This window comes from Gopherus evgoodei, chromosome 9 (assembly GCF_007399415.2).
Source record: "Gopherus evgoodei ecotype Sinaloan lineage chromosome 9, rGopEvg1_v1.p, whole genome shotgun sequence".
NCBI lineage: Eukaryota > Metazoa > Chordata > Testudines > Testudinidae > Gopherus > Gopherus evgoodei.
The window spans coordinates 26,247,411-26,391,589 of record NC_044330.1 but is presented as its reverse complement, the minus strand read 5'-3'; the positions used below and the strand labels follow the sequence as shown (position 1 = coordinate 26,391,589).

Here is a 144,179-nt window from a genome sequence, read left to right as displayed (position 1 = left end):
CACTTACATATGTTTTGCTTTAGGGATTCTTGTATGCTTTTATATGTATAAATAATCTGTGAGGTAGTTGAAATGGCATGGTAGGGCTGTGTGGATTGTCCTATATTGTGTGTGGCTAGCTCAGGTCACTGAAAATGGAGTCACAGAATGTAGGGGACTAAGCTCTTCTAAAGGGAGGTAGGGAGAGAAGAAATTAAAATGGTTTTAAAAGGCCTTGTATGCAGTGTTGTTGTAGTAGCTGTATTAGTCCCTGCATATTAGACAGAGACAAGGTGGGTTAAGTAATATCTTTTATTGGACCAACTTCTGTTGGCAAGAGAGACAAGCTGAAACAGTTAACACTAGTAACCATTAAAAAATTAAGCCTGTACTTTAAGGAATTGTGATGGAATTTGATCTACACTAGGGACTAAATTTTGATGATTTAAAATGCATCTGAGTGAACTAGATGGTTCAAAATTAAATCATGAGCATGTCTAATAAATTGATGATGGGCAGAGAAACCTCAAATTTCAAAACTGGATGCAAAAGGAGCTATCTTTTTAAATATATTAATATTAATTGGAAAGAAGAGATTTCCAACAATAAGTGAGCTGTTTGGACAAAGATCAATGGAATGGATCTGGGATTAATGAGAACTGAGACCTGAAAGAGCATAAGCCATTTTGTAAATAATATGTCCCTATCTAGAAGAATTGGTACAATGAGGGGAATGGCTCATCACTAGGACCCTACCAAATTCACAGCAAAAAAAGGTGTCACAAATTCTGAAATCTGGTCTCTCCCATGAAATCTGCCCTTTTGTTTACTTTTACTCTATACTATACAGATTTCATGGGGAGACCAATGTTGCTCAAATTGGGGGTCCTGACCCAAAAGGGAGTTGCAAGGGTCACAAGATTATTTTAGGGGCTTCATGGTATTACCACCCTTATTTCTGCACTGCCTTCAGAGCTGGGCAACTGTAGAGCGGTGGCTGTTGGCCAGCAGCGGCGGCTCCAGGCACCAGCTCTCCAAGCGCATGCCTGGGGCTGCAAGCCGCAGGGGGCACCCTGCCTGTCCCTGCGAGGGTGGCAGTCAGGGAGCCTTTGGCGGCATGCCTGCAGGACTTCCTGCAGATTCAGCAGCAATTCGGCACCGGGTACGCTGAAACCACGGGACTGGCGGACCTCCCACAAGCAAACTGCCAAATCCGCAGGACCTGGGACCTCCCACAGGCAAGCTGCCGAAGGCTGCCTGACTGCCGTACTTGAGGCAGCAAAAAAGCTAGAGCTGCCCCTGTTGGCCAGGCACCCAGCTTTGAAGGCAGCGCCCCACTAGAAGTATAGAAGTAAGGGTGGCAACGCCATACTATGCCACTCTTACTTCTGTGCTGCTGCCTTCAGAGCCTGGCAGCTAGAGAGTGACAGCAGTTGACTGAGGGCCCAGCCCTGCAGGCAGCAGCAAAGAAGTAAAGGTGGCAATACCATACCATACCATCCTTACTTCTGTGCTGCTGCTGGCAGTGGCTCTGCCTTCAAAACTGGGCTCCTGGCCAACAGTCACTGCTCTCCAGCTGCCCAGCTCTGAAGGCAGCGCTGCTGCCAGCAGCAGCTCAGAAGTAAGGATAGCAGTACCACAACTCCCCTGCGATGGGGTCCACTCACCACTCTGGTGCCTCCTGTTGGTTCTCTTGGGAATTATCTCTGCATGATACAGGTGGTGTCTTGTCACCATCACTCCTGCTCTAGGACCCATGTCTGTCCAAGGACTGTGGCCCTCCTTTTCAGTAACAAAGCCCTCTAGCCATGCCACACACTGTGCTCCCCCATTCTATGGAACTCGCAGTGTGCTGTTCAGCCACTTCCCTTAGTGGCTACTGCAGCAAATTGTCTGGCCACTTCCTCATAACCCCACCATCCTCTTTGCCCTTACCTCAGAGCCTCAGCTTGCAAACCCCAACAGCCAGCCAGGAGCTGTCTCTCTTGCTCCACTGGCCCCTGCTAGCAGCACTGCTCTATTCAGGATGCTAGTAGTTTTCTCAGCCCTCCAGAGACAGTCCTTCCTCCCTGGGCTCCCAGCAGAGAACTGCCCTCTTCTGCCCTGCAGCTCCCTTTTTATATGGGCCTGCTTGGCCCTGAGTGGCTGCTCCCTTCAATCCTTCTTTGACTGGCTGCCTCCTGCGCAGCCTCCTCTACTAACTGCTTAGAGCCCAATGTGGGGCAGGTGCCCCATTGCCCTTACAATAACCTTGTGACCTCTCTCCCCTAACTGCTTTTTGGGTCAGAATCCCTACAATTACACCACCATGAAATTTCAGATTGAAATAGCTGAAATAATTAAATTTTTATGATTTTTTAAAATCATATGACCATGAAATTGACCAAAATGGAATGTGAATTTGGCAGGGCCCTACTCATCACTGAAGTGTTTGACCGTGTACCTACACTGCAGTAACAGGGTACAACTGCAGCTCCTGTAGCCAGATCTGAGCAGACCAGGCATTTAATTTATATCATATTGACTTAATGGAAGATGCTACAGAAATAGCTCATTTACCCAGTGGGAGCCCATTTTCATCAATGGAGTAACACTGGTGTAATATTGGTATAACAGTGGTGAATCAGGCCCATACTTTGATTTTATTATTAAAGAAATTAATCTTAAGCAGAATAGCTTTCTAGAATTTTTATTTTAACTTGCATATAATTTTTTTTAAATAAATGTTTGTTTTAAATCTCCCCTTTTTTATCTTGAAAACTTTTTTGAAAGATAACAACAAGCTCCTTATAGATATTTCCACAATAACAATCCCCTCTGTCCCCTTTGATTTGTTCAGGCAGTTTGTGTGCACCATGCATACAAAGAGAAAATAAAGAAAGGACAGACCAAGAAAATAGCATCCTTCCGTGACAAAGGTTCCGTGACAACACTGAGGTTCAGACATTGGTTTGCTGGCTTCCAGGCTTCCTTCAGTTTCCAATAGCAACCACAAAATGTATCGAACTATGTCAGTGTTTCACATTGCATATAGCAGCAGGAAACTCAAAGTTTAAAATGCTAAGCTGTTTAAATGGCAATATTTTATGAATAACAATAATCAGTAGAAAAGGTTTATAGCTAAAATTTTTAGGGACTCTTCCTCTAAACATTCTCCCTCCTGTCTGATGCATGATTAATGGGATCTGAAACACTGGGACTGTATCTGTGGGCATGTTTATGGTACTCTAGCTGTGTCGCTGTAGTGTAGACACTTCCTACATCAGTGGAAGGGGGCTTTCTGTCTGTTTAGTTAATCCATGTGTCCGAGAGGTGGGAGCTACACTGGGGCACCTAACTACAGTGCTCAGGGCACAACATTTTTCACAGCCCTGAATAACGTAGTTAGGTCTTTCTAATTTTTAAGTGTAGACCAGCCTAACTGTAAACAAAGTGAAGTATATGTAAATAAGTGGTGCAAGGGCTGCAGGCAATACATAGACTTTGAATTTTTTTTCCCCATCCTAAATCAGAACAAAGTCAATCTAAAAAATTATTGCAAATTGATAATCCAAGAAAAAAAAAAAGTCCAATTGAAACATTTCCTTTTGATGATTTTGAAATATTTTGTTTCGTTTATGGCCTTTAAAAACTTTTTTGTATAAATTAACAAAACATTTGAAACAAAACTTCAAAACAAAAAACAAAGTTGACAGTTTTTTTGTTTTGAAAATGTAGACAATTTTTTGGAAAAAGTTTCACATTTTTTTTTCTGTTGGAAGACTTGTCAAAACCAACCCTTTCCACTGAACCATTTTGATTCTGATTAATCATCGTTCTCCAATAACAAATGTTTAATCTGAAAATTCCTGACCAGCTCTACAAACAATGTAAGGCAAACTAAGCTAATACTGTAGGAGACTGATCTCTGGACACTTGGTCTGTTGTATATTCCTGTGCCTCCTAATACAGTAGATAAATAGACTTGTTGTCAATAAGGATCAATGTTCATATCACTGGGAATCAACTTAATATGCATAATTGTTTAGCTATATTTTGTGTTCACCTAGACAAATAACTCCCAATCATTTTTGCGTGTACCAAAGAGGTATTGGTACTTCAAGTGTTTGTCATATTTCTCTGGCTGATTCTCCACCTTCTCTCCGACTTTAGCTGCTTTCCAATCTCTGCCTTGATGAACTTAGGACCTAGTGTGTGGTTTGAGGCTGAGCGTATCACCAGTAACTGCCTCCCATTAAGGTGTCTCCATATTGCATACATTGGGATTTGGAGTTGCTCACAGTCTATTACTTTTAGAGAATGACAGAGGCCCAGCACAATTGCAGGAAGAGGTCATTAGGTTGGAGATGGGAAGAGATCACTTGCTGCTAGGGAAGAGAGCCTAAATTGTTGGCTACAGATGAAAGGGCAAAAGGAGGTTGCTATTGGAATTTCAGACTGATAAATTAATTCAGCTTTTCTACAAGAATAGCAATCACGTACCCAGGAGTATAATTTTTGCTTACCCGCAAACTTTTCTACCCACAACAAATATCAAGAGACCATTTTACTCTTTCATTCTGTAAAAATACAATATATTCACATAAATGTTGAGGGAGGGAGTTTGGTTTTTGTAATACAGTGATTATAATGAGTGTTAGAAATTATAAGAGTAAATAAAAGGATGTATTTATAGATCTGGATGCAAATGTATATAGAAGTGGCCATATCAGAGCCAGATCTATAAAATAGGGTTAACTGAATTTTAAAGTTATTTATTTGCATATTTTGGGGAAGACATCGGGGAAAATACATCTTTTAGAAAGGATGCCTGTAAGAATCACTGTATTAACCTAAAGTTAAGATAATAAGATACATAATAAAATTACTCTTCTTTGGGGAAAAAAAATCTTCAAAAGACTTGGACTGATCAAGGGACACAGTGGAGTGCTTCCTATTTTAAGTATGCTCCTAGAATTAATGCACACTGGATTTAGTTACATCGAGATCCATTATAAAATTTTAAGCTCCTTTTTCTGGCATACCCTGTCTACAGCATGCCTTCTTTGTCCTCCACAACAAATGTTCGTGCAGCACCTAGAATATTGTAGGCACTGTTAGAAACGTTTATAATTAATAATAATAATGCAATAGGGGTGTGTAAATATCCAACTGGCATTTTCTTTACCCAATCATATCTGGTTAATAAAAGGTTTCTTCTAAGAAAAATAAAATCTTTGGCAAGTTATCTTTTATTCTTTTGAGTAGAAGGACATCTGTCATGTCCATCTGCATCAAACTCCAGATGTATGGTTATTTAAAAAAAATTGGATAAATACTAAATTTGCATAAAATTGTGCTGGTCTGATTGCAGTCTTCATCACAGATGAGTGAATGGAAGAAAAATTCAGCAGAATGAATTAATGATCTCATTTTGTTCAGCATCAGGTATGAAATTCATAATAGTACAGAGGCCCTTGCATGGGCCTGTATCCCTAAATCCCACCCTATAGCTTAAGTGGAATTAATGTGGCATATAGAGTATTGCATGGGCCGCCTTACCCCAAATGAATACATGTATCACTTCCTATTTTAGGAGCCTGATTCTTAAACCAAAGCCCCTTTAAACTGCCAGAGTAGTATAAAGAGGGTCTTAGGGTAAGAGAGAATCAGGCCCTGAAACTGGAAATACTGTATTCACTGGAAATATATTTCCACCGTGCTGAATGAAAAATCAGCAAAAAAAAAAAAAATTATAATTACTATTTCTAGCAACTGTCAAGTGCCAGCACTCCATAGAAGAGGCTGGCTAGAAGCCTGGCAATTAATTTTGTGTGACTATGTAGCTAGCCATATGTGTGCTAAAAAAAATTTCTGTGAAATTATGTAGCAATGGAAATGATTGAGGTTTGAAAGCATGAGGTTTGGTGTGTGAAATTACATGTCTCCATATACACTCTTTCCAATATTTAGGGCATAATTTTTAAATGAGCAGGTGCCCACTACCACAAGTTAAATTTTTGTACACAACTGTTGCCTAATTTGTGTGTGTAATGACGATGGTTGCTCATTGAAATTTGAATACCTCATCATTTGTGTGTGCAAAGATCCAATTTATTGCTGCAGTCATTTTTGAAAATGAAACGTAGGTGCTTGTATCACCTGAACACTTTAGAAAACTTTACCCTAATTCTTTAACACCTATCACCTACAGAGAGCTAAAAAAGTGTTTCTCTTTCACATTCTGTCATCTCAGCCATAGCTACTCTCTTCATTGTACTGTTCTTCAATGAGTTCACAATTAACTCTGCTCTGCTTATCCTCTTCTCCAGCTACTGGAGTGACGTGTTCCTCTGAAACAAATGAAACATAAGGATTTAGCTTTAAATGATTGCAGGCATGTGTGTATTCTATCTGACATATCTGGTACATTTAGTAGTCAATAAATTGTATCATTCCTTAATCCCTAAAATTAGAAAAAATCACTGGCGCTAAAGTCACGTGTGAACAGAATACAAGTATGTTTAAAAATAAATCAATATATTGTATTTATACTTGCAACTGATTATCATGCCTAACTGATTTGGAACTGTTTCACATTACCAATTTTTTTTTAATTCTGCTCTGAGTGTTAATGTATGGAGGGGAGGTAAATATATATACCTGTAGTGGAGGAGATGACCTTGCTTTCTTTTCATGATTTATAATGGCTGTATTATTCACAAGTTGACCCATCTTAAACTCAAGTTGATCAACTCTCCCAACTCTGCTACATGAGTTTGGAATACAAGCAGCTATGATGTGTGGAGTCTTTTGTCACTTCACTGGTCAGGGATTTACATGTGAAACTCCCCATTTAACAAGATGAAAATACACCTCTTTGTATGGACACAGAAAGGAATGCAATTTTTTAAAAGTATGAAAAAAATTGTGTGCTCTACTGAACAAGAAAAATATTTCTGAATCTGATTCTACAAGGTTCTAAGTGCCTCTTGTGAGCTGTTAACATTTTCATTAATGGTAATTGTGGATATTTAGAACCTTAGAGGATTTAATTGTAAGATCTATAGAGCAGAGACCTTGTGAACCTACGTATTTATGGAATGTGTGACTGAATGGGCGCATTGGGCCTTTGGACACTTTCACAATACAAAAAATACCAGGTTCCATGATGATTTTAAATATAGTTCCTTTCATTCAGATGAAAACTAAAGTTCTTACATCCAAAAAGCTATGAACATGAAGGCTGCAAAGTCAAGCACTCAACAGTTAGGAAATGCCAAAATTAAGGTTGCAACCTTAAATCGGACCAGGTGCATATGTATTATGATAAGCCTTTAATTACGTGATCACATGATTTTTTTTAAAGGACCCCTGCCTCAGTCAGTGCACAGGATGGACATACTCTGAAGACCAATCAGAACTGTGTTGCATGGACAACCTTAATTCTGGCACTTCCTAACTTTTGAATGCTTTACTCTTCAACCTTAACATTCTTTTAACATCTTTTGTGTTTGTTTTTTAATTTTTCCATTTGCTTCTTTTAAAACAAGAAAATCTTGGTTTCCATGCCAGGTTCTGGAGAGTAGTGTGCTGTAGTGGTCCCAGTTCAGTCTCCCTACCACCACCTCCTAGTTCCTCATCCCAGTCTCCACTTTCTCAATGCTTCTCATTCCAGTCCTGGTCTCTTCCTCTGGGCTCCCTGTCCCAGTCTCACTCTCCAGGGTCCTCATTTGTCTCCCTCTACAAGGGTCCTTGTCCTAACAACTCATCCAGCCAGTCCCAGTCTTCCACCTCTGCCCCTTACCCAAGTCTCCTCATCTCATCTCAGTTTCTTCCCCGCCCCACTTCTGGTCCTATTCTCTCTCCCAGACTCCTTGTCCCAGTCACTTTCCCCTGGCTCCTCATTCAATCTGTCTTCCCCTGCCATTGGATTCCAGGCCCAGTCTGCCCAATCAGTCGGTCTCCTTTTCATCCTCCACTCCCAGTCCCAGTCTTCGTCTCTGCCTCACCAGGCTCCTCTCACAATCTACTCCCTGTCCCCCTGCCAGATCCATCCCTTGTTCTATCTGCATTTGAGTCAGGCTGCTTCCTTCTTTGTGATGCTTAGGATCATTAAGAGTACCAGAGAGAGAGTCTCCCTGCTTTGAGTTCCTGTGCCTGGTCCTACAGCAGCCCTTGGCTGCCAAGAGAAGAAATTGCCAGGTAAGTCTTGTTCAGTCCCTGCAACCCTGAGCTGTAGCATATTCAATCACTCCAATCAGCATGTAAGAGCTCTGATGTGATGGAGCGTGATCAGTACAGACAGAATTGTCAAAGAATTTAGGTGCAAATTCTAGTAAGTCCCTACTAAATATGTGTGAACAGTGATTTTTCAGAGGCTTATAACCTGCCTAAATTTGGGAAAATATTTACAGGAATGGCCTGACATGAGCAACCCCATTGTCAAATTTCAAGTCCCTGCTTCATAGAATATCAGGGTTGTCATTTAGTTCAACCTCCTGCTTAAAGGGAGACCAACTGCCAGACAGATTTTTGCCCCAGATCCCTAAATGGTCCCCTCAAGGACTGAGCTCATAACCCTGGGTTTAGTAGGCCAATGCTCAAACCACTGAGCTATCCCTCCCCACAAAGCAAGGAGGCCATAAAGGTTCTTAATTAATTAAAAGTTTGTAAGAATTTTTTAACATGAGCAAAAAAAGTATTTTCCCCCAATTCCATTCTCAGAAATGGCTGAACCATTATTGCTAAAGCTTTCCAAATTAAAGTCCACCTGAGGGAGATACCCAGAATGGAAAATTTCAGCTTGAACGGTTAAAGCATGCCAAAGATATAAACCATTGAAAACAAGGTCTTATAGTGGGAAGTATAAGGGCAACCTTTACTATAGGTGGCACCACCAACTCTGCCTGTAATTGAGAAACCACTTCACTGATCACTGACATTCAACCAGCTTTGGGGCAGAATAAGGCAGGTGCTTAACCAATATCATGCAATTGTTTAAGACAGAAATTGGAAAAAATACCCATTTGAACATACAGGGAGATTTCTGGGCTGCAGAGCTGTACATACCCAAATCAGAATTTAGCAAGGTTTCTAAACATTAGAGGAGTGAAGTTCTGGAACAGCCTTCCAAGGGGAGTAGTGGGCACAAAAGACATATCTGGCTTTAAGACTAAGCTTGATAAGTTTATGGAGGGGATGGTATGATGGGATAGCCTAATTTTAGCAATTAATTTGGCAACTGATCTTTGATTATCAGCAGGTAAGTATGCCCAGTGGTCTGTGATGGGATGTTAGATGTGTTGGGATCTGAGTTACTACAGAGAACTTTCCTGGGTGCTGGCTGGTGAGTCTTGCCCACATGCTCAGGGTTTAACTGATTGCCATATTTGGGGTCGGGAGGGAATTTTCGTCCAGGGCAGATTGGCAGAGGCCCTGGAGGTTTTTTGCCTTCCTCTGCAGCATGGAACACAGGTCACTTGCTGGAGGATTCTCTGCACTAGCTGGAGGATTTTCTGCAGCTTGAGGTCTTCAAACCACAATTTGAGGACTTCAATAACTCAGACTTAGGTTAGGGGTTTGTTACAGGAGTGGGTGGGTGAGATTCTGTGGCCTGTGTTGTGCAGGAGATCAGACTAGATGATCATAATGGTCCCTTCTGACCTTAAAGTCTATGAAGTTAACAACTGTAGACTTAAGAAAAATGGTGTGGGATATTTAGTTACTGCAAGTGCACAGAACTTTGTTTTTACACCTCCACAGTAAGATCACTTCCAAAATCTTTGATCTGAAATACCATACTTGCTGGTAAGAGTAGCAACTACTGAGGCACTAGCAGCCTTTTCTGCAGAACTCTGGGTTTTCTTTTGAGGTCTCCCATCCAAGTACTGACCAGGCTCTATGCTGCCAAGTTTTGAATCCTGGCAAGTTCACTGCTGGAAATGGTATGGCTGAAATAAAATGATTTTTTGTTTTGAGAACAAAAAATGTGTTGGGGAGCTGAAACCACAAACCAAGTGTAGCAAATTATTGTTTACAAACTCATCTAAAAAGATCAGAATACAAATTCTCACAGATTCTTCATTATTTCAGTACAGTGCAGTCATTCTAAAAAAACCCTTAAGGTAGTGTTACACAGCCTGTTCATTTCTCTTAATCAGTTTTAAACCACTTGAAAGAATAATATGTAAGAGAAAAGTTGAAGGAAATGTAATTTTTGATGTACCTGGCTTAAACATAATATTTGAGCTGACTAGCCTTCAAATAAGAGATCTCGTAACCTGTATTGACACAAACAAAAAAACTGAGGCTCAGTAGGTCCTTTCTCTTCTGCTCAGTATGTTTATAAATTTCCTGAGCTTGTCTTGGGACACCTGTGCTATTGAATTTGACAAGTGTATCCTTCAGTAAGAGTCTTCTCTTGACATTAGCAAGAAGTGGAGTTCCCTACAAGCTCATGTCCCTGACGGAGTGAAGAAAGCACTACCAGATGTACTTTACTAGTGGCCTGGATGCATCACTTTGTATTGACCTCTGTCACCTCCGTTCTCTTGATGGTTTTTTGTGAGACAGTAGGAATCTTATTCATTCACTCATGCTAATTACTTGAATTGAGGCACATCAACAGCCTGCCTCTGTCATAAAAAAGAAGGATTTTTCTTAAAGAATAATGTATGACTAATGTGAATACAAGTTATGGATTCCAATTATTAACATAATATATTAACTGTTATATACATATATATAAAAATATATTAACCAGGCTGTTCCAGAACTGGTCGCATTTGTGCATTTCCACTTAGGGTGATTTTTCCCCTCCTGTGAGGGCCTGTGGATCTCAAAGCCAAGTTTGTGGGGGTGATCCTTCTCCAGTCTTCCCCCAGCAGCTCAAAGGCAGCAGCTGGGACCAGAGTCCATGAAGCACAACTGGGGCTCAAGTCTCAACCCTACGGTTTGTTTGGGAGAAGTCCAAGGATCCTGACTGGGCCGCAGTCCCTGTTTAAGCCAGAGGAGGAAACAGGAAGTTTGTACAACTGGGCTTTACCCTAAGGGTGTCTATGGATATTATTGGGACCGTGTCTCAATATTAGGAGCTTTGTCTTATATAGGACCCTATTGCCCCCCACTACCCTCCCATCCCAATTTTTCACACTTGCTATCTGGTCAGCCTAGTCTACACTGCAATTAGACACCTGTGGCTGGTCCATGCCAGCTGACTCAGGCTAAGGGGTTGTTTCATTGAGGTATAGATGCTCAAGCTGTAGCCCAAGCTCTGGGACCCTACCTCATATGGTCCTAGAGCCCAGGCTCCAGCTCAAGCCTAAATGCCTACACTGCAATTAAACAACTCCTTAGCCTGAGACCTGCGAGCCCAAGTCAGCTTGCATGGGCACATCACAGGTTTTTAATTGCAGTGTAGCCATACTCTGTGGTTTCATTCTATCTGCCCCAGGCCTGCTGAAGCATATCTGCCTGGTTCTGCAGGTTTTAGAGATGTGGGGCTGGTTTGGAAGAGGCCTGGCCAAAGCACAGCATACAAAGTGGCATATCTTATTGCAAGACCCACCAGAATTATTGTTGATGCTGTCATTGTTCTTGCTTCATGCTTTTAAATTCCCTAGCAAAAGCAGAGGCAAAGGCTGAGAAGCATTGCTTGCATGACACACCGTGGAATACCCCATTCCTCTGAATGTCCAGAGCATTTCCCTGCAGATCTCAGGATATTTGCAAGGTTGAAGAGGCATGTTCCAGTCCACTCCATGGGAGCTATTATTGCCTCCCCAACTTCATGACTCCTTGAAAACTCTGGAATTGGAATCTCAGAGTTTTCAAAGTATGTTTTACTCTCCCATAGATATTTTGCCTAAAAGCATGGTCCTGTCTTTTGCTTTTTAACTGTCCTCTTATAAGTAACTATATGTAAATTTCTTTGATTTAGATAAGGATGTTTGTTGAAGCTAAAGTAGGACCACATTTTTGTGATAATATCTTTAGTTCAGTATTCTTACTATTGCTCCATTCTTCTGAGACATTATCCATCATCCATTTGCATTTAAATAACAATGAAGAAGACACATGAAAATGTGCTCCAATTATATTCACTTGGATAGAAGAGTTGGTAGCCCTAAAATGTGTTTTATTATTATTATTGATTATTACTATGGGCAAGGTAGTGTATATTTGCATCCAACTAAAGATCAAACAGAACATATATAAATAGCACAGAATGCAAGAGCTGCAGAAACTCAAGACATGCAAAATTAAAACTATCACATCAGAAACACTCTCCGTCAGATTTTCCATAGGAAAAAAAATGTGGATAATTAAGTTAACAACCATATGCTGTTTAAGTTAGGCATCGAGTACATACAGAATTGATCTGGCAGAGCATATTTTGTTTAGGAGCATCTGGTAAATGTGGATAATACACAATAGGATTTACCAAATGAATTACATGCAATAATAATCACTTACATCTGATGCCAGCCAGTTATTCTGCCGATTTTAATGTATATATTTCTTTGTATCCAAACAGGTTCCCAAAGTATTCTGAATACTCTTAAGGGGCCACATTCATCAAAGATTCTGGAATTTATAACTACTTAATCAAATTTGCTCAGAATTTAACAGTTCTGCAAGATCAACCTACATTTGAAAATCAAGCTGTAACTTTTTTGCTTCATACACTATCACCTGCAATAAAAACTTGAATCAAAATGCAGGGCCAAATTTTGCCCATAAATGTGCTTTCACAACTACTACATATGACTAATAATATGGAAAACAGAACACAGATAATATTATTGACTAGATATTATAGGTCATATTCTCAACTAATATAAACCAACGTAGCTCTACTGACTTCAACGGAACTATATCAATTTGAACCAGCTGAGAATCTGGTCCTGTCGGTACATTAGAAATTGATAGATGGAAGGGTTAGGTAAGCACAGCTTGTTCTTCCAAAGCTAAGCAAGCTCTGAAGAGCTGAATGTGGTGTTGGGGACTATGACTTTTAAGGGTTGAGGATCCCAGGCAGAGCCCCTGAAGCACTGAAGGTATGACTGCATCACAGATGAAGGTGTGTGTAACTGTAGTGTAGGTAGGCATACCCATGTTAGCTCTAATCTAGTGCAGGTAACCATAGCAATGAAGACATAGTGGCACAGGCTTCAATATGGGTTAGCTGCCCCAGTGCAAGCCCACTGGGGACCCTGATTATATATTCAGATTGCTGGCTTGCACCACAGTCTGTGCTACCTTGACTTCACTGCTATCATTACCCATACTAGCTAGATTAAAGCTAGCACAGTTATGCTTACCCACACTACAATTAATTGCACCTTTATTTGCAGTATGCATGTCCCCTAAGTGATCACTGAAGATGACAAAGTGTAGTAGAAATGGCTTTGAGTAGCAAAGTAGGCATATGCATATGGTATGACTCAGAAGGCACATGAGCAGCTGATAAGACAAGTAACAAGATGGCAATTTTATGCACTCACTTTTCTGGCCAGTACCACAGTTTGAGATAGGTCCGGTATGGTGGTAAGCACCCTCAGCTCCTATTGCCTTCTAACCTGACACCAGTGCCCATGGCTGGAAGACATAGCAGTCCCTGGCTCCACTTCTCTAGCATGTTAATCTTTTTGAAGCTTCCCTTGCCATTATTTTATTTATTTTTTTGACTCTCAAGATGTCTCCAGAGAACAATACCATATGGTAGTTTTGATTCCTTAAAGTGACTCCATTATTAACATTAGATCCCAAGTATTTCTCAGTCTCCTTTGGATAAGTCAATGCAGTGTTTTAAACTGTCTGATTTTTTTTCAGCTAGATTTTCCATTTACAAATAATCAAATGGCTTTTCAGTTAATACAGGATCATCTAATCATAATTGTTACAAAGCTCACCAATGATATCAAATAATATTTCAAGATATTTGAATCTTTGATACTGTGCTGTCTGTAAATCATACTATCGAGATCAGGAATTTGTGTGGTTACTACTTCAGTGATTCTCTCACAAAAAGCACATGTATGCCCTTGTGACCATGTATCTCAGCTATTTTAACTCCCTCTTTTAGGGCTTTCAGTGGGGCTGCTCCATCACTTTCAGCATGTTCAGAGTGCAGTGGCACAACAGCTCATTGGTTTGAGTTATCACAATCCCACCGGGCTGCTCCTGCAAGGTGTTGAAGCATGATGGCCTCAATCCAGCAAAACACTTCAACATGCATTTAACTTGAAGCACATGAGTAGATTCATGGATCACATATTTTTAGGCCAGATGGGACTATTGGCTCATCTAGTCTGATCTCATGTCTGTCACAGGCCATAGAATTTCACTCAGTTACCCCAGCATTGAGCTCAAACACGTGAGTTTGACTATAGAATATCTTGCAGAAAGGCATCCAGTCTTGATCTGAAGACATCAGAGATGGAGAATCCACTGCTTCCCTTGGTAGTTTGTTCCAACACGTAACTTCCTACACTGTTAAAAATTTGTGCCTTATTTCTCATTTGAATTTGTCCGGCTTTAACGTCCAACTATTGGTTCTTTTTATGGGTAGCCTCACTGAAGTCAGTGGAGACTACTCATATGCTTAAAAATTAAAGTGCTTTGCTGAATCAGGGCCCAACTCCTCAGCATCTTGCAGGATCAAGCCTGTTGCCAGTCTTACTCTTTTACATTGGCCAGAAAAGGTGGATGGAACTTTAAATTGGCACTTGTGCTTGTTAGAGACCTTAACAGAGTTGGCCTTGGTTCCCTTTGAGACCATCTCACTGAGTATTTTATACCGATGGGTATCTTAGTTCACACATCACGAGCTGTATCAGGTTTCCATCTTCACATCTGAACTTGTCAGGCAATTGCACTTTTGCTGTGATGGGCCCTCTGGTGTCAGGGTCAGATTTCCAATTAGGCATAGTTGGCATATGCCATGGGGTGCCTAAAAGTTTAATTTTTTTACGGAAACATGAACGTCAGATGTGGAGGGGAGGAAGGGGAGGATGCTGAAGATGCTGTGCCTGGGGGGGGGTGTAAGGTGCAAATCCAGCCCTGTATGATGTGTACAGGGGTGGCTCCAGGCCCCAGCATGCCAAGCACGTGCTTGGGACGGCAAGCCACAGGGGGCGCTCTGCTGGAGCCGCGAGGGCGGCAGACAGGCTGCCTGCGGAGGATCCGCTAGTCCTGTGGCTTCGGCGGACCTCCCACAGGCCTGCATGTAGAGGGTCCGCTGGTCCCGTGGCTTCGGAGGACGCCTACGGGAGGTCTGCTGAAGCCACGGGACCAGTGGACCCTCCACAGGCAATCCGCCAAAGGCAGCCTGCCTGCCGTGCTTGGGGCGGTAGAATGCCTAGAGCCACCTCTGGATGTGTAACTCACTTTCCCTTGAACTTTATTTTATTTCGTTTCATTCTTTGTTGCTTTCAGAAAAACACCTGAAAGCTTTTCCCCTTCTAAATTGTTTTATAACAGCCTTTATTTGCAATATATCTGTTTCTTTCCTCATTAAACATTTGAATGCCACATTTATTTTTATTTATATTTTTAATATTTTTTGTTTAAATTTGTATTCTGTTGTACAGTGTCTAAAATGCAGTGTGTGTGGGAATGGGGGTTGCTATAGAAACACAATTATTAATTACAGCATAATTAAAGAACTGTGTAATCAGACAATCTTGTAAAATGTGGTATTGCAATTATTAATTATGGTGGATTTAAGAATGCTGATTATTTCAGTAATGTGCCTGGAGCAATACCAAACCTCTTAATGATGATGTATGATGAGTTAGATTTGATGGTGAAACAGATGAAAAGTATACAAAAGAAACTTTCTAAAGATCATTCAAAAAGAAATACTGGCTACATACTAGTAACACTCACATTCATGTGTTATGCAACAATAACTGACAATTGAACTATCTGTTCCTTTTTTTAATTTTGGGATGTTTTCCCTTGTATTCTGCTGTTAGTAGAGATAGAAATCTGAAGTTAATGTATTATGTTTTCCCTCACTTATGGCTGTGGCATTCCTTCCTCCCCCCGCTTGTTTTTGAGAGAGAAGCATGTGTTTTTCTCATATGACTGTGTGGAGTTCTGTCTCATTGTTGAGACGTATACATTTTTTTATTCATTTGATTTTTTTTTCTGGTTTGTTTCATTTTATTTTTAGTCAGATTTTATGTTTCCTGCACTGTTTGTGGAGTATGTTTCTTTGTTTAGGTTTTATCTGTCTTTGTGCACGTGCTTGGCTCGTCCCCAGATGTTGCTTTGTTTTTCCCCAATAGGTTTCTGTTTGTTTTTTAATTAATGATTTTATTTACATTCTGTTTCAGAGACCTCGACCCACCCTTTAAGAAGGCTTAGGACAAATCTTCTTTACCTTTTTAGTACTAAAGAACTTTTAATATATTCTTTTTGATATTTTTTTTCCTTCAGTCAAATTACATAACTTCAAGTGAATGTAAGGCAGTTAACTTACTGCCATCTGTATCGTATCTATTCGTAATATTCCGCTCTATGGTCAGAAATATGGCATTGAGTAGAAATTTGGCTCTTGTCTGGGAAGTTAGTTTTGCTTGATAACCTGTGAAGAAAGGAAATCTAGCAATAATCTGAGGTTTTTTTGTGAAGAAGGTTTTGCTAGATTTCAAATTATTCTGCCACTTCTTATGCATTCCTAAGTACCTGTTCAGCCAACTGGTTAAGCATGAGCCTATCTTTAAGCACATGAATCATCCGTTGACTTCAGTGAGTTGATTCACATGATTAAAGTTGGGCACGTGCTTAAGTACCTGGTTGAATCAGGGCCTGTTTGAAGAAACACTCATGTGGTTACATGCAGGCTTTCATCCTACTGATTCCATAATCCTCCTGTGTATATTTGTGGGGAGTCCAGAGGTTTTTGTAATCCACTTTGCCATGAAATCTGTCCTTATTTTAGTTTTCTCACTCTCAAAGTAATCAGACCTCCTATAATAATTTTGCATCAAGTAAATCCTCACCTCAGAACAAACATGACCATCATCACAGAAATGTCATCTGCAGAGTCCAAAGCCTCTATGAAACAAGATTCTTCCTTTTTTAATGTAAACACATTTTTCCCCAAAACGAACTTCCCGTATCCCTGTCAACAGCAGAGTCTGACTTAAACAGGTCTCTTAATCTGCATGTTTTTCCCCTGAGAATGAAGTCCTGATCACTCATTCAACAATTGTCTGTGTCACAGATGCAGAGTAATTGTCTTGCAACCCTCCCCCTAGCCCCCAAGCTTTCTTCTTTAAAGTCTGTGTAGTGGGTCTCAGGCTACTGAAGAAAACACTTCCAAATGGTTGCTAGGTGGCAGATCTCCACTTTGCAAAGCATTTCCTCTGTTGTATTACTATTGCATGTTGTAGAATAGATTGGCTGTAGGCTCAAGTTCAAAGCTTTTTTTTGTATTGTTTTTAAGTTAAAATCTGTGGCAAAATCAAGTTCACATCTTGCAGGTAGTGAAAGCACAGTGCCCTCTCAACCAGGTGTCAGGAAATCTGGATTAAGCATAACAAAGCACTTGTTGGCTTCAGCTACTTCAGCTGTTTCCTTAAACTCTGTTTCAGACAGAAATAACCTAAATATTTCAAAAACTAATTTGGGTGGCAGAAGACTTGACGGCCCAGGCCAAGATTAACAGCAATAGATAGTAGGCATGCACCACACATTCCCAGTTGTGGCGGGTTTTCAGTTTTTGTAAATTAAGCTACAGTCTTGAGAGGGTCATGAGCCAAACAGTGAAGATCTGAATTCAGATGTCCTCACAATTCAAGAGATTTCTGCTCTGATGTTCCAGTTCAGGTCCATCATACTGAGGTTGAAGTTGAGCTATGAAGTTCACATCTGAGGAGATACCAAATCAGTGTTCCTGTGTACCCTAAATATACCCTCAGTACCCTAAATATATTCTGATGGCCTTTTAGCATATGTCCCCTGATGTGAACAATTAATACTGGACCTAAAATTAATTAGTTAAGTATTCTGAAATGTCACTTTTTTCTTATTTTTTCATTAATTTTAAATTTCAATTAAAATGAAACAGATTTTAATTGTTTTGAGTCTAGAAAGAAAAGGTGGAGTTAGAGTGCCTAAATACTACCAGGACTATTACACTATGAATACGTAAGACAGAGAGAAGTCCTCAGCTATACATAACTTTCTAATAGCATGAACATCTTAATAGTCAGCTTTACTAATGTGTTTTCTGTACAGTATATTTTGCATTTCTATCATCTTATCCATGCTTTGTTTTTTCTAGCTAGTTATAAGTGCTAATTTATACCGCCTGGACCAAATCTTATTGAAGAGTCTGTCCCCCCAGTGCATCTGATAAGTAAAACTATTATTTTACTCTACATAAGAACAGCCATACAGGGTCAAACCAATGGTCCATATAACCCAGTATCCTGTCTTCCAGCAGTAGCCAATGCCAGGTGCATCAGAAGGGATGAGAAGAACAGGCAGTCATCAAATGATCCATCCTTCATGGTCCACTCGCAGTTTCTGGCAATCAGTGGCTAGGGACAATTAGAATATGGAGTTGCATTCCTGATGATCCTGGCTAATAGCCATTGATGGACTTATCCTTCAGGAATTTATATAGTTCTTTTTTGAACTCTTATAGTTTTTGGTCTTCAAAGTATCTCCTGGCAATGACTGTCTTGTGTAAAGAAGTACTTCCTTTTGTTTGCCTGCGGCCTATTAATTTCATTGGGTGATTGCTGGCTCTTGTATTATGTGAAGTGGCAAATAACACTTTCTTATTCACTTTTTCCACACCAGTCACAATTTTATAGAGCTCTATCATATCTTCTCTTAGTTGTCTCTTTTCCAAGCTGAAAAATCCCAGTCTTTTTAATCCCTCCTTTATCGATCGCTTCCATGCCCTTAATCACTTTTGTTGCCCTTCTCTGTACCTTTTCCAATTCTAATATATCTTTTTTGAGATGGGACGACCAGAACTGTATGCAGCATTCAAAGAGTGAGTATACCATGGATTTATAAAGTGGCATGATATTTTCAGTCTTATTGTCTATTCCTTTCCTAATGGTTCCTAACATTAACTTTTTAACTGCTGCTGCAATTGAATGGATGTTTTCAGAAAACTAGCCACAATGACTCCAAGATCTCTTTCTTGAGTTATAGCAGCTAATTTTGACCCCATCATTTTTTATGTATAGTTGGGATTATGTCTTCCAATGTGCATTGCTTGGGATTTATCAATGCTGAATTCCATTTGCTATTTTGTTGCCCTGTCATCCAGTGTTGAGATCCCTTTGTAAGTCTTCTATCTTGAGTAAACTTGTTTGTCACCTCACTGTTTACCCCTTTTCCAGATCATTTACGAATATATTGAACAGTACTGGTCCCAGTACAGATCCCTGGGTGATATTTACCCCTCTCAATGCTGAAAACTGGCCATATATTCCTGCCCTTTGTTTTCTGTCTGTTAACCAGTTACAGATCCATTAGAGAACCTTTCCTCGTATCCCATGATTGCTTATTTTGCCTAAGACTCTTTGGTGAGGGACCTTGTCAAAAGCTTTCTGAAAGTCCAAGTACATTATATCCACTGGATCACCTTTCTCCACATGCTTTATTGATCCCCCCACCCGCCTCCACAAAGAATTCTAATAGATTGGTGAGGGATGATTTCTCTTTACAAAAGCCATGTTGACTCTTCCCCAACAAATCGTGTTAATCTATGTATATGATCATTCTGTTCTTTAGGTGTTCATAGGCACCAGCATAGGGATGTGCTGCTGCTTCCGGGAGCCATGTGGAGTGGGGCAAGACCCCGACCCTGCTCCCCAGCTGGAGCGCTGGAGCAAGGCAAGCCCCAGACCCCACTTCCTGGTGGGAGCTTGAGGGCTGGACTGAAACATCTGGAGGGCTGGATGTGGCCCCTGGTCCGTAGTTTTCCCACCTCTGCATTAGACAGATGCTTCGACATGGGGTGTGCAGCAGAAGCCTTGAGAGAGGATGTAAGCCTGAGGAGGCACCACACTCCCAGAAGTACATGCAGTGAGACAACTGCAAAGGAGAGTAAGTGGTCAGAGTTCCATACCTATAGTGAGATTCATTTCCCGTGGGACACAGCACAAACAGGTAAAGGAGAAGTGCCTCACACTAAGATAGCATTGCATGGAATGTGGCTAGTTCAAACATTTTAGCAGTGTATGCAAGAGCAGAGGAAGGTCTCAGAAAGATTAATTCAGACTTGTACAAGAGGGGGATGGCACATCAGTTGTTGGTGGTAACATCATGACTGAGTCCATAGATAATGGAGGCAATTTTGAAACATATGGGGATGTTTTCCCAAGACAATTGGTGCCTCAAAGGAAATCTGTGATTTGAAGTAGACCCAACAATGGAACCTGCATGCTTATCACAAAGGAAAATTCAAGGGGTACTACAATATCAAGTACACTAGGAGTTCAAAAGTCAACAGAGGCCAGTATAACCTTGGTAAGCAACATGGTGGTGACAAAGAAGTCATCAGGCAGATTACACATCTGTATAGAGATAAAGCCACTGAAGTGAGCATTGAAAAGATGCCACTGTATCCACTGGCCACAGCTGATGACATCTTACCTGAACTTTCCAAAGCCAAAATCTTTATGGTCTGTGATGTGAGGAATGGGGTTTTGGCACATAAGCCTGGAAAAAGACTCCAGCATGCTGATAACTTTTGCAATGCTATTTAGTCACAACAGATGGCTGCTCATGCTGATGGGCAAAGGCCCAGTACTAGAGGTGGTCCAGAGGAGATTCACCCAAGCATTGGAAGGACTTCCTGGAGTGAAAATAATTGCAGGTGATAGCCTCATTGTAGATGAAGGGAGTAATGATACAGAAGCTGAACGAGACCATGCCAGAAAGCTATAAGCTTTTCTACAGTGATGCAGGGACAATATAAAACTCAACCCAGCAAAAATATGACTCAGATAGCATGAGGTGATGTTAGGTAATAAAGCAAGTCCTCACTCACCTCTCCAACACCCGAGGTTGTGCGGAGTTGGAATATGGGCCCACAATTCTGTCAGAGACCAGACACAAATGCGTTGATCAACGGGCACACACTACCCCAAAAGCTTTAGAATAAGTGTGGCCCCTTTATTAGGGGTGGGCATCAATATTTATACACAGAAGTAAACAAAGTGATTAACAAAAGATAATGGTCATGCATAATCAATCAAGATTTTACAGGAAGAGCAAGTTTAAGAAGTAAATGCATAGAGATAAAAGGCTAATGGCTACTTGAGGAAGGGGGTGTCATGAGTAGTTTGCAGGTTAGTGCTTTGTTTAAAAAAAGGTTCAGAAAGGATTATGCAGAGACGGCCAGTCTGGGTGTTTTTTGGCTCCAAAGTTCACCAAAAGTTTAGACCCAACATTCCTCCATTTGTAGCTTTGAGATAACTATTAATCAAAAAGCTACACCCTATTTCAAGATCTCAAGGGCCGCTTGGCAATTTCAGCCTGGGCCAATTCGAAGAGAGTAAGGCTTTTAGCTGAAGTGGGAAAAGAATAAACTGACTTACATGAGTTTATGAGGGAGGGGACACACTGAATACAGCAACACAGTATTATAAGGACTACCATGGCCCCAACAACACCCACCAAGAGGTTTTTAACCCACCCAAATCCGGGCAGCCAATTCCATAAGGCTCCCCACCAATCATAAGGTGGCTGGCCAGAGGAGTAGTTTTTAGCCATTTCCCTTAGGTGTTTGGTACGTTGAAAAGTGTCAGAGTAGGTGTCATTTACAAAAACACAGCATTCTTCATTTATGAGGGCGCAAGTTCCTCCCTGGGCTGCTAACATCATATCTAAAGCCATTCTGTTTTGCAAAGCCAACTGGCGCAGCTGGGACATTTCCCCGGCCTGGTTTTCAAATAGGGTTGCAGTTTCATTGGTCAAAGATTCTAATAGTCCCTGTAGACGGATGATAGCACCCTTCAAGCTAGTGTGACCAGCCCACCGCTGCCAGGACAAACCATCACGGAGATTAATATCTCTGTCAGTTTCACGGATGTTACGAACGTGGGGAAAATGAGGGGGGGTGAGGGAGATCCGAGAAGGCGGTGCTAGCCATGCCAAATAACATGACCCTGCCCAATCAGGGGAGAGGAAATAATAAGCCTTGGGCCCGCACACCCAGTATGTTCCATATAATGCGTTTTGGGTATTCCATTTCTCAAAGTAGGAGGTAACCCACCGCCCGTTGTACCACTGTTCCCCTGGTAACGCAGAGGGGTCGTTGTGTGAACTGCAGAGGCACAATTTGGTAGTGTTGTCCTCAAAGGGCAGTGTAGTACTGCTTGAGCAGTTGTAGAAGGCAATTGTGTATCCTTTAACAATTAGTTGGACACCCTCGAGCTCTGAGCAGGGCTTTTTAAAAACTGACTCTGAAAACCTGCCCCTCCATGAAAAAGTTGAAAAGGTTGGATCGGGGTGAGGGATCCACATATGGGATAAGTGGGATGCGCAAGGCTTGAAGCCAAGATTTTTACTAAAGGCGGTGCCATTAAAATATATGTTGCATTTACTTGTTCCCACAAAAGTTGACCCTTTTTCTTTAACAAAACACAGTGATCCTGTTTGATTGGTTACCCTGAGATATTTGTTAATTGGCACTTCTGTTTTGTCCCATGTAAGATTGGGTTGGACTGGATCTTTTATTCTAGTCGGTGGCATCCAAGTCATATTAGCAGTGGTTAGGGGAATGGGTGTGAAGGGGAGTCCCTGTGCTGCATTTACTGGAAATTGAGTACATACCCAGCAATCACTTCTATTTCCTAAAATACGAGTTTTAACCTCATGGGAATATCTAATAAAAGCATTATCTTCATAAGCAGAAAATAAACTGAAAAAGCATAAAAAACATACAGTTGTCAGAATAAAGGGTCCTCTCATTTTTTTCGAGTTAATTTAAGTCTAATGTCTGAGAGAGGTAAGCTGGTCCACTGGTCGAAGGCAGTGTCCTCAGTGGTGACAAGAGCTGCTGGTCCGTCACTGTGGTCCACTACGGCTGGCTTGACGTGGGAGTGGTGGATCCAAGATTTGCGTCCTTCCAGGAACACTGCAGTCTGGGTTGTCAAAAGAACCTGGTGGGGTCCAGTAAACCTTGGCTGGAGGGTGTCGTCACGAACGAACTTTTTGGCCCAGACGAAGTCCCCTGGTTGGAACGGGTGGATTTGTTCCTCCAGCGGCACGGTCTGGGAAAACTGCGAGGCTTTCCAAAGGGTACGGAGGCGAGCCTGTAGGGAGAGAAACTGACACGCAGTCATATGATCCCCTCCCAATAGTGAAACATCAGCACGTGGTAGCGCCCCGCCTTTGAAAGGGGGGTGTCCATAGAGCAGTTCAAAGGGGGATAATCCCAATGCGCAGGTTGGGCGAGTACGAAGGTGAAACAGGACCAAGGGAAGTACCTGAGGCCACTTTAATCCTGTTTCCTGACAGTATTTAGCCAATGTAAACTTAAGTTCCCTATTCATACGCTCAACTTTCCCGCTAGACTGGGGGTGGTAGGGTGTATGAAAGGAGTGTGAAATGCCCAGTCCTTGTTCTAAATGGCCAAGGACATGACCAGTAAAGTGAGGTCCGCGATCTGAGTCGAGCACAAGAGGGATGCCAAAACGGGGTACAATATCTTTAAGGAGAATCTTCGCCACTGTGGCAGCAGTACAATTAGCAGTAGGAAAAGCTTCGACCCAGGAAGTCAGAGGGCAAACCAAAACAAGGAGGTGCTTTTTTCCAAAAGCCTTTGGCATATCTGCAAAATCAATTTGAAGATGTTGAAATGGAGCAGCAGGCGGAGGTCTTCCACCCTTAATTTTGTTAAGAGGTGGAGCAGGTCCATTACGCTGACATGTGCTGCATGCTTTCACTATTGATAGGCAATAGGGTTGAATGCCTGGAGCATACCAAAAGCGAGCGATAGTGTCCACGAGGGCGTGCGTGCCGTAGTGACCCCCTTTATCATGGTGCCAGCGAACTGCCACAGGGTATGTGGAGCGAGGGAGGCAGGCTCGGCCATCTGGCATAAGCCAGGTCCCTTTGACCAGAGTGGCCCCGAGGCTTTCCCATGATTTTAGTTCAGCAGCGGGTACTGGTACGGGGTGCGGTGGAGTAAAGGAGGAGGTTGCAATAGCCAATGTGGGCATGGCTAAAGGTAAGGTGGCAGCCTTCTTGGCGGAGGCGTCAGCCAGGGCATTCCCACGGGTAACGGGGCTGCTATCTTTAGTATGGGCCCGGCAGTGAACTACAGCCAGGACGGAGGGTTTTTGGAGGGCGTCCAAAAGCTTGTGGATGAGGGGGAGGTGCTGAATGGGTTTACCGGCAGCTGTCTGGAAACCTCGAAACTTCCAGAGGTGGATATGACAATGCACAACTCCAAAAGCATATTTGCTATCAGTAAAAATGGTAACGGTCTTACCAGCGGCCAACTGGCAAGCTCGGGCCAGGGCATAGAGTTCAGCGGCTTGGGCTCCCCAGTTGCCTGGCAGTGAGGCGGCCTCTTGAATGTCCCATTCAGAGGTGACAGCATAACCAGTGAAACGCTTGCCATCAACATAGAAGGAGCTTCCGTCTGAGAAGAGGATGCAATCGGGGTTGTCCAGTGGCACGTCAAACAGGTTGTCTCTTATCTGTAAGATGCTGGAAACTACTTCCACACAGTCGTGCTGGTCCTGGGGGACTGGCAGGTCAGGAAGCAAGGTAGCTGGATTAAGGGGTCCACACCTTTCAAAAATTAGGTTAGTGTCTTCTAAGAGTTCGGCCTCTAGCTGTTGCTGACGATGGGCCGAAAAGACTTGGGTTGTGCCCCTACGCAGAAGGGCTGACAAGGCATGAGAGGTCCAAACCGTGGTAAAATGACCCAGGGTTAGGCTCTTTGCCTTTGTGATCAGCAGGGCAGCTGCTGCCAGAGTCCGGGTGCAGGATGGGGTTCCCTGAGCGACAGGGTCGATTTGCTGAGAGTAAAAAGCAAGCGGGAAATGGTGGGGCCCGCTCAGCTGGGTAAGGACACCACTAGCAATTCCGCCCCTCTCGTGGACAAAAAGGTGAAAGGGTTTGCTGTAATTGGGGGGGCGGAGAGACATGGAGGAGGCCACACTGTCCTTGAGTAACTGAAAGGCTTGAATAGTGTCCGGGGACCACTGCAAAGGGTCAGGAGCAAGGTTAGCAGTGAGTCGGTGGAGCGGTTTGCTTAACTCCCCGCAGGACGGCAACCAGGGGCGACAGAAGCCAATTAATCCTAAGAAACCTCGAAGTTGTTTCTTGGTGTTCGGTAGAGGGCAGTTTTGAATAGTCTTTATGCGGGCTGGGTCCATCTGTCTTCCTTCTGGGGTTAACAGGAAGCCCAGATATCGGACCTTCTGTGAGACCCACTGAATCTTTTTAGGGTCTACCTTGTGGCCTCTGGTGTGTAGGTATAATAAAAGTGCCTTACCATCGATGCGGAGGGCAGCTTCTTCGCGATTACCTAATAGGATGTCATCTACGTATAGGACCAATGTGGATCCCTGCGGACTGGTGAAACCTTCCAAGTCGTGGCGGAGGCACTGGCTGAAAATCGTGGGGCTGTCTCTGTAGCCTTGAGGAAGTCGTTGCCAGACATAACTTTGTCCCTCCCAGGTGAAACCAAAGAGATACTGAGAGTCTGGGTGCACAGGAATGCTGAAAAAAGCTGATTTTAAGTCAATAACAGTGAACCACTCAGCATCCCAGGGGATTTGGCTGATGATAGTAGCTGGGTCAGGAACTACTGCATGAAGAGGGACCACATACTGATTAACAACTCGTAGATCCTGTACAAAGCGCCAACGAACAGGGTCTCCGTCCTTTTTAGGAGGCTTTTTGACAGGCAGTATAGGGGTGTTACAGGGAGTGCGCTGAGGGCGGACTAGCTTTTGTGCAATGAATCCCTCAATAATGGGGCGGATGCCCTCCCGGGCTTCCAGCGACAGGGGGTATTGAGGGACTGACGGGGGGCTTAAGGAAGGCTTTACCTGAATCCTTACGGGCTCTGCCGAAAGGAGCAGGCCAACATCAGTGTCAGAAATTCCCCAGAGGGTTGAAGGCAAGTCAGTGAGGTCAGGGGAGAGAGAGGGGGGTGTTTCCCAATTACCCTGAGTAGGGGCCGAATCTCCTAACACTGTCATCAATAATCCTACCCCTTCAGGAGTGCAGGTTAAAGTAGCCTCAAGCTTGCAGAGTAAATCCCGGCCCATCAAAGGGATCGGACAAGCTGGGGAAAAAAGAAAACGGTGAGAAAAACATTTATCAGCATAAATAACATTCAAAGGCAAAGTGAGTCCCAGAGACTGTGGGTTGCCCTCCACCCCAGTCGCAGTTTTAACCTCAGAGGATAGCCAGGGAGAGGGGGCATGATTTAAAAGAGAGAAAGTAGCCCCAGTATCAATGAGGAAAGAGACAGGCAGTCCCTGGACTGAAAGGGTTAAACGAGGCTCTTCGCTGGGAGGAGAGAAAGTGAGAAAGGAGCCGGCTAAAGACATTAAGGAAATAAGACCATCACATTGTTTGCCTTCGCCCCCGGGGTACCGTCATTGAGGAGGCTGAGTTTGCTGCGGCTGCTGCTGTTTTCCATAGTTGATCCAGGCCTGGGGGATGGGCTGAGCTGGTGGTGCAGGGGTGTATTCCTCACTTGTGTAAGCATCTGCGGATGCAGCCAGACCTTCTGGGCGTCCCCAGGGGCATTCACGTTTAAAGTGACCAGGCTGTCCGCACTGAAAACAATTTCCTGATGGCTGGGGTCGCCAGGACCCTCTTCCCCGGGCACCCTGGAATCCCCTGCCACGGCCACGGCCTTTGCCTCGAACACCACCGTGAAAAGCTAAAGCCATCAGCTTATATTCTTCCTTTTTCTCTTTCTTTTTACTACTTTCCCTTTCTTTCTCCCAGGCAAAATCAGCTACTTCCAACACTGAAGTGACTGACTCACCTCCCCAACCAGGGCGAAACTTTAAGAAGTAATCCCTTACAGGGGGCACCGACTGATTCACAAAAAATGAAATAAGAGTAGGGTGGTCTGCTTCTCTCTCAGGATCCATCTGAGTGAACATTCGGGCCCCCTCCAATAGCCTCGACCAGAACTTTCTGGGCGGCTCATCAGATTCCTGCCGAATCTGCATGAACTTAGCCTGATTAGGCGAGCGGCGAGCCATTTCCTTGAGTCTCTCTAACAATCGCTCTCTATCTGTTCGCAGCTGAGTCAGCCTTAGCTGAGTCCAGTCTAGGGGATTCCAGCCAGCGGCCAGATCCCGCCTATCCATCCAAGTAACATTAGCTGCATTGCTATCTCCCCATGTCCTTTCTGCCATCCACAATCTACTACGTTCTTCTCCAGTCAAAACTCTACTTAACAACTGATCCACATCCGTATAAGTAGGATTATAACTTAAAAACAATCTTTCTAGAAGTTCTATGATCTTTCGGGGATTTTCCCCAAAAGACCCTGACAACTGTCCCCACTCTTTCAAATCCCATTCTAGCCATCCTTTATATTCCACAATACTAGCATGTTGCAATCGTCCATCATTGCTCATATAAGGTTGATCGTGCACCTGTAAAGGCATCTCTATAACCATACTTTTATTATTCGCAAGAGATTTGACAGAGACATCCTCTAGGCTATCCTCAGGGGGGGGGCATGCACCCTGCTGTACCTGCTTGGACCTAAGCCTAGTAACTACTCCTCCCGAGGTTGGCCCCTCCAATTCCTCCTCATCCTTCTGCACAAATTCCAATTTGGGATCCTGCAGATTCCCCTCTGCTACAAGGAGAGAGTTCCCCTGCGGAGGAATAGGGGCAGGTGCAGAGGGGACCAGCTGACGAGTCAAAACACGCCGTGGTCTACACCCTTCATCGAAATAACCTGGAGGGGGTTCACTCTCGGGAGAGTACCTGACTGCCATAATTTTTAAAGATTTCCACAGCTCTGCTGCTGTGTCCCAACAAAACCAGTAACATAACTGTCCCGGATGGTCTTTTTCGATCTGGCTCTTTACTCCTCTTAAGGCAGCCTGCTCGAAAGAGCCATACGAAGGCCACCTCATCTCCGAGTCGGCCAATACCGCGGTATACCCAGTCCAATTCCTTACACATAGTGTGTACAACTTCTTCCTAGACATTCCTGTCTGTACTGGGAGTTTCCCTTCATTCCATAACTTATTTACAATCCCCAACGGACTCTCAAGAGGCACGCTAGTCCCTTGACCCATGGTGTCTGACAGGAGCCCTCCAACTGGCGTTTACCCTGCTGTCCAATACACGACCCCTCAATATTGAATTGGCTAGGAGAAATCTCCTGTGGCGCCTTGCCAATTCATATATGAGTGGTCTGACCACTGGACAGAGGTACCGCACCAGAAGGAATCCCGGACGAGCCCCCAAATTGTTAGGTAATAAAGCAAGTCCTCACTCACCTCTCCAACACCCGAGGTTGTGCGGAGTTGGAATATGGGCCCACAATTCTGTCAGAGACCAGACACAAATGCGTTGATCAACGGGCACACACTACCCCAAAAGCTTTAGAATAAGTGTGGCCCCTTTATTAGGGGTGGGCATCAATATTTATACACAGAAGTAAACAAAGTGATTAACAAAAGATAATGGTCATGCATAATCAATCAAGATTTTACAGGAAGAGCAAGTTTAAGAAGTAAATGCATAGAGATAAAAGGCTAATGGCTACTTGAGGAAGGGGGTGTCATGAGTAGTTTGCAGGTTAGTGCTTTGTTTAAAAAAAGGTTCAGAAAGGATTATGCAGAGACGGCCAGTCTGGGTGTTTTTTGGCTCCAAAGTTCACCAAAAGTTTAGACCCAACAGTGACATACTTTGGATATCTGCTCACAACTGAGGGATTGAACAGATTCCAACAAGACCAAGGAGTCCGAGGCATGCCAGCTTCAGTAGATGTGAAAGTGGTACCGTGCCTCTTTGGAATGATAACTTTTCTGTCCAAGTTCTGTCCACACCTAGCTGTAGTAGCAGAACCCGTATGTTAACTCATAAGGCAGGATGTTGATTGGGACTCGGCAGGTCCCCAGCAGCAAGCATTTGACACACTGAAACTGATAATGTAACATACTAAAGCACTATCAGCCCAGAGAGCCATGACACTCCAGCATGATGCTTTGGAGAAAGGACTGGGTGTAGCTCTTTTGCAGCAGCAGCCGGTTGCTTATGTCCACAGAGCCCTGTCAGACTGAACAGGGATATGCCCAAATACAAAAAGAGCTTTGGATTGTGGTATTTGGAGTGGAGTGATTCTATCAGTACACCAAAGGCCATCCAGTAACAGTGTAATCAGACCACAAACCCCTAGAGCAGTGGTCCCCAAACTTTTTCAATTGCGCCTCCCTCTTGCATGATGCATGCCTGCCCTGGGAGCTGGGGTAGGTGGTGGTAGGATGAGTGGAGCAGGATGGAAGTGGGGGAGCCATGCTCTGGGGATGGTGGGGTGAGTGGGGTGGAGGTCTGGGAGGGGGGAGGGGGAGCCGTGTGATCTAAGAGTGGGGCAGGGTGGGGGAGAGGGAGCCTGCTCTAAGAGGAGGCAGGGTGGGGAAGCCACCAGTATCTGTCTTGCCAGAGTCATCCCTGAGTGCTGACTGGACATTGCCAGGTCCCCTTTCCAACCAGACTTTCTGGTCGAAAACCAGGCACCTGGCAACCTTTGGCCAGGGGGCTGCAGCAGGGAGCTGTGGCTGGGAGAGGAGCTGTGGCTGGGGCTGAGGCCGGAGCAGAACTGGGGGCACAGCGGGGCAGGGTGGCATTCCCTCTCCGCCCTATGGGGCTGACTCATGCTCATGTGCCCCCAGATGTTCCTCTGTACCCCTAGAGGGGGCATGCCTCAGAGTTTGGGGACGACTGCCCTAATCATGGCAAAGTCCCTCCTTAGTGCTCCAAAGAGATTGTAACATGTAGTGGTGCCTGCAGTGCTACCAGATAGAGATCAGACATTGTTCAGGACAATTACTGTGTTAGAATTCAGGCCATGTATATCTAGCATCAGTGAGTTGCGGGAAGGAGATCAGGACACTGACTCTATTAACATGCTGCTCTCTCTCTCCAAGCTTCAACAGCAAAGCTGATAGAAATCAAAGAGGTTACAGAAAAAGAAGATCCAACTACAGGCAGTCAAGAGAACAATACTAGAAGAGTGGCCAGAAGATAAAGCCAACTACTGGTAGGAGCAGAACCACATTTTCAAATTAAAGATGAGTTGTGTGTGCAGGATGGAATCATATTTTCAAGACAGGGAGCTGTCTTACATCATTACGAAAGGATGTCATCCAAAAAAAATACCTGCCTCACAGATTGACAACTGTGTTTACTACCTAGGAATAAATACACAACTCCACTCTTTTTGTTAGAAGGGTATGAAACCTGCCAGCTGTATGATTGTTACCACATGAGCTGCCCACCTTACCAGTGGGAAAGGACTTATTTACTTAAAAGGAAAAGCAGTATAGTATTGCAGTAGAATACGATTCAAAATTGAGGCCAATATCCTGCCTGATATAAGAAGCAAGTCAGTGATTGTCAAACTGAAGGCCCACTTTGCAAGATATGGTATTCCAGACACTGTAGTCACCAACAACAGCCCCCAGTTTGCCTTGAAAGAATTTAAGGAATATGCACACAAATGGGAGTCTGATCACCATATTGCCTCTCCAGAATACCCACAGAGTAATGGTCATGTGCAATCATTTGTGAAAATAGCATTTTCACAAGGCTGTTTCTTCTGGTTCAGACCCCTTGTTAGCATTTTTAGCACACAGGAATACCTTATGTCAGGGGTGCCAAAACAGTTCTGCACAGGCACTGATAGCAGGAAGGACCAAAACCATGTTACCAATAAGAGGAGATCTGCTGCAGCTAGAAGGATGGGGACACTACCAAGAGGAGATTACCAGCAGTTAGAAAAAGCACACACTAGAGTATGACAGGTCAGCCAATGACCTAACAGCCTTGGAGACAGGCACTCCTGTGAGGATCCAGCCTTTAGAGACACATCAGATGGAGTGAACTAAAGGAATCGTGAGGGGTTCAGTGGCACTCAGGTCATATCAGGTGACTACGCAAGAGAGACAAGTGATCTGAAGGAATAGGAAGCACTTATGAGCCAGGAGATACAACACACAGAGGAAGCCTACAGAGATAATCACAGAACAGAGAAACAAAGAGCCATCGTGAGACCAACCCCACAGGGAAGGAGGAGACTCCACAGAGAAATAGTTGCTAGACTCTGAGGCACCAGCCATGGATTTTTAATTGCAGTCTAGACATACTCTGAGACAGGTAACAATGAGACAGAGATAGGACACTCCTGGTGTGGTCACCTGTTGAGGACACCAAACTATCAAGGTCTCTGCTATATGCTAGCAACTGCTTGCCAAAGGACACACGGTAGGGATCTAGGCATCAATTACTTGTTTTTAATGTTTATATTAAAATGTTTGTAAAATAGGGAAGATGTAGCACGATTAGTGGCACTGGAGTTAGAGGGCCCCAGAGGGACTATTACTGATGGGACACCAGAGAAACAAGGAAGTCCAGAATGTTAAGCTGGAAGCAACTCTGCTACATTGACAGAACAGGCTAAAGGGATTAATAAAGTTTCACTTGTCCAACTTAACCTGCTTCAGCATTGCTCTTTACACAAGAAACAGTCTGCATCTGCTGCCTATGCATGGGGAGGAGAATCACTACTTCATTTCCTGTACAGGTACATAGGCAGGAGTGAGGGAAAGAGGAGAATCTTGGTTCTACCCTCTCTTGCACCGACACAGCACAACTAACCTCACTGAGTGGAAGTAAACTGCAGCTGGAAAAGGGCTAGAACAGCTTACTTCCCTTCTTTGAGCATGGTGCTCCACAACTATATGTTGCCCCTTACTCAAATTGGATTGCAAGGTGCCAGTCCAGCCCTAAGAGAGCATCTATCCATGGGGGGGAGGGGGAGGTTGTGAGGTGTCTGACCCTACTAACTGGACAAATAGTACAGATCCAGAGAATAAGGGCACAATTGTCTCTTCTAAAATAAGTGAGTGAGATTTACCACAGGTGCAACTTTCGATGTCTTTGAGTTTAAGCCTGCATTATATGAGTTGAGTGTTGAATCATAGTATGGTACATAGGAGAGAGGAGTCTTTTACAGTCAGTGAAGAATATGAATGAAGCAGGAGCTTTGATTTCCTTCCCCTGCACACACACACCTAGTCTGTTTTTATTTCCCTTGAAAAGATACATTATGTACCAAAGCCATATAAAAGTTGCAAAATCATTACAACCACAATTTTTCAGGCTTACGTAATTCATAAGAATTAACTGCCAATAGAATTGCTGTGTATTTCCTATTTTCTTACTAAAAGTTCTATCCTTTTCCCAGATTTGTTCTAAGCTTTGTTTGGCGTGCAGCAATAGAATCTGAGCTAGCCAACTCTGATTCCCTCTCTAGAAGAAAGAGCAAGTTTGCTGGAAGAAAGTGTTTATTTACGCAAACCTTCAGTGTGGCCAGTGATTGTACTGAAAGGCCGTGACCTTTAGTTTGTCTCAACCCTGAACAAGGGAGGAATTGCCTTTCAGGGTGAGATGGTATTTCATTGGCAATGTACATTTAATCTATGGCCTCTTGGAATGTTCGGGCACTACAGAACTGTAAACTAGTGCTAAGTACAAGGGTGCTGGTCTATGTGGTATAGAGACTATCTATTGGGAACCAGGCTTAGGCCTCAAAACTCAACATATTCAGCTAGTAATAACTTTTTGTCACTGCTGCTTTTGATTGGATTAGTATTAAATAAGAAAACAAAATGTCCAACCAGGGTGTAGAGGGCCACTGAAATTTCCAACTCCATTCAAAACATCCCTTTGTTCACACATGTACAACTTTTGAGTTCTACTCTGGATGATCTGAAGTGGGTGGTGGTTCTTCCAGGGTATGCCTTTCTCTTTCAGACTTAGTCCCTAATTCTGCAAGCACTTATACAAGCCCTTAACTTTATGGACAGCAGTAGTGAATTCAATACGCATACTCGTGTAGGCATGATGAGAGTACTCATGCATAAGCATGGTCAAAGTCTTGGTTTGCGATCCCTTATTTTTCAGGTTTAAATGAATTCCTCGAAGTCCACCTGAAATGAGTTTTGGTTGGTTTCCGTACCCAACCCACCAATCTATATACAAAGTTCAGAACAGAAGCCTTCTGAAAGGGGAGCTGGGTGCTAATGCAGGCCCCTGTTCCTGTCTAGACTTAGGGTAGGTCTACACTTAAGTGCTGTAGCTGCATTGGTGCTGCTGTAGCACTTCAGGGAAGAGGCTATTCCACTACTGGCAGAGCTGCTCCGCTTGGTGTAGTTAATCCACTTCCGTGAGAGGCTGTAGCTATGTTGACTGGAGAAGCCCTACTGTTGATGTAGCATTGTCTAGGCCGGGCACAAGGTCAGCATAACTGTGTGCTCAGGGGTGTGGATTTTTCACACCACTGAGCAATGTAGTTATACTAGTGTAAATGTATAGTGTAGAGCAGCTGTGGCCTGATGCAGCTGTCCAGTGTATGCACGGGGAGTACGGGGTCTAATGTCTTCTCTCTGCCTGGTGGCCTATGAAACACTTTGGCCATAATGTGTTAACAGCAGCCATAGGAGCACTGGCTCTCCATCCCTGCAGTTTACAAGTTGTGTTGGTGGGTTGGACCATGCTAAAATGACCAGACAGAAATCTCAGGATGGGGGTGGGGGTACTAGGGATCTATATAAGACAAAGCCCCAAATATTGGGCTTGTCCCTATAAAATCGGGACATCTGGTCACCCTAGACCTCGCTGTCTACGTCCAAAGGCTGCCCAGCTACAAACTCAAAGTTACAACTGCCAGTGGTGCTGGCTGGAGACAAAGACCGCCTGGCTCCAGGCTTTTCCAACAGGCCCTGGGGCTGGTGGACTGGGCACAGCCTGGGGCCAGTCTGGGAGTCTTGAACCTTCCCACGCCTTCTGGGGGCCTGGGCTTCGCAGCTCTCCGGAACAGCTGGGCCGGGCCGGGGCCGGGGCCGCGCTGCCCCCAGCGGAGGAGGGGGCTGGCTGTGGCGCTGGAGCCGTGACTCCCCAGGCCCGGGGAGGGCGGTATGAGCGCGGCCGGCCGCTGGGAGGCGGCCTCTCTCCTGCCTGCGCCGCGGGGCGGCAGGGGAGGCGCTGGGCGGCCGGCGGGCGGGGCCGGCTCAGGTTGAAGGCTGCGCGGGTGGCTGGCTGGGGCTCCCACTGAGGCAGAGCGCGGCGGGGCTGGCGCTGCCCGTGCACCTCAGTCCCTGGCAGAGGCGGGCAGCGAGCGGCAGGTGGGGACGGGAGCGGCTGGCCGGCCCCCCCGGGCGAGAGGTGCTTTCCCTCCTGCGGCCGCTCGCGGCGATGCGGTGAGTCCCTTGCAGCCGCTCTGGGGAGAGCTGTTCCGCCCGGGTCCGGGCTTGGCTGGGGCAGGCGCAGGGGCCGCGTCGCTCCTCGCCGCCATGGGGGTGGTGCTGCCTCCCCCCGGTCGTGGGGCTCCCAGCAGGTGGGGCGCGTTGGCGGCGGGTCTGGGTTTGCACCAGCCGAGTTCGGCTCCGTGGAGGGGGGAAGCAGCTGTAGCTCTAGCTGCTGCTGGGGGGAGGCGGGAGCGGCGCTCTCGGGTCTTTCCCCCACGCCCTGAAAACTCTCCAACTTCTAACGCCGTGTTGTCACCGCGGAGGCGGGTGTAAGTGGCATTACCAGAACCCCCCCTTCTGTAAGTACAGTTGGGGCTATGTGTGAAATGACAACGTTGTGCTTACTGCTCTTTCTTCGTAGTGCGGGGACTGAGCCTTTGCAGGATTTGTTGCTTCCTTCTTGCACTAGTGGTGACCCTAAGGAATTTGCTATGGATGGGGAAAGTGAAGTGGATTTTTCTAATAACAACGTAACGCCATGGTGGAGGAGGAGATCAACCCCCCAGCTACACAGCAAGAGCAAACCTAGACCCCAGTCTTACCAGAGCCCCAATGGGGTCCTCTTCACAGATTTCCCTGTGGAAGACAGGGGTACATTCACTGTAACTCAGCCTGCTGAAACAATAGTTACTTCTCCAGTCAACAGATTAGTCCAGAGGAGCCCCTCCTCTTTTAAATCCAACATGGGATCTGTGCCAAATGGAAAAATAGGGTCTCCAGAGTATAAAATTGTATCCCCCCAACTTTCTTCTGACCAGGCATCTCAGGTCCTGAAATTGGTTTCAGATAACTTGATAAGTTTTACAGCTAGTGGTACAGTAACCTCACCAGATGACACACTGCTTCATCCAGTGATGATTTCCAGTCAATCAGCACTTATCCCAGAACATGAACAGACTGCTTTTATGCCAACTCCTGGGTCCTTACCTGGAAATATGCCTTCACCGAATAACAACACAATGGCTGTTTTGCAGTTACAGTCCGACCAGCTTTCTAAAAACTTAGAAAAGGCACTTTTGGGGCCCTCATTGGTTTCCCAGGCAGCTCCCTCACAGCAAAACTTAACTCTCCACAGACTGACATCTGATCAGAACCAGCTCCCAGAAAAACAGTCAATAGTTCTGAGTACAAATAGTCCTGCTGCGCTCAAAGTGGGAAAACAACAGATCATTCCTAGGAGTTTAGCTTCTGAGATAAAAGTGACAAACAAAACCAGCAACCAAAATGTGGAGACGAACAAAAGGGTCCCCAAGGTCCGTAGCATGTTGGAGGTACTTAATATGCCTTTGGTAGCTGATGCTGATGAGGAGACAGAAGGTGACCTGGATAGCCCAGGGGCATTGAGAAGAGGCTTGAGGTCTACTTCCTATCGAAGAGCAGTAGTGAGTGGCATTGACTTTGACAGTTCTACAAATTTTAAGAAAAAAAATAGAATGTCCCAGCCAATACTCAAAGCTGTTGTAGAGGACAAGGAGAAATTTTCTAGTTTAGGAAGAATAAAGGTGAGTAAACTGGTAGATGAAACTTATGCTTTCTTTTCAATGGTGCTGGCCATTTTACAGGTAGTGATTAGTGGTCTAAGTATTTTCCATTAATGCGTTTATGTTTTTGAGTTCATTATTTACTATTAGAAACATCTCTATGGTCTTTGACAGGTATCAATAGTTACTTAACATTTCCTCAGTTTTACTGTAATGAAAACAGTACTTTTAAAGAACACTATTAATTTGAAACCTAGCCATTTTAAAACATGAGTTAAAGGTAATTTCTTATTCTATATTTGTCACTGAATCCCCCTACTGATTTAGAGTTCTTTTTTTCATTCATATTTACTTATATTTAAAAATGTTTATCACACCCCTGTATATGTTTGAATGGAGGAGACAATGAAGCTGACTTCACAAAGTGCTGCCTAATGCAGAAAGTAAATACAGTGGCAAAAAAGTAGTCCAACTCCTCCCTCCAACATCTCTTTCAATTATAGTAACCTCACCTGTTACTTTTAACAGTATGTTTTAAAAAAAATTCAGGTAGAAGTGAACTTTTTAAATTGACAGAGGCCTTTTAAAGTATCTTGACACAACCTCAGGTGTATCCTAAAAGCAGAATGTCTTATTTCAGTCCTCCCGATTTAATCCTTTTTGAGTAATAGTTTTATTACATTTTCTTTGGCTAAATTAATTATATTATAATTATGCCACGAAGCCTCTCTAAAAAAAAATTGTGAAAACCTTTTATGGCTTGAAAAAGTGTTATATCTTTGTCTTTTTGTTGTATTTCATTTGCTTTCTACTCTTCAAGCATTGAGTGCTTTTAATAAATTGGTAGATTAAAAAGCTCTGCCAGGTGACTTGGAATTGTGCAGTAAAGCACTCCAGGCAAGGCATAATAGATGTAACTGGTAGAATAATTATCAAGTGCATGACAGTTCTCAGGCAAACTAAAAATTTAGGGGCTGGGGGTTGGGAGCTTTCACAGAAATTACACAAACAAGCAGTTTCAGTAGATCAGATTGTAGGCCATATCATTCCATTAATTTTTTTCCTGCAGACCTCCCCCAATGAAAGCACTGAGGAGTTCTGCTTAAACTGGGATGACATTATATTGCCCTGTCTTTATACAGAGATGACTTTTTTGTTGTAGCTAGTGGTTTGTTTCATTTTGGGGTTGGTTTTTTTGTGTTGTTTTTTGGACAAATTAAACTAGTAAAACACATAAAGGTCTCAAATGTAGTTCACCAATAAGTTTGTTTTGTTTAGGAGGGCTTGTTATGGTCTCAGAAACTAGCTTACATGGTGCCTTATGTCAATTTTTTGTAGCATAAAAAGAAGGAAAGCTAGTCACTCTAACAAGAACAATGTATACTTGATAGGATATCTCAGAGCCAATGAAATGTGAGTTTATTGAACTCTTGTAATGCTACAGTATGAAATCATTTTTAAGGTCTTTTTATTCAGTTTGTAAGAAAAATGCAACATGATGAATGACTAAGCAATTAGAAGAAAGTCCATACCAACTTTAATGACACATCTGTACTGAAACAATGGTTGTGTGAATAATTTGCTAATTGTCAAAAGTTTGTAATCCAGGAATAATTAACTCAGTGCCTTAGATGATAATATATAAAATAGCATAATGTTTGTTGCAGTCAGTGGCATTGTGTTCTTATTTTCATGTTTCTTTTCTTTAAAAAAAAACATCCTAGAAGAAAGCACTGAAAGTACAAGGGACATTTGATGGGGAAGGTAAGCATTGGATTTTGGAGAAACTGGTTTTTATTATTTGAATGCATTTTCTGATAAAAATCTAAGCTTTTAAATGACCAAAAAAATCTCAAGAGAAGCTGACTTCAAGAGAACAATATGTCAAAATACTGTAGATTTTATCAAAGAAAAGCATGTTAGTTAACTGAAATATAAAATCTTGAATTAACAACTGGAAATACTTTTAATAATAATACAACTGTCATTAAATTTTATTTGTAGAATTGCTTAAAGAATAGAGAAAGGCAGGTAAACAAATACCTTACACTTGAATATAAAAAGGAACTATTTATGTGTATTGATATATATTGTTTAAGCTTCAGCTCTTATAAAAATGCTGTAGGGTTTGCGTAAAATAAAACCAATTCCTGCAAGCTGATTTCAGAGGTCAGACCTCTTACATAGACTCCAACAGGGTGGATAAAAATCAATGATTTCATTTAAAAAAATAAAAAATGGATTTTTTTAATTTAAATTGGATTTTTTTTTGATAAAATACCTTTTGAGGTTAAAAGCTATCTAAAGATACATTATGGCTCAAAGATACCTTATCATGGAGTAGAGATTATAAATGCTAATTATATAGTATGAGACAATATATTCATGTAATGTTTAAGAAAAATTTTGTAAATAAGTACCAATCGTTCATGAATTAGAGACCTGATCCTATGGTGTTCCACAGGCTTCTGTATAGATTATTTAGATTAATCTTTCTATCTTCAGAGTGGGACTCAGTGCTCAGTCTAGAAGATCCCATCAGAGATGCTTAGTTTTGCAGTTCTCAAAGGGTGGATTTGTGTCTCCAGGGGTAACATGCTTGTTAACAGTAAAAATGTTTTAAAATAAATAAATATATAGAGGTGAGAAATAACAGACCTCAGCTCTGTTGTCCCTCTGCAAATTTGTGTACACAGAGTCAGTCCCTTTCCTCTCTCTAAAAGTGCAAAGTTTCAAAAAGTTTAATGAATAGAAGATTGTTGGTGGCAGAATAGATCTGGACAAGGAGAAGAAGTCTGGAGATAAATGTGAGAAGCGAGGGATATATGCTTGTTTTGTTAAAATATTATATGTTTACTGTTGAAGAAAAAAATCCACAATACTTAACATTGTTTTAGTTAAATAAAACAATTTAAATGTCTGCCTGGTGATGTTCTCCTCCTAATACAGCATGGCAAGAAAATCCTCCAAATATTAATGATTAACTTGTTGAATTGGAGATAGTTCACCTCCCAGTGACATCAAAAATATTTGCTTTAGTTACCTTTGGTAAATGAAATAACCAAACAATCATTCATTTTCTGATATAGCTGTAAAACTAATCTGAAAAGTTTTCAAATAAATCACTGTTTTAAAAATGTATAGTGTGTACCTTCTAAAAATCAAACCTACATCTATCTCTGAGTTGTGAAGAATATGTATTAAGGTTATAATAACCAACAAGAATGCACTTTTATGTGGAAAACCATGATGAAATTGAGTCTTCCTGACTAGTGATTTAAATAAATTTGATTGATTTAAATCAAAGGGCTATGTGAGTGTCAGGATAATGTGGATTGGGTTGCAGAATCGATGGGCAAGGTGCCATTCTCTGGGGTTTAAGAATAAACCAGCACTCACCAATGCTTATGAAAATTATCCCTGCAGTCTAACTAATCCTTTCTTTCTCGTGTTGCCATTCTGACCTGTAGTCTTGTAGTCTTGATGTGATCTTTGTTTCCACTCTTCCCTGCTCCTTTGACCCTGATTTTTGATGAATTGGCTGTGTTCCCTCCTCTATTTTACAACCAAACATTAGTCCATACTCTTGTAATCTCTCCTGACTATGGTAATTGGCACACTCTCTGCTTGCCCATCTTTAATCTCTCCCCAAGTCCATTCAAAACCTAGTTGACATGATTATCTTCCTTTCCCACTGCTTTGTCTCCTATAGTTTTCTTAGTCCTGGTTACAGTGGGGGGAAGAGGATCGATCTAAGTTATGCAACTTCAGCTACGTGAATAACATAGCTGAAGTCAACATACTTAGATGTACTTACCGCAGTGTCTTCACTGCGGTAGGTTGACTGCTGGCACTCCCCCGTCGACTCCACCTGTGCTTGTCGCTCCGGTAGAGTACTGGAGTCGACAGGAGAGCGCTCAGCTGTTGATTTATCGCGTCTTCACTTGACGCGATAAATTGACCCCCCTCTGGATCAATCGCTCCGGAGGTAAGTGTAGACATGTGTTTAGTTTCTTGGGTCTCATGCACTGTTTAAGCAACTCTTTGCTTTTGAAGCAGTCCACAAATATGTCTTGCCTTCATTTTCTACGATACCTCCTTATTCTCTCCTGATTCTATGTCAAGGGTTTTCTTCTGACTGCTCCCTTTGTCTCTGTTGATCACTCCTTACTCCCTGTAATGGCGTTCAGGGTTCAGTTATTGTATGCCAAGCTTCCATCCTCGAAAAGTTTATAAAAATCTCACATAGTCTTTGAAGCATGCTGGCTATAATGATCCTGACCCACACTATATTCTTACTGTAATTCTTTGGATTGTAAACTCTTTTGGCAAGGTCTTCATATTTTTTTGGCAGAGTTCTCCTGTTACACAGCACCATATGCAGTTATACTATGTGTTTATGATTGTATGATGTGTGTACACACCTTATAAACTCTAGCCCTTATGTACAAGCCTTCAGGAGAAGCGCTAATGGACACAGCAGCTAAAGCAAATCTGACAAAACAGTTTGACAAAAGAAGTTAGCGGATTCTTAAAGACTCACTCAATCTCTTTCACTTTCCTCCCTACAAATAATAGGTTGTCCAAAACAGCTGCCCCGTTTTTAAAGTATTGTCAACCTTTCTCCTATAAAACATTTCTTCTCTTCGTAGCTTAGTTCCTGTATTTTGAGTTCCCTCTTTCCCCGTGTGCTTGTGCTTAAAATATATATGGCAAAAGAGTGTGAGCACTAGAAGAAGGTGATCTCCATGTTTGTGCTCTTTCTCCATGTGGTTTTGTTGCATTAATACTGGTAGCATTGAGGCACATAGAAGAGGAATCTGAATGGACATGGAAGTGTGCAGGCCCCACATTTAGCATGTCTTGGAAGATGATGATTGGGTGGGCCCCACAGGCTCTGTCTTGGTCAGTCCTGATTTTAAAGTTCTGAAGTCAAAATCTGGGATGATTTTTCCTCCTTCCTCAATGAAATATGAAGATAATTTTTCAAGGCTAACAATGTAAAAATTTGCCGTTGGTAATAGGTTCTTAATACCTTTTACTATGTGTATGAGATAATCAGACACCTGGATTATTGATCTTACTGTTCTGATATTTTTTTTAATCTTTAGCTAGTTATGACTCATTGCACAACAAATTAGGGTGAAATAAAGCTGTTTTCCTCAACAAAGGACACATCTGTTCTTTAATTCAGTCAGAAGGCTTCTTTTTAATAGTGGTACAGTGATCCATTGTTACCGTGACACTGTCCATCTTAAATAAGATACTAACTTTGTCTTTGTTCATGCAACTTGTGAGCAACATCGACAATTTATTGCTTTATTTCATTGTTTAAATGCTACTTATAACTCTTTTGAAAACAAATGGCATAACTTTCTGGCAATTAATGCCCCTTTCTTATGTATTGTAGAAACTGCAGTATTGTATCAGAACTACAAAGAAAAAGCTCTGGACATAGATTCTGATGAAGATTCTGAGTCCAAAGAACAAAAATCAGAGGAAAGGATAGTTATTCAATATAAGCCTCTGAGATCAACATGGAGTCAGCTATCAGTGGTGAGTATTTTAATGGCTACATAGCCAGTAAAAATATATTATGCAAGAATGTATATAAGCAAGGATTTTATTTGTCAGTGGCATTTTCTGCTTGAAGTTTGACTTCCAGCCCCTTCTCAAATGTAAAGTGTTTGTGGACATTTTATTAATACTCAAAGTTGTAATTGCCCCAAGTGTTACAGGTGTGGGGCCAAATCCTGAAGTCCTAACTCTGTTTTATTCAGATCTTACCCACGCAAATCCCTTTACTCTTCAAGGCCTATTGGAAATGTCTGTTTGCTGAAAAAGACAAAAGCCAGTGTATGTGAATTGTTAAGATAAATTAAGTATCTATACAACAAAAACATAAGGAAAAATTAAATAAAGTGGATGACAGGAGAAAGTGAGTGAGCTGAGGATTTAGTAATTTCAACTTCATTCCTCTAGAAATGCTGGGCTTCGCTTGTGGAAGAGAATGGTTCGGTACCAATGGAAATGATTGCTCTGGATTAACCTTGACTGGACATTTTTTGGTATATATTGTCAATCAAAATAAAACAGAGAGGCAAGGTGGGTGGGGTAATGTCTTTTATTGAACCAACTTCTGTTGGTGAAAGAGAAGAGCGCAGTGTAGAATCGAAAGCTCGTTTTTTTTTTCAGCAGAAGTTGGTTGGATAAAAGATATTACCTCACCTCTCTGATATTCTTGGACCAACCTGGCTACACCAACACTACAATCAAAATAAAGGATTTTTAAAAATGTATGTGTGTAAAACAAAGGATAGCGTATTGCAATTCAGCTTTACGTTTTTACAAATGACTTGCAAGCTTACATAATTTAAAAAAATGTAATTTAAAGGATGTGCTGAATGCTCACAATCCAGATAAGAATTGCATGCTTACCATCTGAAGGGCCTGATCTTACAAACACTTCCTATAGGGCACAATGATTACTCCTCAGGCCTTGTCTATCCCAGGATTTTAGCACTGGTGTAGCCACACCATGGTAACCCCCTAGAATAGATAGAATTTACACTGGTGCAGTTTACCCTACGTTGAAGCATCACATTCAAAATACCCAGACTTGCTGGAAAAAGTGGTTTCAATTCTAGTGGGGTGGATGTGGCGCTTTCTTTAGATTAAACTGAGTTCTGTGTGTTTGCACTTTTATTCTGTGCATGGGAGGGCTATGGACAGTCTTTAGATCAGGACCATAAACCATGACTGAACTTTTTTTTTCTTTTTCTTTTCCTTTCTTTCACACAACCCTTGCTTTTCATAAGAAGACCATGGAGGACTGGAGGTTTAGTCTCCTTGACACTCTGTCATAGAAAGTGGGTTGAGAAGCTCACTTTAACCTGAAAGCTCCTGTCCTTTGCATGGACATATAGCTCCTGACTTTCAAATTTCAAAAGGCCATGTGTTTAATAGTTCATAAATGCGCACAGTTCCAGATACAACTGGACAGTTAGGAATTTAACCAGATGTCCTCATATGCAAATACTTGCATATACAATCTAGGTGCATACCATCGTGGTAGCTGCACATGCAAATTGGGTTCTCAGTTACATGTGCTTTTTATATGTGATCCTAGGCTTTTCTGGTGACCGCAATAAAGCTCTTCAGTTCCCATGAGACTTTTCATAAGACTAGAGGTTTGCCTGAATGCATTTAGTCAACATTGCCCTTCCGCCACATGTGCATCACACTTTACAGCCCCCCTCCCTGTCCCAAAGAGGCTGCATTTGAGTGTGCTGTATGTAGTGTGGTGACTTTTTGCTAAATGTTGTTTATTTTGCTGCATTTCTTTGCTTCTACATATATATTTGGTGCATCAAAAATAGTGATCAAAGAGTTCATGATTAATAATGAAATATGAAAGGAACAAATGTAGATGGTAAACCTGGGAATTCTAACCACCAGCCACAGGGATAGTTTCACAGTCTCATGTCTTGTGAGATTGCCAGACTAGTCTTTCTAATGCACATGGTAGTTTTGCACCTCTTATGCAGAGGAAAATGGAGAGCAAAAAATTATTATTTGCTGTTTGTATTGTGATAGTACTTAAGAGCTCTAGTTATGGACCCAGGACCCCATTGTGCTAGGTGCTGTATAAACACAACACAAAAAGATGGTCTCTGCACCACAGAGCTTGCAATCTAAGTATATTTATAGGCATTTCTATGAATTTTCCACATGCTTTTGTAGGAGTCGGAAGAAACTCAATGGATGAGTCTTGAAGAGTTTCCTTTTTATGATCCTGTCAAAAGGATGAGGCTGTGTTCTCAGTGCCAGCAACGTATGCTGCTTCTGTCAAAACAATGAGAGCATTCTAGATTTTCTTATACTGGTAAAACAGGAAAAGCTCATGCTATTGGAGGAGCCTTCTGTTTGCTTTTTTTGTAGGAATATAGTGAATTGGCTGCAGGAAAAACTCTTGTCTTCACTTTCAACAGATTTCTTTAGCTATTGGTAGAGGTTTGTTACTTATGTAAGAGCCTGTTTTTTTGCTACTCTAAAGTGGATTAGTTAACAGAAGTAATCAGTATCGTTTTCACTTTGTTTGGCAGATGGTGTCTTTCTTTGACTCCCCTTCATTTCTCAGGAGTAACTCCAAAATGTATACAGAGAAGGGACAGTTTCTCTGATCTTCCCATCTCCACCCACACGTGGTTGGTTTCTGGGCAAAGCTAGAGGGTTACAGACAAGCAAAGTTGCATCAGTTTAACTACAGGTATTATTTAAAAATCAGTTTAGTTAAATCAGTGCAGAAGGACATGTGGCCACTCTTAAACTGATACAAACTTGGCTTGAAACAAATTTTAGCATATTTTAAGCAAAGGTTTAAGTTAAACTGAAATAAGCCATTATAAATAAAAGTGGTTTGGCAATGATTTTTAAACTGTTGTAAGTTAAACCAGGGCAAATTCTATGCTTAGACAAGGAGGGATAGTGGACACCCATCCTTACTGCAGTCTTTCATTCAGCATGCACAGTAGTTCTTCCTCAGAAGTGACAGGAAACCAACTAAGATCCAGCTCTTTAAGTCAGCACCACGATATTACTAGCAACCTCGTGGAGGTGTTAATATATGGTAACAAAGAAACAATAATGCTATGTTGGTACCTTCAGGATTTTCCAACTTTTATGTCTGTTGAGAATAAGAAAAAGTTAGAAGTTCCATGATTTCGTACCTTATTTAATCCTCCGAATGCTGCTTTTTGTGGCTTTTGGATGAGATCTGTGGAGTGGGAAAGTTTTGTTCATTGCATTCTTAAGCTATAACAACATCTTTTCTATATATGGAGTCAAAAAGGATTAGCTTGGATGTAAAATAGAGGCCACATGTTAACAGGTCAAGTTTTGTACCTTGACAACTTGAACTGCTGGCTGTTCACACCCTGAAGCACTAGCTGTTAAGATTCAATAAAATCCTACTTAGGCTGTAAATTTCGTAAGCGCTGTCTTACTGATGTTGACTCCTTTGCAGTTCCAGGTACTGTAATAGGAGTAGTTCAACCCTATGTACATTAGTTATAATGGGTTAAAGTCTTCATTAGTTTTGTACTATGGACAGCTGTATAGATGCCTTTGTGATTATAAGAGTACCTTGTTTTAGTACTTAGAAGTTCGACCTACTTATCACACAGATTTCATTAACTGGCAATGTAACAGTCTTTCTTTATGGATCAATTTAAAATGCAGTCAATGCAATAAGAGTTTTTTGTTAGTACTTAAAGAAAACTCCAACAACACAGGTCCATATTTTTCTTTAGCAAATTGAGAATTTAAAGTAATTTTAGTTACAGTAGTATCTCTTGCAACAAATGAATATTATTCAACAAAAGACAAATGTCTATGTGTGTTAGGGTTTTATCTTTGCATTTGTGTAAATAATGAGACTACTAGGAGGCTGGAGGCAGGAGTTCACCTATTTCTTTGTTACATTCATCATGCTAGTGTGATAACCAAGCCTCCTCTTTCTCTCTAGTTCTGTGAGCCAGCTTCTTTAAAGTATTATTTTTCATTATTGGATACCTATTATTGAGTATTGCCTGTTACAAAATAACTGCTTTTGAACATTTATTGGTAATTTGTACTGGCACCAGACATAGCATAAAAAAAGTTTGATTTAAGTTAGAGCTGAAATACCATGTTTGTAGTTATTAATGGTCATCTTACATAACGTTTCATCCTTCACCCCCAGCACAGCAGACTTTGTACCAGGTTGTTTGCTTACCCTTCTTGATTTCGTAAGTGGGGGGACGAGGGAGGGAGGGGAGTACTGGGTAAGAGAGAGGGTTTTGAAAACCAGGCATAGCTCCCATGAGATGAAACGCGCTGGGTCTCAGAGAGCCTATGTTTTCAGTTCTGTGGCAAAGCTAGATGGTGCAGTGATGTATTAAAGAACTAAATGCAAAATTGTCCAGTAAATCATGTCAAACTAGTAAATTTCACAACCTGTAAGGAAGGCAGGGAAATAAAGTGGGTGCAATAGATTATCTGAGCTATAAACATATAAAAAGGTGAAGAATAAAATGAATCTGGCATTTCTGAAAAGGTAACTTTAGACATGCAGAACTTGGCTAAACCAGCTATGCAGGCTTGGGCTGAGGTCAGCCTTTTCATTAGAACAAATATGAAACTGAAGGTAATGAGTCGGTTACTTAGGAGTTGTAAGCAAAATCTTCCCGGACGGTATAATTAGTGATTTTAGTGTTCCCACCTTCTTGCTACACAGCTATACATTGAGCTTTGAAGAATATTTTAAAGCTCTGAAATGTCATGGCATTTAAATCTTGTCTTGTTCAAATTCCTTTTCAAGACCCACTTCTATCATGATGATGGCTATAAGACATTATCTAACTAACAGTGAAGTAGAAGGTTGGTTTGAGAAAGTGCTTGGCTGTTCCCTCTCTTCCCCTGCCCCAAATCTTCATTTGTTGTTTGTCATTTTAGATTCTGAGTTCTTTGTAGGTAGGTTTGTCTTTCACTATTCTTTTGGATAGTGCCATTTCAGCCCATTGTAGGTGCTGTTGCTATATAGATAATAAAAAAAGAAAATTACAGCTAATGCAGTGTATTAAAAAGGTTTGTTTCTCACTTCTCTGTGCTTTACTTTCCAATATTTTCCTCATTCAGTTATTTGATCATTTAACTATTTTGCCTATGGCTACAGCCCTTTTACTGTTAATCACTCTGCTCGCTCTTCCACCCATAAACTAGAACTTTGCAGAAAAAGATATTGGAGAATTAGAGAGGCTCAGAGAAGGGCAACAAGAAATGATCAGGGACATGGAAAAAAGAGAATGAAAAGACTGTGATTGCTTACTCTAGAAAGCAGACTAATGAGAGGAGACATGGAAAAAATATATAAAATAACGAATGATATAAAGGTAGATCAGGAACTTCCGATTTCCATGTTTCAGTATGTCTTAACAAGGAGACATTAATGAAATTAAAAGGTAGCTAATTCAAAATTGATAAAAGGAAATACATATTCTGTCTTGCTACAGAAAATCATTGAGGCCAAAAACATAACAAGATTAATTTATATGGATATAAAGAATATCCAGATTTGTTTTCAAGATAAAAATGTTGGAAGAGATATTAAACCTCATGCTTCAGGGTTTAAGCCAACCTTTAACTATTAGGAGAACAGGAGGAGGCCTAATGTCTGAGGTAAACATCGCACATTTTCTTACTGCAGGGTTCTTATACCTTCCTATGATGCATTTGATACTGGCCTCTGTTAGAGATAAGATACTAGACTAGATGGATCTCAGATCTGATCCACTTTGGCTATTCCTGTGTTTGATTGGCTATGACCTGGGGAAGTCCTGCTCCCCAGACTAGTGCACAGCCTAAAACACCACCTCCAGCAGATGTAGTGAAGCAGAAACTGATATGGTGCTAGAATGTAAGCTAGACAATTGTATGGATATGCCAACCCATGAGACTGCCAGCCAATTGGATCACTAGTTAGTGTCTTAGTGGTACCATCGCTTTCAGCCTATTGTTGCCAAAGCATCCCTGCCTCATTGCAAAGTGGAAACTGTATTGTCCTTCTGAGAGTACAGAAAGTAGTTCTGCACTCATTTTGGTCCCAGCCCTGCTCCCACTGAAGTCAGAGAAGTTCTGCCATTGAGTTCTGTGTGCACAGGACTGAGCCACTTGCCAACAAGAGGAATTATCTTTTTGTATTCATATAATTATTTTGCTAAATATGAGTATAACACAAAACTGCAAATTTTGGAAAATGCTATAGCACCATCCATGGAAACTTAGCCACTTGTATTAACAGGAATTAGAGATCTCTTGTACACGTTCATAGGGATGTCCTATCTCTGCACATTTTTAGCAAATATGCACCACCTTTCCTAGTGATTCGTTTTATTCACTTTATGGTTGCTAATTAAAAATAAAAAGCATAAACATTCCATTTCACTAGTAAGGCATAGCGCGCTCTCCTGTTCACAGCTGATCCCCAGGTGCTTGTTGAGGAAAACATTGAGCTACAGCCCTTTATAATAACAAACACTTCATCTTCATAGAACTTTACAAATACTAAGAACAGATTGTTTCTCTGGAGGTACAGGAAGCTGTGGGTAGTGTTTGAAGTGCACTCTGTTATCTGGCCTTCCTTGCCAGCCCCAGGACCCAGTCGTGAGTCCCCAGGTGCAGATGGCTGACAGGGAGCATGCCTAGCAGGAAAAGAGGAGGACCCAGCCACTAGCTACATGCTGGCATCGGGGTCAGTACAGTTTATAGAAGAAGGTCGTAATTTCAGGTCTTGAGACTGGAGGAATTTACACTTCAGAGCATTGGAATAGCACCCTCCTCTCCAACCTCATCGCACACTATTTATACACCTAATTCTTGTCTGGTACCAGTAGTACTCCCCTCCCAATATCTGATCCTTGCTGCAAACCACAGTCGTGAGCCCCACAAAATCTGGTCACATGATCAGACCTGGTTTTCCTTTTGTCCCTCAGAATTGCATCTGCCCCTCACCATCCACTATTATCATCACAGTAGTCCTCCTGCAGAAATCTGGTTTCCTTTCTTCCACATTCCAGCCTTCCTCCCGTGTCTTTTTCCAGAAGACAATGGCAAAGTGTTGTCCATGCATAGAAATGCTTTCAGACTCTCTGCTTACTTCTTCCACTCCCTGAGACAGCAGCATGCAAAAAACCCCAACCTCTCCTGACTCAAGCCTGGAAATTTACACGCAAATTGCAGATACGAAATATCCTAGTTTACATATTCAAATATGCATTATCTCATTAAAATAACAAACCCAAATTGCATATACGCAGCACAAAAGCACATCACTGTTTGTTATATCATCCCCATTCCAATGATATTCCACCTCCCGCTCTGACTTTCAGCACCTTGTATGTCATTTCACCCCTACATCTTTTCTACATATAATTTCAGAGGGGGAGATAGAGGAACAAAAGGCTGCTGCTGATGATTTAACTTTAGATTAGACGGTAGGCTATGAAGGAGACTGAAGGAAGGAGGGAGAATGGATGGTGCAGAGCTTAAAAGGGTTGTGATGGGGCTGTGAAGCGTAGAATGTAGTGGGGGAGGCTGGGTTGAGAGGCATAATTAGAGAGAATAGGCAGGAGTTGAGACTGAGTGACTGAGGAGTAGGATGGGGAGGAGTGGGGAAGGTGAGACCAGGCGAAATTATAAATTTAATGTCTGCTTCAAGTGAATTTGTGATGTTGGGTTCAAATTTTAGTCAATGAACGATCTCTCTAAAAAGGCCCTGGGGTGAGAGAGAAAATATTTAGTGACAAATTTTCAAGTAGGCCTCAGAAATTGCATTCAGGTATGTTGTGTATATGCAAGTTAAGTTATTTAATTTAAAAAAAAAAAAGATCTGCATGCTCAAATACTTGTGTGTGCAAAATCTGCCGCTTAATTTTTAGCACAAAACTTGAATCCTTGTTTACTTGGATATTGTATAATGTAAAAGAAACTGTTCTCCATAAGGATATTAAATATTAAAATTTGTCTTTTAGGTGAAAAAGAATGGACTGTCTCAGACGATCAGTCAGGAGGAAAGAAAGAGGCAAGAGGTATTCTTTAAGTAATAAATTTTTAATTGTTGATTATTTAGTAATATACAGCATGCCTGATTCGATATTTTGTGCACTTCCTTTATGTACCTGTCCATAAGGGGGACAACTTTAATTGCAGCCTAGTTCCATTCTCTGCTGCTCTATAAAATGGGCAGGATTTTCTCCCTCTCTGTGTCTCCTTTGTCGGCACCAAGGGACAGTGAAACCAACTGGATCTCCCTAGCATGTGAGTCTCCAGCTTGGGTAGCTGGGACGACCACCTGTGCGCTCTTGGTGGTGGTGTGGATGAGGCAGGCTGTACTCCAGTGAACTCTGGCTGATGGATGACTCCTTAGAGGTCATTGCCAATCAGCCCCTCTGCACTGTGCTGAGGCAAGCATGGAACCAGCTCCAGAATCAAAGCTGCAGCTGGCGCCTTTTGTGCTATCCCTCCCACCCTCTAGCAGAGAACATAGGTCATTATCTCTAGATTGTGTACACAAGATTTATAACAGTCTCCTTCTCTGCAAGTCCCCCATCCCCTTGGATTTCTTGTCTGCTCTCTGGAGGATTTTGATGTATTTTGTTGTTTATGGATGAGGAAAATCCCAAGAGACATGACATGTCACTGAACAAGCCAGGGATTCTCCTTCTGCCTGTTGTCATCTGCCTGGGAGAGGGCCTCCTTTTCATCCCTTTGAATGGGATGCCACCACTCGAGCTTCCCTGAAGTCAGATCTACATATACTTCCTCAGAGAGAGCAAGTCTTTCAGGTTTAGAGCCTTTACGTTTAGCCAAAAGATGTCTTGCGTTGCAAGCCTCAGGTTTTTGTGTTTTAGTGCTAGTGTTTCAGTAGAGGCAGCTTTTACAGGAATGAAAAAGAAGTAATCATAGGATGCAGCTATGCCTGCAGTTGGTGTTTGTACACCATTCTCATTATGTGTATAGTTTAAACTTAGAAGCCTATTTGTTAGATAAATTTCCGTAACGCACCATCAGTATGGAAACTTTGGAAAAATTTGTTTGCTACTGTTGGGTGGGGTTTAAGAGGAACAAGATTTTAAACTGAAGCACCACCTATAATTGTGATTTAAGTTAATATGCTAAGTTTTTGTGTATATTGTGTCGAAAGGAAATACTTCTATAATTATGATGCTCTAAATAGTAATACTTTTTAATACATTCACTTCCCTTTAAACTATCGTCGTTTTAATCTTGAATTCATGTACTTCTGCAGACTACACAAATCTGCAGTTCACAGCTGTCTGTTAGTATTTTCATGAAGCACTCATTAGCTATTGCGATAGAGACGTCTGCTCATGCTGATGCAATGCAAGTCAAGTCTCTCAGACTCTTTCATAGAAAGTCTCCAAAGTGGACTATAAAGTGGTAATTGGTAAATATGATCTCAGTCTTTCTCTCTCCATTTCTGTTTACTGTTATTACTCTATATGCGAGCTAAGATTATCTTGATTTGTTCTGTTATGCTAAGTGTTTTGGGTATAAAGTGATGATATACCAAAACTTGTTTGTACTTTGCATTAATAGCAAATTGGCTTTAGTTCTAACTTTCAAACACACTAGTATGGCCTTGCAGTTCTCAAACTGGAAGAAGTCAAAGAGGGCTCTCATAAAAATCAGAAACAAAGAAACTCCTCAATAATACAGTGAAGGCTAGGCTTGTGTATTCCCCTACGTACAAAAATGCACAGATCAGAACAAATTAGTCATGGAACTCTGCAGCTCTCTTTAGTCAAATCCTGTCCTGGTGAGTGCAGCTGGAGGATATGACGTATAGCCAGGGTGAAGTTAGAAATACGTGTGGTGAGCAAAGGAAAATGGCCAGAATGCTGTGTTCAAACAACCTTTGCCATATAAGTACAGGAACTCCTCACTTAAAGTCGTCCCAGTTAACGTTGTGTCAATGTTAAGTTGCTGATCAATTAGGGAACATGCTTGTTTAAAGTTGTGAAATGCTCCCTTCTAATGTCGCCAGCCCCCTGTTTTGTCCTCTGCTTGCAGGAAGAGCAGCCCGTTGCAGCTAGCTGGTGAGTGGCTGGAACCAGGGTGGACCAGCAGCCTCCTATTAGCTCCCTACTCCCCTAAGTTCCCTGTGCGGCAGCTGTTCCTCCCCCCACTGCCATGTGCTGCTCCTGCCCTCTGCCTTGGAGCTGCTCCCAGAGACTCTTGCTTGCTGTACGGTGGGAGGAGGGAAAAGGGGGGCTAATGTCGGGGTGTCTCCCCCTCCCACCTGCTCCTGCACCCTACTTACCCCATCTTCCATAGAGCAGGCTGCTGTCTCAGGTCTCAGCAAGCTGATTTAATTAACAGGGCAGTGTACTTAAGCCTGGTGTCAGCTACTTAAAGGGGAAATGCGCCTTATTTTCTCTCACACACAGGGTTTGTGTCTCTGTCTGCCCTCTCTCCTTTCCTACTGCCTTGTAGAGTGTTGAGAGTTAAGCCTTGAGGGCTCAGTCAATTGCTAGTTCATTTAGCGGTAAAGCATTCCCTGGGAAATACCCTACCCGCTGATTCCACCTCAACCAAGCTTCACAATCATCATCACTGTACCAGTATTAAATTTTGTTTGAAACTTATACTGCGTGTGTGTGTGATTGATTATTTATTTATGCGTGTGTGTGTGTATGTTTTTTGTTGAAGAAAATTTCCCTGGCACCTAACCCCCTCATTTACATTAATTCTTATGGGGAAATTGGATTCACTTAACATTGTTTTGCTTAAAGTTGCATTTTTCAGGAATATAACTACAATGTTAAGTGAGGAGTTCCCGTATAGCTCACTGCCTGAGTCCGGCTAGCATCTGGCTATGTTCTGTAGACCTCTGAGGCCGAGGGATACATCAGTCAGGGATAATATTGTTTTTTAAGCGTTATTAATTTTATACCTCTCCCTGTACTAAGACATGCACTTTTACAAGGACCATGCTGTTTAATGCAGCTGTTATATGGCTCCTGATATGTTCCTGGTCATATCCTTTTTTGTTCTGAGTCTGCTGGCTATACAGGTATCTTGTCGAGGGAACTGAGAGTGGCTAGCTGTGGGAAGGGGACATCCCGCATACTCACCTTCCTGATGTCTCTGGTATCCCTACAGATTTGCCTTGGAGTTGGCTCCTTCTCTTCGCACAGCAAAGGCTTTAGAGAGGTGTAATAAGGCACTCATCTCTTGAGTGCCTCCTACTGCTTCATGCAATACTGCAGGCCTTGCCTGCTCTTGGCAGCCCCCCTGTAGGTTGTCAACCTTGTTTGGTGGGTCTTCAATGGCTCTGCTCTCCAGCTGGGTCTCACAGTCCAAACAAACCCCTTCTGAACTCTGCTACCCCAACAAAAATTGTCCGTCTGCCCTCACCAGGGTCTTCAGCTCTGGCCCTGGGCCCTTTAAATCCAGCTCTTTGCTCAGACTTCTGAATGCACCTGGTCCCTTTCTCAGGGCTTAGACCGCTTTGTCAGTGGCCAGTGGGGGAACCCAGGCCCGCCCAGTACTCTGGGTCCCAACTCTGGGCCCTATAAAGAGAAGCCATGTACTGTTTCCTTGAATTAGTCAGGGTTAAAGTTCTCAGGTCCTCTCTTTCTCAGTTCATGCTCCTGTGGCCAGAGAGGAGCTCCCAGCCAGGACCTGACCTACTAAGACTCCTTTTATCTGAGCCCGCTGGAATAAAGCAGCAATTGGCTGCTTCCATGCAGCCTCTCGAGACAGGCCTGGAGGAGGCACCTTTGCTGCTCCTCTCCTGGGTGGGGTGTAATAGGAGCATGCGGCTTCCAGCAGAGGGCCTGCCTGTTTTGTCTTTTGTGCCCTCCTTTCTCCAGCACAGCCCTCCACCATTGCTGTGCATCTAGAGCAGAGAGAATACATGTGCACCAGCAGCAGACACAATTTTCTACATGCTGGGTCCTAGTGGTGCCCCCTGCACAGTCTGGCACCTTAGGTGGCCTCATGGTAAGGCCAGCCCTGCAGTATAGACATACCCTTGTCTATTAGTCAGATTTGAAAAGGCTGCATCTTATCTTTTTTCTTTGCAGTACTTCACTTTACATCTAAAAGTAAATTTTGTGACTACTGTTAAACTTTTATTGCCAGACTTAGTCTGGATGATAAATTATTCTGTTGTAATTTACACCAAAACTCATCCAAAACAAAACAGTTGATTGTAAGTCTGTTTTTTCTACCGTGCAGGCTATATTTGAAGTAATATCATCTGAACATTCATACTTGCTGAGCTTGGAGATTCTGATCCGGATGTTTAAAAATTCCAAAGAACTGAGTTTAACAATGACCAAAACAGAAAACCACCATCTTTTCTCTAATATTGCTGATGTCTGTGAAGCAAGCAAAAAGTAAGTGTATTGAAAATAAAAAAAGGGGTTTGTCCTTTACATGAAATTCTAAGAGTGGTTGTTTCCAGCAGAAATAAATTACTATGTGCATTATATTTCATGACTTTAGTAGGAAGCATCTTTGCTTGATTTTGTGATGATAGTAAGAAAAAACAAATCTATTTTTCATTAAAACCAAATGGTCTCCAATGACAAATACAAAAGGTTGACATTTTATACTTTAAAAAGAAAAAAAGACTAATGAATTCAAATGATAGATGATCCCGTCATATTTTAAAATAGTAAAATACATTTTGCAGCAGTTCAGAATAAGTAAAATACAATAACTAAAGCCTAAAATTGGGGTACTTCAATTATCTTTTTAATGATTGACAAGGAAATGAAGTTGTTCATTGTTTAAAAACAACAAAATATGTTTGAGAAGATGGATTCCATAATAGGTGTTGTCGAGTTATGGTATGTCACCAGTTATTAGCAACAGATTTATTGTTGCTTTACTATAACTGTATTCCAAGAAGAAAAATGAGCTACTAAATAATACATTAAAAATTAATGGAAATCATTTTGGGAAGATGGCAAAACAAGGGTTAATCTTCTTGAATATTTTAAGACATTTAAATAAGCATTCTTGTTTTTTAAACAGGAGATAAAACTTTTGAAATACTTAGTAATGTGAAATAAGAAATAGGATGAGTGTAATTAAGTCAGACCAAAACAGCAGACAAATATTTCAGTGATTTCTTTTTCCATGAGTTGAAGAGGTGCTGCAGAAACTACTTCCATATTTATCTTGCTTGTATAGTACACATACAAATGTGTGTGTTTGAGTGGAGGAGGAGGGAGATTGTTTGTTCATTTTTAGTTCTTGGTCCAAATTTTGTGCTCATTAATTCCAGTCCTGCATGGAATGAAATGAAATCAGTACCAAATTAGTCCCTTTGTTCTGAGGTTGCCAAGAAAATTGATGACAAAACAGTGTACTATGCAGTTGGAAATGAATGCATAGCTGTCTCTGTTTTTCTATTAAACAATACATTTTATTTTTTGCATTGTTTACATGGTTTGGGGGCATGTATTGTGTGTCAGAATTTGAAAACCAATATGCTACAGGTAAACTAGCTTCATTATGCAACTTGAAATTCAATATAATTACTCTTTCCTTTTGTACCTAAAGCTCTGAAATCAAGTAGGCTCTTCTGAATAAAGTGTAGAATTTCTATCAGACTCTCTTTTCACTTTTTTTATTTCTGTCCAAGCACCCCATATCCTCAAATCTGGTTTTCATCCAGACAAGTTTTTGGAGTTTTGACTCTTTCTGTCTAATTCTTTTTACCAAATCGATGTCCAGATATATTATAAATATTTTTATATCCAGCTACAGCTTTTTAGAAATTAACGTTAAATGCAAATACTAGATCAGTTTTAAAACTTTATTCTGTATTTACTTTTTCAATAAATGTGAAGGAAATAACGTGATACTAAAGAGCAAAGTATTGTGATAGAATGAACAGTATAAGAAGAGGGAAAAACATTCTATAAGAAGGATACTGCTTTAAACAACAATTAAATTCCCATTTAGGGCCTAACCCTATAAAATGCTGAATGCCTTCAGCTCCTGTTAACTTCAGTGAGAGTTGAAGATACTTAGCACCTCTCAGGATTATGCCCTTAGTCTTCTATGGTAGAAGCTCAGAGTTATAACCTGGGCTGTAGTATTCCTTTACAACTAATCGCTGCCTGATATTATACTGGAATGAAGTGATTAGAGAAAAAAGACCTCTTTCTATCCCTGGAAGGTCATAGCATTTGAAGGGAAAAGAAGAAGATTTTTGAATACTGTTCCTACTTGCTGTCCTTTTGAGATTTGTTTCATATCGCTTCCCCACTGACTTCACTGAACTACTTGCAGTGTATAAAGTTAAGCACATAAAGTATGCAGAATCAGGGACTTAGATTCTTCATTTGTGGGATATCAAATGTCATTTTCAATTCTTGATGTCTCTTCTAACAGGAAACCTTTTTGCAGAAATAATCTGACCATATTCCTTCTGTTTTTAAAGTAGAGTTTAGTTGTTACAGACAATATCATAGGTGTGCATGGTGCGTTACAGACAATTAAAATAATTCCAAGCCTCATGGAATTTTTAATCTGATCTAGGATAGAAGGGATGATCGTAATGGAGAATGAAGAAGGGGGAAAGAGAAGTTGTGAATTACAGTACTAAGAAGTCATGGGATAACCTTATGTGTAATTGCATCTTATTAGTGCCATTTTTTTCTTTAATACATTAAACATTTGGGATGCTATCCAGAGTGAAGCTATCAGTGGAAACAAGTGGGAAAAAAACTGATGGTAAAAAAAAAAAAATGGTTTTTGACAACATCCAGAAGCCTATTTCCAATATTTTTTCAGGATTCAGACAACTTTTCCATTGGGTTAAATCAGGGGTCCCAAACGCAAATGACCACGAGGGCCACATGAGGACTAGTACATTGGCCCGAGGGCCACATTACTGACACACACGCACCCTCCGCTGCCCTTGGCCCCTCCCCCACTCCACCCCTTCCATGAAACCCTTTCCCTGCCCCCATTCCAACCTCTTCCCTGAAATCCCACCCCAACTCTATCCCCTCCCTGCCCCTAGAGGGTGCAGGAAGGGTGTGAAGTGTGACACGGGCTTAGGGCAGGGAGTTGGTGTGGGGTGCAGAAGGGATGAGGGGTGTGGCAGGGGGTCAGGACAGGGGGTTGGTGTGCAGGAGGGGTGTAGCAGGGGATCAGGATGCAGGAGGGGTGCGGCAGGGGGTTCAGGGCAGTGAGTTGGGGTGCAGCAGGGGGTCGGGGCAGGGGGTTCGACTGCAGGAGAGGTTCGGGGGGCGGGCAGGTTCCCTGCCTGCCCTGCCCCCATGCCGCTCCAGGAAATGGCTGGAATGTGGGAGAGCAGGGGCATGAGGTGTGTGTGTTGCTGTTGCTTCAGTTACCGCCCCCAGCATCTCCTGTTGGCCGGGAACGGGGAACTGGGGCCAATGGGAGCTGCTGGAGGCAGTGCCTGAAGCCACATCAACACACACCCCTGCGCCCCTCCTCCCGCAGGTTGCCTCCGCTTCCTGGGGCAGGGCAGGCAGGCAGGGAGGGAGCCTACCCTGCCCCTGGTGTGCATTGGGCCGGAACTGCTCTAGGTAAACGCTGGAGGAGAGTGGGGGGGCTGCGAGGATCTTGCAGGCCGTGTGTTTGAGAACCCTGGGTTAAATGGACTTTGTTATTCAAACCAGCAAATCTGGTTGCTACTTGCTTTAATTGAAAGAGAAACTGAAACAGATCCTGCCTCCTTTGGGCTACTATAGCAATCTTTACCTGGAATAATAGCCCCTTGGGGGCTGGTGAAAGCCAGTGCAGTGGGCCTCTGGCTGGACCAAGATTGGGTAGAGATGGGCAAGTGGCATAATGTCAGCTCTGGCACCTCTCTCAATATGTGCAAAGTGCAGCTCTTGAAGATTGAGCCCTTTGCTTTCAAGCCAGAGGAACCATGTTCGTGACTGTCACCCTAACTTCCATAGGTTGGATTTTGCCAGTCTGAAATTCTAACTTTTAAAAAAATCTATATTAGAGAGTGACTCCTTTAGTGAAGCAGTCCCATGATTTGATTCGTATTTTCTATATATTCTTGATGTGCAGCTTCTTGAGATTGTTGATCTTGTATCGTCAGGATCCTACCATAAATATTTGCAGGACTTAGGCTGTATCTTGAACAGGCTCTTATTCTGAGAGATACCTTTGTTCTTGTTAGCTTTTTCTAATGCTTTCCTCACCATAGTACTTGCAAAATAAACAGCAGAGAATTGTTTGCTTTTGTGGCTGTAGTGACTAAATGAGAAAATGCTTGAAAGGATCTGGTCAGAAATGCATCTTGACAATTATTTAGATTTAATAGAACACATTCTTAACTAAATGCCAGTTGTTGTCAATCAATTTGGGAAACTGACATACAGTAGCTGGAGGGGAGGAGCATATAAATATGTCTAAATATGTTAGAACACTGCATCTCTAGGGTACCGTGGTCTGCACTATCCAGTACAATTACAGGTGCCTTGTCTACATCCATTACAACTTCCAGTTCTGGACAGTTGAAGAATTGTCTACTATTTCCAAGGAAGTATGCAAAAACACATTGCTTATCAGTTCACTTCAAATTCAGGAGAACATGAAACACTGTTTTAACACACTGTAATTAGGAAGGTGGTGATAGATGCCCAGAAACGGGGGAGAAATTGAAAATATAAGTTAATGTACTCTTAAATTTACCTGTTGGATTTAAAACACATTTGTTTTTATTATTAAACTGTTTATAACCAAAAATTGGAAAATAAAACAGCTGAATCTAGTCTTTGAGGATTTTTAAACTAATCTTAATGAGTCTATTGAACTGTCCTAATTTCAGCAACAGTTTAATATTTGTCCTCAGATACTGGCTCTTGCAAATGCATTCTTTAGTCAGAGAGTCACTGTTTACCTTTTACTGAATGCTCATTGTACAACATTCCATTTCACGTGGTTATCTTTTTGGAAAAGTACATAGTCACCCTACTGTTCTTGAACAGTGTCTGTGTATGCCATAGCACCTGTCTACAGAAAGCTGCATTGTCTTTGGAAAGGATCTTTCTTGGATAGACAGTCACCAGAGAGAGAAGCGCTAGATAAGCGGAGCTCATATGAAAAGGATGTGTTTGCAGATCTTTAAATGGTTGCTGACGTTGTAAAGTCTAATTTTATTTCTTTTTTGGCCAGCTGTTCTAACTTTTATTTGTATTTATATTAAGACTTTTTTTTTTCCAGTCATTTTCTTGTACTCTAAAAATGTCAGCATGTAATTTTTTTTCATGGAGTGTGTATGTGTGTTGAAGTGGGAATGTTCTTGATGTGTTCTTTGAATGCTGAATGGGGAGTATTGACCTGGGAAGATTGCAGGGGAGTTTTGCTGGAACTGTCTGCTTTGGGGAAGGGAGGATACCTGAGCATGTAACATGAGAACCCAGGAGGGGGGTTGGAGGCCAGGTAACACCTCTGCCCAGGGAAACGACAAAGGATACAAATGCTTGGGGAGGAGCCGGGGGAGGCAGAGTGAGATGGCTGGAGGGAGTTTCAGTTTGGAGCTGGCTGGGAAATGGAGAGGGGCGCCCCGACGGGGCTTGGGCTTCGCAACCAGGCTGTAGCCTCCCTGGGGCCCCTAGATGGATCTAACTAAAGGGGATCCTGTTATCTGTACCGGCAAGACCTGTTTTGGACTGTGTTCCTGTCATCTAAATAAACCTATGTTTTACTGGCTGGCTGAGAGTCATGGTGAATTGCAGGAAGCTGGGGGTGCAGGGCCTTGTCTCCCCCACATTCCATGACAACTGGTGTTAGTGATGGGATCTACTGCACCCCATGAACGGCGCTTCCTGCAGTAAGTGACTGGGGAGCAGTAAAATGAAGGAGGATTGACAGGGACCAGTTGTGCTGACAAGTCCGAGAGAGATGGTTCAGGGGTCGATTAACCCTAGGGAGTGTATGACCAGAGAGAAGGACTTTTGCAGTAACAGGGTCCCCCAGGGGATTGCAGCGAGTGGACCCAGGAGTGGAAGAGTCTGCTGCTTGACCCTGGCAGAGAGGTGGTGACCTCGAGAAGGGCTGGAACACTAGGGGTCGCCCTGGAAACTGGGGGGAACGGTGAGCATCCAGGCCTTTGAGTAGGAAGATGTATGCTAAGTGGCTTAAGAGCGACCTGGTGGAGCTGTGCAAGCAGAGGGGGCTGCGCAGTGGTAAGTTCACCAAAGAACAGCTGATTGCTCAAATGAACTGATCTCTGTCTCTGAAGGAAGCAGCCTGGCAGATACAGCACAGGCACCAGTGTCTTTCCCAGGTGGGAGTGGTTAGCTGGCTGCTGAGGGCTTCCTGAGACCCCTCCTTCCTATGCTTAGGGGAAGGGTGAGGATGAGCCCAGCAAATACCGAGGGCACCGTCACACCCCTGGCCAGCAGGGGATCCTCCTGGCGAAGCTCAGCATCCATGAAGCGGAAGTGGGTGGAATGGGGGAGAGAGCTAAAACGGAGAGAGTTGGAAGATTGCAAAAAACAGAAGCAGCATGAAGAGAGACAGAGGCAGCATGAACTGGAGCTGGTCAGGCTGAGGAGCAGCGAGCCCCCAGCTGCGGTGAGTGAGGGGGGACCCAGGACTGCAGGCTCCTAGCCCCATTGACCTCACCTCATGGTTCCCATTTATTTCAAGTATCCCCGTGAATTTTATGTCCCTTGTGTGGTAGTATAGTTTCATATCCCCCCTACGTTGTGCTGTAGTATGATTTTATTTCTCAAAGTTTGAAACTGGAAATGGCTAATGTATACATCAAGCACAATCTGGATTTTGGCTTAAATATAAGATGTGAGTGAACAAAATGATTTGAGAAAGTATGCTGCTGCCGTAAGCTTAATAACTATTTGATTGGAATGTGTCTGTACACTTCAGTGTTTGGATTAATTTCCCCATAAAGCACAACACAGATATAGCATCTCTTTTCTAGCGATGTCTTAGTTTTACTCAACTTGTTGTAAATGGCACAAGTACATTTAAAAGTTTCATGTCCCAAGCTGGATAGGGTTAGATTCTGATATCCTTACTTCACAAGTAGTCCCAATGGAGCCAACAGGAGTAAGGAGCATCCTGACTAAGGATGTGAAAATCTGGCCCACAAAGATCGAATGTTTTGGGCTGAATTAGAACCTAGAACCTGTCTAGTAAGTCTTTTAGTCTAATGGCTTAGAGGGCGCTCACATTTGTGACTGTTTTATACTCCACTTGTTAACTAATACTGATTCTAGTGAGTTAGTAGTTTTATTAGTAAGGGCATTGCAAATGAAAAAATGGCCCACCATTTATGGCTGGTAATGGACTCTTTCATCTATAGGTAACTGATCTGCAAGGCCCCAGATTGGCAATTCTGAAAACCAATATTGTCTGATGGTTGTTCGGTAGAATAATATGTTGGCTATCTCTGTCTAGTTCTTAATGGACGAGTGTTCATGTTGCAAAAACACATTTGCAGTAGGTAGTAATTGGCCCCTGTTTTTGTTCAACACTTTAGTTAGCCTAGAAACTTTCCTTCCCTATGGATCATTCCTGTAGGGCACAGCATACTGGCATTTCAGTGATCAAGTGTACACTGGGATCCAGTGTTAATCATCAGCTTTTCCTATAACTAAATTCACTTAAACCATTTTAAATGATTATTTTAAAGTAGTAGAAGGAAAACTAGTGTTTTTAGAGGAATCTTTCTAATTCCTTTAAAAAATTGTCTTCAAAGTAACTGGTGGAGGGAAGGGAGGGGAAACAATGGAAAATAACAAACTGGCCTGACATTATAATTTTACTTCTACTTGTCTGGAAAATCTGGTTAGTGGATCAAGAACTTTCTGTGTAGTTTGGAGTGAAAAACGAATTAATTATTCCTTTCTTAGAACTTAAAGCATATTTTATTTCCCAAGTTATGGGATTCTGTAAAACCATAGTGAGCAAGGTGCTTTGAAATACTGGCTTTCTGCAGCTTCATCTGTGCAAACAAGCCCACGGAAAAAGATTTTGCAACTAAAACCTTTCTCTTAGTACATCAAAACTGTTTGACGTCCTTTTAAAAAGCTTCAAAGGTGATGTAAAAACATTCTCCAGGTATGAAAATGTAGTAATTTCATACAGATGTCCTATTTTACAGGGTGTATTCTAACCAAACTTCCTCTTAAAAAAAAAAAAAAAAACCAAAAAACACCCCCCCCCAAAAAAAAACACAAGTCTCAAATTGCGTATTATGATAATATCTGCAATGTATTGGCTTCTGAGACAGGAAGGTAGCTACTGAAAAACAAATGCACTGGCAAAAATACTACTTTAAATGAAGATCACATGGAGTTTATATCTGGTATCTTGACCTTGAGCATGTTCAGTGGAAAAGCTCCCCAGAAATGTTGAGATAAGCTTCTAATAAATGACAGGACCATTCCTAATTGAACAGAGCTCTCTTTGTAACAGGTAGAAAACAGACAGCAAAGTCCATCTCTGCATTTGGAAGCTTATTGACATTTCTCTCCTCAAAAATGAAGGGTTGATTTGAATAATTTGTGTAGGGTACAATATGTATAGTCATATGTTTACTTATAAAGTATTTTGCAAGATTACTTCAAAAAGCTAAAGTCTCAAAAGTATGTCTGTTCACAAAGCATATACAGTATGTATAAAATCACATGAATTTTATCAGCAGCAAAGAATCCTGTGGCACCTTATAGACTAACAGATGTTTTGGAGCATGAGCTTTCGTGGGTGAATACATCACTGACGAAGTGGGTATTCACCCACGAAAGCTCATGCTCCAAAACATCTGTTAGTCTATAAGGTGCCACAGGATTCTTTGCTGCTTTTACAGATCCAAACTAACATAGCTACCCTTCTGATACATGAATTTTATCAAAATTCATTGAGAGGTGGATTATCTTGGGAGAGAAGCTAATAGATATGTAATAGGCTGATTTATACTTGTTTGTGTAACCTTAGAATAAATCAGTTTTGCTAGTAAAATAAAGAGCTTGAATCTCGATGCATTGAGCAAAAAGGGTCGGTTTCCCAAGAATCTGTCTTGGAAAGGAAAAGTTAAAAGGAAATTATTTAAGCATCTTTGAAAACAGTTTATCCGACATCCCTAAACAACAACTTTACAAGACTTATTGGGAATTTTACTGTGGTGTTCCCTTTTCTCCCATTAGTGCAACAAATGTTGAGAAACCTTTTGATATTCTATATGTTACCGTTAATAGGGAAGTAAGACAAAGTAATAGAAAACACATTGATTCACAAAGTTATTTAGACTATGCAATGCCTAATGATTTCATAGGTGTGTGGCTTGTGAGGAACCTACCACATACTGGGAGCTTATGTTTCCTGAAGCATCTGGCACTGGCTTCTGTCGAAAGACTAACCATTGATCTGACTCAGAATACTTCCGTAGTACTTCTTTGTAAATCAGACTAATGTATCTCTACTTGCCCATATCTTGATATTGTGCACTTTTTGCTTTTGCCATATAATACTCTTCCTGCTGGTGAATATTCATTCCTGTTATGTTCTCTCATTCTCATACTGTTGAGATGGTACAAACTGACACACTGGATTTAATCCTTTATCTTTAGTAGTGGTGCTTCAATTTTGAATTGTTTGGAGTTTAGTTTTCTTTGTAACACTAAAACACCCACTGGTTCTGTGTAATATATTAATGTATAGTAGAACATTTTAAAAATTATTAGGCATTGGATGACTCAGGTGAATGGTGGTAATAGAATTTTTCACAAATTCTAGATCACCAGTTTGAGTGCAATCTAAGACAACAATGACTAACAGTAATTACCATTTGCTAACTCTACAGTGACCTGAAATGAGTTGGTTGTCTCAGTCCAATTTATAATGGAGGGTTGTCTGTATCCCAGTTATCTTTTTTTAGCCATTTCTGCAGAAACAGGCCAGGTGTTGAACTGAATGCACATGGAGAATGAGCTACTCTCTAACCTCTCAAGGTATTCCTTCTGAATCAAGTTGGAAGCATGCTGATAGGTAAAACCAAGGTACTGGCATTACAAATTTATGTTTGAAGATTTTGAACTTGGATTTTTCATATTGGAAGTGGGTTAATCTGTCAGGGAAAATCTAATTCCTCAGCACTAGGTCTGAGTGAATGGACTTTGAGGAAGAGGGTAGACAAACAGGGATGGGAGGGACAAAACCCTCCCATGTAATCTGGAAGCAAGGTGTGAGAAGCTCCTACTCAGCTGATTCATGGATGTTACTATTACAACTCATGAGTTGTTTTACTACTTGTAGTCTATTGCACCAGCAGTGCTGGTGGCCAGTGGACCCATGCACTGTGCTGACTTGTTGTCTGTACCCTATTACTCCCAAGCAGGAGATTTGGGCCAAACACAGAGTAAAACTGCAGAGATCTGCAGCAGAGTTTGGCTCAGCATTGCAGTTGACAGCTGCATCTCCCCTTTGCTTTTCCCAGCATCCTCTTGTATCCTGCATTTTGCACCTTCTGTGGCTGTCACAAGTTTCCAAGGAGCCCAGAGACTTTACTCGAGAGCTGTGGTTTTCAGCTTTTTTTAGGCTGTGTACTCCTTTCCAAATAATGTAGTCTGCAGTGTACCCCAATCTGAGATAGGGTCATAATATAGCTATGATTAAATTGTCACGTCTACTAAATTAAATGCATTGTGTACCCCCGATGAGAGTTTGCATACCCCAGTTTGAAAACTGCTGCTCTAGAGCAGCAAGTTCCAGAGTATCAGTGTCCATTTCCTAGCTATGGTCCATGGATTTCTGCAGATGCCAGCACATGAATTTTAGCATTTGCAGTATTAATAACTATGTCAACCATTCAGCAGAAAATACACTTTCAGTTCCTAAGAATGATTTTCTACGTGGCATTTAGGGCAATGATAGACAGTTAATGTAAACTAAAGGCAACTGGTGCTCTTTAGAGACAGTTAGGGGAGACAGGAGTGGCTAGAGAAAATATTTGTTACTATCTTGATAGGTGTTTCCCATAAAAGCCCTTTATTTAGTCTTTCCTGCAATACCGTTTCTATATTCTGCTTTTTCAATAGTTAGTCCATACATCTTGTCTCTCTTAAACTGAATCAGTAGCAAATTTAATAGAGTGTAAAAGAAATAACATGTATGTTCCATAGAAAACTGTTTTCACTAGAGCCTTTAAATACCCCAAAGTCAAGAAATAACAAAGTTAATGCAAATGTAATCTTAACTGCTCCAGCATAATGCATTTGAGTTTGAAGTGTGTGATCACTGAGGCCTAACAGTATGGCTGATGTGCTTGCCAAGGTAAGGATTGTTCAATGCCTCCTCCTCCCCCTTTTTTTTTTTAAACTGCAGAAATAATCTTTGCAGCTTTTCTTAGATTAATCTGTCTCTGTGTATTTTACCTCTGGCTCTTTCCCTGTTCAGATAAATTGGCCTCAATTATGTGATAAACCTAAAACAGAGCATTAGTGAAATTTATCTGATTACCTAGCAACCCATCTATAGAAGCTTCTTCACTCCAGTTTTGATTGTCAATATTCTTTGTGTGCTGTTATTCTTCTGTTAAGAGTATTGTAACAAATGAATTCCCTCCATTTGTGCTTCTTTCTGAAAGATTTATGACTCTGGAGAATTCTATTCTATCAATGTGTCTTCCCTATAGAAATACAACACAGATGGCACGTAACTCATTGTGCCACATATTTATGAGAACAGTTTCACTATAGGAGCTCCCTTTGGAGTCTTCCCTTTTATAACTGTGGATTTATTCTACACTTTTCTGTCAGATCTGTTGCCTAGGACTTCTATATGTCCCAGTTTCCTTTTGCCTCTAGGATCAAGTATGTTTAGAAGGGATCACGCTCAGTTCAGGTCGTCTTCTGTTTTTCCCAAGTGAATTAATAGTTCTTATCTTGCCTGATTCTTTATTACCTAACTTTTAATCTTTGATGATGTCAGTAAATTACCAATCTGCCTTTTTTTTTCTTTTTTGCAACAGCTCCCTCAATGAGAAAACACCTTTGTATGTCAGCCCTCTAAAAAGATTGGTCGTATTAGTCTTATATTTCTTTATACTTATATATCAACAAATAAGTTTAGCCCAAGCAGTAATCACAGAAATCTGAGTTATCCAAGCCATAAAACTGAAAATATTCCAGCCAAAAGTTATGTCTCCTAGTAGTGTTAGGAATTATTTCTGATAACTTTTCACTTGGAACACCATGGCACTTGGTGAGCAAGTATAGTTCAGTCCCCCACCCATAAGACGAAGTTGGAAAATTACTTAAAAGGTGCACTGCTAGAGATGGGTGGGGCAATGTGCATTGTGCTTCCTTATGTGCTGATACAGAGAGATTTTCAAAGGCACCAAATGCAGTTAGGTTTCTAATTTCCATTGACTTTCAATGAGAATTAGTTGCCTAACTGCATTTAGTATCTTTGAAAATCTCCCCACTAGTCAGTAGTTCACTCTTTTTCTGAGCAATAATAATTTAAAGATTCATTCCCAACCTTCTTAAAATAAGGAATTAAAAACAAATATTCAACATTACTGAATGCATTGTTGGACTTGCACCCAGTAACCAGAATAAAACGCTGTTTTGGTGTACCTCCACATTAGTTTTGACTATTTCAGATTTGCTTGACCTTGAAACTTTTACATCCAGCTTTCTAATGTGAATTGAATAGTATAACAGTAACTGAGAAATTCATGGATGCTAAAATGTTAAAATGGAATAATTTATGGTAACAGATGCAATTTTAAAACTATCTCAGCAGCAAATTTTGTTACAAATCCTGCTACATTTAAAAACAAGATTTTTTTTTTTCTGGTTTTGCAATGCCATCTTCAGTAAAGTAAATGTTGGTGGTCAGCAAAGGGACACCAGAATTGGCCAAAGAGAGGGAGTATTGATTTTATCAGTGTCTGTTTCTCCCTCAATAAGTTGCAAGGGGCAACTTGCTGTATTGGAAGTAAAACAGAGATACCAGGCTGTATGAGAAACCCATAATACTCCCTTAATGCACAGTGGATGTAAGGAAAGAAAGTAAGGACCTTTTGCTAAGAGTATGCACAGTATACTTGTATGACAAAAAGAATAAATGAATACAGTTGTCTGTAGCATTGTATGCCTTCAGTTCTGAATGATTATTAAGGATGTTTTAATTTGCTTGTTTGAATTGTAGCAATAATAGGGATTAAATATACCAGCTGCCACTTAAACTGAACTGAAAATGGGGATTCTTTGCACCACATTGCTTTCTCTAGCGCCCACGTTCTCTATGTGTACTGAATTTTTCAGCAGCAGAGTGGTAGCTTACCACATTACACTTTATTCTGTGCAAACTGATGAGACTTCTGTCTATCATAGCATTTTCAAATTGCCCATAGGGTCTAAGTTTTTCCTATATAAAACAGAATGCCAGTAGCCAAATTCCCAGTGGGCTTCATGGAGTCTCTGATTTGTCATCTTTTCTGGCATATAGAAAGCTCTGAGTAAGGTAAGCTTTTTTGGGGTGGGGAGTGGTTGGATAGGATAGAGAGGTGTTCGAATATATGACTATTGTTCTAGTTATGGTTGGAAAAGCTTTATCAAGTAGTAAGTTTTTGCAGCATTTCCTAAAGAAGGTCAGACTACTGATTTCATCCTGTCTTTGGAAGCTTGTTACACATACATATCCTTTCAACTGAGAGTGCTTTTTTTGCTGGCTCTTAGGTGCTTCCTTCTGGTAGCATAGGGTTGCCAACTGTCTAATCACAGAAACCCAAACATCCTTGCCCTGCCCCCTGCCCTGCCCCTTCTCAGAGGTCCCGCCCTGCTCATTCCATCCCCCCTCCCTCTGTTGCTCACTCTCCCCCACCTCACTCTCTTTCACTTGGCTCGGGCAGGGAGTTGGGGTGTGGAAGGGGGGTGTGGGCTCTGGGCTAGGCTGAGGGTTTCAGAGTGTGGGAGGGGGCTCCGGGCTGAGCCTGGGGCAGGGAGTTTGTGAAGGAGGGGATTTGGTGCCCTGGCTCTGGGAGGGGGCTCGGGGCTGGGGCATGGGTTAGGGTGCAGGAGGCGGTGTGGTGTCTGGGAGGTGGTTTCGGTGCAGGAGGGGGCTCTGGGCTAAGGTAGGGTGTTGGGGTATGGGAGGGGGTGAAGAATTCAGGCTCCAGACGGGCAGTGCTTACCTCGGGCTGCTTCCAGTTGGCAGGTGCAGCAGGCTAAGGCAGGCTCCCTGCCTGCCCTGGCCCCGCACCACTCCTGGAAACAGCCGGCATGTCTTTGCAGCCCTGGCGGGGCTGGGAGGTTCTGTGCACTGCCCTCTTGCCCGCAGGCACCACCCCCACAGTTCTCATTGGCCGCAGTTCCTGGCCAGTGTGAGCTGTGGAGTCGGTGCTTGTGGTGGGGGCAGTGTGCAGAGACCTTCTGTCCCCCCTTGCCCTCCTGGGGCTGCAGAGATGTGCCGGTTGCTTCCGGGAGTGTGGTGGGGCCAGGGCAGGCAGGAAGCTTGCCTTAGCTCTGCCGGACTGTTAGCGCCTAAAATCTCTCAGTTTGGCTGCAGTAGCCTCTGGGAGATAGAGCCCAATTCCAGGAGACTCCCAGCGAAACTGGGAGGCTTGGCAACCCTATAGCAACGTATTGAATCTGACGCAGTTGTTCAAACTTAATCTTGCTGTGGGCAGTATGTAGAATGGGGAATTTATTTCTATTGTAAAATTTGAAGTAATTAGTAGGGAAATTTGACTGTGTGTTTTTTTTAAAGCTGAATCTCTTGATGCGAAATTCGAGGGCCTTGTTACAAGAATGAAGAGGATGCATTTGTTAATTGTTAATGCATCAGGAGAAATGGTTGAAGAGCCGGCCTTGATCTCTGCTGCGGGATCACAATCTGATTTTGGAAAAGTACAAATGACCTTTTTTGCATAAAAAAGCAAGTTTTTATACACACACAGAGTGTGCATAGCTTGTAGCGTTATTAGATTGTAGGAAAGTCTAGGAATAGATATAACTTTGAAGCTATTGGGAAAATAGGGTAGCTGTGTATGTACCGTTGGCTCAGTTCATACAGCATTCTGTGAACTTCCGCAGTTGACATGAAATTCATAAGCCATATTTTTTCTGCTAGCTCAGGAATTCATACTGAGTTGAAAATACCCTTTCCAGGTGGATATGTCATGTTGTATTGTTCTGGGACAGTTTCAATGCTGGTCTGTGCACAAGGGTTTTGGTTTTTTTTAATTGATATGGTTAGGTGTGTGATATTTTACAGAAATGGTTATCCTGGTAGAGCCTCTAGTGTGGGGGGCTCATGTCACATCAGTTATGTCATATAAGGAAGGCACTTTGGTACTGAAATCACTATAACTTATTCTCCTAACTTTGTGGGAAATGCAACCTCGTGCACAGACAATGCCTTATTCAAAAATGTGACTGTGTACCTGCCACTGAAGGTGCGTGACAACTGTCACCCTGAGAAACCTTTTCCCCCATCATGTAGGTAGGATAATAAATAAAGAGGACTTTGAGGCGAGTCTGATGCTACTTAATATCTTCTTCTAAATTCTGTCTGAGCTGGCTGGATCCAGGCGCTTTGTTCTTCCCCCAACCTTTCTTTCAAATGCTGCTAGTGCTGCTGCTCTGCCTCTGTGCAACCCCTACATGGACTCTGTAAAACACCATAATGACATGATTTGTGCTCTTGCACTTTGAACTTGCCTTTCCCTTATCTGGGAAGATGGACCTGTTATAGTAGTAGCACACAGAGCTGGGGGAGAAGAGACCACTTCAGAATGTTGCATTGTCCTTGATTGCTCAGGATCACAGTGAAACATATACATGGTTATACAGGCTGTGAAGCCACTCTTAGGTTCTAAAAGTGGATTAGAGGAGCGGGGAGCAGATTTAAGTGACAAATTCCTGATTTTTTTTCCCCAGTGGCTGGCATCATTGGGCTCTTTGTTAGTCATCAGTATTGGTAGGTTGTGCTGAGGAGTGGTCTGGTTGGTCTCCCAGGGACTAAGCAGGGGTTCTCAAACTAGGGTTCAGGACCCCTCAGGGGGTCATAAGGTTTTACATGGGGGGTTGCGAGCTGTCAGCCTCGACCCCAAACCCTGCTTTGCCTCCAGCATTTATAATAGTGTTAAATATATAAACAACTGTGTGTTAATTTATAAGGGGGGGGGGTCACACTTAGAGGCTTGCTATGTGAAAAGAGTCACCAGTACAATAGTTTGAGAACCACTGGTTTAGGCTTGTGTATGGATCAGATTTTTTTGCTGTCATAAACCTTTTTGTAAATAGCAGCATGTTTTGGTTACTTCTCATGCACATGGCAAGGGAGTCAGAATTTCCCAGTGCTGAGCTTTGATGTGAAAATCACTGATGCTTAATAACAGCTTTTTGGAACTCCAGGAGTTACAGAAAATATGCATCATATTTTGGTGTCAGAGAGCGGAAAACACATCCTGTGATTGTTCCTCACCTTTCCTCTAAACTTGTACTTTTGGTATGTTCATTTCTGTAACTCGTGGTGTGGTATAATGTGAACATAGCCTCGTTGCATCTGCATATTGTCGGCATGTTTCCCAAAATACAGCACAACTTTGTGTTGTCACATCTAAGCAGCGTTTCTTTCTCCCATATAGGAGTATTCAGATGGTTTTTCAGACACCTAGAAACATGCTACTGCTGTACCTAAAAATAAAGAAGCTTAACATTGTTGAATATGGGAAAGACTTTGAAATGAAGATGCCTGTTGTGTGATGTCTTTGTAACTTACCCCGAAAATTTACTTTTCCAGTGACACAAAGTGGTCTACGGGGGGGTCAGTGGCTATTAAATGAATCGTGGTTTGTCTCTCTAGAATACACTGCATTGAACTGAATGCTGTGAACACTTCATCACTATCTTAAGAATGTCACTGGAACAGTATATATTAACAGGGTTGCCATGGATGTTTTGATTGTTTTGGATTTTTGCCAGCACATTATAAATAATTAAAGACCATGGACTTAACTGTTAAGACAGGACTGGTGAAAATTAAGGTAACAGACTTTCGTTAATTTGTTTGACTACAGAATGAAAAGGTGGATTGTGCATAAATTTTCTTCTATTTATTTGTCTTCATAGTTGCACAGTTGGAATTGCCTAAGTAATTGTACCTCTTGTGGGCTGTCAGCTTTGTAGTCCTTGGAGCTGGCAGAGTTTAAGAAAAAAAAGAAAAGTGTATTACTATCCACTATTTTGGTTGTAGTGGTGCCTGTAATGTGGTAGGCCCTTTTCAAACAAAGGTAGATGCACTTCCTTTTAAGTCAATTTTTTCTGCCCACTATCCTGCTAAGAGCTGTGATGCTGGCTTAACACAATAATAGTAAATACTTTTTGAACGTGAATGTTTTTACAGAATTGTAAAACTTAAAATTACAGCCTTATTTCTTCCTGATTTCTATTGTATTTTTCTTGTTACTTTTATTAGTTTTAAACATTGTTAAATGATGTTGTAAAGAGAATATTGGGGTATGTTATAGGCATTAAAGGCAATGTGAACTTTTGATTAAAAGCTTTAGTTTCTAGAGCAGGGGTAGGCAACCTATGGCACGCGTGCCAAAGGCGGGGCACAAGCTGATTTTCTGTGGCACTCACACTGCCCAGGTCATGGCCACCAGTCCAGAGGGCGCTGCATTTTAATTCAATTTTAAATGAAGCTTCTTAAACGTTTAAAACCATTATTTATTTTACTTACAACAATAGTTTAGTTATATATTATAGACTTATAGAAAGAGACCTTCTAAAACCTTAACATGTATTCCTGGTACGTGAAACCTTAAATTAAAGTGAATAAATGAAGACACGGGACACCACTTCTGAAAGGTTGCTAACCCCTGTTCTAGAGTGTTTTTCTGGTGCTATCTTCATTGGTGCTATTTGGGGCCTGCAGTTATTTTTGGATTCTTTTATTTTATACTGCTTTATATCCAAGAAAGAGCTAGGATTTACCATGTTCCCACTCCGCTGGATTTTTTTTAGCTACTCTGACGGTGATATGTCAGTATCAGGGCAGCCATATAGTGAAATCTAGATTGTGGTCTCCTTTGGAAAAGCAGATAGGTAATTACAACTTTTAAAAAATATTCATAATCTAAAATAGTTTAAGGTTGTAATTAGCATTCTGCACTTTTCAAGCTAGAACTCAAGTAACAGTTATATAGTATGACTTTGGTGATAAGCTGATATTTGGAGTGACAGAGAAGCCTGATATAGGCTGAATTACATAAAACCTAAAGAAAATTAAATGTAAGCCTTGTAAGCAATAATAGAGGATGCCAGATAGACGTTGGAAAAAGTTTGATACTGTGCATACTGCCTAAGTAACCTTATGCATGGTTTTGGTACTTTTATAGTGTATTTTTCTCCCTTTTTCATCTAGAAAAAGCCAGCTATTGTATGTTTCCTATAATTTTTAACAGGGATTGAAAAGGAAATGGTTTCTTAATGGTTTGATCAGAAAAATGCATTTTGCTTTCTGATGCCTGAAATATAGTGGACCCATATTTTAATACCAAAAGGGAAAAAATCATGTGTGTTTTGGAAATTTCTTGTACACAGAATAGGGAATGGTTTGCTTGCATGAAGATGCTGAGATTTAAATAGTAGGTGCCATAGCATCTGTGATGGTATGAAACTGAGTATCCAGTATTAGAATGATGAGCAGACTCTTTTTGTTCTAATCAGTATTTTAAGTGCAGTAAATACAATGTGCCCTGTTACAGAGCTATAAAACGTGAAACGTCACTTAGGGTGGGGGCTTCTTTCCAGTCCTTTTTTTTTTTAAAATAATAAATACCTATGGCTGCACTGAATGAAAATGCTTAATCTTGCATGTTATACAAGATTGATCTATTTTAGGCAGCTGTTATCATATTTTTGTTGCATTGAGGAAATAGCAGTTCTTCTACAATGACAAAATGCATTAAGATCTTAAACATCTTAAGTACCACTTGTGTTTTTCTGGCACAAGCCTTGGTGAATCCCAAATACAATGTGGATGTCACGTCCACATTAACATGTGAAGTTATGTAGTGCATTCTAAAAAACAATCTTATGCTTTTTTTCCAGCTTTAAAGGCAGATAATTTTTTTTTTCGGTGAGCTGGTAGTGCTCTCTCAGAAAATTGGCACTGGCAGTGAACATTTTGCAGCCAATATATTTTTCATTAGTTCTTGGTATTTGAGAATTCATGCTTCTAGATGCCAAGGGGGCTAATGTGGTCAAAATTAAAGCTACAAGCTCTTCTGCTTTATATTAAATCCAAATGTGAGATTTGCGATTGACAGCTACTACCTGAGGCTCAAGTAAAGGTTCATGCTGGCTTTTTTAATTCCCTCCACAAAAGTATTAATTGTGTTTTTCATGGAAGCATCATACAGCATGGGATATGTGAAATGAGTTACTTTATTAAAAAATGGCTTCACAAGGACAAATAGCCCAGCTTGATTATAGATACCTGTCTAAGCGCTAAAGAAGACCTGGGGAAAAACTGTTGACATTTGATTGGGAAGGAGAAATCGGTTATTACATGCCAGTTAGGGATGCTATGAAGAACACAGAAAGAAATCAATTAGTGGTCAGATAAGATCTGTTTATTGGGGAGGTTCTTACCCTCTGTATCCATCCTCCTATGTAGAAAGGATAACGTGTAATTGTGTTGCATATAAAACAGCTTGAAGCTAGATAATCAGTACAGGAAAAACCCTGGAGAAGCCAATGCATCAGACACCTATGTGTGTAATTTTCTGAACCCAAATATTTCTGACACTGGTGAAATATACTCCCAAACAGTTTCTCTTCCACGACCATTCAGGCCCGTTTTGAAGTTCAGTATAGTTGAAACAAACCTCATGTTTCCTTCATCACAATAACAGTGATTTAATCTTGTAACATTGCTGCCTGCTAAGAAGCTGACATTTTACCAGTGATACCCTATGTTATGACTATCCTATGACTCAGGAAAGCACAGAGAGCACACGAGTTCATTCAGCAAGAGGAGAGAAGAGATTGGTTTATCAATTAAATATTGCAGCCTTAGTAAATGGCCACATACATTCTTCAAAGGAACGTTGTCATCAGTATCCCCCATATTTAATTTATTAACATTTGTTGATTTGTATTGAATGCCAAAGGTATGCTCAAAGCATAGGGGAAGACATCCTTTTCCCAAGCATCTTACAAGTTAAATTGGATAAACCGTTCAGTTGTGTAATTGATAAAACCATCTGCTGCTTATTCTGTCTCTGTGGTTTCTGTCTTTGCATACATCATTCATGTATGATGGAGTGAGGTGATATAAAGGTGTTATTCAGCTTGAATTTGAGAGAACTTGCAAGTGGCAGAAACCATGAGGTTATCTCAGGTAAGTGCCATTACTGTGAAACATCATTATATGTTCTATCTGTTGCCATACTTTTTTTCTGAAAAGACTTGCACAGATGAAGCATCCTATTCAGGGCCGGCTCTAGGATTTTTGCCGCCCCAAGCAAAAAAATTTTTGGCTGCCCCCCTTTTTTTTTCATGCTCCCCGGCCCCTCACCAACTCCACCCCTCTGAACTCCTTCCCCAAATCACCAGGTCCGCCTCCTTCCCCGGGCCTGCAGCATTTCCCTCATTGCTTCCTGGGGGCCACCACAACCTCCCACCCTAGCTCATCTCCGCTCCGCCTGCTCCCCCCGATGTGCCACTGCTCCGCTTCTCCCCACTCCCTCTCAGGCAAGGGAGGGTGGAGAAGTGGAGCAGCGGCGAATTCAGGGGAGCAGGCGGAGCAGAGGTGAGCTAGGGTGGGGGGGATGCAGGAAGTAATGGGGGATAGAGGAACCACTCCCCCTCCAGCTCACCTCCACTCCACCACTGCTGCCTCCCCCGAGCACCCCACGGCTCGGCTTCTCCTTCCTCCCTCACAGCCTTGCTGCACGAAACAGCTGTTTCGCAGGCGGCAAGCCTGGGAGGGAGGGGGGAGAAGCAGTGCAGCGGCGCATTCAGGGGAGCAGGCGGAGCAGAGGTGAGCTAGGATGGTGGGGCGCAGGAAGTAATGAGGAGTAGAGGAACCCTTCCGCACTCCATCTCACCTCCGCTCCACCATCTCCCCAAGCGCCTGCCGCTCGGCTTCTCCTCCCTCCCAGACTTGTTGCACAGAACAGCTGTTTCATGCACAGCAAGCCTGAGAGGGAGGGGGGAGAAGAGAAGAGGCGGCTGGGCACCCAGGGGAGCCGGCGGAGGCGAGCTGGGGCGGCGGGGGCATTTTTTCCCCATGCCCCAGAGTCGGCACCCATGATGGCTGGCATCAGAATGCTGCCACTAGAAATGTGCCGCCCGAAGCACCTGCTTGTTTTGCTGGTGCCTGGAGCTGCCCTGATCCTATTTCTCCTCATGGAAACCACTTCTGAGTATGAAAAGTACCTATTGCAGCACAGCTGGGTTAATCTTTCTTTAGGAAGCTTTCACAAGTGTTTGTATAAGAGGAATTATTGTCTCCAGTTCTACATTTTTGGAGAAAAACTATATAAAATATTGTACGTAAATAATAAGTTGATATAACATGTATTTTCCAAGTAAGTTGTTCAAATATCTGAAGCTGTGATCATATAGTGATCCTATGTTTTGCAAGAAATGGGATTTTGCTGGAATCAGTCCTTGAATATTAGAGCTTAGAAAGCATAGTTTATATTCTCGTGAAAAGGGGTGGGTGTGGGTGTGCACGTGCACATGCCGTTTTCAGGGAGACCTACTATATTATCCCTAAATGGTGCTCAAAACAATTTTCAAAGCAAGGCTGTTGAGTTACATTTCTGGTAATATGGATGACAAACAGAATTATGTGACTGACTTATACGAGCATACACTGACAAAATAAACAGCAAGTCTTTTATTACTCTGTTAACATTATGCAGTTAAGACCAGTTCATGCTGTGGTTTTGTACCAAAATTAAATTTGATGCAAAACATTATTGTTAGCATTTCTTCCCCTCCTGCCCAATACCATTGTAGCTGTAGATTAAAAGTACTATTCTTCTCTTCCATTCATTGCCACTTTTCATTTAGAAATAAATATACCACTCACATTGTTTATAAGCAATAATCAGATATTTTTTGATAAGAAAACATTTTAAAAGTTGCTAATTACTATGATATTATGCCATGTACTAGTTTTTGGTTTTGTTAATGTAAAAATCTAAAATAGCTGGAAATGGTGAAATTAAAACAGCCTTGAATGTATTTGTGTAGGAGTTTCAGTGTAGGTGAGATAAGATTTGATCCTATGTATAATTAATCCACAGAAACTACAGTGAAATAATATTACAGTTGCAAAGTCAAATACTCAAAAATTAGGAAACGTGAGAATTAAAGTTGGCTGAGCATGTTATATATGCATTGTGATAGTGTTTTAATTACATAATGGTACACTTTTTTATATATTTAATAATGAGGTTAGTGCTTATTCCTGTCTAGTCCCACTAAAGTCATCTCCAAATATTTGTATGATGGGGCCCTGAGAGAGCTACCTTATGGGAGCTTCTACAGAAACTAACCTGATTCTGTGCTGCCTCATAATGTATGCTCCTAGATGAACCAACTCATACCTGACTAGTGCACAGCATATCAAGCCCTCATGTAGGAGTGTGGAAAGTGGCCCAAATTTATGACATCACTTGCAGTTAGGTTAGCATGCTCTGAAAGAATTTGGAATGTTGACATTCCAGGAAAGGCTCTCAGAGGCTGCCTGACAAAATCCCTGTAGCCTCAAAGCTGTGCGTACTTTAAATGTTTTTTCATTGCTCTGATACCAGGAATTCAATTAACAGGAATACATTTGAACCCAGTGGAAGTAATTTTTATATATTTTAAAGATTCTGTCTACCAAAAGTCACTGTGTAAAGGGTGGGAATGTTATGGATTTTTTCTTTAAACAAATACATTGCAAATGTGACTTCATGAAGCAAGACTATTTCAGTTGAAGTGGTTAGACTGTGGTTTTGACTTATTGAGGCTATAATTAAGTTTAAGATCAGGAGAGTCCAGAGTGGATTCATTTAAATAATCAGTCCTAATCATGTTTTGCCTTTATACTTTTTAGTTATTTTCCCTTTAAAAAAAATTTACTTGGTTGGTAACAATTAAAACATTTGATTTGCAATTAAATATAGCTTTACGCTAAATTTGATGCTGCTTTTTGCTAACCAGGAAGATACACTGTGTTTATACACGTTTATATAACCAGATGTATAGCTTACTGTTTTACCTGATGATGATGAGGAAGTTTTACTTGCTATTGTGCCAAGCCCTATTTGGATGGAAATTGAAATTCAGTTAAAAAGCAAAAGGTTGAGAACTTCTCCTCTAAACGCAGATTGCCTGCAAAACTACAGTTAACAGTCACTACTTTGTCTAACTGAACATTTCTCAGAGAGATGCTCTTACTTATTCCTTGGGAAAATAATGAAGTCCCAGGTTTGGTTGGTCAGCTTGTCAGGCATTTTCAGAAACACATTGTTCTCATCAGTGTAAATGACTTTACAAAGTCTGACAATAAAATGGATACAAGCTGAGTGCTTAGATACAGAAGTAGCCCCACCTTTCCCTTCCTATTCCTCCCCCCCTTCCTCCAGAGTTTCCCAGACATTCAGTGAGAGACAGGGTTCCCTGTACCATGGAACAGACCATGGATCTGGTCATCTGACCACACTGATCTCCATGTACGTGGTGGCTGTATCTCTCTGGTGGCAGTTCAGAAGCAGAGGCACTGGAGCTTCAAAGGAGCCATCAGGGTTTCCTTTGTCTGTACTTGACCCTAGGATTTCACACACACCCCCTTTAAGAGGGATGTTGTGCAGCATAGATTGGCCCTGCGAAAAAAAGTAATATAACCTTTCTTCACAGAAATCTGTTTGACCTGTTTGTGGGGGGGAGTATGTATTCCTTTTTGGCCTACTCTTTTCTAATGCATACTTGCCCACTGCTTGCCCCCAACATGGCCAATACCTTCCCCTGCCCTGCACATCCTGATCAAACAGGGAATGGAAGGGGAGGTGATGCCATTGGAGGGATGAGATCCATGTGTGGATTTCTAGGGGCACAGTCGTCACTAGAAACTTCTGTTTCATGGTTGGAATTGGCTAGAGACTGGCTGTCTCCAAGGCTGTATGTTGAAGTATTCCGAAATATAAAAGAAGTTCTTCAGTGACTTTCAAAGTGATTATCACGCTAACTGCTAGCACGACTTAGGTCACCTATGTGTGTGATTCCTGTGGCTGTTGGACAGTTTTGGATGCTGTGTATTTTGTGGTCTGGGGCCTGAAAATCCAAGCTGCTGAGCAGTATCAAACACCTGCTGACTTGATTGGGAGCTGGGACTGGTCAGCACCTTGCAGAATCAGGCTTTCAGTCCACAGAAATTATTCAAGAAGAAAGAATTAACGTAACCAAGTTTAATAAAGCACTGGTAATAGGCATTCAAATAACTTTGGTCTTCAGCAGTGGCACATTGGAAATAGGAATCAGTGACGTCAGAAAGCAAGATTTTGTGGGTCCTTTCATTGTGATGTTGGCTTTTTAAACCCAGTGTTCTTCCACACGTTTCAATAGGCTTCATACACATCCATTTAAAATCGTTATGTGCACTGCTCTTAGCTGTGTACTTAGCTTTCATTTTTAACAGTCTGCAGTGGTCACTCGTCTACTGCTTTGTTCTTCAAAATCATTTTTCCTCAATATTTTTTAAGTTTAGATCATTTAACTAATCTGGATGAACTTGCTAAAATGCTCTCTGAGGACTCCAGTGTCAAATAAAATTGAGTCTTTATATTGACATCAGGCAAAGCAAAATATGGTTTATACAGTCACTTTATTTATATTTTGGTTATCTAACTAATGCAAAACAGTTACTTCCTTAAAAGTCTTGTTTGTCTTTTTTTAATCCTGACTTTGGCAAACCTTTTGTGTTAGGTAAAGCAACTTCACTGTACACTATTAATGGCTAAGTTACTGTTGTTGTTGCATTTCTGATTGCATTCCTTCTTATTATATTACCATTGAGCTGGAGAAAAGGAACTTTGTGTCATTAGAGCAGCAACAGAGTAGCTTCTAAAGCATTTCAGTGCTATATATATTATTTATTTAATACTTTGCATTTAGAATGAGAGACTTTTTGTGAACAAAGAGTAAATGCTTTGATTGCATGAGGCAGAATGGACTAGTGGAGTGAATACAAGAGCAAGAATTATGAACACATTCTTATCCTGTCTCTGCAAAAGATTTGCTATGTTCCCGTTGCCAAATCACTTGTCTCATTTTTCAGATCTGTAAAGTGAGGCTAATACTTTACAAATAAATTCTCTAAAGTCCTGTAAAGTCTTTTGAAACATGTGAAGTGCTGAATAGGTACGGCAGTAAATAATAACAATAATAATAATGCATGATATAACTCTAGCTTTCATTGCACCATGCTTAGATAATAGTCGGAATATGTTAAATGCCTCTTGAGAAGATAAAGGGGCCGATGATGATCTCAGTTATGCTTGTGCAAATCTGGAGTAAGCCTATTGACTCCAATACTTATGCTACATTTACACTAGCATAACTGAGATGAGAAACTGACATCAAGCCTCTAATATCCATATTCTCTAGCTTAAAAATAAATATGTAAAATAGGGCTGTCGATTAGTCGCAGTTAACTCACGTGATTAACTCAAAAAATTAATCATGAATAATCGCAATGTTTAAACAATAGAATACCAATAGAAATGTATTAAATATTTTTGGATATTTTTCTATATTTTCAAATACATTTTTTTCAGTTACACAGAATACAAGGTGTACAGAGCTCACTTTATATTTTTTATTACAAATATTTGCACTGTAAAAATGATAAAAAATAGTAATTTTCAATTCACCTCCTCCAAGTACTGTAGTTTATCATGAAAGTGCAATTTACAAATGTATTTTTTTGTTACATAACTGCACTCAAAAACAAAACAACGTAAAACTTTAGCACCTACAAGTCCAATCAGTCCTACTTCTTGTTCAGCCAGCCTCTCAGACAAACAAGTTTATTTTCATTTGCAGAAGATAATACTGCCTGCTTCTTGTTTACAACATCACCTGAAAGTGAGAACAGGAGTTCACATGGCACTGTAGTAGCCAGCGTCGCAAGATATTTACATGCCAGATGCGCTAAAGACTCATATACCTCTTTGTGCTTCGGACATCATTCTAGAGGACATGCTTCCATGCTGATGATGATCATTAAAAATATAATGCATTAATTACATTTCTTACTGAATTCTTTGGAGGAGAATTGTATGTCTCCTGCTCTGTTTTACCCACATTCTGCCATATATTTCATTTTATAGCAGTCTTGGATGATGACCTAGCACATGTTGTTCATTTTAAGAACACTTTCACTGCAAATTTGACAAAATGCAAAGAAGATACCAATGGGAAATTTCTAAAGATAGCTACAGCATTCGAACCATGATTTAAGAATCTGAAGTGCCTTCCAAAATCTGACAAGAATGAGGCGCAGAGCATGAGCATGAGCTCTCAGAAGTCTTGAAAGAGCAACACTCTGATGCAGAAACTACAGAACCTGAACCACCAAAAAAGAAAACCAACCTTCTGCTGGTGGCATCCGACTCAGATAATGAAAAATGAGTCAGTCTGCATTGCATTGGATTGTTACTGAGCAGAACCTGTAATCAGCATGGACGCATGTCCTCCAGAGCAGAGGTTGGAACATCAAGAGACAGCTTGACAGCTCTAAGTTAAAACCTTCCTAGTGATAAGATTGACATGTTTGTTTTTTTTAGTAATTTATTTTAAGACCAGATCTCAGCTAGTATGAATCACTACGACTCCATCAAGGTATGCTTACTTACACCAGCTGAGGATCTGACCCATTGATCGCAGAAATTGGTGGAAGGATTTTAAAAAGCCCACCAAACTATTACATTGTAGAAGAAATTAGCATGTTAGAATATGATGCACATCCAAGTCCCCGGTGTGAAACAATAAATATGCTGTAATTTAAATAATAAGAACCTGGGGTGGAGAATTACATAAGGGAAATAATTTTAGTGGGCAGTCTGACATTTTTCTATGGGGGTAGGGAGCAGAGGAGAGTAAATAATGTTTGTACTTAGCTAAACAACCAGTGAAGAAAAGACTGAAACAGCAGACGGTCCACACATCTCTGAATCCATGCAGAATAAGCCTGTTTCTCATGGCTTTTTATGAATTTAAGGACTGGAGGACATTACGTAACATGAGGATGGAAAAGGATCTTTAAAGTGCTCAATCCTACAAGGTGAAGAGCACTCCTGTGAAGTGCAAAGAACTCCCACTTGCCAGTGACTTTGGTTGGGAATTGAAGGCCTAGCACCTGGCAACAATGCTCATCTAAGAATGGAGCCCTAACTTACAATAGCAAAGGAAATGGAACAAGCAGTCGAGAAGCCAGATATACCTAAAGACTTCCTAGTCATATTGTTGCTGTAGTTTTAGTTTTCATATTAAGTAGTGCACATAGGATAAGGAAATTAAGTACTGATTGTCTACCCCCTTACTTAGAGACCCCTTTAGCACATGGAGAAATAGAGGTACAAACTGACCACTGTTCATATTAGCAGGAAGACATAGTGTCGCAAGCTGCCTGTACAAATATCAAGGCACTGTTCCTGCATAATGCTTAATTGAAAGTTAGTGATCAGCTTAAAACATAGACTCTTAACAAGAGCTGCCAAATTAAAACAACAAGTATTTGGAGAGAGTTTTCCTTTCTCAATGGGGAGGTGGGATTGACTAAAACTTAGGCTATTGTTCCTTGATCTAAGAAATCAAGAAAGTTGCATTTTCTAAATTAGTTTTTATAGACCTTAAAAAAGAGGCAGTCTGACTTACATTAGAGAATTACAGATCGGATATTTATTTTAACTACCAAAGATAATGGCGAAAGAATTAGACCCTTTTTCAAGGTCTTGTCTGACTTTAGTTTAAATGGGTTCAAAGTTTAATCAGAAAATTTTTTTTAGATTTAAAGGAAACAGCAACCATTTTTATTTAAGTCTTCTGGTATTAAAAGGCCAGACACAGTTTGTGTTGAGCAGCTCTTGTGATTGATCAGAACTAATTTTTAATCTCCAAACCTCCTCTAACAAATAAAGTAGAAGGATTTATTGAAGTAGCAGGTTTACTGATAAGGTATAGTAAGCTGGTTGCACAAAGGGAACCTGTTGATCCAAATCTTGATTCATAGCACTCTGTATAAGAATAGCCTGCTGCTCTAGGTAGGTTGTGGGTTGTGTTTTTTTTTTTTTAAATAAGTGATATTTCCCTTCTCTTCTAAAACATTCCTACCCTAGATTTTTACTGTTCCCTGAAAAGATTATGGGCTGAGCACCTGGTTAAAAAAATATGATTTAATTTTTAAAACGTAAGGATAATGTTCTAGTTCACATAGTCAAACATCTAGCAGCCTTGAACTACCTGAAGGAGGGTTCCAAAGAGGATGGAGTTTTGGCTGTTCTCGATGGTGGCAGATGGCAGAACAAGGAGCAGTGGTCTCAAGTTGCAGTCGGGGAGGTCTGGGTTGGAGATTAGGAAAACCAATTTCACTAGGAGGGTGGTGAAGCACTGGAATGGGTTACCTATGGAGGTTGTGGAATCTCCATTCTTAGAGGTTTTTAAGGCCCAGCTTGACAAAGCCCTGGCTGAGATGATTTAGTTGGGATTCCTCCTGCTTTGAGCAGGGAGTTGGACTAAATGACCTCCTGAGGTCTCTTCCAACCCTAATCTTCTATGATTCTATGATCTTTTCAGCATGCCAAAATATGAAATGGGAAGAATTGTCATATTTTGTCATTTCCTGTATAAAATTAATCTGCAATATGCTGAGAGTTTCTGCCAACTAAAAAAATGGTGGAAATGGTTTCTAGTCACTGCCTGCAACTGTTGCAGTCAGGTTGTAGGCAGCCACGCCTAGTGGTGTCAGAGCCAGAGTGCGCAGTCACAAGATAGGAGTCAGGAATCAGCTGGGTCAGGATACTGGGAGATCAGAAGCAGGAGACAAACTTGAGATCAGAATGACGAGTCAGGAATGATAGGCCAGGTCATGTACATAGCAGTGAGACTTTTTAACTCTTTATAGGTAGAGCAAGTAGAGATCAGCTATTAAGAGAGATTTTATAGGTACTGGCTGGCTGGGAGCCCATAAAAGGGAGCTACCCCCACCCAACTTTATTTTTCACAGCAACTTTGTCAGTAACTACAGTACTGTAGTCAAGTATCAGAGGGCTAGCTGTGTTAGTCTGGATCTGTAAAAAGTGACAGAGTCCTGTGGCACCTTATAGACTAACAGACATATTGGAGCATAAGCTTTCGTGGGTAAATACTCACTTCATCAGATGCATGCACTATAGTGTAGACACTTGCTACAGCGACGGGTGGGGTTTTACCATCGCTCTAGTAAATCCCCTCCCTCGAGAGGTGGTGGCTAGGTTGATGGAAGAATTATTCTGTCAACCCTGCAGTATCTATACCAGGGCTTGGATTGGCTTAACTATGTCTCTGGTGTGAATTTTTGATATCCCTGAGCGACGTAGCTTAGGTCAACCTAAGTTTTAGGCTTCAGTATATCCTGTCTGGGTTTGTCGTTAATGGTATGCTGAATGGTATAGAGCAGATAGTGTGTCTCTGTTTGGAGCAGGGTGGGAACTCTGCTTGTTTATCAGGTCATTCAGCACATCAACTGGCAATTTAATTTAATTTTTCATTTTAGTTTTGTAGTTGACATTTTAGTTGGTGTGAAGTTTTCCAGTTATTGTTGCAGCTGTGCTATTGCACGTCCATTACTACAAGGAGAAAAGATTCAGTACTCGTAGAATTGTAGATGTTTCAAGTAGTTTCACTTCCTTTTCAGACACATTGCTGAAAAGTACGGTTGCAACCCTATTAGTAGTACTCTTTCTATTTTAACTGTTTGTGAAAAATAACTTGACCAACATTGCTTCTGCTGAAGTCTGACAGGTTACACCACATTTCCTTTACATATATTGTGCAAGAAATATATGTACAGTTGAGCCCATGGGATGAGGGTCTTGCATCAGTAAATCTTTTCCACCCCTCTCGAGTCTCCAAATTTCTCAGATTGTCCCTTTATTGCCCCTTGTTTATGTGGTTAAAAGTTTTGTGAAATGATCTGATATCCTGTCAAGTGAAATTTGAAATGCTACAGGAGACAAACCATTATGAATTATGGTTAGTGAAACTGGTAATTACTTCTCTTCCTTTGCAGGTTCTTTAAAGAACTTGAAGCAAGGCATCAGAACAACATCTTCATAGAGGATATCAGTGATATTGTTGAAAAGCATACTGCATCAACATTTGACCCATACGTGAAATATTGTACTAATGAAGTCTACCAACAGCGAACACTCCAGAAACTATTGTAAGAAACGATGCTTAAGATCATCCCTTAACAGTAGCAATCAGGATTTCTTGAAGCATAACATCTAGGCTCCAATTCAGCATATCACTTAAGCACATGCTTGTTTTAAAGCTCATATTTAATTCCATTGATGTAATTGAGGGTGAAAATATACTTGGCTGTAGAGTCTAATTCTGTTTGCAGTCATGTGCTAAATTGTTTTCATTGACAAGCGTAGTTTTACTAGTGTCTTTATAGCAGTGCTTTTATACTTTTCCCTTTGTATCGTTCATTGCATAGTTTGTGCGTGCATGTGCAAACTGTACTGATGTCTCTAAATATCAGTTATATTTGTATAATATTTCTAAATATAACTGTTGGACACTAAAAGGATGAGATTCCCTCAGACTGCCCTTCCTCTGATTTACTGACATCACTGCTATTTGAAAAGAGAAATTCACATTTCTAAATTAAAGCAACCTTTTCAAAAACCCATGGTTTCTTTTTCTTCAGAGCTACAAATCCAGCCTTCAAGGAAGAGCTCTCACGGATCGAGTCCCATGAAGACTGTAGGAATTTACCTATGATCTCTTTCCTCATTCTTCCAATGCAGAGGGTTACACGCCTTCCATTGCTGATGGATGTGAGAATAGATTATTTTTTTTCTGTGTATATTGTGTCCTTGGAAATTAAGCAACCTTTCTTTTTTTGGTTATTGGCCCATTCCCACCTCACCTTGTTTAGATTGGGGCCATGGTTGTATAAACTGGTCTGTCTACAACAAAGAGGAAATTGTGAAGTGGGTGGTGGCATTTATTTGCACTTGCAGTGACCAAGGAACTGTGTAGAAGTTCAAGTCAAACAACTGGGCACCAGTCTCCAATGAAACTGAATGATGAAGTCAGAGTCAAGACACAACTACCATAGAAGTTGCACACATACAGAATTTGGCCTAGAACGTGGTCCTTCAGTTCAGAACATGGGCTTTCTGCCATGCTGACTAAAGGACTCCTCCTTTAGGGCCAGACTGTGCACCCCACTTTTCTCACAGGAATAGTCCTTTTGGCACTATGAAAATTAAGGGGGGTCACAAACTGATCCTTAGCTAACCATTTTAGTAATCGTTCCTGGGCCCTCAATGGGGCAGCCACTAAAGGGAAACATCATTTACGTCCATAGCTAGTAACCATCCTGTTATGGTGGGGTGTCTGAGGTTCTCCGTTCCAACAGACAGCTTCAGGGATTGGGAAAGCCTACAGCGAGGGAGAATGGTAGGAAGCAGAGGTCGAAATCTGATGGAAACATACATACTCATGAGGTCTGTGGCATTTTGGTTTGGTGCCAGGACTGAAATGTGATCTGCACTGCTGTCAATGGTATGGATTAAAATCCACATCTGATTTCTGGTTTTAGTAGGACCCAGATCAGGATCTATGCAGGTCAGTCACCTCTGTAATAACTGTGGGGATGTGTTCAGTACTTCACAGTGGTTGATGAAGTAATGGTCCTTTATATATCTACAGTTGCTAGTTTATATATCCTGGCCCCATGGGCCATACTCTACTGTTCAATAAATCCCTGTGTTTGTTTAAAAGAAAACAAAAACCAAAACATCCAAACTAACTCTTTAAATTGAGGATACCTCTTTTCTTCAGAAATGAAAGCATCTAACAAGCTGAACAGAATGGAAAATTACAAAACAATTTTTTTTCTCAGCGATAATTTTCTAAACTTTATATTGAAATGTTTTCTTTATAGTGAGTTTTCATTGTTTCACTTAAACTGAAATATGAAAAGTATGATTCTCTTCTTACATTCAGACTGTGAAAACATAATTTCACCTGAAGAACATAATTTAGCCCCTTCATTATTAGGAACATATTGATACAAGATGTTTGTTTTGGTCAAACTTTTATTTTCATGACCAACTCACATGGTTAGCCAACTTTCAGCAAAAGTTCCATAGTGCTTTGAACATTAGTGACTGGATTATGTTTAACCCTTATACAGTAGGAGTAAAGAGTGCAAAGACCTTTCCTCCCTCCCCACTTTCCATGGTCTTCATAAGGGCCAGAGACAATTGAAAGGGAGCACAGGGGCTGCTCTCACCAGGGCCGTTGTGAGGACGTGGTGCTCTGAGCAGGCAGTCTGTGGCTTACCCCCTCCCTCTGCATCAGACCATTTATTGATATTGGCATGCTGCACTCCCTGAAGAGCATATCAGTAGATACACACTCCATGTGCACCGAGGAGCTCTGGTTGGTGGGAAAATATGCTTCCATGTTGCCTCTCCATGTTTAATTTCATTAATTGTATTGTAATTCTGTATTCATCTGGTTTAGATGTAACAATATACAGTTTTCAGTTCTCTGAATTGATTTTTATTTCAGACTATCTGTCAGAAAACCCCTAAAGATTCACCAAAATATGAGATCTGCAAACGAGCCTTAAAAGAAGTGAGCAAGGTATGTTTTTAAAAAGCAAATCCTACGCAGCCAGCCTTCTATTTAGATTCTTTTCTTCCTCAGTTGTGCAGCGTGCTTTGGACAATTCAGTATGCCAATCTGAGATATGCTCACTTTTGTTTTTCCAAATGGCTTTTTAATATTTTTTATATATTAATTGATGTATTATTTGTCTCCTTCATTATTTGTCTTGATCATGCATTTCATAATGAAATTGGACAACTTGGTTCTATTCCCCCCTCCCAAAAAAAAAGAGAAAGAGGTACAACACCCAAAGCCTGGAAACTGCCAGTTAGAAAGCTGGAGCTCCTAACAACATTTAAGGATTTATTCTTTTAGTGAAATTAAACCATTCCAGTCAATAAGAGCTGTGTTGAAAATTGGTTTTCAGCATGGAACAATTATTGAATACACACAACAATAGAGGAACAACCCACTAATACATGAAGCATAAATATTGCCCATAATTAATTCTACAATAACCTCCAATAGGTTTCATTTAAAGCTGATAATGAGGTTTCAGAATTTGGCATTGGTGACAACATCCAACTTCACCGTGAAAACTCTATAAAATCACTGTTGACTTCGAAAGCTTTTTGAAATAAAAAGAAAGACAGTTTGAAATGGAAATCTAGAGACTAGCCTTTGAGATCTTAGAATTTGAGATCCTGCAATATGCAGCTGAATGTTATTAAATTTGGTGGATTGGGCATCCTCCTATTGGAAATAAGGTTCCCTACATGTTAGGACTAGACACTGCCTTAGGCTCAGAGCATTCCTGGCTGATTTAAATTATTTATGCATGGAAATTGACAAATTTTCTCTTAAAGCGGAAGAGTAATGAAGGATGAAAATGCCAAATTACTTTATTCAGGAACAGTCCCTGACAGATTAGCTTCACATTTAAATCATTCTTTTTCTCAGAAAAAAAATCTAAATTGCTGCAGTAACACAATACTGCTGCCAACACACTTGAATTTTATTGTGGGAACTTCTTGTGGTGTACAGAGTATTCAGACTGAAAAGTAGAAGGGGAGGAGAATTTGCCTGACTGATATTGTTCATACCCCTTTCTCCAGATGCCGCTTAACTATACCCGATAAGCATGACTTTTATCTCTGACTCATAAAAATCCTGCTGTAGAACAAATGTTTTACAGTTTGTTTTTTTCCTCAGGGAAGGATATCCTAGAGCTTAGTGTATAAGGGCTTTGTCCCCATCTTCTTCAAATTACTCAGCTGTTGCACTGAATTCATTGCCTAGTCATGTGCAACAGCCTAACTTGCTAACATGCTGCTTCCTATCTCCCCAACAACAATTATAGCAAAATAAAAGGTGAGCTTTTTTTCCTATTAGAAAAGCTGGAAGGCTTCTTTGTCCTTTCTAGACTTTTGATGCTGCAAGTTAGCCTAGAGAAGGCTATCCTGACAGGCTATCCAGACAGACTCAATTGATTTGTGTTCCTACTTTCATCCTACTCTCCACCACTCAACACTGGCAGGGATTAGCAGGGGTCATGGTGTTAGCATTCAGTACGTTAGCTATGCTTTTCATTGAATTGCTGTGGTACTGGAAGGATCTGGGGAACTAAGTGAATCAATGGAGTATTCTGTTGCTCAGACAGCTCTCTCCCCCCTTCCAAGAAGTGAGAAACAAGAAGGGGCTCTTTGACTTTTGGGGAGCCCATGGAAGGTGTTAAGAAGCATTTTATTTTTTCCATTTAACATATGTAGATGCCTGATCCTCCTCCTCCTTTTTTTTTTTAAATTTATTTATTTATTTGGGGTCTCTGGAGGAATATAACACATTTTCAAATCACATTCTAAAGCGCGAGTGAATAGTTTTGTGAAATACTGTCTTCCTTAGCTTGCCAACAGAGCACCGTAATGTTTGCCTTGGTATCTTCCTTCAGTAAACAATTTGCATGTCTGCAGTTGTAAGGGCAGCATATAACATTGGGTCACAACTACACCACTCACTTACTTGCCAAAATTAAAGTTTGTTCTCTCAGGGTGCCCATTAAGTTTTTGGACTGACGATATGCAATCCTTTTGAGTTCGGTACTTTGTGCCGCTTGTACTACTCTGTGTGGAATAATCAGTCTTCTTTGTGGTTTATTATAAAAATATCAGTTTCTTTGATTTTCTTGCTTCTTCAGTGGTATGCATTTCCACAGAAAAGTTGCCAGGTAAAGGAAAAGCTAGTAATGCAATATCTAAATACATTAAATCAGGAACACTTTTTCTTTCTAGTTGGTCCGTTTATGCAACGAAGGGGCTAGAAAAATGGAAAGGACAGAAATGATGTACACAATTAACAACCAGCTGGAATTTAGAATCAAGGTATGATATTTCCATTCATTGAACTCATTTAGCATGTGCAGAAGTTTTGCCTTTCCTTAAGTTTTAAGGCTAACCGATTCACAGCCAAAGAAAATGAAGCAAATTAGCTGGGGATTGTAGAAGCCATGATGCTGAACTGACCTTTCAACAGAGGACTAAAAGTTTGTCTTCTGAGAGCAGCTGAGGCCATGAGTGCTCAAAGAGTGACAGATGCCATTGCCAACCGTATCTCAGTTACTAACATCAAGCAGCTAGAGCTTTAAACAAAAAGTAATTACACAAGTTAACACTACTCACCTGAATTGCACATAAAAAGCGGATATTCAGAGAAAAGGCTTCTCATCGTCCGTGAAATCTTGCCCCCCGTTGAAATTTATGACAGAATTCCCATTGACTTCAGAGGAGCTGGGATTTCACCTCATCTCCTTAACTCATGAAGTTCTGTAGAAGTGTTTAAACACAGATAATACATAGAACTCTTCATTGGTCTGTTTCTCTCTGTCTCTCTTTCTTTCTCTCCCCCTCCTCTTCTGCCTTTGTCAGCTCTTGGATATTTTCAATAAACTAAGAAGGTACTATGTAAGAGGCACAGTGCATTTTTTAAAGACCTTAATAATTTAATTAAAACATTTTTTAAAAAATATGTAATTTACCACTTTTGGCAGGAAAAAACAAGTATCAGACTTTATTAAATTCACAGCCATTTTGTCTGTTGACATATTGTGTTAAACTCATTAAAATTATTAGAATTTAGTACTTATTAAAAAGGCTGCCACATGATACTGATATTTTCCAAGTCTTTTCTTTTGAGTACAATCAAAGTTGCAGGTTGTGGTGTTTGTTTCCTTTATCAGTGGCCTGTCCAACAAGTGTCAAATGTGATTTTAAAAGCTTTTGATGGCATTTTCAAAGTATCAACAATACAGAAAAAAAAACTTCTTTGTACCTCAAAAAATGTTCATTTAAAACAAAATTTTGTAAGTGGAATATCATACCCATGGGATGACATTATTTCCCAAGAATGCTTCTTACTAATGCAGTGGGAAAAGGTACCATTTTGTGTGTGTTTTTTCTAAAAGACTTTTCAAAGACTTTTCACACATTTTCAATAAAAATAGAAAAATAGGGTGTAAGTATTCACTTATAACAACAAAAAAAAAAGAGATTATTTATAAGGTGTTCATGAAGTTCACTAATGACCTACGGATAATATTCTCAAGAGATTTGGGAGAGCAGCTTTTCAGATTTGTCATTCCAGAGCCTTCAAGTTGGAATAAGTTCTAGGAGTTTTTATAGCCAAAAGTCTCTCAAAATACCCTTGAAAATGGTTTAAATTCTTTATTTTCACCGCAAAAGATGTCCATAATCAGTTTTTGATTTAGGCAGAAGGCTCAATCTCTTACAGTGTACCCTCCTCTAGAATGTATACTGCAACTTCCCCTCTAATCAGTTTCATGGGAATAAAAGCTACTTTATTCTTTAGCTTTTTTGCTAGAGTACCACTCTGTATATCTTAAACATGACTCCTTGGTGGTTTAGAATTTATCTGTGGTTTGAGAGTTTGCCAGTTGGATTGTAAAAGGCTGATTTTTCTTGGCATAGTTTCAATACATTTTATTATGCTGAGCCTGTTTGTTGTATATAGGAAGAAGACATTCTGCATTCAGCATTGCATATTTTTGACAGAAAAAAATATTTAAAAAGTCAAAGCAAGTGTTCTCTGGAATATAACCAGTTAGGAAACCATATGCTGAATTTATCTGGCATAGAAAGAAATTTTGAGTTAATAGCAAATAAAAAGTTAAGCCCTTTTTAAGTATAAAATAATTGAATATCTTGGGACTGTCATTCTTAGAAATACACATAGTTTAAACTATAAAATAATCTCTAGGCCCCCATATAACATTCTTAGAATTGTTACGTTTCATTCAATCTAACTTGGGTTCCTGAAGCTTGAATAACCAAAGCCACTCCAAAAATGGCTTAGTTCCCTTTTTATGTACTTATTCAACTGTTTGCCTGTCCTGAAGATTTAATTTTTAGTTGAGATTAGAGGATATTTATTCAGTGTCATTCAGTTTGAGATTTCATGTACCATATTGGGGAAGTGAGAGGCTTTTTTTCCCTTTAAACAGAAATAAGAATTTAATTATTTGGACCAGCACGCATTTTGTGACTGCTGCTGTCAGAGAGTTGTTGAAACTCAAGTGCTGCGTTTGCATAGTTATGAAAACATGATATTGACACATTAATTTAGTTGTATCTGTGTTAGTCCCAGGATAAGAGAGAATGGGTGAGTTAATATATTTAATTAGACCAACTTCCAACATAAATTGGAGTCTTGGTAATTTGGTGGAGAAAGATGGGAAGAGGTATTTGTCTTAGCAGTGTTAGGTTTGATTCACATGATTTCATGATCCCTGAGTTTTAATAATAATAATAATAATAATAATAATAATTGGAGATATACCTATCTCCTAGAACTGGAAGGGACCTTGAAAGGTCATCAAGTCCAGCCCCCTGCCTTCACTAGCAGGACCAAGTACTGATTTTTGCCCCAGATCCCTAAATGGCCCCCTCAAGGATTGAACTCACAACCCTGGGTTTAGCAGGCCAATGCTCAAACCACTGAGTGGGTTGAGTTTTTGGTTCAAACTAAGCCAAAATTTCAAGCCAAATATTGCTATGAAACTGTGGAAACTTATTACTTTGATTTCATAATGATGAAACTCAATACTTCCTGCAATGCTGAGGCGTTTCTTAGGAGAACTAATTAGACCAGAGGTTCTCAAACTGGGGGTCATGACCCCTCAGAAGGTTGTGAGGTTATTACATGGTGGCAAGCTGTCGGTCTCCACTCCAAACCCCGCCTTGTTGTCAGCATTTATAATAGTCTTAAATATAAAAAAGTGTTTTTAATTTATAAGGGAGGGGGGGTTGCACTCAGAAGCTTGCTGTCTGAAAGGGGTCACCAGTACAGAAGTTTGAGAACCACTGAATTAGACCTTGCATAGGATGTGAGTTTGAACAAAGTGACAAAGAAGTGACAGTGATAAGGTGAGATAGCTACTGATAAAGGGAATTATATGATATTCTTATAGGAAAAAATGAGAAATGCAGGTTGGTTAGAATTATTGTAAATTGGTTACAAATCTGGTTAGAAAACCAAACAAAGTACCTAATTCTGTTCTGTTGCAAGGATGTAAATTGGAATAATCTCCATTTAAATAAATGAAATTACAGTGCTCTGAAACCAGTTTCTTTGCACACTCTAGTCCACTGAGAGCAATTGGGATTTGGTTCATTCTCTGCTTGGACAGTAGCATCTATATGGTGTCATATATAAATTAAAGGAGGGCATAACAATATTTAGTATATTTATGACTTGGAAGAATTAGTAGAAAAGAGATTAAATTAATGGATAATAGAAAATTGTGGACACTTAAAAGGTAAGTTCTCATGAACAAGAACTTGCAAGTTTTGTGAAGTGAAAAGCAGCTGGCATGGGAGGGGAGCAAGATTCTGGCCCAACATCTACTGTATTTTATATTGCTTTTTATACGTTATATCGCATAGGCAGGAAGGGCACTTTGTAAACAATTTTATTATTTTACTGTCATTAAAAAGGCATATGCAGTAATATATTTCGTATGCTAGAAGAAAGCTGTTGCTTCTATAACTGTGGATGTATTTATTCTCACCCTTTAATTCTTGCACCAGTGGGATCACAGCTGAAATACTGTGTTCCTTTCTGGATATAATATTACAGTACAAATACTGACAAACTGGAGACAGTTCAGGAAAGGGCAGCTAAAATACTTAAAAGCCAGAAAAATAAGACATATAAGGAATGATTATGAGGGCTGACAGCTGCATGGAGAAATGTTTTACGAGCAGGTTAAAGGATGTTCTAGAGATGAAAGAAAGCAGTTGTCTTCATTAGTCAAACATGACAAGACAGGTCATGGGTTTCAGCAGCAGCAAAGAAAGTTTAAAGTCAGGTGCAGAGAAATTCAGTAGCTGAAAAATCAGTCACTGGTGATAGTAAGTGTCACAATTTCATAATTGACTATGGGAAATGGTCTATGGGAAATGGTTAGTGGTATTAGGATTCTGCCACAGTAATGGAGGATTAAAGACATCTCAGATTTCCTTTACTGATTCTGGTTCATATGATCATCAAACACAAGGATATTAGTGAAAGGGTATATTCCCTTGTGATTAAAGTTTGGTTTTCTATTATAAACTCAGTTTTGACACCCCCTCCACCCACCTGTAACTTTACCAGAATTTAACCAGTCTCCCAGGGTCTCTGGTCGATTGCATGAGCACTCACCTCAGGATACTTAGCAGTGACTCACATAGGGCTTTAAAGTTGTGCAGGAGCAGACACATTCACCATGCTCAGGCATCCCTTGGCATCTGGGACTAGAGAGAGACACCATGAACAGGCAGGATTGATAAGTGCCACAGTCTGTCCTGAACCAGTGGGTTTCCCTGGTCCCAGCCCTAGCATCTCTCACTAGGTCTTCAGAGATTATTTGTATCTCATAAAGAGCAGCTGAGGCTGGCACGCTCAGTGATTTTATAAGCTCCAGAAGAGACAGAGTTGAAGTCAATGAGAGTTTAGCCCAGAGTTGGGCAGACTGTGGCCTGCGGGACCCTCCTGCCTGGCCCCTGAACTCCTGGCCCAGGAGGCTAGCCCCCGACCCCTCTCCTGCTGTGCCCCCTCCCCCTGCAGTCTCAGCTCACTGCACCGCCAGCGCAATGCTCTGGGCAGCAGGGCTGTGAGCTCTTGCCAGGCAGCGCAGGTGCAGAGCTGCAGCTGACCCAGTGCTCTGTGCTGGTTCCAGCCGGGCTGCACAGCTGCCTGTTCTGGTGCTCTGGGTGGCACGGCTGTAGCGCTGCCAGCCACTGGTGCTCCAGGAAGCGTAGTAAGGAGGTAGGGAGCAGGGGGGGTTGGCTAGAGGGAAGGGGGAGTTCAGGCTGGAGGTCAGGGGTGTGGATAGGGGTCAAGGCAGTTAGAGGGCAAGGAACAAGGGGTTTAATGGGGGCAGTGGTCCTGGGGTGGGGAGCACTCAGGAATGAGAGGAGGGGTTGGATGGGATGGCGAGGGGGCAGTTGGGGCGGAAGGTCTGGGGGTGGTCAGCGGATAGGGAGGAGTGGATGGGGCAGGAGTCCAGGGGGCGAGCCACAGCTGGCTGTGTGGGGAGGCACAGCCTCCCCTAACCAGCCCTCTATACAATTTCAGAAACCCGATGTGGCCCTCGGGCCATAAAGTTTGCCTGCCCCTAGTTTAGACATTCACTTCAATAGGGCCTGGCTTTCACACCAAAAATGCAGTCAAAGTTTCTCCCTAGTACAGTTTATAAACTCTGCAGCATTGACTCTCTCCATATTCCCCATGTCCCAGAAGGTATCTCATATTCTTGTGGCTGGGTGTTGAATTGGTGGGGGCTGATTTCCTGCTGCAACCATCTATAGAGTACATTATAGTCCTAGAACCCCTGTTGGTTCATATAAGGGTCATTAAACTTTATGTATATATTTTTTGTTTTTATACACAGTTTACAAGCATATATGCAAGTAACTAGAATTATAACACTTTTCATAACTAGTCTTAGGGGGAGAAAACCAAGAAAATTAATACTTTTAAGTCATGTACAGGAGAAATAGAAATATATATCAGACATTTTCATTATCAAAGGGGAAAAAATCCTTGCCAGAAACCTTTTTAATATAGATATTGGGACTTAGCCCAAGTATTTCCATGTTAGTCTTTGAGATGATGTCAATACAGATCCCAGTGTGGGTGCATATGCGTCTCATGCGAGCAAGGTTGGAGTCTTCTGAACAGCTGTGGCCGTGCATGCATCCTGTGCCTCCTTGTGCTTTCTGGAAAACCTTTCACATGCTTGAAAAATATTTTCTCACTCAGCTGTCAGCCCTCTTAATCATTCTTTATGGGTCTGATAAACCTGATACCTGATGTACTAGCAACATCAGGCCCACCCAGGATCATCCTTCCAACAAATGGGGCACTTCTTGACCCTGCGGAGGCCCTGTGGCAAACACCTGCCATTATACCATCTGCTGCAGAAAGATGGGAAAATGGTATTAAGACTCTTTTTAAAAAAAAAAAAAAAAAAAAAAAAAGTTTTGAGTACTTGTACACCCACCCCTTTGTCATCTCAGTAGTGCAGGAGAAATCCATATCCAGCAAAAGCATCCCAAAGGACAGGGACTCTACAAAGTTTGGGAAGAAATCTTCTTCCTGTTTGGGAAGAAATCTTACTCCTCTGCCTCCTTTCAGCTACAGGTGCAAATTGTCAGATCTTTCTGGCCAAATAATAATTTCCTGAATTGGGATAAATTAACAGACTTTCTATCTAAGCTCTCACCTGAGAGCGGGGAAGTGTATTCAAGGATATCATCAAAGAGGGCCAGTAAGTGGCTAAAATACCCTCCAAGTTGCAGTGGATGTTTCAAACACTGGCTAGATCCATCGCCACAGTAGTGACAATGCGATGGGATTCATAGTTTCAAACATTGGCATTCCCAGGGAAGTGCAAATTACAATAAACTACCTGCCCTTTGAAGAGATGGAGTTATTCAGTGAGCACACAAATAGCGCACTATATTCCTTAAAGGACACAGAGGCCACCTTGCACCCCGTAGAGATCTATACCCTAGCCCCTTTTGCAAACTATACAGTTACCAGACCCCAATGCTAAACAGCCCGATTAGCCTCCCAAAGAGAAGCCCAGATGAAGCAGGATACACTATCTTCCTCCTCCTCAGTGATGTAGCCTGCTCCTGTGGCTTGTTAAGAAATTTAATAGGGCTTTCAGGAACTACAGCAGAGCCAGTTAAGAACATGCAACCTTTGGAATCCACTTTTCCCCATTCACCAGGCATGGTCTGCCATAAAGTTGGACAGATAGGTGCTAGAGATCCTTACCCGATTTCTCTCCTTACCTCCTACCATCCCCACTTCCCCCACTCTCTTCACCAACCCTTCTCACAGGAGCCTGTTATAAATGGAAATGGCCTCATTGCTTCATCTAAGAGCCATAGAGAAAGTGCCAGCAGAATTTTGGGGGGGAAGAGGCTTCTTTCTACTCACGATATCTCCTTGCCCCCTCCCCCCCAAAAAGAGGATCTTCGTCCTATCTTACTTAGACCTGCAAAGACTCAACATATACATGTGCAGCCTCAGGTTCAGGATGGTAACACTTGCTTCCATCTTCCCATCTCTTCAGGCTCAAGAATGGTTTTATGCTTCTCAGCTTGCAGGTTGTGTACTTCCATATAGCTATCCAGGCAGTCCACAGGACATACCTAAGATTCATAATATGGTCCAACCATTACCAGTACAAGGTATTGCCCTTTGGACTCTCCATGCCATGAAGAGTGTTCACAAAATGTCTGGCAGTGGTAGCAGCATGTTTTAAGAAGACAGGGCATTCACATGTATCATTACCTAGAAGACTGGCTGGTCAGAGGCAGGTCTCTGCAGGAGACTGCAACAGCCCTAGGGTATGTCCTCTTCCTGTTTCCTCAGCTAGGCCACCTAGTGAACTGTGAGAGATTCTCTCAACTCATCACAGATGATGAAGTTCCTAGGGGCTATCATAGACTTTCAGTTGGCAAGAGCCTACCAACCAGAGGACAGGTTCTAGTCTCTTCAATCAGTGACAGATTCCATAAAATCTGATCCTATCACAATGGTGCATGCTTGCTTACGACTAGTAGGCCACTTGTCAGCATACACATATGTGATTCCAATTGCCAGGCTTCATCTGTTGGCTCCAGACAGATACTATACAAATTCAGGAAGTTCTCATACAGAGCAGGAAGCTATTACTGGGAAATCCTACTCCTCTAAATGAAAAAGATTTTCCATATGGGTAATCTGACGGAATCTAGACTGAGTATAGACCCTGAGATATAGTCCTCGACTACGTGCTGAGCTTCAGTCTAGCCTAGCGTTTAACTCTCAAGGTCCACCTTGTATTAACATTGGCATGTCACATTCTGGTACAGTTGTGCTCAGTCTTCTCATATCAAACAGTATCCATTTTCTTCAAAGCCCTTCTGCATACTATCTTCCCATTAGAGACCCAACCCCACGTAGTACCTCAGTGTCATCCTCCCAGTGTGTTTCTGCCTGCTATTAGATAGCCGATGGTCCTGTGCCTCCAAATATCAAGGTGCACTCCACCAGGGCATAGGAAGTGTCTTGATCCAGCTTCAGAAATATGCTGATATTTGAGATCTGCAAGGCAGCAACATGGAGCAACTCACTTACCTTCATTAAAGATTACACCTTTGAAATGGCAGCCAGGTCAGATGTCAAGTTCACGGGAGTGGTGCTGCAATCGTTATTTCACTAATGTTGCTGAAACACCTCATTCCCACCATTTAGAGGATGCTGTTTGTCAACTGCAAAGGGATCCATACTGACACACATTTGAGAAGAAAGAAGGGTGATGTACCCTGCAATAGCGATAAGATATAGTCAGTTTGGATCCCACGGCCCACCCTCCATCCCTGCTTTTCAGAGTCCTCAGCAACTGTGGGGGAACTAAGGGAAAGTCACAGTTGCTCCGCCCTTTTTGCTCTCATGGAGGAACATCAGGAGGCATGTGCGGCTGCAGCAACTGCTGTTCAAAAGATCTCATGCACATGGGGCATGTGCACTACCTGACAACATTATCTCCAAGAGCCACAGTTACTGTAGTAACCTTGTCAACTGTCTAAAATGGGCCATCTTGATTATCACTACACATTTTTTTCTCCTGCTGATAATAGCTCATCTTAATTAATTAGCCTCTTACAGTTGGTATGGCTACTTCCGCTATTTCATGTTCTCTGTATGTATATATATCTTCTTACTATATGTTCCATTCTATGCATTTGATGAAGTGAGCTGTAGCCCACGAAAGCTCATGGTCAAATAAATTTGTTAGTCTCTAAGGTGCCACGAGTACTCCTGTTCTTTTTGCCAATACAGACTAAAGTGGCTGCTACTCTGAAACCTGTAGAGGGAAAGTAACCGTTCTTTTTCTGATGTTTAGGTGTTGATAGCCATGGGTTTTGCTGTTTCCTGACTTTCAGATACAACATTTGCTTTTGTTTTAACCTTTGCTGTGACTCTGCTGACTTTCAGAGCTCTTGTATTTTAGAAACTGCAGTATTGTAATCTGGTAAATTTTCTGTTTGTAACTTTAATTCTGCTTTAAGAGAGACTGTGGTCTGGGAATATTTAAACACCATTTTATTTCTGCCCTTCTTAAGAGATTCACTTAGTTCTGCATTAGGTGGAAATATGCTGTTAGCTCCCATTTCACAGCATGCTCAATTCCACATTCTGTTTGTTGTTCAATTGATTTTAGCAGATATAGTGTGAAGGTAGCCAGTACTTCTAAAGCATCCACTGTTAGCAAGTGTCTCCTGTATTGTACATTACTTTGAATCTTGAAGTCTCTATTTGACACCTATACTCCTATTTCTGTGTTTTGAGTTTATTCATGCATTTTTTCAAGTGATCCTGTTACTCCTTTGTCTCACAGAAGACTTGTGACTTATGATTAAAATATTGATTTCTTATTTTGTAGCCATTTCCACTGGTCTCCTCTTCCCGTTGGTTAGTGAAAAGGGGTGAATTAACAGCATACGTGGAAGATACTGGACTCTTCTCTAAAAGGACCAGTAAGCAGCAAGTGTACTTCTTCCTCTTCAACGATGTCCTCATTATCACCAAGAAGAAGAGGTAAGGGCTTCAACACAATAAAACTGCATGTGTGTCTAATTTCTTGATTCACACACAAGCCACAATTGTTTTGAATGTTGCATGAGTCACCCTTGGGAAATGAGAATGTAAACTTCCTGGCTTCACATTGGCTAAGTTTACTCAATATTTACCTCAAGTATAATTTATTGTTCCCAAGGGATTTTTAGATTATTCCTTTAGGAACCATTTTCATGTTTGAGTGAATGAGGAAGATATGAGAAGAAGTGGTTATGCATAATTTGCTTGCAGCACAAAAACAAAACCTTGTGTAAATGGAAATGTTGGCAGCACTTAACACATTTTTAGTCAAAACATCTACAATTTTATAGTCATACATTTTGGTATGCTGTGCCTGTACAAAGAATGAATGAATTAAGGAGGCATTTTTGAGTCTCCTGTTTCTCCAACAGACCATACTCAGAATTGCACTGGTTGGGGATCAAACAGAAATGAAAATCCAATTCAATCATAGTGACTCGGAAAAGGTATACATTTTAGCAAGATAAATAAATATGTAGAGCAGGAATGCCTCTCCATACTATTCTTTCATGGAGAATCTGTGTCAGTGATGTAATAGAGGAGGCTGCTGGGAGCACTCTGTTAAAATTCCACCACCAAATTGAAGGGAATGTTACGGTCATTCCTCTGCCTTTGATGGAGTTCATGCCCTCTGCAGATGCTGCTGTATCGTTCCTGACAGAGATTATTTGCTCCTCTGGTTACTAAAAATAGTTTTGAAGAGCACATGTTTTGCTTTTGGGTTGACCAAATATCAGGTATTTTAAAAAAGATTTCTAAAATCTTGAGCCTGTACTGTTTGAAGCACAATTGAGCATTATACTATAATTCTGATGTAGTTTATGCATTTTTCAGAAACAAAATGTGAACACTTCCAGCAAAGTGCAGCATGATTTGTTTGCTGCCTTAGTTCTTGGTTATATTTAAGTGAATAGATTTCTCCCTAGCCTGTTCACTGTAGTATGCACACCGCTGGGACTCATAGACTCTAGGACTGGAAGGGACCTCAAGAGGTCATTGAGTCCAGTCCCCTGCCCTCATGACAGGACCAAATACTGTCTAGAGCATCCCTAATAGACATTTATCTAACCTACTCTCAAATATAACCAGAAATGGAGATTCCACAACTTCCCTAGGCAATCTGTTCCAGTGTTTAACTATCCTGACAGTTAGGAACTTTCCTAATGTCCAGCCTAAATCTCCCTTGCTGCAGTTTAAGCCCATTGCTTCTTGTTCTATCATTGGAGGCTAAGGTGAACAAGTTTTCTCCCTCCTCCTGATGACACCCTTTTAGATACCTGAAAACTGCTATCATGTCCCCTCTCAGTCTTCTCTTTTCCAAACTAAATAAACCCAATTCTTTCAGCCTTCCTTCATAGGTCATGTTCTCAAGACCTTTAATCATTCTTGTTGCTCTTCTCTGGACCCTCTCAGAGTTTATCACAGGCTACAGCAAGGGTGTGCAAACTACGGCCCATGGGCTGGATCGGGCCTGCTGAATTGCCACCCCTGTGGTGCCACGAGTCACGCACTGCTCCTGGAAATGGCCGGCACCATGTCCCTGCAGCCCTGGGGCAGGAGCAGAGGACTCTGCGCTGCCTGCAGGCACCGCCCCCCCCCCCAGCTCTCATTGGCCGAGAACAGGGAACCGTGGCCAATGGGAGCTTCAGGGAAGGTATTCACAGGCAAGGGCTGTGCCCCTCCTCCCTCCCCCGCCCCAGAGGCCTCAGGGTCGTGGTGCTGGCCACTTCTGGGAGTGGCACGGTGCCAGGGCAGGCAGGCAGGGAGCCTGCCCTGGCTCCGGTGTGCGCTGCTGCCACCCCAGAGCCGCTCCAAGTAAGTGGCACCAGAGCCCGCATCCTGACCCCCTCCTGCCCCCCCGACTCCTTGCTTCACCCTAACCCCCTGTCCTGAGCCCCCTGCTGCAGCCTGCACCCCTCTTCTGCCCCAACCATCTGCCCTGAGCTCCCTCATACACCCTGCACCCCTCCTCTGCTCCAACCCCTTGCCTTGAGTCCCTTCCTGTACACTGTACCCCCTCCAACACCCCACACTCCCTCCTGCCCCCCAACCCCCTGCCCCAGCCCTACATTCATGGCCTTGCATGCAATTTCCCCACCCAGATATGGCCCTCGGGCCAAAAAGTTTGCCCACTCCTGGGCTACAGGGAACATTTTTATGGAAGCCCTTTTTGAAACATTGGCAGCACATCACAGATTTGTACCACACATCTTTAAACAGCATGTTTCTTTCTGTTCTCAGGGGACTAGAGTTAATATTTTATTATACTGGTAGCTAAGTAAACTTCTGAGTTGGAAAACAATGAAAAAGTATATTATCTGTGTTGTTACATTGTTTATTGATTTCCTGTGCGATAGCTTGGTTGCCCAGCTTCCAAGATAACTTTTTGTAATAATGTATTGTCTCCAAACTCTGGTGCTTTTGATTTATAACGTCTTCCAACTGTTGGAATCTGTGATATCCCAGTGGACCCTATGAGTTACAGTAAAGAAAACTTGATCTTAATGATAGAGTTTATATATTCACTGTACCAAGATCTTTCTAATAAACATATGAAGTTGAAAAGTATTGATTCCTGTGATCCTACCACAGTCATTCTGATCACAAAATATGTGCTGCACGAATGCAGACAAACTTACTAATTACATTCTTTTATATGATCCATTGCCCCTTAGCTGTGCAAAAAAAAATCCATTCCATGCAGTTTTTCAAAGTCAGACTTGAACTGGCTTCTACACATGTTAGAACATTAAATAATTTAATGACTGTGCTAACATCATTGGTACAGTTCTCTAGTTTTTAAGATGTAACCATGGATATTTTGAATGTGATATTCAAGTTTAAAACACTATGTATTTATATTTCCATATTTGGGTTTCACGTGCATTTTTCACAGCTGCCATAAAAATCACTCTGTTGCACCCCTGCATTATAAGTCCTAATCATTCAGCTGCTTGAAAATGTGCAAAAAGGAGTTTTCGCTCTGTATCCTGAAGCTTATTTTCACTTGCCCTGGCCGAGTCATTAACCATATTTGTAGAGCTCAGTTAGCACAATGAGGAGTGATTAAGTCCAAATTCTTTAAAGGCCAGGATTGATGGTATATGTCAAAGTAGTCCCACAGACAACTGATAAGCAGTGTTGGTCCAACAATATTCTGCATGTAGAGCAGTACTTACATTTAGACTCAGACTTCAAAGCCTAAAGGGGCCATTGTGATCATCTAGTCTGACCTGCACATCACAGGCCCCAGACTCTTACCCACCCTCTCCTGTAATAGACTCCTAACCTCTGGCTGAGTTACTGAAGTCCTCAAATCTTTATGCAAAGACTTCAAGTTACAAATGTTTTACATAACAGAAGCATCATTAAAAGAACTGCCTTTGTGTATTACAGTGAGCAAGCACTCCAGTGTGATTTAGCTATAAGATGATAAAGGTCAAGAAACCTCATGATACTGAACACTTAGGCATGCTCCACATAGGGTTTTATGCTTTCATTCCTACAGTACTTTCCTAGTCAGATCCCTCCACAGCCCCTAGTTTGAGTTCATCCTGCATTTGTAATGGTAAGACTTAACAACCTACATTTATGTTCTCAAATAGCTGAATGGAATTTAGCAACCCAATTCCCCTCATTTTAATGGGCATCATATGGCCAAATCCCACGCAGCTCTGACATATTTTAGAGGCTTATGCTTTAAACATCATGCTGCTGTGCAGCCCAATCATGCATAAGAATATTAAATGCACGTTTGGGGATCTCTTAGGGCCCCAATTACTCTTCTGTGTATCACAAAGAAGCAGGAAACTCAGAGTTGCTTTAGCATGCTTGTTCTGTGAGGAGTTAGGGCACTGCAGTGTCTGCTGCAGAACAGCCTGGGGCTTTGGCCCTTGAAGCTAGCAGATCACAGAGACACTCAGTGAGACCCTGTGCTTTTGTGCAGCTGGTCTGCTGGCTGCATGGTTCCGTTTGGCCATAGAGTATTAACACCAAATGGATTTCCAATGATAAATCCACAAGGCCGGTGAGGGAACCTGCTTCATTCTTCACTGTTCCTTCAACCAAAAGTGTGTGAGACCTGGGCTGCACTGTTTATACTTCAACTGAATTATTCTCTTCCTCATCTCTCCTGCCTGGGGGGAATTGACAGTCGTTCATAAGCGAATTTTTTAGTAAAAAAGGGAAGCACCAGAGAAGGGGGTCCACTTATGAATGGGTATAGAGAGGGAGAGGTGGGACACAGCCCCTCTCCCCAACAGAGGAAGCAAGGAAAGGCAGCACAGCCAGCAGAGACAGAAGAGAAGAGGTGGGGCCAGAGTCTCTCTGCTTCTGGCCATGCTGCTCTCCGAAGCAGCTGCAGCTCTGGGGTTGGCAGGCTGCAGCCGCACTGCCTCCCCTCCACCGCCCCTGGAGCAGGCTGCAGCCGCGCTGCCCGGTCCGGCCTGCATGAGCAGCTCCAGCCAGGCTAGAGACGTCCTCCCCTGGCCCTCCCAGATAAGGTGGGAAGGAATGGGATGGGGAGAGTGTGGTGGTCCCAGGCTAGGGGTGGGGATAATTTGGGGGTGGTCACAGGGATTACTCCCCTGACTCCCAGCTTCTCCCCCAAAAGAATTTCCCCATCAGTTGCTGTCTCAGCCCATCAGGGTAAGCAGCTGGCGTGCCAGGACACTGTTTACTTAGGTTTACCTCTGTGCCTGCAGACACTCGAGGTAAACAAACCATCTCAGCCCATCACCGGCTTATCCTGATGGCCCAGGAGCCAAAGTATGCTGACCCCTGAATTATAGGGTCGGCTTATGAACAGGTTATAAATTTTTTTCCATTTTTACTTATCCATCTTGGGGAGGGGGGTAGTCAGCTTATAAATGAACCGGCTTATGATCGAGTATGTATGGTATATTCTGAATCCAGCATCTTTTTTCACTTTCTGGCCCAGAGCTTTAAATAGTGGCTAAAAATTCCATCCTTTTCTCCATTGTTTACCATTCAGCTTCTTGTGATTTCCTGATTCAGTTTATTCTCCAGCTTCTGTGGAGTCATCCAGGACGTAGACAAGAGCTGCATTTTTAATGTAAAAATCGCACATGGATTTTTTTATGTAAACTTTTCAGACCTTCTTAATACAATCTTTATGATTTCTATCTGTTGAACACATGATGGAACATGTGATGTATGTATCCAGGGTGTTCAACTCTTGGAGAGACTCAAATCCAACTTCTGTGGTCGATGGACTGGGGTGTAATTTTAGTGCCAGTCACTAACCACCATGCATGGTAGCTCTCCCATTGATGTCAAAGATTTAATGGTAGACTGTGGCCCTTAGGTAATGGCTAAATATTCAGCTATTATCGTTAAGTATGTATTCAGTATATGTTGTATTCATCATTATTCAATGAGAAAAATTACCACAATTTTTTTTACTTTTCTACCTTTCCCATCCTCCTTTCTTTTTTTCTTGTTCTTCCTCTTGTGTTTTCTTTCCTGCAGCAACACCAAATTCTAGTCCTCTGTGCTTCACATTCATCCTCATCCCTATTCCATCTACTAACGTGATTACTAATGTACTGGTTCACATCCACATTAAAGTCCAGTAATTACCCTTCAAATTAAACATCTGAGGGGACAGAGGAATTCACACCCTTTGTCTCTTGAGCCATTATTTCAGGTTTTTTTGTGTTAGGTGAACAGCACTTTATTGGCTGTACTTGGGTCACATCTTGAAGGTTTTCTTCACAACTATGAGAGCAAGCAGTTTTTTAAAATGAAAGATTCAGTTCTACAGAAACCAAATATTTTATGTGGTTTCACATAAACAGCTCAGGGAGGCAAAATCTACCTATAAAAAGGTTTACATGACACCTGAGATATAGACAGTACTGCTTTAAAATAATGGCACCTCAATAGAAATCTATATATTTTTGCTAGGTAACATTAATCTTTCTTTAGTGTGTTCCTCCCAGGTTGAACTTCAGGGCCATCCCCTCTCCCCTTGCTACAACTGTGTGTATAAAACAAATCCATTCTGAACTTGACCTGAGGCACTGTTACGGATTTGCTATGTTTAGATAATTATATTCCTATGTTGCCATTTATCACAGTGTTTCTATAACCTACATTTTCCCAACGAGTCAGAGAGCTCAGAAAATGAACTGTCTGCAGGAGCATCCCCATAACTTCTCACTAAAGCCTGGAAGTGTACGCTCTAGCAGCATTCTGCTAAGGATAGAACAGAGCTCCCTCGTGAACCTACCTGGATCAGATAGCTCCTATGCACACAGTCCAGGGGTCAAGAAGGTCTGGTTAGGGATTCCAGCTTTCAATATGGAATGGCTGCATTTGAGCTGGCATGCTGTAGTCCTCCCTTTCTACTCAAGAAGTAGTGAGTTCATGCCATGTTTAACTATAGTTGAAGCAGATGGTTCTTTATTCAACCTTTCAAAAAAAGACCCCTTCAGTGGCAATATTGAAGATTATTAAAAGGTTTCTCTCAAACTACCGGGAGACCTCTATTTTAGTGAGGATAAAGAGTTATTAAATGTTTTCAGCTCACTTTCTGTAATCTCCTAAAGATGCCACTAAAATCATGTCTGTTTAGTGGCTGCATGGCTTGTCAACTCCTGAGATAATCTTAGCAATGGAATGGCAGCTGGACTTCATAAATTGGAAACCACCCAAAGGTTAAATAATACTTTGGAATGTTACCTGTTCACAGCTGCTTGCAAAACTGGGTTTGTGCACCAGATGCCAAAAAAAAAGGAAAAACCTCATTTTCCTAGTTAAATAGGCAAGTAGATACCTCAACACAAACAAAAGGAAGCAACTTTTGTAATGAAATACTAATGATTTCAGTGTGAAACTTGCAAGTATTCTTAATGGTAATAAGCTAAAATAACAGATTCATTTGTACTTACATTTTATTGGTTTCAAAAGACCCATTTGAAAGAGTAAAGGAATAATTTGTGTTTATTTACTGCATATTTTCCAGGGTTTTTTACTTATATAGTGTATTTGTAGCTGTGTTGGTCTCAGGATACCGGAGAGGCCAGGAGGGTGAACTAATGTCTTATTCCAGTGGCTTTCAAACTGTGGGGACCCAGTACTGGGTCACGGAATGTAAAGCACTGGGTTGCGGTGTCTCTGGTCACCACCATAGTTGTTGGGGCATTTGTTCAGGAAAGTTCTTTCCTGAACCCCCACTTCTGACCTTCAAACAACCCCTTCCCCCCCCCCCAATCTCTCCAAGCTCATCACCAGAAGCAAGCTCCCTGCAGACCAGGACACCCAGCTCTCAAAGCAGCACCAGACCCTGCCAGAACAGCAGATGCAAAACCTGCAGATACATCTCCACTGCAACCAGGATCAACACCCCACACAACACACCTTTCAGGATCCCTGGATCCCACACATGCCTATCCTAACATTTAGTGTACCTTATCCAGTGCACTAAACTTTTACCTTAGAACTATCAGGATTGTCAAGTCTCTTTCCTCCCCTCCCCCCATGATTTTACTGGAGACTTCTGAGCAGTCTCAGGACATATTTATTGCCTAGGCACCACAGAAAAAAATTAATGGGTGCTTAGCACCCACCGGCAGCCAGCTCCCTTCCCCCCTCCCCCACGCCTCCCATCCACCAGCAGCTCCACCAATCAACTCCTCCTTCTCCCTCCCAGTGCTTTCCAACCTCAGTGATCTGCTGTTCCATGGTGTGCTGGAGGTGCTGCTGGAGGAGGAGTAGGGACGGGGCTCGCTTTGGGGAGGGGGCAGAAATGGGTGGAAAAGGTGGAGTGGGGCCTTGGGAGAAGGGGTGGGGCCTGAGGTGGAGTGGGGGCAGGAAGAGGTGGGGTGGGGGCTGGCGGCTTGGGGCTTCTTGGTAGATTATAATGGGGTCTTGCAAAAACTAATAATTTAACTGCCTACCTGTTGAAAAGTGGAAGCTGCTCGTAACTCTTAAACTGCATGTCACTAAAAAAAAAAAATTAAAAAATACATTTACTGAAATTTTCCAATATTGGAAAAATATTATTCAGTCTAGGGGATTAAAATGAGTTCTTCAAATCTTAAGGAGGTCCAGTTTAGCAACACAATAGTTCTGGCTTCTTTGTCTCATATATCCATGAAAGCTTCTACAGTCTTATATGAGCTTGCTTACTGTGGGAAATACTGTATTGTTGCTGAGTTGGTGCCTAGGAAACTAACTTGCAAATTACAATCTAACTGAAAATTGATCTTTGGTTTTTTGTTTGTTTTTTTTTTTAAATCATTACAATTGCTTGCTATAGTGTAGTTTTTGAAGTTTTACATATCTGTATATTTTGTCAGTCTGTGTCAGCACTGCTATTTTCTGGTTGTAAGTGGCATTTTGAGATTTGTGATGAATGAGGGATGTTTTTTTTGTTTTTTTTTTTTTAAGAGGTGGAATCATATTAATTGTTTAGTGCACCAATATGACAATCCTAATAGAATGCAGCTGTGCTTATCTCTGTCTTTCTTTGCAATACACACTGTTTCCTCAGGGAATTAACTTTGTGGGTGTGTGGGGACTGAAGACTCTTAATTTTAGTGCAAAATTTTAGTGTTAATTTTAGTGCAAAAACTGAAATTTCATTCTGTCTAGCAGTTGCAGCTGTTTCTCACTCCTTGCGGACAAAACAGATGTGGGGTCTGAGTGATCTGGTTTACACTAGTGTAAATCAGAAGGAATTCCTTTATGCTAGTGTAAAACTATCAAGATCAAGAATCTGGCTTGAATTGAAAATATTAAATTCTGTATTTCCCTATAGAGACAGCCAGCAGTAAGATATCATGCAAATGTTGGTTTAAGCAGCTATACTTTACATAATATTATACAAATATAGAGTACTATTAAAATAGGGAGGTCCTAAAATTTGAAGGTCCAGCCCTCCAGTAGAGTGTAAATATCTCAAAGTAATTTAACTTCCCTCCCCCCTCAAAAAGAATCTATATTTTTGCAAGAGAGGAAATCCATCTTTTGAGATGAGGCCATATGCTTCATTGATTGTATACTCTGTTCTTAATACCATGAGACTTAATATTAAAAATTAAAACTCTTTGATTTCCTACAGTCCTGCAAAATAACATACTTTAGTGACATTTTTACTTGTACAGTAGACAGACCAAACAAAAACTGCTTGCACCATTGCTGTTATATTTCTAATTCATAAATGCTTACCATGTTCATATTTTCAAAATAAAGTAGAAGGAAGACAGTAGCACTAGAATGATGGTTCAGATCAGGGATTCTCAAACTTCATTGCACCATGAACCACTTTTGACAACAAAAATTACCACACGATCCCAGGATGGAGGTCCAAAGCCGAAGCCCCAGGGCTTCAACCCCCGGCGGCGGGGCCTGTAACCTGAGCCCCACTGCCTAGGGCTGAAGCCAAAGCCTGAGCCCCTCCTCCGCCCTTGGCAGTGGGGCTCAGGCTACAACTTCGGCCCCAGCAAGTCTCACATCAGCCATGGCAACCCCATTAAAATAGGGTTGAGACTCACTTTGGAGTCCCACCCCACAGTCTGAGAACTGCTGGTTCAGATTATAGATCTGGCTAGTTACAACAAATGAATGTGCTGCAGCTCCAAGTTAAAGCCCATGCCAAGTGATGGAATCTGTCCAAAACAATTATTCATAAGAAAACACATGGAGTGCTATATAAGGCCGTTATTCTTGCAAGAACATACTCACTGAGTTGGCATTTCTTTGGCTTATAGTATTCCGTAGACATAGAGAGAAGCCAGAACCAGGTTGATGCCTTTGTTGGCTTGCGTACCTCTATATTATATAGTACTGCTTACATTGATTTGTACAGTGGTAATGTATGATTTAGGGCACGGTGTCCTGCCACTGCTTAGAGGAACCTTATCTAGAAGATATCAGTTTTTTTATTTAATTATATTAAAATAATTGGCATAGTCCTACAACAAAACACTCACTTAATTCACTGAGACTTTGGACAGAGAATAAGTATTTTTAAATATTTTGACTTTACAGTAAGATTTTGTGCAGTTCAACACCTTCTGAACCTTGACAGCATCTAAATTGGATGTTTTGGTTGAGTTCAAAAAGCAGAAAGAAAGAAAACAGAGCTGTTAGTCAATGACATATTACAGGTGGCTTTCCAGAATTTGAAATTAATCTTAAACTACCTCTCTTTTATTCTGCTGAGCAGAGAAGTTACTTTAAAAAAAATTAATCTGAAAAATAAAAAGGGGGGGGGATCTCTAGCATATACCATATGTTCTGGTTTGACTAGGTGCTGATTTTATTTTGCATGGTTGTACAATAATATGATTGATAGTGTGCGACGTAAAATCTTATAGCTTGGGGATGTACTCTGTCAGTTTTGTGTGATTTACTGCTTAGAGAAGAAAGCTTGAAAGAACTACGTGGAAATAAGCAGATCAACGTTACTGTCTTCTCAAAAGATGAACATAGATATTAAATAATCCAAAATGGGATGTTGATTGAGTTGCTGTTTAATCTTTTTAGTGCTAAATAGTTACATGATTTATGTCAGGGCTTGTATCCAATATTTTCAGGCAATGAATGACTTCAGTCTGCCATCTTCTATTGGACGGTGCACATGCTTGTGAATTGATGTATATCTGCCAGCATGAGTAGGGGCAAAACACACTATTTGGAGGTACCAGAACGTAATGCAAACAGACCTTTGTTCAATCCCTAAATCTTAGAAATTTGTTCTCACAAAGTTATAAAATCAGTGTTTGGAGATTGTGCAGAACAAAAGTAAAAATGTGTGTAAACAATCACAGTGAGTGAATAAGAAGAATATTCATAGTTACATAAATTATGCTGGCAGGGACTACTAATTCACGAATTTCAGTCATGAACTATTCGCTATATAGAGCAGAAAAGAATGGCCCAAGTGCTTCACAGGGCACTAAAGCATCAGGAATGGCTCATGCTTTGAGACAGAGTGGACTTTTGCTCCTTATTCCATTGTAGCAAATATTCTGAAGTCGATTAAAAATGCATTTCTCCATATGCATGTAGATTCATTTACTATTATACTGTTGAGTTGATAAGGATTTATGGCCATTCTTATGAAATAAAATAGGTAAAATTCATCTTAAAAGGTGTTGAGTTTTCTGTATATTTCCACCTATTATCCTGAGTCAGTTTGTTTTACAGACTTCAGCTATTAACAGAAGTGGATAGTAGTATCTCTTTACTGCAGGCAATAAGGAAAAACCTACAGAATAGACTGTACCTCAGTGGAGCCGTGCAACTCATATTGTACCCCACAGGCCATAAGTGAAGTCATGACTTGACTAAGCTGTAGTGTGGATTTTGACTTACTGGAGAGAGAGAGAGAGAGAGAGAGTCTCTGAAAAAGTGATGGTTCCGTTGGATTTTCTGTCTAAGGAGAGTTGAATAAAGCAATCATTCTGAAATTAAACAGAACAGTTGCTATGAAACCTAAAATTATTATTGGCTTCTATTCATATCTTATTGCTAGATGGTTAGTATCTAATTGGTTCACATATTGGTAACTGGTTAATTCGTGGATTAGTAGTCCATACCAGGATAGTTAGTATAACTATAAATACTACTGGTTTGAACTAAAAGGAGAATTTCTTCCTGCACAATCAGAAACAATTAAGAAATATATTGACCGTAGGATCATTTTTTTTCTGTGCTGCTGTACAGAAGATTACCAGACTTGGGATTTTTCTTTGTTTCATCAAGCCCTTGGGGGACAATAAATCTGAAAAATGACCCTGCCTGGTTTTAGTAGTGGGGGCCTTGTCACAGTTTACAATCCAGAGTAGGCTTACTGAAACTGATAGAGCTAGGTGGTTATCAGCTGCCTTTAAAAAAGTAACTCATCTTGATGAACAGCTGGTGAATTTACAATCGCATTTAAGACAATTACAGGAAATACACTCAACGTTATCCAGTGCAAGGAAAAAAGGCTTTCAGTTTGTGTTTTTTCTAGCTGAGCAATTCTGTTTCCAAAGTAAGTGGTGCATATTCTTTCGAATGCTCCTTAAATCATGTTTTGGTAGCTGAATGCAGGTAAACAGTTTAAAGAACTGGAAATATCATTAAGATGAACTTCTCCTTGAAAGGCTTTTCTAGCATTTCTTTACATTAATTGGACATGAATGAGTAAGTTGGCTAAAACAACAAATATAAAAGAAACCTGCTTGGATTCACAATGTGGAGTGCTTAGGCATGTTTCTGAAGATGTCTGGAGATTCGACAGTTCAGGCACCTGTTGTCAGATAAATGTTAATGGATTGGAGGCTGGGAGGGGTTGAAGTAACTGTTTACTGACAGCATACAGAAACCTCAAGTAACAAGTTGACCTGACCAGGCATTCTCTTACACAACAGCTGAAGACACGGCAGAGAGAGATTCTTGATTAGCTAGAGTAGTTAGATTGAGGAAGATGAATGACTAAATTGTTTAAGGAGAAGGAGTGTAAGTTTTTAAGTCTTGGTGCTTGGGTAACAGATTTTTTTTAAATTGTATTTCTTCATGGCATCCATTTTTTTTCCATTGTAGTAACCCTAAACAAAAGTAAATCAGAAATTTTTAATATATATAAAAATGCTATTGCATGTCCAAATAATCCTGGAATATGATTCAGAGTAGTACTTCAGATGCTAATGGTGCTTCATTTTATTTGCTTCCTTGGTTTGTAATGAACAGCTTGTGCGTGTGTGTGTGCGTGCGCGCACGCTTCACCACCCACTACTATATGGAATGCCGCATCTTCTCATGTGTGTTTTCCCCTCTACACCTCCCACCCCCCACCATCTGAACTAGTGCACCCTATCCTTACCTGACCTGAGAAGAGATCCTGAGTTCTTCTGTTTCCAAATGTCTATTGCCCAATGTGTTTGGTTAGCCAACAGCTGTGGTGTATTTATTTGTAGGCAGCCATAGCTTATTAGTTCTTTTGCCCAGAATCCACTGATTATTTTTGTCAGGAATGTGCTTAGCAGTGTAAAGAGTGTTTGTCAGTTAACAGCTGCTTTCAGAGCCTGCAGGGAGGTACATGCATTGTACTGTTTTGAGTATCACTTAAAAAAAAAAAAAAGAAAAAGGAAAAAAAAAAGATATAATTCAGACGACACATCCTTGCCCACCCTCTTCCCCAAAGCAACCCCATAATAAGCATTGTAAGATGAAGTGGAGCTTTTGAGCTCTACCTCTTGTCAGTATGTCTTTGAATACTTTTAATGCAGTTATCGAGCACACACAGTGGTCTTGTTTTTTGTATTCACTAGAATAAATAGTATGTTTTTATTTATCTCATACTGGAAAAGAGATCATGTGTCTAAAAGATATGCATTACTATACTATATTTCAGCAAGACTAGTACGAGGTGAGAAGAATAGGTGACAGCAGTCATCAACCATTTGCTAGAAGCCATAATGGCATTAATGGACATATACCAAGTTTTGAAACATTGTAAAAATAGATTGTGGTCCAGCTCCTGTACATGCTGTGACAAGATGGTCAATGTTAGTATGGTGGGTCCTGTGCTTTTCTTGGCAGAGGCTAGGATGCTACCCCTTGCCCCTGCTCTTGGGGCACCAAGGGCACAGCTAGTGGCCCGGGGAGTTGAAGCATGGGAGGGGTCTGGGTTTGCTCCTCACTCTGAGCCCCAGCGCCTCTCAACCCCCGTGGATTCTTACCCTCTTTCCCCTTGGGTGGGTACCTTTTGCTCCTTAGATACTGGGGAAGGGAGTCTCCCTCTCCTGCTGGGGCATAGTCTCCCTTACTTCAGTTCTCTGATCTTTTAGGTCTTATAGCACACCTCCAAGCTCCAGTCCTCTCTCTCCCCGCCCCCCAACTGCCTGAAGCTGAAGCAGGGGGGTTTATTAGGTTCCTGACAGGGCCTTAATTGACTGCAGGTGCTCCAATTAACCTGTACCCACTCTCCCTAGTCTCTAGGGAACCCTGCATTGAGCTTATATATTTCCCCTCTATCACTGCTCCCTGGCCCTCCTGTATCACAATGCAGATTAACAAGAAACTTAACAAAAAAGCATTATTTCCCACCTCCTTTTTAAATACAGGTTTATTATATTGCACAATCCATTATAAATGTAGGAGTTTGTACTTTTGGAAAATGGAAGTGGGGAAAGTATATTCTGTTTAATGGGTTCAGTGGCATTTCTCTATTTGTTTTTGTAATGTGATAACTTTTGAATGCTGCATCTAATCAAGTCCAAAATTTCAGGGAATATCCTAGGAATCATTGAGCAGAACCCTATTTTAGTGAAAATATGAAGAAGAAAAAAAACAACCGAATGAGAGTAATGAAGGGAACACAGTACCCTGGGCGTCTGGTTAGCACACACAGAGCTTCAGCCACCTTTGTAATTGTCTGTAGATCAAAGATGGCAACAATTAACATCTTCCGGCATAACACCCTCCAGCTCAGCTTAGCTTTACTCAGCCTCCTAATACAGTTAAAATAAAATTGACACTCTGAATGACTTATCTGTGAGCCAGAAAGGGGGAGAGGAAAAAAACGATGGGGGAAGAAGGGAATGGGGATACTCAGAGAGCCCCTGGCATGGTTGGGGGAGAATGGAGGATACAGCCATGGGAGAAATGGGGGGTGAACACAGAAACAAAAGGTCTGGCAGTGGGAGAGAATGGAGAGCGCTGCTGTTGGGGGCCTGGGGTGCATGCTGAGTAGGCAGGGGAAAGAAAATGGGAAGGGGGAGGGCATGCAGAACCCCTGGTAGTGGAACAATGGGGGACCCTAGTGTGGTGGGAAAGAGGGCTGTGAAGGGGCACCCAGAGGTCCGCAATGGTGAGAAGCATGAGGGACAATTGTATGGGCGATGGCGGGGACAGAGAGCCCCTGGTGTGGGGGAAGGGGAGGTGCACAGGGTCCCTGGCGTGAGGGTGGAAGTTGCCAGGAGTCCCTGAAATAGAAGTAGATGGTAGGGTGGCAAACAGAGAGCTTGGGGAGAGGGGTATGCAAAGAGCCCCTGGTGTGTGTAGTGTGCTCAGCCTACAGAAGCAACAAAGTGTGCAACTTCTAGTAAAGCATATTGTAAAACGAAGAATTGCTTTTGGATGTCAGGTATTGCTTAGGAATTACAGAAGGTAAACCAGAAGACATTATTCTCCATTTGCTATGGAGTAAGCTAAGCTTACATCACCCAAGGAGTATCAAAGCTGTGTAAACTGTATTGCTCACTGAAATGCCTTAAAGCGCAAAGATTAATTTCTTTTGCATCTTTGACAAGCAGATCCTTTGTAAATTTTTGGGGAAAAAATGTTGCTAAAGGGCTGAAAGTGTTAGAATAATTATGTGCCGTGGAAAAGCTTGGGAAATGGGTGCTACTCCTGAATTTGCTTCTGGACACATTTAGTGGAGAATTGTTTACTCTGAGCAAAAGTGTTAGGTTTTTTTCCTTGTTTTGCAGTGAGGAGAGCTACAATGTCACAGATTATTCCTTGAGGGACCAGCTGTTGGTTGAACAATGTGACAGTGAGGAGCTGAATTCCTCACCCGTAAAGAATAGTTCCACTATGCTGTACTCTCGGCAGAGCTCTACAAGTCACCTCTTCAGATTAACTGTCCTTAGCAACCACGCAGGAGAGAAGGTGGAGATGCTACTGGGGACTGAGACTCAGTAAGTAGATAACTAAAAACTTCTCCAACTCTCCTTCCCTCTCCTCCCATTTGAGGCATGTTTCTTTTAGCTAGGGTGCTGGAGCATAGAGTCCTTTCATTCTACTCTGTTGTTTGTTCAGCAAGTCTGAAAAACAGCATCTTGATAACAGGCCTCAACTGTAGTGGTCAAAGTAACAAAACAAAATAGAACTGCTACCAAACCCAGATATCTCAGGACAGTGTAAGCCATTACACTTCCTGCACTGGACAGTAGGGCTGGGCCAGAAGCTGTTTTCCCATCCTGTGACAAATGTTGTGATTTCAAAAAATTTCCCATTCTACATTGAGGTTTTTTTGTGAAAAAAACAGAGGCTGAGAGAGACTAACACCAGAATAGCCAATAGTCTGAATCAGGCAGAGCAGGAACTTTAACCTGCTTTTCTCACATCCTAGGTGAGTGCCCTAACCACTGGGCTATCAACTATTATAGGATGCAGCTGTTGCTGTCTGACTCTGATGAAACTGACCCTTTCCCACCAAAAATTCTGGTTTCATTGAAACAGCATTTTCAATTCCAGACCCAGATTCTACTGGACAATGTACTGGTCAAATATAATAACTTAGCCTGTTCATCTTACAATAGAAGTAAGCTGCATATTATTGACTCATATAAGATTTTAAAAGTATGTACAGTATGTGATTTGCTTGTGGTTTTTAAGTGTTGCATTCACTATTTATTATAATTTTATAATGTGTTGGAGCAAAATGGCACAGAAACAAAGAATATGCAAAATTCAACCCGTAACAGTTAAGGGAGCCATTATAATGGCACTTGAATTTGCCTCCTGGGAAAATTTGTATATTTCTCTCATATGTATCAAATGAATTCCATTCCAGGTTCTGTACATGTAGGTTTTTTTTATCTTTTTCAAATCAGAATATCTGTTCTTTGAACTGCTTAAGCTCATATAATTGCATCTCACTAGTCAGATCGGTAACTTGACTGGAGCCATGGTAAACTTAGAACAAGACAAAGAAACTATATGAATGCTCCTGGGCTCTGAATGTGTATGCAAATTTATTAATTATGTAATGTTAACCCATCTCAAGATACAGCCCATATTTAAAGAGCAATAAGAAATGTTAGCCTAAGATATTACATGACATCTGTACATTACATAAATCTGTGGAGTGCATTAGAGACAATTTCTGCACCAGCGGAAGAGAACTTTGTTGCAAACTTCTCCATACTTGAGATAATGGTAATATGTAGCTATCTGCAGGTTTGCACTAGCATAATTCATTGCAGGCGGTTAGGTTCTGTGGAGATCTGTGACTAGAGTATAGGATGACTACTTTCAGTGGTATGGTTTAGCAGCTGGAAAGGTATGTGATTAGGGCTATATGCCTCTGGTATGCGTATGTTTGAAGGGTTTGGCAACTGGGAAAAGGGAACTGACTTATGGCAGGACCTTTCTTTGGACAATACGCACTCCTTTCCATTGCCCTCTTTCCTCCTCCTTCGCCACAAACTTTTCCCCAGCATCTACACACAAACCAGCTGCGGCCTTCAATGTACTCTAAGCCCAGCTGACACTCTGCTCAATAACAGTGGATCATTCTGATAGCCAAATTACCTCTAAATTGCACCAAATCTTTCTAATCCAGAAGTGTCCCAGCTCTGAACACCCCAGTGTGCTGTTATACATACTCGGTTCAATTGGCCAACTATTGGGTACTGCACTGAAGCCCAGGAAGGCAACTGCTGTTCTGTACTTGCAGCTCAGGAGGCTATATTTGAAAATATGGCTGTGGGTATATCAGCTGGGCCGCAATGTACTCTGTGTGTACTGGATCCAAATTCTATGGCAAGCACTCTTCAGTTCCACAGGAAAGTTAATTGAGCTTAATTTGTTGATTTCCCTCCCTCCCTCCCCCCAATCATATGCTGTTGAGTCCTCTTTGGAAGTGCAATAACATCTATGGAACCCCTGTAAAAGAGGGAGAGTTATTCCCAATAAGGCTAGATGCCTAGGGTCCCTGTGGGGACAGTATCCACATGTGTAAGCTGGTTAAAGCTCTCTGAGAGCAGGCTTCTTGCCATTTTCACTTCAAGTGGGGGAGCAGGGTCTTGGGAGTGAAGCCACAGGGGGACTCTCTATCATAGTGTGCCACGGGTCCCAGATTGCCTTAATCAGCCTTGCATGCTTCACAATTGGTCCCTGACTGTCTCCACTCTCCCTCTGCAGCCCTGTTCAGATCTCCCAGTCACGTTTCGCATCTCTGCTGAGAGTGAGCCGTGCTCGGCACCCACAGCTCAGTCCAAGACTATCACCCGCACCAGAGTGCACTCTTTTAAAAATAGGCAAGGGCAGTTCTGACAAGCCGGGAGAATTGTTGTCCTGCTTTCTGTTTCCTTCTGTGGGCCACAGGGCAGGAGAATTGGCAACTTATGCACTTCCCCTTGTGGTGAGAGCAGCACAGAAAGAGGAAGCTGCAGACAGATCCCAGCAGGGCAGAAAGAACAAAATGTCAGGTGCCTGGCTGCATCCAAAGGATAGATTTAATGGCCAGAACATGGAATTCTGCAGGTGTTAAATTCAGTGAACAAGGAATTGTAGAGTGCATAAGGCCCTGTGTATATAAGTCACTGCATCTGGCAGCTTTACCAAAGCAGAAACTTTCAGAATGGTCACCGAAGGCTCAGGTGAAATACCACTTAGAAAAAGTTTTCATGAGAATTCAAAGCAAGAAGTGTTTTCCTTATTTTCAGTCCTGCAGCTTTCAGCATCACCCTTAAACAGATAATTTTCCACTGTCTGCAGCCGTAAGTCCTTATAAATGGTGCCAAAATGTATATACTGTATTAAATGGAGATTAACTAAATCTGGCTAGGTGATGGTGGCCATTGTGCGTGCAAACAATTTTTATGCAGGGTATTTGGCCTCTTAAAACTAATTTTTACTGCCTCTTCCTCAATATCACAATCCGGATTTACCTGATTTTATCAGTCTTTGAACAGTTGTCATTTCTCCGGCTGAGAACATAGATCAGACTTGCTCAAGAGCGATTGAGGACAGAGAGGTTTGTTTGTTACTCCTCCTCTTAGGGGAATGCTAAGGTTGAACATTAAGGGAAAACACTAAAGAGAGGTAATAATAGTTCTGTGTCTTCCTCTGGATAAATGCAGCACCTCACTGTCTCTTCTTTCAGAAGCATGAAAGAGTCAAATAAATATTGAAACAGAAAATACCACTATGTTTTAAATCATGGGTCATGCATTCTTCTAGTGATGACAGCCCAGCAGTTAAGTGTAGGAAGTTACTTTATGTCAAACTCATTGTTCAAAAGTTGTAAGTGATTTTTGCCAAACCTCTCTGGCCACAAAAGAGGATCTAACAGTGAAATTAATTTTAAACTAGCATACGTCAAACCCAGCCCACTGTTGCTGATATAGACTGTGGTGAGTTGGCCTCTCAGTCAGTGAATTTAGCAAATAAAAAAAGACTTGCATATCTTAGCAGTAAAGTCATTCTGAGGATACAAATGTTGGCTGTTGGATGAAATATTTATCTAAGGCAGGGGGTCTCCAACTGGGGGTTGTGACCCCTCAGAGGGTTTTGAGTTTATTACGTGGGGGTCATGAGCTCTCACCCTCCACCTCCAAGCCCCTGTTTTGCCTCCAGCCTTTATAAAAGGTTAAATATAAACAAATGTTTTTAATTTGTAAGAGGGGGTTGCACTGAGAGGCTTGTTGTGTGAAAAGGGTCACCAGGACAAAAGTTTGAGAACCATTGATCTAAGGGCTTGTGTACATGAACATTTTTTTGCCACAGGCTGAGTTGTGAATCTACTCTGCACTAGCCTGCCATGCACTAACTCTCCATGTGGACCCTACGAATGTGCACTAACAATTTGCTATACATCCAAACTAGGCAGAGTTTGTCTTATATAATCCTGTCATGAAAGGATTGAGTAATTCTGTGTCCCTGCATTTTATGACTAAACCATACAGCATACTCATTGCACCGCGTGTGTGTAAACAAACGCCTCTTTGTGGATGTTTATTCACTAGTTATACTTCAGTTTCGTGAACAGCCTTAATAATGCATGTGATCGTATTTGTTGTGTTGATTCTGAAATATATTAGAGGTGTGCTAAGTCCTTGAAGCCAAGCCTGAGCCTCCCAATAGTTCATGTAGGTGTTCTGATGTCTCACATGAGGAAGTGTTTCAGGAAGGAGCTGTGTTAGTTCATGAGCCATAAACTCAGAATAAACAGAGCTTTTTTAACAGCTTGTTGTCCATGGATATAGATTTTAAGAGAATAAATACATGACAAATAATAGTAATTTTTTGTAGCTGATTTCCAGCCCAGACTAAAACTTTACCTAGTGCAGGGAAAACACATTCAGTCTGAAGAGTCAGGGATGCCGAGGTGGATTAGGGGTTTGTGGGACCCTGGGCCAGAGCAAGTGGAGGCCCCTCCCCACCCCTGCTCGTGCTTGGGAAATGGGGTTGGGAAACGGGGGCTTCCCCTGCTCCCTGGCAGGAATGCTAGGTGGTGGAGCGGGGCAAGCCCCGCTCCCTAACCACATGCCCTGGCAAGAGTGCCAGGTGGAGCTGGGCAAGCCCCTGTGCTCCGATCCCGATCCCTGGCAGGAGGGGGTGCCCCAGCTGGCATGGGCCCTGGAGGGATGTAACACCATCAGTGATGCAGTGGTTACTTGCTCTTAACTCCTCCTTCAGTGGTCTTGTGTGCTAGGGGGACAAGGGATATTGAGTGAATGAGGTAGAATCCTGGGTACTGAAAAATCTGGAGCATCTGTTGTGAGGTACCACAGTGTTTGTATGAATCCTGGTGCCAAGAAATCAGAATGCTGGGCCATGAAGATTATCGACTCTCCAGTCACTGAAACAATGGCATAGCTCTAGTTATTAAGACAGGTACTCAATACCATTACTAGCAGAAGTTACTTCGGGCTCTGATGCAATAAAATAGCAGGAATAGAGTTAGAAGAAGAGAAGAAATGCCATAATCAAAACTTATTTGCATATCAAACTAGTATGTTCTGAAATAGAACCTGGTCAGAAATGGAGCATTCTGATTTGATGTCAGTAATTGTATACCCATATGAAGAGCCCCCACTGAATAGTTAAATATGGCTTTGCAATCTGTGTTATATAAGCAGCAAAAAATATTCCAGGCAGTACGTCTTATGTTGGAGGGAAGGGTGTGGTACGATATGGGTATGTCTTTCTGGCAGCTGGGAGTGAGCCAGTCCAGGTAGACAGACTCGTGCTAGCAAGGCTCAAGTTAGCACACTAATAATAGCCATGTGGATGTTGCAGTTGGGGCTAGAGCTAGCATGAGTCTATCTACCCTTGCTGGGAGGCTTGCTCCCAGTCCCAGTGTAGACATAGCTGTTTGTCTTGCATGGTTTAAGGAGTGAGATGGGAAGCCGAGGTGTACAGTAACTCCAGGAATGCACTGGTTATCATGCCTCAAGGCCTAAAACAATTGCCTGAGATGATCGAACAGTTTGGCAGCAACTGTGCTTGCTTCTAAAATGGAGAAGAATAACTGGGGGTGGGGGACTTATGCAGGTCTTTGTATTGTGCTTTTCCTGCCAGGAGACTCTGAGGGATTGACTAGAAGTGTTTCTCAACCTTCTTGGTACTAGGGACAGGCTTGCTGCCTTCCTAAACTGTGTCAGGAAGATCTCAGGGACCAGCTGTTGAGTAACACTGAATTAGGGCATTTATAAATGGAAAACTCATTTGGTATTTCCCAGACACAAGGGAATTTCCAGTCAGAGGGCCAGATCCTTAGCTTATGTAAGTCAGTGTAACTCCATTGAAACCTATGGAGCCATGCTGATTTACACAACTGAGGATTTGAACCATAATGTTTGCAAACTTCAAATATTTATTTGACTTAATTTATTGGCTAATTACTTGTGACTTCTTCATTGAGAAATGTAAACAGATGCTTTTCAACATACAGTACAATAGGGAAAATCTAGATTTTCTGTTTTTGTTCAGATTGTGTTCACAGGGGAGAGAAATTTCAAAGTTCATATATACTCAGTTGTCATATCCATCTATCTGTCTGCAGTATCTGCCCTGGACGCTTGTGGTCATTAAAAATATCCTACCACTTTTTGAAGCAGTAAGTGTATTAGCCCTGGTCAAATTCCACCTTGAGTAATTTTTCTACTTAAAATCACCTTTCATTGGAATATTTTCTATTCTCACTTCCTGTCCTTGGCATTATCTACTATTGATGATTGCTGTTAAATGATTGCTCTCTTTCACAAATGGTTTGTTTCAACTGTGTCACTGTAATACAGTGGTAGGCAAAGTCACTTGTACATGTATCTAGTTTTCAACCCAGTTTGGGGTGCTCATAGATTAAAGTTGATACTTAAATATAAAATGACTATCAAGCTTTGTTATCTTGTGAATGTTTTATTTATTTTTTGTTATGACATAACAGAATTGATTAAAATTGTAAATGTAAAAGCACTTCATGTAGTTTTACATGCATTTTGGAAAGTTACAATTAATACAGTTCCTCCCAGTTATTAGTTGTACATATTGCAGGTTGCAGTACGGGGCACATATGTGCCTGCATTAGGGTCCTGATCCAAAGCCCATTGAAGTCAAAGGCAGCCAAGGTCTACTCTCTCCAAGAGGAATATGCAAGACAAAAAAACCCACCTGAACAACCTTTTTGTGTGTATTCATCAAGATGAAACGCGAATGCTTGCAGCTGACATTGACAACAGAAATTACAACACAATATATTCTTCAAAGTAGACTAATGAAACTGAGCTATTTTTCAGCTGGGATAAGTCCACTGAATGCTAAGAATTATTAGTTGTTTGCAGTGTTGTGGCCATGTTGGTCCCAGGATATGACAGACACAGGGTAGGTGAGGGAATATTTTTATTGAACCAACTTCTGTTGGTGAATGACACAAGTTTTCAAGCTACACACACAGCACTGAAGAAGAGCTCTGTGGAGCTTGACGGCTTGTCTCTTTCACGAGCAGAAGTTGGTCCAATAAAAAAATATTACCTCATCCACCTGGTGTGTGTCAAGAATTATCAGCATGCTTGATCAACATGCAGTAAATTATTCAGATTTAATTTTGTGATTTGTCTAGGAAGAAAAGGTGTTTTTACACCCACCCTCCCCAGTAGTAATTGAAAATTCTTATAGACCATTTCCTCTCACAACAAAGGGAGACATGATGAAAGCAATCAGTAATAAGCCATCCAAGTAACCAATCCTTGAGACAATTGGATGAATGCATTTTTCTTTAACTTTCCTGCCTCCTTTCCTGCCTGTTGTTAATGATTTAATCAACAGTGGGAAGTAAATTGACAGTCTTTTTATTAGGATAATTCCTTATATCAATGAGAAAATTCAAAGCAAAAATCTGTGAGGGAAGGTTGCAGGGAAGGACACAATCATATTAATTGCCATTCACTCATACTGGTTTATCTTCACACAATTTGAGAAAAAAGCCATATAATCAGTCTAATTTGGTGTGACGTTATGAGTGTAATATAATATCTCATTGAAAGATGACAGGGCCAGAAAGAGTTAATTAACTCACAGACTGACCTGACCATGGCCGAACTTTAGAGACTGGTTAGGAAGATATATAAATGAATAGAGCTTTGAAATGCAAGTCTGCATTGTTAAAGGTAGAAGGGTAGATGTTTGCTCAGGTCTTGTGATGTAAGCGAAGAAGTCTTGTCTATTACTATAGCTTTGATTCAAAAATCAAAAAAGGACTATTTAGGAAGACACTTGAGTAAGATAGTATTGTTGTCTGTATGTCTCTTTGAAGGTTGTGGTAACCTGTATCTGAACTGTTTAATGGATAAATTTACCCTGTGCTAATTGCCAGGATGTTTGGGAGAAGGAGAGTTAAGCCTATTGTTTTCTCAGGCCAAAAGGCTGCTGGAAATTGTATAAAAACCCTGGGACGCAATCCTTCATCTCAGATCTGCTTTGGGTTTCAAGAGTGGGAAACCCTAAGCCATAAGAATTGAGATTTCCAATCACTGACTGGAGTCACCCTGGTTATGGACATTGGACTATAACCTATGAACTATATCTAAAAGGACTTTTGGTAACTACAAGCTCATCTCTACTATGTATCTGAATCTCAAGAATTGAATTCAAGTCTGTATGTATATTGATCTTTTAACCAACACTCACTCTCTTTTCTTTTTTTAATAACTTTTAGCTTAGTTAATAAGAATTGGCTATAAGCATGTATTTTGGGTAAGATCTAATTTATAATTAGACCTGGGTATGTGGCTGATCCTTTGGTATTGGAAGAACCTTTTCTTTTATATGGTGAGATAAGACTTTCAGTAATCATCATCATATCTGACGTGTGTGTCTGGAGGGAGGCCTGAGGCTGGGTAGTTTAAGAGAACTGTGTTGTCTGGACTTCTGAGTAACCAGTGAGGTACTATAGAAGCTGTTCTGTGCTGGCTTGGTAAACTATGTATTGGAATATCCACCAGCATTTGGGGATTTTCTCTGCCCCATTTTGTTTGCAGTTCACCCTAATTGAGTGACCTCAACTGGCTCTCACGGGCAACATCATCACATTTGGGAACTGTATTGCAGATACTAAAAGAAGTAGTTGTGAGTTCTAATTTGCAGCTACTGACTGTTATGTTTAAAGGATTAATTAGATTGATAGGACTAATATGTTTTAAGAAGAGGCAGAGCAAATGATTATCAACTTCTGCTGTGCTGATTATTATTGTTTCTATGTACTGTGTTTCTAAGTGGTGTGCACTGTTGAATATTCCCATCCCTGCTATATTTCCCTATTTATGTTGTTTGTTATAATTTTTGTTTGATTTAGACCTTATAAAGGCATCAAAATTACAAGGATATTTGCCTTTAAGCCATTAGGTTTATATCCCGTGGGGCTGGCTCTACCATGTAGACAAAGCAAGGAGACATCTGGAGCACTAAAACAGTTGACTATTTACATTGGCAGCAGAACACAGTTATTAGGGATGTTCCCAAAGCATGTCTTCTCCGAAGTACAGAACAGAGAGAAATACATATACAAGTCTTATGTTTTCAAGTCTTTATGTTGCGGGGGAGGACTGTTCTACCACTTACGGCTTATTGCATGCTAGGAACATACGCATTTTCCAGTGTCCAGTTGTGACAAAAATGTAGATTGAGTGTTCTAATCCAAAATATAAAGTCTTGATTTGTTTCACTGTCTCTTTGAATTGGAGAATTAGCCTAGTGGCACTGAGTATTTTTAACAATTTGATTTTGTGCAGATTTAAAAAAGAAAAAGGTTTGTATGCTAATACTTCTGCACAAGGCCAGTTGGTGGCTTTTCACAGTCATGCAGTAATAATTTGGATAACCAAAGCTCTTTCAGTCATGAAAGAAGAAGAAAACAAGCACTGTAGGGAAGGGATTTAGGTCAGAAAAATTAGGTCTAAAAGTGTCAGAGAAGGAGGAGAAAGTGTAGGGTTCACTGTGTATCCCATCAAGCCAGGCCTCTACTCCTGTCACTTCACTTTCACCCTCCTGTGCACGTATTGATAGTGGGAAGAAGTGACTTCTTTTGTGAAGTCTCTTGTTCCTTGAAAGATGGCCTTAACAATTCAGTCAGAGCTGCAATTTAAATCTCCATTTGGGAGGTTCCCTCCCCACCCCCTAAATTTAAGTCATTTTGACTATTTTCAATCGAAGTCATAGCACATGAAATACAATTTTGAGTTTAAATACATGAAAATGCTACCAAAATTTTTGAGTGTTATGTCAGTACTGTGGTCTAATTGTTTTAGCTATTCTAAAGCAAACTAATCAAAGAACTGGGGTATTGCATTACAGAAAGTGACTATAATTGTAGCTGTGTCAAGGTATGGCTACATTTGGAATTTCAAAGTGCTGCCGAAGTGTGAGTGTAGTCAGAGCGGCAGCGCTGGGAGAGAGCTCTCCCAGCACTGCATGTAAACCACATCCCTTACGGGTGTAGCGTGCAGCGCAGCTGCCCTGATTACACTGACGCTTTACAGCGCTGTATCTTGCAGCGCTCAGGGGGGTGTTTTTTCACACCCCAGTTGCAGCGCTGTAAAGTGTGAGTGTAGTCAAGGCCTCAGTCACAGGATATTAGAGACACAAGGTGGTGAGGTAATTAACTCACCTACCTGGTCTCTTTCTGAAGTGACTAAAGCACATGACCAGGCACTAAGTTTTATTGCTTTTTGTTTGTTTTTCAAGGTAAGAGGTAATGTGGACTACTCTGATTCCCGTCCACTCGACAACACTGGTTTAAGTGTTGGCACTGAGGACTGGAACTCCAGAGACCTGGATTCTATTCCTGGTGTGCTGACTTAACATCTTCTTGCTTAAGTTTACCCATCTGAAGAACTGGTATGATATTTCCTTGTGCAGCTTAATATTTGTAAAGTGCTTTTACATTCTCTGATGAAGGATAGCATAAAGTGATGGTGGCTATAATTCCTAGCATATGTCCAGAGAATAAGTGCATATAGTAAACTGGAAGGGTAAATAATATGCATTTATTTGAAAGCATGGATGTCTATTCATCCAAATAGGTTGGAGCACTAATAGCTCCAGTCTCTGAGATAACCAATTCATGTTTTAAAATCTCAAAGGAAAGAATTTTTCAAAGGCAAATTAAATGTCAAGGGCCACATTTTCATACTCTCCCTAACTGCATTAATAAATATTGCAGGCACACCTGTTTGTGAAATTTCATATTTGCCTGTGCATGTTGGATAATCAAGCAACCAAAAGTGAGCAGAAAATCAGGAAAAAATGCTGGTTTTATAAAGGTTGCAATTAAAGGCCCCCTTTCAGAATGAGTCCCAAAATTGTAAATAACACTGACCACAGTGACATAAACAATTCCTCTGCATCCTTAATTCCTTCAGAACCTCTTCCCTCATTGGTGTAGTAGAATATCAGTCTTGACTGTTGGTTAATATTTTAGCATCTTAGCATTTTATAAAATTAGGTCGAGACACAGACTATAGTGTCAAGTATCAGAGGGGTAGCCGTGTTAGTACAATCAGGAGCTGTGACAAATCTCAGTCCTAATTTAAGATGTAGCAGATTAGGGATAACAAAAAAATGATAGGATGTAATTCTTGTTCTCTTGTGACTGATTTGCAGAGTATTATTTACCATAGCGCTTGGAAGATACAGGCGTAGGATACAGCATTCTGTTAAACAGTAGTTGCTGTGTTGGAAGAACTTTGCATAGCCATGGGGAAGCAGTGATAGAGGTGGTCCTTGTTCTACTGGAGCTGTTTCAGGGAGTGTTCTGCTTTAGACAACAGCAACAAGTAGTGTCTTGTTCTCTCTGGTACAAATCCCTGTGAGAGGCCATCTCTGAGATGCCATTAGCATCCAAGCTGCCCTCCACAAAAGTGAAAGATTTTATCTGTCTCTGTGGACAGTAAAGATGGGAGGGAACACATTAAAACATTAATCACACAATGCTCTGGGCCTATCTGTGCTCGGAAAGTTTTACTCTTTTAGATTTGCTTTCAAAGTTTAGAATAACCCTGAAAGAAGCTATAGATCATTAATGATTCTGTAAAGACCTCATTACTGTAATCAGAGGATGAGTCAAACTTGTTCTGGAATGACATGCTTCGTGGCAAAAAATGTGTGCTTTTTTTAGTTGTTTGGGGGAGATAGTAAAACTTTACTCTTTTACTAATTTGTGTTCTTGACAATTACAGAATTAATTTGTTATATGGCACTAGTAAAAAACAAAAATACCAATCCCACAAAGTTCGGTGAGAGGAAGAATCCAGACAGGAATCTGATAGCAGTCTATACTCTCTCTTAAGACTGGATGCTAAAAGTGGAGAAAGCAAAGAAGGAAAATATCTGCACTAAGCAGGCCAAACTGAATGGGGTAGAGATGCCTACAGGTGTAGAGAGTGCTGCATTTCTAAATGGAACGCATTGTTGTTAATTCAAGAATACACTTAATTTCTTAGCCATAGTTTGATTACGTCTGGCCATTTTGCTTGGGGCTTCAGCCCTGCAGGAGGTATTGGGTATTGGTATTGGGTAAAATGTGGGCAGGATGTAGAAATTGGTGCAGGAAATGTGATGCTTGCATTGCCAAAAAAGGGGTCCCCTAAAACTGGGAGAGCCCCTTTATAGCCATATTTTGTGGGGGCACCAATGGAACACATTGGTGCTGCTGTTCTTGGGCCCTTGTCTGAGAGAGAGGCTGGCAATCAATACTTGCTGGTAGCTATGGCTGCTTCACAAAATAGCCCAAGGCTTATCCAATAAGAAATCAAGAGGCTGTGACAATAGCTGGGGTCCTAGTGAATGAATTCATCACCAGATTTGGGATCCCAGGTGCGTTATACACAGATCAAGGGAGAAATTTTGAATCCAAGTGTTTAAGCAGGTTTGTGAGAGTCTAGGCATCCACAAAACTTGCACCTCCCCAGCGCACCCATATCTGATGTGATGGTGGAAAGGTTCAGTAGGACTATGGGAGTTAACTGACTACCTTGGAAGAACTGTACCAAATGGCCTGGGGCCAGCATACTCCATGTCTTGTGATAGTTTAGGACGCAGTTAGGTCCCAGGACTAAACCCAAAATTATCCTTAAGGACCACTTGAGAAGATATCAGGGGAACAGAATTTGAGCTTGGCTGCCCCCTGAATCTGAGAATGTAGCTGGGAAAGTTGTTAGAGGTGGATTCCCCATTCTAACAAAATGATCAGGGCCTGCCGTAGCCAGCAAATTTCCTGGAAACAATAGGCATTTTTCAGCTGCTTATTAAAAGAAATCTAGGGAGAGAAATTTGGGTGCACATAAAATTTTTGGGGATTACTAATGTAAAAACATCTTGACAGAAAAACTCTGTACATATGCAAATAGTTAACCTTGTAAAATTTTTAATATGTTAAATTATTTATTTTCATTCTGTTTGGGATTGGTTGTTGGGTATCATCATTTTAGGCCACATTGGGACTGTGGGTGAAGCTGAGGTGGTGGCGCAGCTGCTGTTATGAGCTGGATGAAACTTTGTTATGAGTTGAGCTAAAACCCCACTGAGATTGATAGGTGTGAACTCACCTTTCAATTAAGACAGCTCTAAGCATAAGTCTTCACCTAAAACAAAAATAGTGTGTGAACTGACCAGGAGTTTTTGCTGAGTATTATTTTGGGTGAGGGTCTGGGTGTAGGAAAGCAAAAGAGACAGAAATATATAGAGAGAGCACCTGAAAACAGGGCCCTGTAAGAAAGCTGAAAAGAGTGTGCTTGGTGCTGTGAGAGAAAGAAACTGTTTCTTGCTACTTGATTCCTTCTGTGTTCAGAGAGACAGAGCTTTGCGCATTCTTCGTAAATAAACAAAACTGCATCAAAGGCATAGCTGACTATTGCCAATTTCTCCTCCCAGCTGGAACATCCAGAGGGCCCCAAACTGTGACTAGCCACTTGGGTCAAAAAAGGGAAGCAATATCTATAAAGAGCCATTTGTCAGAAAATCGTAATGTGCATTATTAAAGTTAATCTCTTACACATACTTCTTGGGATAGCTGTAAGGCTCCTGCCACAGACTACAATTTTATTTAAATTAAATTGTCACTTACAATTAGAAAAAACATTACTGGCACCGGCATCTCACCTGGTCGTCACGCTGGCTTCCACACAAGACGAATCTGACTCTTGACAACTTATGTGAAAGTTCCAGAAGAGAAGCATTTCAGTTTTTGCACATTGTTCAAAATCATATTTACTCTTTGTTTTTATATTTGGAATAAGTTTAGAAACATTTTCTTGTCTAGATAGTATATGCACCAACCATTGCATGTTTTGTTCTTTCTGTGTACAACGCAATGAACTGAGAGATTAGAAGGAAGCTAACCTTTAAATTAGAGCACAGTCAATTACCGCCTGTTGTTTCTCTGACCTGCCTGAGAGGAATGATAGATGGTGCCTATTAAGAATGTCTACAACACAGTTATAAAAATGGAAAATACGAATCTGTAAACAGTATGTTTTTCATTTTTTAAAACCAGATTTAAATTAAACCAGTTCAAAGTATACTGAATATACTTTTACTAATTTTAGAGTGGTGTATTTCAGTTTAGCATAAATTTGCTTCTAATTAATTTAAGATGTATCAACATACTCTAGAATTATGTTGATTTAAGAGTGTCCACAAAGCTTTTTGCATCAGTTTAACTGAACTGATTTTAAATCATACCTTTAGTGTGTACACAGGGTCTGGGATAGAGAAGATCTATTTTTGTCCTATGCCTTGTATTGTTGTTCACATCAGTGCAAAGTGGGTGTAAAACAGTGGTGAGCTCCAGCCGGTTTGCACTGGTTCGTGGGAACCGGTTTTTAAATTTAGAAGCCTTTTTAGAACCGCTTGTTCTGGGACAATCAGTTCTAAAAAAGCTTTTAAATTTAACAAAGGCTCGGGCAGCTGTCCACCCGGCCCCAGTTCACCTCCCTCTCTCCCCTGAATGCTCTGCCCTCCTTTTCCTCCCCCTCCCCCGCTTTCCGCGAATCAAATGTTCGCGGGAAGCCTGAAACAAGCAGCAGGCAGGTAAGCCGGGGGGTGGGAGGGGACAGCGCACATGTGGCTCAGTCTGGCTTCACCTGAGCGGCTCCCCCTTGCCCCGGCTGAGCGCCCCAACCCAGTCCCGGCCAAGCACCCCCGGCTCGGGCTGGTCCCAACCGAGCGGCCCCAGCCCAGCTCAGGCCCCGCAGCACCAGTCCCAGCCCGAGCGGATGCGGACCCGGTCCCGGCCCCAAGCAGTGTGATAAGGGGGCAGGGAGCAGCGAGGGGGTGTTCGGTGGGTTGTGGCGGGGTGGATGGGGGTCAGGACGGTCAGAGGGCAGGCAATAGGGGGGATTGAATGGGGGCAAGGGTCCTAGGGGGCAGTCAGGAAGGAGCAGGGGTTGGATGAGGTGGGGGGGCAGTCAGGGATAGAGAGAAAGGGTGGTTGGATGGGGCAGGGGGTCCCGGGGGGCAATCAAGGATGAGAAGAGGGGTTGGATGGGCAACAGGGGGACAGGGAAGGGGGGGAATGGTCAGGGGTCCCGGGGGGGGGGGGTTGTCAAGGAACATGGGGGGTTGGATGGGGCACGACCCTCTTGTGAGGTGAGGAGGAGGGAACCTGTTGTTAATATTTTGGCAGCTCAGCACTGGTGTAAAATGCTACCAAATGATGGAGTTTTACACTTCTCTTCACAGCTATAAATGACTACGCAGGTTAGTGGGAAACCAGGCCTAGAGTACAGAATTACAAACAATGAAACAAAGCTACAGTATTCCTAGACAGAGTGCTAATCTTCTTGAAGCTAATGGATCTTTCTTTCATTTTTGTTTTAGTCACCAGTATATGATCAGCACTTGATGATTACCTTGTCTATGGAGGATGCAAGCAGGCTGTAGGCCACTCATGTATGGAAATGTTCAGTGGGAAAGGGAGGCATATTTGTGATGCAATAAATTTTTAAAATGTTAAAATTGTGTTTTTACTTTCTATATTCCAGTGGACAATAAAAATATTCCCATGCAAAATGGCCCAAAGCCTATGTGGAGAAAGAAAGATTCATGAAAATTTCCTTCCAGCTAACAAGTGCATTTTTCTAAACACAAAACAACTGTCTAGAGTTGGTTGGAAAACTGGGATGGCAGGGTGCAGGTGGCCATGGAAAAATTCTACTTTTTGGGGTGGAGGGAAAGCCCCCAAACTTTCATCTGAAACTTGGATCTGAAATGCTGCCACCGTGCCGCATGGGAGTTGTAGTTCAGATGCCTCAAACTCCTATTCTGTATGGAACAGTCTCCATCTCCCTCGAGATACCACCTCTCCTCTTGCTGAGTCATTGTTGTGCCTCATGGGAGTTCTATTTCCCCGGTGCATCATGAGAGGTGGAGTTAGGCCATGGAACCTAGCCCATAGAGGAAAATGAGAACATGAGCTACAGAAACTATAATTCCTACAAGGCACCATGGAAGTATTTCCTAACTGAAATTGTTTGGTTTTCAGCTGACATTTTTCACTAAATATTTAGGCAAAAATCCAATATTTCATCAGAAAATTTTCAACCAGCCCTACTAATATCCCATTAACTTGCTGAATTTAATGTACAGTATTAAAATATTATTCATATAATATCTAATTTTTGATCATGTATATTAAGTTGGAAGTCCATTCCAACTATTTGTCACTCTGTAAATTAATACCTTAGATTCTTTCAACATATGTTCTCTCTCTCTCAACTTAAATCTTTATCTCCTCGTTCTGGTGTGCCCAGCAACCACCAATAATCAGGAGGTAATAACCCTCAGCTAAATCATGTCACCCTTGAAGCATCCTCTCTCACAACTGAATAATCCTAATTTTGTCAATCTAAGTACAACTCTTTATTCCATTTATCCTCTTTGTTGCCTTACACTATTGTGTCCTTAATTTAATCATAGTTTTCTTCAAACAAGGTAACTTAAACAACACTATGCCCCAAAGGCAGTATAACCAATGCTTTATAAGACAGAGAACACAAAATCATTAGACTTTTATTGTATAACCACCACTTAAGTCAAGCCAGCATCCTGTAGCAGGGTATAATGGAGAGGACTTTTGGGACAAGTGTATTCCAAGGAGGAATTTGCACATGTGGAGGGAAGAGACAAGCCCAGAATATGGCATGATAGATTAGGCAGCTCAAATAAGAAGTTTAGGAGGAGTACAGGCAGCAAGATGGGGATTTTGAGCATGATAGCCAAAATGGAGGCAGTGACAGAGTTGTACAAGCTTTGAAGGAGATGGGAGCCCAAATCAGAATTGAGTCTTGGGGCTCTGGTTCATATTGGGGATTTTTAAACCCCACAGTTTGGTTTGCATAAAGGATTTTTACTCACAATAAAAAGGGGAACCAACTGTAAGGTTTAGGTTCCAAACACCTCAGAGTTCACATCCAGGATTATGTTTCATTGCCATCTCTACTCTGAATTTGACATGGGAGGTTGAGGGGATGCCTGGGAAAGGGTTTCAAAGAGGGAGGGGACATGATCAAAATGGCAGATGATGGTTTTTAGCAGCAGCATTTCAAAAAACTGGAGGGGAGCAAGGGGAGGGGAGATTTCAAGATGACATTCTCTTTTCTGGTGACCTTTTCAAACTGCCCTAATGCTTCTGTTTTTCAGTTCTCTTGATTTCTTATTCCAGTGAAAACAGTTTTTGATATACCGAAATATTGTATTTGTTGATAAACCTCTGAGCATGTTGCCAGTTTCATGCACATATATTGTTCATCTGAAACATGGGATACAAAGGCTTTTAATCTTTTACATGTACAGTAACTGTTTTTTTAAAAGTAATTTTGATTTCAGATTTTAAAAGCACGTTGACCTTTTACTGAAATTGATGCAGACACAGTGGCAAAATGAGGACAGAGACATACATGGAATGAAGTAACTGGCTGCAGCTTTTATTTAACTTTAGCACAGGAGAGGAACGCTACTTGCTATTACCCATACTCTCCTATACCAGACATTTAATTGGTTCCAGTGTGGAAGTTACATGGCTCCTTACCATATAACCCGTAACTTGAGGTAGGCTCTCCTCAGAATACACCCCTGGACTCGGATCTCTCTGAGTCCTAGCGTCTCCTCCTCCCCAACCCACATGAGGAGAACAGAGAGTGCTATAGGGTGAGGATCATGGCCTTCAAGGGCCACAAGGTTTCACCCTATCCTGTGAGCCCAAGGCCTATCACCAAAATCCCATGTCCTTTACCTCTGGGAACCATTCATTTTATTCTCTTAACGTCACTGGTAACTGGCCGCAAGTTGCAACACATTAACAACTCAGCCCTCCAGTACCTCAGTTAGGTTCCATGCATGTTCTTGGCTAGGAGATGCTGCAAATAAGGCTAAAAAACCTTCCTGGTCCTCTGCCAATTGGCCTGTGGAAGAAAAAATTCCTTTCTGACCCCCAAACAGGTGATTAGCTAGACCTGCAGCTTCTGTCAGGCTGGATTCTGACAGATGGGTAGGGTGGCCAGCTGGAACAGAGCCAAAAGAGGGTCCACATGGCCCCCAAGACGGGTTAAATCCTGGGAGCTAAGGAATGCTGGCCCAATGACTGCCAGAGACTCCTTCCGCTCCAGCAGGCCAGTGACTGCCAGAGACTCCTGGTGGGAGGAGCTATCTGGTGTTCCTCAGCAAGAGTCTCCCTTGCTAGCTGCTGGGACTCCCCTTTCACTACCGGCCCTATCAAGTTTCCCCCACCCATTGAGGCAGGTGGGTGGCATTTCTCCTGCTGCCTAAACCATCTGTGTGTGTGAGAATCCCTTTAACAAGACAAAAGAATTAGTTTAACTGAACCCTTACACTTTGTATTGTACCAAGGCATGATGCATCACATTCAGATCTTAATTTGTCAAAACTCAAATCCATTTGGATTTAATTATTATGGCTCATCTGTTGATTTGGATATCATTTACATAATCTGTAACCATTTTCCTTCATCTCCTGTCCATTATCTCTCTCTTACCCCCATCACACCCCATCAGTCCCCTCAAAAATTGTACTGTCAACAATTTGTTCCTTTGAGAGAACTTTGTGATACTTAGAATCTAATTATTCCTCTGCCCATCTCTTCAGAAATATTGAGATATTCTAGCTGAAATCAATTATTTACCTTATTATCTAGTTATCCAAGGTTAAGTTCAAATGATTCTTGTACGGCACAATTCTGCTCTTGGATGTTTGTAACGCATCCCTGACTTCCCAAGTGAGCACATCAGTGACCGAACTTGGCCCTTTCAGAGCACAGTTTGATTTTTGTAAGATCTGAATTTGATGCATCATGCCTTGGTACAATACAAAGTGTGAGCATTTCAGTTAAACTAATTCATTTGTCTTGTTAAAGGATTCTCACACACTCAGATGGTGGCTTTCCTTTTCAAATATACATCCAGCCAATTGTTAGTTACAGAAGATTTTTGTCTGCTTACATTACATATGAATGGTGTGCCGTGCCCATTAAATCTGCCAGATAATCTGCATATTTTTTGTAGAGAAGGCTGCTAATAAATACACATTTAAAATGTTATTTTTATTTAAGTTTCTGTGGTCTGTGTTAGACTAGTAATTAATATTAAGGCCATTCATTGCCGATACTAGGACAAAGCTTATTTTAATTATACTTAATTAAAACAATGAAAATATGCACATGAGATCACACTTTTTAGGCAACCTTCTTAAGACAATTCCCAAATGTATAGAATACTATTCTGTTCCTCTTTTATTGGAATACCGCCTCTGCTAAGCAATCCATTATTGTTGGTCACTTAATATGTTTCACTTTACTTGAATCATGAAGTTTACAGGAAAATATATCTTGCTATGTTTAAGAAAGCTCTTGACTAAAAAAAATAAACGTAATATGGTTTCTTCCCAGGAGAAAGAGGAAAGATTTAAATCTAGGGTCCTGAAAAAGATGTGATCTCTAGCACTCTAAGGGCCAGGTGTCTTGGAAACTGAATTTGTCTCTGTTTGCAGGAGTGAAAGAGCTCGCTGGATTACTGCACTTGGACAGAACAGTGACAGACAGAATGCAGACAGGGCAAGTAAGTGAGAGACAAGAAGACTTTTCAGAGACTTAATGTGAAAACAGAAATATACTGCCCCTCAGTGGATAGCTTGAGTAAGTGTAGACTGTAAGAATAAATGTGTTTCCTTCCAAAAAAACAAATTATCCAGATTTCCTTTGTGACATTCTGTGGATGCTGTTTGTCAAGAGCATTTCTGAGGAAGTTTTTTCAGGGTTTTTCTGGTTCTAGGAGTTATTTTACTTGCATTGATTAAAACTGGTTTGGCCAGTTGTATCAGCCTATTAGTGACTAAGTTGAGAGTGCAAGCTGATTTTCTGTCTGACCCAAATTCATGTTTGTGTGTAGCTCCCCATGGGGAAGCCAACATGTTTAAAGTGGTCCATTACTGAGATTACTTGGGTGGTTTTGTTTTGGCACATTCTAAAATGGGATGTTAAAATGACTTTTGTGTATGTTGCTAAAGTATAAAGGTATTCGGTTGATTATAAACATCATGTGGTTCAATATATCCTGTTTCTTCCTTAGCATTGACACAGGTAGAGATTGTCAGAACTTACACTGCAAAGCAGTCAGATGAACTATCCCTTCAGGTTGCTGATGTGGTTCTGGTTTATCAAAAAGTGAATGATGGTGAGTAAACAGTTTTGTGGTTAGCTACCACCAAGATAGATTGGTCAAACTAGGAAACAGAGTCCTAGAGAATGCAAGTTTCCATCTAGTATTGGCTCCACAATGAAATGAGGTGTCAGCCTAGAAGAAACGCTACAGAAAGCCATAGGATTAGGCCCAGGTTCTTGAAGGACAGCCACTCTTTATGCAGGCATTGTGGCCACATTCAAGTAAATTTCCATCCAACTCAGAGGATTTGCATAGATAATTAATTGCAGGTGCAGCAATGTGGGTATGATTTTTTTTTTCCAGGAGCCATGTGCCCATAAAGAAGAAACTTAGGTTAAGGCCTCTTTAAAAATCTAGCTCTCAAGAGTCATCATTGCTTTGTGAGCAATGTACTTGTTGATTTGTCTGAATACTCCACACATTCAAAGTATTTACATCTTGTGCTGTGCTTCAGAACATTGTTACTCTCTAAGGGGTAGTCTTGCAGCATATGAGGCAGGGACTGTCATTTGTTATGTAAATGCCAGTCATGTTGGGGCCCAACCTGGGTATTGCTACCACAATACAAATGTTAATTACAATGCTGAGCATGTCCTGCAAAGATGCTGAGTACAGTCAGCTCACAGTAGTTTCAGTGGGACTTAAGAGTGCTCAGCACCTTGCAGAGGCAACCCTTAGCTCTACCCCAGTTGTTTAGTGTCACTTATAAAGAGTAAAAAACAAAGGAAAAACCTCAGGCTGATTTGTTTGTTTATATTCCTGAGATCCAAAGAAGGGGTGTGGTTTTTAAATATACTGTATCTTTACTGCTTTATTTTGATTATCCCTAATCTGCATGCACAATGTTTCCAAATAACATGGTCTGTCCATACCTTAGATTTTACTCATTGTAAACATAGCCATATTACAGATGCAATGACAGACTGTGTGTGCAGGAGTCTCTCTATAAATATGCCACACACAGTATCTTATACATGTATTTATTGTTGACTCCCCATTCTCCCTTGCAGGTTGGTATGAAGGGGAACGATTGCGGGATGGTGAGAGAGGTTGGTTTCCAATGGAGTGTGCCAAGGAAATCACATGTCAAGCCACAATTGACAAGAACATGGAACGGATGGGACGTTTGCTTGGACTTGAAACAAATGTATAGAGTCTCTGAAATCTGTTTTTTCTTTGCTGCAGGATTTGCACTAAGGGCCATCAGTGGTGGCTTGGTCTTGTGCTTGTTGTCCCACTATAGCTGTAGCGTGGGAACTGTGAATCACAGATTTGTAAAATCAGTGATAGGAGGAAGGGCAGAGGGGGAAAAAAGTCAGCAGCTCACTCTGTATCCAGACTACTTTAAGTTCAAAGCCCCTAAAAAGTAAATTAACTTCTAAAGTTCCCATAACAAAATGCAGGTGACATCTTTAGATAGTCCCCTCTTCCTTGTTTTACAGTGTAAGAGAGCTAACTGAGTCAAGGTCTGATCTGCACTGAATCCTAACTGGGACCGAGCGGTAGCTCTGGAGAGCAGCTCCACATATCTTAGACTTCACCTTCCTTTGTCTTTAGCTGCTCCACTCCCTTTACCTTTTTGTGCTGGTTCCTAACCCACACCTGTCCAACCCAACACACACACTTTCTTGTTTGTGTTTTTCAGTCGTTTAAAAACACCTTCGCTTCCTCTGGCGAGGCCAACCACCAGCCACCCAGAAACATGTTGCCCTGCAAGCAAGCAGCAACAACAAACTAATATTTGGGGATTTCCCACTCCTCAAGGGAAAGTTTCAATGCTGTACTGCTAGCACAAGATGGTGCTATGTGTGGGGATAAATAGCAGCTCTCTAACCCCTCATGTGGCCTAAAATGGAACCCGTGAGCACGCACTGTATAAGGTGCTCCCTAGGCTCCAGAGAAGACATATACCAAGTAAAGAGAGATTCCACTAAGTTAGAGTGCACAGCTCTCTACTTTTGTAGTATAAGAGCACCCTTCTGTTGGGTCTTCTCATCTTTCTCCTTGTGGCTCTCTGTCTACATCTATCTATCTATATGTCTGTTTTAGTGAAGAGTTTTCATAACGTTAGATAACCTTTTGTGTTAATCCTTTAAAACCTTAGCTCCTTGGGCTTTCTCCTCCCCAATGATGGCTGCTTATTTCACACACGATTCTTTTTTAAACGCTGTCATTTGAAAAGCAGTGATTAAAGTACCTCTGTCCCAGCTAGCAAAGCTAATGTGTTCTCCAAGGACTGAGAGGGGAAATCCAGAATGGTTTTCTGTTGGTCTTATTTGCTGATGAGGATGTTTCATCTATTCAAGCAGCTCAGATTTTGTTTCCTTCCAGTGTTGCTTCAGTGTTGAGAGTGCCGAGAAGGGTTTTCAAATCAAGAGGTATGCAGTGAACTTTTGTAGTGTAGGAAAGTAAGCTTGGTCTCCAAGGCTCCAGCCTCCATCCCCAGAACAGACCAGCCTTATGGTATGTCTACCCTTTTAGCTGGGGATGTAATTCCCAGCTCAGGGAGACTTACTTAAGACTATTCCAATTGAATTAGAACAGTAAAATCAGAACATAGCCCTGGTAGCATGAGCAACAGGATGGGCTAGCCACCCTGAGTACGTGTTCGTCAGATACCTTAGCTTGTTTCAGCTTGTTCTTTGTAAAAATATTCTCCATAAGTATAAGCAGCTCTGTGCTCTGCTCTGCTCCTCTGCGTCCCTGATAGAAAATCAGATTGCCTGACTGACAGTGTTATAATTCTCTCCAAGCTTATCCAATTCCACATAGTATTTCACTGGAGTCCCACGCCAGCTGATTGCGACACCTTCTCTTGTGTCGTTTCTCTGGCCTTCCCTGAGCCCTGTTATGCACAAAATAAACTTATCTTCTGTGCTCTGGAGCACACATGTGCACATGCTCATTTGGTGTCTGTGGAGGCTAAACACAAGCTGAGCTGTAGAGTTTGGCTCCCACTGTTGTCCATTATGGTAGCATTACAGTATCTTTTTGAGCAGTTGGCACTTTTATACATTTACAGACACATTTTTAAAACTCATGCTGTAAGTTGTAGCTACAAAAAATACTCAGTTACACAGTTGCGTTTGAACACTTGCAGGGGTATCTTAAGATCTGAATTTTACCAGTTTGTGCCTTAACTTCCGCTCCCACAGGGTAAGGATTATAATGCTGAATTCTTGATTTATTTTGAAAATACATGAGGATGTTGATCTCTGGGAAATATTCTATTAATCATTTTCATTTCAATTCCAGTTTTGCCTATTTCTTTTAACTAGGATCTTAAGATGTGGTGTTGCTTCAGTTCAAGGTTTTGCAGGGAGAGTGGAGTGCTTTTTTAACTTTTTTCCACTTCGGTAGCAGAGGTGGTCAAATTAATTTCCTGGTTTTTGTTGAGGAAGGAGCAGGAGAGAGGTATATGAACCAGAACTCCAGGATCCCTTCACCTTAAGTCCTTGTTACATGTTAATTACTACAGATACAGGAAGGGAAAAATTCATAGGCAAGCAGCACTAGTATTGACTTAAACTCTTGGTCATAGAGTTCATACTGGAGAAGATGAGAAGGCCTCGCAATGAGGGAGGATTTGCAGGGAGTATAGAGTAATATGATGTTTTGTCAACTTTGCCTTCCCATTCCCAATTGTGACCTGACCTATTGTGCGCATGATGACTCCATTGTGCACATGATGGTGGGAGAGGGAATAGTAGAAGCTCACATTTCACAGGAGAAACAACCATTTAATGTTGTCTGACCAAGATGCACTTGGTCACGAAATAGTTTTCAAAACATCTTCTCTGTAACTAGGTGTTACGGTTTGCACACTGTATGTATTATAAATATGTTAATCCTTTTAAGACACAGCTGATCACTCAGCAGGGTTGAATAAATGTTAGCACACAAATGAGGTAAAAACTTATAGTAGAAAGGCTTTCTGCTTGTAATATTTTCACTCCATTTTTTGGAGGGGCTGCATGTTGTAATATATATTGTAATATGCTGAAGATTTGTAAATAAGTGTAATGTTCTTAAGGTATCCCTGTAACAACTACACTTCAAAATCTATTAGAAAAGCAATAGTTTTGTATAAAGTAATTTGAAGATCCCCAACTTTGGAAGTTTGAAATGTGATTATATACCCTTGTGAATTAATTTATAAGTGGACCAATGAAACAGTAATGAGCATACTGTAATCTTTGTAAATTGAACACAGTGTTATTTAACATAGGTAAAAATACTGCTAATTTTTTAACAAATAATTAAAAAACCCTATTGTATACAGCCAGATGTTTAACACAGTAACTGAATGTATAAATCCAGATATTAATTTTATTCAGGTTTTTAAATACATTGTATATATTTTTCACATCTAGTTTTTCCAGATGTTTTTATAACTGTTTCCATTTCTCCTTTTATCAGATACAATTCTGCAGGAATTAGACATCAGTGACTTTATAGGACAACAATCAATAAAATGCTTTTAAAAACTTTACTTAAAAAAAAAAAAAGCTTTTTGCTGAAATTAGTTCTGATCTTTTTAACTTTTGTCTTTTTTGTTTAAAACAAAGCCATAATTTATTTGGACCATATGCACCTCGCTGCTAAGATGGATGAAAGTCTAGGAGCCATAAATAGGGGAGAGCAATAGCTCCATGGCATACTTCTCCCTCCACCCCAGATCCATGGGATTTGGACTCCCTGAACTTGAGGGAGTGTTATATCATGGTGGGAGGGCCAGGGGATAACTACTCTCTGTAGGATCATGCTGCTACAAACCCACATCATTGTGTCTGCAGGTGATTGCACTGGACAGCATTGGAAGAGGCTGGGTAATGTTCAGAGGTATCTTTGCCTGCTTGGATGTCCCAAGAACCATTGTGTTTCCCTGTGTCTCTTGGGACATCTATAGATTTGATGAGTCTTACACATACCTGCCTTAATTGTGGCATGGTGACCCTCTTCCATACTTTTTCTAAAGCTTTGAAGCTATAAAGCATGATAACTACACTAATTACTTTTAAATGTCTCATGGGATTTTTTTTTTAATGGTTGTGAGAGTTACAGAAGTGGAAAGTCTCTTGGTATCTAGATGGAAGTCCTGATACTTCTCTCTCCCAGTGCTAATATGCCAGATACACAAACTATATGATAAATGAAAGGCCTCATTAAAGCATTTCTCTCCCTTACCCGCTTTTTTTGGTGTGCAGGCAAGAGCAGAATAAAGCCCTTAAGTAAAGTCTATATCACTTCAATAGAAAAGTTAACTATTTTTGCTGTGTAAGATTTTACAGATAATTTTCTTATAAGAACTGATTAAAATTTTTCCGAAAATACATATTTAAGCCAAAATTGTTAAGGATAGCCAAGCCAAATACCTTAAAGAGGACAGCAAGAAAGCTGAATAATTTCAGTTACCATGAGACAATCCTCCCCCACCAATGATAGGGGAATGGGAGAAGTACTGTTTCTTCAGGATGTCTAGACTCCATCTACACACTGACCAAAGCCTGCTAATGGTTCAGCCTAGTTCTTGGTGCCTAAAGAGCATGGCATATATTTATTTCCCTTCAGTCTCATTGACAGCAGCATGACCCCACTACCTAGAAATATGCCCTTATTGACCTCTTGGTGACCTCATCTGCACCCAGACTGATCACCAGTGACTTCTGCATAACCCTGACTTCCCCCAGGGTAGCTCCCACATGTGACTCCACTAACTGGATAATCTACCTCATTGACCCACTACCTGCAGCCAATCTTTTCTGGACCCCTCCAAGACCCTGACTATTTCCAAAATTAGCAGTGGTTACCCCCTACTACTCTCCAAGCTTGCTTTCCAGTGTTATCCCCACTGCGTTGAAACTCAGTGTCATTGACCCCCTGCATGACTCCACTACCTTCAGACATTCGCTTATTAACCCCCCCATCTGCTGGCAAAATATTCGCCTGTGACCCCACTGCCCTGATATGCAGCCTCATTGACCTCCCCACACACACTTCCTCCATTCACTCCTGTTTTGACACCCTGAGTATCACCTCTTTTTATTCCCTGTCCACTGCTATTAGTGTAATAAGAGATTTTTGGAAAAAAAACATTCTCTTAATGCAAGCTAATTTGAGGGTTCATTTAGAAACATAACTGTTGCCATAGCAGAAAAAATCAGTGGCCCATTTAGTCCAGTACCAGGTCTCTGACAGGGGCCAGTAGCAGCTGCTTCATAGGAAGAAACCCCACACTAGACAGTTCTTCAAGTGCTTGCTCATGTGTATTCCACAGTAGGTGTGCATGCTCACCACGTGCACCGGTGCCGGAAGTTTTTCCCCTAGGAGTACCCATAGGGGGAGTGCCTCTGCGACCCCTCGAGTGGCACTTCTATAGCGCTATAAGGGTAGCTGTGCACTCCTCCCACCCTCAGTTCCTTCTTGCCGCCAGTGAGGGTGCGTTGGAACTACTGCTCCAGCTTCGCTGCAGCTCGTCCCAGAACTCGTTCTTTGTTAGTGGTACCCATTAGGTAGTTCAACAAGTTTCAGTTAGTTAGCATTTGGGCCGGGGCATGCCCCGGGCCCCAGGGTTTAAATCTTGCAACTCTTGCAGGCATTTGATGCCCAGAAGTGACCCACACGCTGACTGTCTCCGCTGCTTGGGTGAATCCCATATTAGTGACGGCTGTAAGATCTGCAGTACCTTTAAACCTAGACCTAAAAAAGAAAGCAACATGAGACTTTGGGCCCTTCTCATGGAGTCGGCACTGGCCCCAACCCCGGTGCGCTGAGCAGATTCAGCACCAGGCACCTCGTCTTCGGTGCGCAGTGATCCCCTGGCACCTTCCGGTGCCCAGCACCACTCTCCGTCTAAGAAACAGAGAAAGGCCCCATCCTCAGCGGCGCCGAGAGAAAGCACAGGGAGAGGCTGGAGCCCCAGTTCCCCAAGGTCCAGAGCTCTGACTCACGTCGAGCAGAGCAGCCTGGTGGCATTGACTCAAGCCTCTCCAGATGCCTTGGATGCTGGAGGCCCGAGACATTATGACTCTTCAGGTACCCGGGGCACCACAGGGCACCCGGGCCCTGCTCTAGAGGCAAGCCGCCACTGGGCTCTAGACAGTCGACCCCTACCCGATGCAGATCCCGGTCAAGGGACCACTCTTGGGCCCGCTTGCCGCTCAGCATTCTGTCAGGACACCATGTTGTCTGGTTGGGTGCCATGGAATCGGAGTTCCAGGCACCATTCCAAAGAGAGTATTGATGAGACAGGCATAGGCGCTGTAGGCACTCTCCTTCTCATCGGAGCCACCCTAGCCACGCCTCGAGGCACTGTGCCCACAACTCCCGGTGGAGATCACCGTCTCCACTCCATCACGGATCTCAGTGTCATAGCGTCTCGAGTAGTAGCTCAAGACGACACCATTCCTTGATGTCTGAGTCCTGGTCCCGTGATAGACGTTGTTCTCGGCACCATCGACCGTACCGCTCCCATGGTACCGCTAGGTCATCGGTAACCCTGACCCACACGAGGCCCCCTATGTCTCAAGCCGGGCAACCTGACCAGCTGGTGCCTCCGGTGCCACAGCATAGTCAATGGCAAGAGCCCCCATGGCCCCGCGCATGCCCAGCCAGGGACTCATTCGGTAGCAGGGGCTTCGGAGGCTCCCTCCGCCTCATTATACAGGCCTCCATGGAATAGGTCGGCGGGTCATGGATCCTTGGCACCGCACGCGGAGTCCGACCAAGGGGTAGATCCCACGGTGCTGACCGATGCACAGAACTCCATACCGGTCTCCTCCCCAGTGCTGGATGACAAGGTTGCAGCCCCTCCCCCCTCCGCACCACAGGATAACTTGAGGGCTCACCAAGAGCTACTGAAGTGAGTAGTGTCAAGCCTCCATCTCCAAGCTGACGAGATAGAGCGACCCTCAGACTTGATCTTCAATGTGCTCTTGCCTTCGGCACCAAGCAGAGTAGCCCTGCCACTTCACGAAGGGGTGGCCAACATTTCCAAAGCCCTCTGGAAAACACTGGCCTCCCTCGTGCCAATATCGAAGAAGGCGGAGAGCAAATATTTTGTGCCCACAAAAAGGCATGAGTACCTCTATATCCACCTGCCCCCCCCCCAACTCCCTCGTGGTGGAATCTAAATCATAGGGAGAAACAGGGTCAACCGGGACCCACACCCAAAAATAAAGACTAGAAGTCTGAACTCAGTTGGTAGGAAACTTTATTCGTCATCCAGTTTCCAGCTCCGGGTGGCCAACCACCAAGCCCTCCTCAGCCATTATGAGTTTAAACTGCGTGGGTCACTGCCTAAATTCAAACCTTCCCTTCCGGAAAGTGAAAGGAAGGCATTCAAGGCACTCATAGAGGAGGGTGCTGCTGCTGTGAAGGCTGCTTTGCAGGCAGCATCAGATGCAACTGACATGACTGCCCGGTCCATGGCCTCAGCAGTGTCCATGCGCAGGGAATCGTGGCTACTGCTGTCCAGGCTCTCCATAGAAGCGCAGTCTGTGATGCAGGATCTTCTCTTTGATGGCAAGAACCTGTTCGTGGAACAAACAGAAGTGAAACTTCATGGCATGAAGGACTCACGTACAACCCTTCAAACCCTCGGGCTTTACGTCCTGCCCAAGGAAAAACCTAGACTGCAAGCTTCTGCCCCAGCAACCCAGACAAAATATGAGCCTGCCTACAAGAAGTCCAAGACCCAAAGCAGACAACCTCAAAGGCAGTCTCGCTCTGCCCCACGATGGGCAAGCAGCAAGCCAAGAGGCGCTTTTGACTGCTTGCAGGAGGGTACCTGGGTGTCCCCCGAGAGGACCCTCCTATCAATAAAGTTTGCCTTCAGCAACTGCTTGTGTGTGTTCTTTATAGAATGGTCCCGAATAACATCGGACCGCTGGGTCCTCAACACCACTTCCCAGGGCTACACGCTGCAATTTGTCTCATCCCACACCCCTCTGGACAGCAGGGGAGACCTGTTACATTTGCTCCTGCTAGAGCAGGAAGTGGGTAGGCTCCTCAGCTTGGGAGCTGTGGAGGAAGTTCTGGGGAAAGGGGTTTTACTTCCGTTACTTCCCTATCCCAAAGGTGAAAGGGGGGGGCTCAGGCCTATCCTGGACTTGCGAGACCTCAGTCGGTTCATGGCCAAAGGTTCTGCATGGTCTCTCTGGCATGTATCATACCCGCTCTAGACCCTGGTGATTGGTATGCAGCGCTGGACCTTCAGGATGCATATTCCATATCCATATATTCGAGGGGCCCAGAAGCTTCCTTGGTTTCCTGGTGGGACAGGACCAATATCAGTTTATGGTCCTCCCATTTGGCCTGTTCACTGTGCCCAGGATGTTCACAAAGTGTATGGCAGTAGTGGCGGCCCACCTCAGGCACCAGGGGATCCAAATATTTCCCTACCTCAACGACTGGCTGCTCAAGGGCAGCTCGCAGTCCCAGGTACAGGACCATGTGGAGCTGCTCTTAGCTACGTATGCCAACCTAGGTCTCCTAGTAAACGAGGCCAAGTCAACATTGGTTCCGGTACAGCGCATAGGCTTCATAGGTGCTCTCCTGGATGCTGCCACAGCCACAGCCTCCCTTCCTCTGGGCAGGTTCCAGACCCTGAAGGGGCTCATAGCCTCAGTTACAGAGTTCCCC

The 144,179-nt window shown here is 41.7% G+C and overlaps 1 protein-coding gene across 2 annotated transcripts; it reads left to right on the top strand.

The window, feature by feature from the left end:
• Window positions 1–34,358: 34,358 nt before the first annotated feature.
• On the top strand, window positions 34,359–138,989 carry ARHGEF26 (Rho guanine nucleotide exchange factor 26). 2 transcript variants are annotated; one of them, XM_030576253.1, is made up of 15 exons: window positions 34,359–34,433; window positions 34,843–35,983; window positions 37,690–37,726; window positions 41,373–41,518; window positions 49,531–49,587; window positions 53,765–53,925; window positions 83,849–84,001; window positions 84,494–84,623; window positions 86,371–86,445; window positions 88,698–88,787; window positions 98,408–98,562; window positions 114,072–114,281; window positions 133,867–133,934; window positions 134,445–134,549; window positions 135,548–138,989. In XM_030576253.1, exons 1-15 carry the CDS (start codon window positions 34,429–34,431, stop codon window positions 135,688–135,690), a joined length of 2,676 nt encoding a protein of 891 aa, XP_030432113.1. In that variant the 5' UTR covers window positions 34,359–34,428; the 3' UTR covers window positions 135,691–138,989. The 2 variants fall into 2 exon arrangements, with proteins under 2 accessions (XP_030432113.1, XP_030432112.1); XM_030576252.1 differs by having other exon boundaries at window positions 37,687–37,726.
• Window positions 138,990–144,179: the final 5,190 nt, after the last annotated feature.

Coding starts and splice junctions, on each gene's coding strand:
- ARHGEF26 (XM_030576252.1), top strand. Junction 53,926..83,848: donor GTCTGTGAAGCAAGCAAAAA/GTAAGTGTATTG, acceptor CTTCCTTTGCAG/GTTCTTTAAAGAACTTGAAG. Junction 84,624..86,370: donor GCCTTCCATTGCTGATGGAT/GTGAGAATAGAT, acceptor TTTTTATTTCAG/ACTATCTGTCAGAAAACCCC.